The sequence below is a fragment of the Poecilia formosa genome, unplaced genomic scaffold, assembly GCF_000485575.1.
Source record: "Poecilia formosa unplaced genomic scaffold, Poecilia_formosa-5.1.2 Scaffold77, whole genome shotgun sequence".
In the NCBI taxonomy this organism is placed as follows: Eukaryota; Metazoa; Chordata; class Actinopteri; order Cyprinodontiformes; family Poeciliidae; genus Poecilia; species Poecilia formosa.
The window spans coordinates 1-120,214 of record NW_006800016.1 but is presented as its reverse complement, the minus strand read 5'-3'; the positions used below and the strand labels follow the sequence as shown (position 1 = coordinate 120,214).

At 40.1% G+C, this 120,214-nt stretch overlaps 3 protein-coding genes and 1 long non-coding RNA gene across 5 annotated transcripts; 3 read left to right on the top strand and 1 right to left on the bottom strand.

Annotated features, from left to right (window-relative positions):
• Window positions 1-19,769: 19,769 nt before the first annotated feature.
• adamtsl4 (ADAMTS-like 4) lies at window positions 19,770-65,136 on the top strand. Its single transcript, XM_007556041.2, has 17 exons — window positions 19,770-20,137; window positions 22,817-22,883; window positions 26,498-27,069; window positions 28,958-29,624; window positions 43,820-43,922; window positions 53,601-53,740; window positions 54,772-54,976; window positions 55,376-55,560; window positions 56,892-57,051; window positions 57,511-57,756; window positions 57,900-58,029; window positions 58,667-58,871; window positions 59,853-60,026; window positions 60,109-60,288; window positions 61,052-61,231; window positions 62,088-62,235; window positions 62,310-65,136. The coding sequence occupies exons 1-17, from the start codon at window positions 20,115-20,117 to the stop codon at window positions 62,438-62,440; spliced, it is 3,516 nt and encodes a 1,171-aa protein (XP_007556103.1). The 5' UTR covers window positions 19,770-20,114; the 3' UTR covers window positions 62,441-65,136.
• Window positions 65,137-68,884: 3,748 nt separating this feature from the next.
• Window positions 68,885-100,438, top strand: LOC103140763 (CUGBP Elav-like family member 3). The gene is made up of 15 exons (XM_007556040.2): window positions 68,885-69,476; window positions 69,701-69,731; window positions 70,143-70,398; window positions 73,296-73,378; window positions 90,637-90,685; window positions 91,087-91,215; window positions 91,323-91,402; window positions 92,011-92,166; window positions 92,546-92,690; window positions 93,765-93,911; window positions 94,000-94,065; window positions 95,116-95,220; window positions 95,375-95,518; window positions 95,715-95,878; window positions 99,369-100,438. Exons 3-14 carry the CDS (start codon window positions 70,254-70,256, stop codon window positions 95,840-95,842), a joined length of 1,377 nt encoding a protein of 458 aa, XP_007556102.1. The 5' UTR covers window positions 68,885-69,476; window positions 69,701-69,731; window positions 70,143-70,253; the 3' UTR covers window positions 95,843-95,878; window positions 99,369-100,438.
• A 1,830-nt stretch (window positions 100,439-102,268) lies between these two features.
• Window positions 102,269-103,732, bottom strand: LOC107836710 (uncharacterized). Its single transcript, XR_001662652.1, has 2 exons — window positions 102,750-103,732; window positions 102,269-102,657 (listed from the first exon to the last, which is right to left on the bottom strand). It is a non-coding gene; the product is annotated as an uncharacterized LOC107836710 (long non-coding RNA).
• On the top strand, window positions 102,657-118,910 carry LOC103140890 (ceramide synthase 2-like). Of its 2 annotated transcripts, XM_016673457.1 has the most exons (11): window positions 102,657-102,741; window positions 106,074-106,146; window positions 111,415-111,631; window positions 112,878-112,995; window positions 113,078-113,196; window positions 115,246-115,303; window positions 115,530-115,580; window positions 116,317-116,409; window positions 117,610-117,738; window positions 118,379-118,485; window positions 118,721-118,910. In XM_016673457.1, exons 3-11 carry the CDS (start codon window positions 111,459-111,461, stop codon window positions 118,893-118,895), a joined length of 1,023 nt encoding a protein of 340 aa, XP_016528943.1. In that variant the 5' UTR covers window positions 102,657-102,741; window positions 106,074-106,146; window positions 111,415-111,458; the 3' UTR covers window positions 118,896-118,910. The 2 variants fall into 2 exon arrangements, with proteins under 2 accessions (XP_016528943.1, XP_007556308.1); XM_007556246.2 differs by lacking the exon at window positions 106,074-106,146.
• The last annotated feature ends 1,304 nt before the right edge of the window (window positions 118,911-120,214 follow it).

Sequence of the window (120,214 nt, the reverse complement as noted above, 5' to 3'; positions counted from 1 at the left end):
TCTAGAGTTATTAATTTTACAGGGTTTGAGTCAAGAGTCGAGAAGAAACTTTTGACCAAATGATGGACATGAGCTAATCTTAAAGGTCATGTTTTCATTAGCAGTGAGCAGAAAATTATGATTGACATAAAGGCTTGAAAACATCAGTCTGTGGACATTTAATCTAGAGAAGGTTTCTCTTTAAAGCTATTCTAATTTACTGAATATGGCTGTAGTCAGAAGTGTCTTGTTTTCCATCTTTTTGCATAAAATATGTTGTCTATCAGGGCAACTCTTCTGTAGCAGAAGCTCAACGAGTTGCAAAAAGTGATGCAGTTTAACTAAAAGGGGAAAAACATTAAAGTACTTTTTTTTATTATTTATGTATGAAATACTTAAATAAGTATGGAGTACTTTTTACTCTAAAGCTTCTGTTTTTGTCAATCCTGCTGAATTATTTTTGATATCTTTACTTTTTTTTTTTTTTTTTTTTTTTTGTTTTTTTTTATGCAAGAAATTCACTTTTGTTGGACCCAGAGTTGCTCTTTGTCCCTGATTCTTTTCACTCATTTCATGTTTTAGCCAAGGTGTTGAGGGGATCCGTTTTGGTGGCCACAAGATCAGGTTTCTGCTCTTGATGATGTGGTTCTGTTGGCTTCATCAGATCATGATCTCCAGCTTTCACCAGAGAGGTTCACAGCCCAGCGTGAAACGACGAGAATCTCTGCAAAAGAGCCGTAAAAAGGGCAGAGCTCCTTCTCTGGGTCGGAGACGAGGTTCTACCCAAGGTTTTGGAGTTTTAGTGCCTCGGTTTTTTTTTTCTGGCCTGGTAAAAACCAACCCCTTGTTCTGTGCTTTGCTTCGATGGTCTGAACCCTCGACTTGAGAAACGATTGCTTCCTGGAGGTGTGGGCTGTGTTGAGGCCTCAAATTTTACCCGATTGCTCTGTGCCTGTGACGTATATTCAACGTTATGAAGCTTACTGGAAATCGCCTGCTCTGTGCCCAACCATCCTCCACTGTGAAGAGAGAAGAGCCAATCTGAATGAGGCTAATGTTAACGCTAATTCAATATTCGGAGTTGTGACCAACACATTGAACGGCTTCCTTCACTTCCTCCGCTGCCGTCGCTAAAACTACAGGAAGACTACAACTCTAAAACGGGATTGAAAATCGACATCATTCACAATTTCCCCTTCTGTTCGTTGATTGGACCGGTTGAAATTGTACCAGAGAAATTCAGGTCAATGGGAGAAAGCCCAGACTGACGGTGACACGAGAAGGCCCCAAAGTGACTGGGAAACTGGAAATCTGGGTTTCTCTGCTTCGCCTGCTTCTATCATGACCCAAACACGGTTTAAGTGGAAGATGACGGCTGGATGGATGAAGTCTCAAAGACGGTCCTAACAGTTACGTATGACGGAAAAATAGTTTCAGGCATTTCAAACCTAAAACAGTGATTTCTCTAGAAAAAATCAGCACATAGGGTAATAAAAGTTAGTTTTTTGCTCCAGTTCTCCGCAGTTTGTCATCATGTTTTACAGCTGCGAGTCTCTCGGTTTGCTGTGGTTTGTCCAAATCGTCGTGATAAAACACGGGCCAGTCAGTTCAGCCGCCAGCCAACATTGCACAGTAGTTGCGTAGTGATGACACGGACCATTTAACTCCAGTAAAAACTCCTCAAAGCTTTACTCGAGATAACAATTGCAGCCGGCCTTTTTTCTCCCCCCGCCTCTCCGCTGTGCCCGCCCTCCACCCATATAATCTGTCATGTGTATGTGAAGCATATACGCATACAAGGCAGTCTTTCATTCATTTAGAGGAGTCACTCAGAGTTCATAGAAAATTATTTTTAGCCGAAGGGGCTTACCATAAACTGCATGATGTCAGGCTGGAAATAAAAGGGGGAAAATTATGTTAGCTGCAGCTAAAGGTCAGAGTAGCAACTTTATTCACGATGAATTAAAGAAATGACTATTTTTTTATTTTTTCAAAAAGCAGCAGAAGATTTAAAACAGAACCTGTGAAAGCTTCAAATTGTCACATTTGATATTTATCTTTTTTTCATTAAGGAGAACCTGACTAAATGTTTAATATTCCATCCAAACCTGATGTTGATTTTTTTTTCCCCATCTCATTACCCAGATGAGGAAATTTGATTTATTTATTTTTGTTAAAGTCTGTGGTTTAAGCTGCAGGATCGCTACACTTTTTCATTTAGCTTCCAAACTGATTTCCAGATTTCTCTGTCAGTTCTTAGAACCCAAATCCAACAGGTTGACTCCAAGTATGGATATTTCTGCAGAACCTGCAAACACTAAAGACTAGAAGAAGGAAAGATTTAAGGAAGTATGGATGAACAGATTGACGGGATTAAAAGAACATGGCATGACTGGACAGATGGATGTGCTCCTTTAAAACCAACGTAAAAACTCGTCTTGGTGTGTTTTTTCTTGGGGTCCTCTTGCATTGATTTTGACAAAAACAATCATTTGAACATCAAGACTTGACTGATAGTTGAAGCTGTGGTTCAGGAGTGGATTTTTGTTTCAACTTTGAAATATTGCACATTTGCAGTTGAAAAAAGTAAGAGTTTTATGCTTTTTGAATCAAAACTGGCTGTTTATTGTAGCAATAAGTTCTTAATTCCTTTCTCTTTAGACACCAACACCTTGATGCTTAAGATCAGGTTATGTCCAAAGTGTGGCCTTTGGACTGATGTCAAGAATAATACAATTTATCCTCCCTACAGCAAATGTGATTTACACAAATTGAGACTTTTTTTGTTTTAATTGAAGCAAAATTATAACTGATCATTTGAAATCTTCATACAGTGAAACATGTTGCATACAATACCGAGCACTCTCCCATCACTAACGACACTTTTTGAGTTTCTGACCCAAAAAGCAGATTTTGGTTCACCCAAAACTGCTTTTAATGAATTTAATCAATTTATTAAGCTTGCATAAAAACAGCATAGAGAATGTTCTTATTTTTTTCTTTAAAAACAAAAATCAAACCCCAAATAATTTGCAAATTTGATGTTTTTAATTAAAGCAAATAAGCAAATTAAAGAGAATATTTTTAAGTTTTAGTATAATCTGCATAGTTTCAAACAAAAAAAGTTTGATGATTTTAGTAGATTAATTATAATATTGCCTGCTTAGTCTATTGTTGAGCAGGTAGAAATATTTTTTGCTCTAATTTTTTGTGACGTTTTTGCTTGACAATGCTTTTGACTTGAGGATTTTGCCCCCCAAAAAGTTAGAGCTCCACAGAGTTAAATTGTTCCTGAATTATATCAAAGTGGATTCAGTTTCATGTGAACAATGTGGCTGAAAGATTTTGGGTCTTTTTTTTTTTTTTTTTTTTTTTGCAAAGGTGACTGATCAAGGCTGCAAAAATGTGGCTGGAGGGAGAATTTAATCCTGTGAAATCTCTGGGGTTTCTTTGATATCGCTGCAGTCCTGGAAGTCCCTTCTTCCTGGTGGGAGGCAGGGTGACGGCGACCCAGGCGGGAGGCAGAGCACAGTGGGTCGGTCAGAGGAAGATAAACAGGCTGCTCTCTGTATTGTTCTCCCCGGTATCACAGAGAAGCTGTCAGCCTGAGTGATTGAAGGCTGGACTTCCCAAAATAGGAGCTCCAAGGCCGGGCTCCTCTCTCCCACCCACCCTGTTATAAATAACCTGGTTGTGTGTTTGTGTGCATTTTATAACTGCGTGCAAATCAAGGGACAAGGCAAAAGAGAGAGAGAGAAAAGGGAGAGTGTGTGAGCGGAGGCAGAGAGAGATTTGATCACTGTCCGGGTGGCCTTAGAGAGCAAAGCCACTGAAAACAATAACAGGAGGTTTTTAAAGCTGAGAGTCAAACAGGGGCAGAGAGGCAGAGCACACAACCCCCCACTGACCTCTTCACACACACACGCCTACACACACTCTGATCAGACTGTGTCGGGGTCTGCAATACACGCCATCTTGCTGAATTTCTAACCATCTTTGTGGTAATGGGCTCATGCACTGCAAAAAGTCAAAATCTAACCAAGTATTTTTCTTTTTGTCAAGTTTCTACTGTAAATGTCTTACACTTAGAAAACTTTAAATAAGGAAAAAATGACCTTAAAAGTAACTTTTCGGCAAGACATAGGAGCTTGTTTTAAGATAAGTCCTTAATTTTGATTTTTTTTTAAGTGCAGGTTTTTTCAGTTGTAACAAGTGAAATAATCTGCCAATTGAACTAGCACTTTTTCCATCAATATTAACAAATTATTGACATAAAACGAGCTCCTATATCTTGAAAAAATACTTTTAGTTGTCTTATTTCAAGGTTTCCAAGATATTAGCACTAGAAATTAGAATAAAAATACTTAGTAAGATTTGTACAGTTACTTTTTTCCAATGATAGTGTATCAGTCAAGACAGCAAAAAAAAAAAAAAAAAAAAAAAAAAACTCCATTAGGTTCATAAAAGCCTTCAAATGCAAGCCAGGTAAGTGAGAGTTGACCATATAACCTTCAGAAAAGTTATTTGTAACTTATTTTTGTCTTATTTTAAGTGTTCTAAGATATTTCCACTAGAAACTCGGTAAAACATACATGGTAAGAGTTTCCTTTTTTGCAGTGTATACGAGTGCTAATAAGGGATGTGATTTCACATCTGATAATCCGGTAGACTCGGTTTGATTGGGACCAAAGTTGCAGGATGTGTCCCATTTTCAGATGGTTTAGTTCGTTTTCACACCACACTGCATCAAACCCTCTGATAAACCTGTTCCACTCCTCGCCATTGGTGGCGCTGCACCAAGAACCACTGAAGGGAATTGCACCAAAACCTCAGAAGAAGACATGAGCGCAGCTTCCTTTTTCAGAAATGTGGAATAAAATGGAGTGGCTTAGCGGTTGTAGGATTTCCCTTTTGTCTTTGGCAAAAGATGAGTCAATTCTCCCAATAGTGGTAGACTTGCGTTTTTTTGTTTTTTGTTTTGTATTTACCCAGAATGCCCTCCGGTATAGTTTTGCTGTCCTCTTTTGGAGCGGTTCCGGTTCATTTTAGGCGGACTGGAGTTCAAGCAGAGCTGGTGTGAATGCAGCCGTTTGTTCCTGGGTTTGGATTTGTGCCTGCATGTTTGCTTGTTTTCCATGTTTCCTAACAAATGTCCTAGAGGTAAATGCTCTTCATTCATCATTGCTTCGATGCCACACACAGAAGTACTGGAAGAATTTGGACGGGGATTTTTTTTTTTTTTTTTTTGAGTGTTTTCAGAGTCGAGCAGCTATCAGTCAGAGATATTTAGCTGTAAATGTAAGTCAGACCCAGGAGAACTGTCGGATCGGCTTTCTTCTTTGACTGGATACACCAGAAACCTCAGGCCACCCACACGGCCCCTCTTTTCCAGGAACTTATCTGGGCCCAGCATCTCTGCCCAGCTCAGAACCGACTCCCATCTTTACACTGGGGGAACATTCTGGCTCTGCTACTCCTACAAACCGGTTCACCCACCGGATCCTTTGTCTCTGCGTGCTTTTCCCACTTAGATTTACATTAGCAATGGATGTGTCTGCAAACTCACGCTGAGCCGGGAAAGTCAGACTCGCAGAGACACTCGGATGGCTCCCGGCTCAGCACACTGGTGTACAGTCTCCTCCTGGCATCGGATTCCTCCGAGGTATGTCTGCTATGCTCAGCACCGCAGCTGACCCCGCTCCCCATCCCGCTCGCATCGGAGCGGGACGCCTGGAGGGAGCGGACTCCGACGAGCAGCCTCTGTGTGAAAGAGGCTTTTCGGTTTATTGTTTCTGCAAACCTGTCGAAACGCTCCTGGGAGGGAGGGGTCTATGGTTTCAGGAGGAGGTCAAGGGCCGTGTTGACTCTCGGGTCACTTTTGTAAGCGAGAAGAATAAAGTCGTGCTCACTCCAGATCTGCAAATATTTACTATTATCATCCCCCAATGCAGCTGCAACACAGCTTAAAAAAAAAATGCAAAGCTTAGCAAGTAGTTTTGCTTCTAATTTACAAGTAACTTTTCAGCAAGATGTAGGACCTTTTAAATCCTTATTTTTGACAATAAACTACTACCACCATTCTCAGATTATCTCCCGTGTTATAAGTGAAATAATCTCTTGTAGAACTTGAATTTTTTCATAAATATTACAGAGTTATTTACTTAAACTCGCCCTATATCTTTCTGAAAAGCTACTTGTAAGTTAGTTTTGTCTTACTTCAAGACATTTCCACTAGAAACTAGACCAAAAAATGGTTGCTAAGATTTGTGTTTTTCGCAGTGAAATCACTGCAAATCCTTATTTCAAAGAGGAGCGAGGACAAGAAATGTTTCTGCAGCAGGTTTTTTTTTTTGTTTAAGACTTTGTTCTAGCCCACGTGGAAGACATCTTAGCGTTGCTTGTTTTGGTCAGATCTTCAGAACTCTAGGAGCAGTCAGAGAAAAGCTGCCAGGAGACCTGTGGGTTGGACTGAAACACGTCCAGCATGTAAGGAAAGCCACCCGAGGAGAAATATTTTGGCTTTTCTAACTAAAATCAAACACAATCATCTTGTTTCCTCAATACAATACTGATTAAAGCTAATGCATCTAGTGTGTGAGCCTTCTTGCAAAGACGCAATGCATTTCATAGATTATAGTGCATGTTTGATTTCAGCTTGCCATGAAGAAACTGGATGAATTTTAGGAGTGAGAGGAGAAGATGACCTCTGACGCTGACCTTACTTTACCGTTGGGATTTGTTTTTCTGGCGTAACTTTAACTTGCAGAGGAAGGCAGTTTAAGTCATGAAAGATGATACTTCAGAGCATATTCAAAAAAAGATGTTCATCATTATTCCTGGTTGCTTTAGAGGTGTTTATCCGCCTGGATGCAAGTGTCTACCTGCTGGAAAATGTTTTAGTTTTGTGACAGGTTAGTAAAATATCTGTATTCTTTATGCATTCATATTCTGAAGAAAAGCTCCTGATAGTTGAGATCATATTGTGTAAAATTGACTTAAATGAGCAGTTTTTATAATGAAGACTCATCGATAAACTAGACTATAATCTGAAAAGTTGACGTGTATCTCTATTTCAAGTGGTTGTTTCAGTTTTTTAAAACTAATGATTCAAACAGTCTCTCAAAAAAAGAATTTTAGCACATAGTGCCTCCACAGTCACAAGCATATAAATGAAGAGTTGTGTGGAAGGAAAAACTGTGGTGGAAGGAGCAAAAGGAACAATGAAAAGGGAAGAGGATCTTGAAATAAAATCCATATGAGAGAGATTTGTGGAGCCATTTTGTCTGCTGGTGTTGGTCCACTGTGTTTTGTCAAGTCCAAAGTCGGCACAGCTTTTCTTCTTCCAGTTTCCACTGGCCTGTGTGTTTATGTGAGGATCCGCGAGTAAAAGTGAGTTTGCAGACTCAGTTTGATCTCCTCAAGGCCCCTTTACAATTTGCAAATTAACAATGAGCAAAAGACTGAGCCGTTAAACTGACAAGTTGGAAAACGAATGCATTCCTCAACAAAAATTGTTTCACTTGCATTTCATCTCCAATCTTCAGAGACGCCTGGCACAAAAGCGAGCTTCACATTGTGTCCAGAGTTCCTCTAAAAGACGGCTGTCAGCTGCTTCGGGCCCCGAATTCCAAACTTCACCTGGGATTGTTTGTTAATTCAATTAAATGCTAATTTGTGTGGGAATATGCATTATTCAGCACGTGGTGCGATGACGGGGGGCCTCTCTGTCAGTCCAGCGTTAACCTCTGTTGTGTGGTGATACGGGCCCCTTGACGCCACAGCAGGTTGGAGTTCTGCATATTTCTGTCCGGGCTCTTTCACAGCTTTCTTAAAGCTCTCAATTATTCCCTTTGACCGTTTTGGACGTTTTCCATCTAATACCGAGTGAACTTTCTTACCTCTCTGACCTGTCGCCTACAATCAAACCGTAAACCTTTCGGAAAGAGGTCAACTTGCTTCGTCCCCCTGAGCCTCGGCCACTCCTAAATAAATAACTTGTTTTTCTCTCCACTTGTCAGGAACAAGGAAATTATCCGTAGAGATTCAATCAGTTGTTTGAAGGTGGAAACTTTAACTCATGGTTTATTGTAGTCTGCCTGCAAAAATGTGCCGTTTCATGAGTCAAATTGTGATTACATATTAGATCCAATGCAAAGAAACAATGTCCTCCACACAGCTGTCGCATGAAAACAATGTTCTCACACAGGTAAGAAGGAGGTGTTGAAATCGGATCTCCTGAGGTTTCGTGTTCATGCTGGTGTATCCTCTTCCTTCAGTCAGGAAAAGGAAGATTTGCTTCCACTAAACCAACCACTCTTCTGATAACTGCTTAAGATTATTGCCAAAATGGGTGATTTTCTTTCCTTCAGCTTGCATGAGTGAGCATCTCCATCTGCCCTCCGCTAATAACTCAAATAAGCAAAGCTCAATCAGTATGCAACAGAGAGATGAAAAAGCTTTTTTTTCTCTCTCTCATGCTTGTGTTCCCTCCAAACGCCCCCTTTTAATGCCGTCCTGGGCGCCCGCCCATGCTGCCCACATCTAAACCCACCCCTGACTGCACACTGCTAGTTGATCGGGTGGACAGATAGATCCACATGTCGGCTCTCTTTAAGGAAAAACAGATGTCAGACCCAACGGGCCAAAGACAAGAACGAACATCCAAGTGATTATCAGTCGAAGTCGGAGCCTGATATCTCTGATTTCCATACCGTTTGCGTGAAAGTGCAATTCTGGAATTTTAATGAGATGTGGGCTACCACCAGAGGGACATATCTCTGGTTATCTCATGAGGTAAAATGCCAGACTTTATTCTGCTTCATAGATGAGAAGGAGACCTGGACCAGTCTGCCAGCAGCCCTGATCTGTCTCCAATTAGAAATGTAAGTGGAGAATCAGGCAACAATGACCCTGGACTGCAGAGCAGCTGAAGACTGGATTTATTTGTGCTTTCTAAAAAAACAAACCCGTTGGTCTGTGGAAACACTGAAAAGTCTATTTAAAAATGATTTTAAACAAATTACACATTTATGGCAGTAATATTGCCGTTTTCTGTGCATGTTTATAGCATTATTAATAAACTTTAAACTGTGCTAATGTAATCACTGCAAAAACACAAAATCTTACCAAGTATTTTTTTTTGTCTAGTTTATAGTGAAAATATCTTGGTACACTAGAAATAAGACACAGCTAACTCACACGTAACTTGACAGCAAGATATAGGAACTTGTTTTAAGTAAATAATTCCTTAATATTGATGAACAAACTCTAGTTCCACTGGCAGATAATTTCACTTGTTACATGGAGAAAATATATTGTCATAAGTGAAATAATCTGCCATTGGAGGTAGTAGTTTTTCCATCAATATTAGGAAATTAGTCACTTACAACAAGCCCTTATATGTTACTTGTAACCATTAAGTATTTCAAGTGTACTAAGATATTTTCACTGGAAACTAAACCAAAATATTTGGGAAGATTTTGTGTTTTTGCAGTGATGCATGTGTTGAAATAAGTCTGAAGTCTTTTATTTTTGCAAATTAAATTTGTCTGGAGTTGGAGTCTCAAACTTAAGTCCTCATCTCTCGCATATTACGGTTTGGATTACTGAAGGGTTTTGTGTCTGACGGGTCAGTCAGCAGTGCAGGAGCGCCTCGGTACCGTACTCTCACCAGTTATTTTCACTTTGAACCTCAAGTCTTCTAGCATAAACCACAGTGGTTCTCTAATTAAAAGGCTCCTATTTCTGCTCCAATTAGAATTAAAACATTTTATTCTGGAGTGGTGTTGGCTGGTTCACGGGGGTGGATGCTCAACACGCAGTGACAACTCACTGTGGACAAAAACAATAGAAAATTTGATCATATTACAATTTCTAGATTTTTTATTTGGTGCTTGTTTGTTCCTCTTTCTTAATGGGAAACTGTGTGTATATAAGGTCCATATTTAAAACCGTCACCAAGCCACAAATACACTGACGGTTCTGCAGTTGTCGTGTGTCAAAAATGGTCAAAAGACCACAAGACCCACTCATCTCATCCTGAATATGCATAAAAAATAAAGCGGATTATTGTAGATTTGGGGAGAGACAGGAATTTTCCAAACAATGTTTTTTCCACCATTGGGGGATGAATATTTACCTCAGTTTTCACCTGGATGAGAGATTGGAAACTTACACCAAATATGTTTTTTACCCTTTGGTGGCCTTCTTCATAAAGCAGTAATTCCGCCATATTTGACCACAGTCTGTCGTCAGTGTCCTCTCAAATTGGTGAATGAACAGGGCAAGGATTCAACGAGGTCACTTAGCCGAGATGCAGGCAGTGATGCAACACTCAGCGGTCTAAAACCAATCAGCCATAAACATGCCAAGCTCTCATCAGGCAGCGTCACTCTCACACATTCTCCTGTGCCAAGCATAACTGAGCCGTGCCAAGCCGTACCATATGGGTTCATTTCACGCAAACATGAGTCTAATTTGTTTGTTATTGTTTCGAGGATGTATGTGACCTCCTGGCGACGGAGAGCGGGCAACAATTGGTCTTTGTGCGAGTAATTGGAACAAGGTTCCACCAGCAGTTTGTGACAGCCAATTAAAAGCGAGCTGAACTTGTTCTCGTCGTCTTCGTTACGACTGCATCTCCTCATTAGGGGCGCTCCACCCGTTGCCTGTTGTTGTCCCGGTCCGGTTTCACTTCAGAAAAGTATCTCAGCTGCGGTTCTGTCGAGACCTTTTGACTCGAACACGACGCTGCACATGGAGGCCGTGAGAGGACGGTTTCATATTGTGGGGAATCAGCTGTGAAACAGCCTATTGTTTCCACATGTATGCATCTGCTGTTGTATACGACAGCGGGTCTAAACCACCAAAGAAGAAGAGTTTTTTTTTTGATATGACGGGAGTTTCATTTCACTGAATGCAGCGAAACAAATGTAAATGTTTTCCCACAAAGTTTTATGAAATATGATGGGCTTGATGCAACAAGATGAGACTAAATATAAATTCAGATTTATCTCTAATTTCAAGCACACGCAACCAGAACACTTCCAAATGCTCTGGCTCAGTCAGCTGATTATTAATCCATTAATTAATGAACACAGGGGGGAAAAAGTTGCTAATGAGGTGCTAATATTAGCTAAGGACATAATAGATAAAATTTGTATCTGCTAATGAGGTGCTAATATTAGCTAAGGACATAATAGATAAAATTTGTATCTGCTGATTTTATAAAAACTTAACATCTACACCAGCTCTGTAAAAAAAAGAGAGCTGTAATGTCTATGCTGTACCAGTAGGAGGCAATAATGCAGACATTACTTGTGTAAATCTTTAGAAAAAGAAGATGAGAGTGGCTCATCTTTTTGTGGCTTAGATATTGAAGGCTAACCTTGTTCCCTAGTATTTCTATACAGACAAAGTTCACAACAATCTCCATTTGGTAACCAAAATTTTCCAAAACATTGATGCTAATATGACGACGGCTTTATGCTGCACTTGATTTTTCTCAGAGGTCGGAGGTCAGAGCTTGGCACAGAACTGTGAGGTTCTGCTACAAGTTGAAAAAACTGGGATTAATCCATTCAAACACAAAAGCAGCAGTATGTCACTATGGCACTGGTCTAACAGTGTATAACTACAACGTTCACCACTTTCTACATGCTGGCAGCCATATTGGATCCTGGTTGGTGATCAGCCAGATCTTGTTGTTGTTTTTCCAACTGGGAACTGGGAAAATCCAATCTCTGAGTCCAAATAGAAGTCACCATCAAGGTTACCATAGTGGAATTGCGCTTTTTTCAGGATTCACCTGTTTGTGGATTTTTCTACAGAATATTACTCCAAGTTATTTGCAAAAACTCCACCAATTTGCAGATGTGTTCATATAGAGCTCATCTAAAAATATTAAAAGAAAATCCACCTAGAAGAGATTATATATCTTTGCCAGTTGACAATATTGGCTGGCATTTACAAAGCTGCCAATCCAGAAAACAATAAATCTGCCTTGCAGTCAAAGCCTCAAACTTTGTTGCACATTTTTCTACTTTAAAGTTTAGAGTTCTTCTCTCAAATGTCTGTAATTGATCTCAATTTACCTTACTTGATATGAAGTGAAAATGCTCCAATCCAGTTATTAGCAATAAATTTAAAGGGAATCCAAAAGAGATTGAGAATTTAAATCCAGTTTCTTGCCATTCAGTTCAGCACAGTCAGATTGGCAGAGTATGGTCTGTCTGAGGATTCATAAGAAATAAGATGCTGCTAAATGATATTATAGGATCCACTTTCAGTGGATTAACTCAACGTGTCTGACATAATGATCTCTTGGTCTAATAACAGGTTGCATATCATTTTCCTTTTGTGGTGACTTGAGATACATAGTTCCACCGTTTTTAGGTTCAAATCCCAGTAGAGGCCTTTCCACGTTCTCCCATGCATGTGAGAGTTTTCTCTGGGTGCTACGGCTTCCTCCCGCTGTCCACAAACAAACAAAAACAGGTTGATTGACCTCTCTGAATGGATGCTGTGATTGTGTGTGGTCTATAAGTGTCACCCATTTAGATACAAGCCAGTGGGGAAACCCTGCAAGGATTGAGAGTGCTTTAAAAAAGTTGAGTGTAAAAGGACAGCTGTGATGGCGACATACTGTCCCTGAGGTTTATTGAGTGTATGTTCATGTTCACACTGTTTCTCTATCTGGCCTCTCAGCCACGTCCTCAGCAGACGGTAAATATGTAGACTGATTTCTCCTCTGGCTCTCCGCAGTGCTTTTAGATCGCACATTTCGCTTTGATCCGTACCTTGGCACGGAACGATGGGAGGAATGGAGCAAATATTGACTCCATCTGAGCCAGACAAATCAGCTCCCTCTCACAGAGCGTTTTCTCTTTTAGCCTCCATTTACACATGCTCTGTTCCCCTCTAATCTGCCATTACCTCCTTCTTTCATGCTGCTCTGTGGCTGCCTTTCTTTGCGCCTCCTTTGTGTCGCCGTCTGTCATTCTCTCTCTTTCACTCTCCCCCGACCAGGACTTCTCAGGCTGCAAGTGCTTTTAGGTCAGACATCTTTTCTCCCCTCCTGGCTGCCTTCACCAGATATTTTTGCTGTAAATTAGGTGGAAAAACGTCGCCTAGATTCAGCTTGGAGCATGTTTGTTTTCACCAGCTTGCCCTGTTCGGCCTTTGGTTTGTGCCAACATACCTTCATGTAAAGTTCACATGTGCTGAAGTCGGCTCAGAGAGACGGAGGGAGCAGAATAAAGGAGAGCTTTAAAAATAACTTTGAGCTTTCTCAACGTTTGATCTGCTTTCAAGTCGTTGGTTTTGTTGGCACGTCATGTTAAGATGAGATTTTGCTGATGTGCACTCCCACTTCAGTTTGAGCTATGGTCGCAGATAAAAACAACAAAATCTTTACAGAAAAAGCCTAAGTCGCAATGAGCCCAACGAACACAAATTATGTTTCAGATTTTTAATAAAAGGTTCTAAAAAGGGTAAATAGCTTGCACTTTCATACACTTTATCAAGTCAGACACCGCCGAAGCACTTTATGTCAAAATTAGTCATTCACTAATTCTTGCATGTTCAGCTCTGGAAAAAATTAAGAGGCCATATAAAATTATTAGTTTCTCTGATTTTACTCTTTATAGGTTTATGTTTGAGTAAAGTGAACATTGTTCTTTTATTCCAAGAATTACTGACAACATGTCTCTGAAATACAATGTATCTAGAAGGGGGCCTAAAACTCAGCCTTGTGGTATCCCACAGTAGAAGGATACACAAGCCAAGAGTTTAACAGGGAAAATTCACTCAGCCAAGTTGGACCTGAACCATTCCAGGACTCTGTCACTTCAATCGGGCGTTTTGTGACCAGGAGCAGGACGGCCGTGTCCCTTGATCTTCATGTTTTTTTAACTTTTTCTTGAACTTCAAGGGGCACATCAGAGACTCCTCAGCTGGTGTGAGGAACCACGCATTAACTTCACCAGTGAAAGAGTTGTGGTTCTCTGTCATCTGGGCCTATAGGGATGTGTGGTGTGTGTTTTCTAAAAGCAGGGTGTGTGTATACATGCAAGAAGTTATTTTTTAAGTTGATTTATCACTCCCACTGGGAGCCGTGACTCTGATCTGCAGTGCTATTACTCAGATCAGCAGGCCGAGACAAACAACAAATCTGCTGCTACATATAGACCTCCCCTAGGACCCAAACTGGCTGTATTTGTGTTGTGCTGAGTGGTTGAGATGGACATGATGCTAATTAGGTTCTTGTGGGTGGCGGTGCGTGTCTGTCAGCAGGCCAGAACGTAAGTCATTGAGTCTCAGAGATGAAGGGAAAGAAGAAAGTGGAGAAGATGGAGATAGAGGAGGGAGGAAGGTTGCACTGGGTTAAAATGGTCATGGACCACTGGTGACCATGGCAATGACCTCTGGCTAATTGTAGCTACTGATAGACATGGCGCTCAGAAGTCCAAAACCCCCATTTCACTAATCTTGACACACCAGGAGCTGCAGAGGATGTGTCTGTGTGTTTTAGCCTGTTGACTCATCGTTCTCGATACGCCTTTAGCATTTTTTTTTTATTTTATTACAGATCAAATCTTAAAGCCTTCTGTGCATTATGGATTATTCTTCAGTTGTTGGCTTTGAAGTCACTAATCTCCATCACCGTCTCTGTTTTCATATTGTAGGAAGGGCGTCCAAAAAAAGCAGCTGGCCAGGCTCAGGGACATCTCATGCTTGGGGTTTGTTGATATATGCTCGACCATTCCTCCAAGCGTGCTCCACAGCAGCAGGGTGGGAACTCTTAATGGAAATAATTAACCAATGCTGAGAGTGACGTGATGCTGCCGAAGAGTCTGGACTGGAACCATACCGTGTTTTTTTTTTTTCATCTTAGTACTTTAGTCTGTTGCTTTCATGTAATGACTTTATTCAGTGTCTTGACAGTTATATCTGCTAAGCTCAGAATAGTTCATACCCCTGGCAGATTAAGATTTATGGAGATTTTTCAATTTACCCAGCATGTTTCCTTTGACTGGAAAGTGATATGAACATCTGCAGAAAGATGTCCATATCTTTCTGCTGAAGTCTGGAAGTAGCTAAAGATTAGAGTGAAGACAAGAAGGACTTCCGACCTAAAAGACTTGGAGTTCATCACCAAGCAAAGCCTGTCAAAATAATAAAATAATAAAATAAAATCTGGTTGGCAATTAAAATAATGTGTTAATTGCTGTAATGGCAATAAAAATTGTCCAGTGATTATGGAGAATTATATAAACTAGCTTCAACATATAATTTTTAAATAAAATGATAAATGTTTTTTGTGTAATCTCCTGTAACTTTTATTTAAAAAATGTTTTGTTTTACATATTTGTTAAAATTGTCATCCCGTTGTGACAGTATGATACGAGACAGATAAACTGTAAAATGATCGAGCTCCACTGCTTCCTCCTTGTGTTCTTATTGTAATCTGAAGAAATACACCACAGCCAATCAGAGCCAGGAAGCGCTGTCAATCAACCTCGTGTACACGCTCTTCAATGTGCTACTGGTGGAGAAACAGCTTACCATTACAAGAAAACTATTTATCAACCATCATCGGTGGCCATGCTAACTAGCCTTAACATTCACAACAGGTTCTGCTAGCTGCAGCGTAGCAGAGAGGAAGAGGAGGGACTAGCATGATTGACAGCAATAAGACCCTCCTCCTGTCTCTAGTTGGCACTAGGAGAGGGATTTCTGGGGTTCCCTCCTGGATATGTTGTCCCAAATCTCAAATAAGTGGACAGATGTTGACAGCGACAGCTATCTGTGTGTAAGAGATATTAAGGATCCTTTGAACTGATTTTAAAAAGTTATTATCCATGTTAGGATCTTTTCCACATGTTGCACATACTGATTAGAAATCAGCACTTTCCTCAGTGCTAAAGCATATCCTTTTACATTCATACCATAAATTGGAGCGTAATTTAGTAAAATGGTTGTGTTGTGCCCTGAAGAAGACCTCTAGCCTGTGATTATACGTGTACTTCCATACATATGCTCAGTAGGAACATGTTGTCCTCTGTGATCTGTCTTTTTTGTATACTCTGACTCTTCTCCCCCCTGGAGCAAACACAGACCAAAGGAAAACCACTTCACAAACATTTATGTTGCATTTTTAGTAAATATTTGTCGCTGGACTTCAGAATTAGCTCATAAATTAACCTGATTCTGTAGGTTTGAGTCTGAATCAATCTGTAATTTTGGGATTGCATTTGGGAATATGACACTTTTGAAATTGTGCTTCAGACGCCTGTTTATTTTTTGCCAAATCATGTCTAATTAGATGTAAGCTGTATCCTGACTTTCAAAGCTCCTTCCCTTCCTGGCGTTATTTGTTTCTCTTCTGTCTTCTCACGCGCTGCTTTGTGTCTGATTGACTGAAAGCCCCTCCTCTCACGACGTTAAATCATGCGAGCTCTCCAGCATTTTCTTTGCTTAAAGTGTCAATAGTGATGTTTGTTTTGCTTTTATTAATGTGCCATCCGGCTACGCTGAAGAACAAACGGACTTAAAAGATTAAAGACACAATAACGTAAACCAGATTTGGACAAATATGCGGCACATAAATTTTATAAAATACTTCAGATATTCCGTTTTCATGAGAGCAAGGAATATATTTTCTGGCTTGTTTGTGAAAAATCACCACATGAAAAATAAAGCAATTTTGTTATTCTACATCGTATAATATGCACCAGATTTTTCTTCAGTTAGAAAGTGTGCAAAGCCCCATTTATTTAAACTTCACTATTGTTTTATTCCATTTTTGTGGTGGACCAACACAAAGTCATAAATAAATGTACAGATCTTCCGGTTAAGTCACTTCCCTGCTCTTTCTGAGGAAAAGCATCGCCACAGATTCTCGGTGGGGATGATGTGTTTAAGGAGATGTGCTGTATTAGTTTTCAAACTCTTGACATTTCTCATGTGTATGTGAAAGCTTAACATTGGTCCCATCTAACCAGAGCACCTTTACGTGGCTTGTGACAAACTGCAAACATGACTTTATTTACCTTTCTTCCATGAAGGTCAGATTTTTGGGGTGCATGATTGTCACGTAGACAGAGCCTCCCACCTGAGCGGTGGATCTCTGCAGCTCCTCTAGAGTTAGCATGGCTTGCCTAATTATTTCCTTGCTCTATTTAAACTGAGATTATCTTACTCACAGCTGGTGATATTTTGGTAATTAGGTGATTTCCAATGGTGATTGGTTCTTATATTCAGCTCTGGAAAAAAAACGAAAACCCCACTGCACTGAACCCCATTAAAAACCTCCTGGTTATTCCACCGAATATTGATCTCTGAACTCTTCCTGAGTTAAAATATTTGTACTGTTGTTTCTAAATGAATATGAACATGTTTTCTTTGCATTATTTGAGGTCTAAAAGCACTGCATCTTTTCTGTTATTTTGACCATTTCTCATTTTCTGCTAATAAATACAAAACTTTTGCTTGGAATTTCTGAGACATGGTGTCAGTAGCTCATAGAATAAAATAACAAAGTTCATTTTACTCAAACATTTACCTTTAAGGAGTAAAATCAGAGAAACTTCAAGTGGTCTCTTAATTTTTTCCAGAGCTGTATTGAATTAGTTTTCATTGAAATAATAACAGCTAACAACATTTTGATGGAGTTCACCTACACAGAGGTAAATTAGCACATAGTCGTGCAAAATTAAATAAATAAAAATAACTTTGTAAGCACAAATATTGAAAATGAAATCAAATTCAATACAGGCTATGATGTTAAACAATCTGCCAATAACATAAACGTTGGAATATTTTTGTTTTTGAAAAGCCGAAAACACAATTTTTATCTTTTCAGGTTTAGATATTTTTAACTAGTTAAATCAGGGAGGGTTTTTTTTTCTTTTTCTTTTTTAACCAATAAAATGTTGTCTAATTAAATTATATTAGTTTGAGACATCAATAGTTTCTGAGACTTTAAGTAAAGCCCTTAAGGCTCTTAGATAAGCTGTCAATCTTCTCATCTCCACCCATTTTACTCTCCTCCCCTTCGCTGCCTGTTCTGCGTTTCAAAAAGCCAGTTACTGTAAATCTCCCCGCATCTCTATCTTCACACAGAGTAAACAAGTTGGCTCACATCTGGTTCAGACCAAAGCCGAGAGGAGTTCCCAGCCCGCAAACACGCACATCTACATGTACACACTCATAACGCCGTCTCAGAAGTGGCTTCTCTCCTGGGTGCACTTATCTGGGCTCCAAATTGCTGGAGCATGTCTGCTTTCTGGGCTTCAAACGGGATTAAAGAGCAAAGAAAGGGAAAAAAAAACAACAACACACAAGCTAATTTGTATCTTGTAAAAATTCTTTCTGCTGAGCCAACAGATATACAGTATTTCATTCATTTGCTGTAAAATAAAAATGACGAGGACTCGTGTATCTGATGATGTTCGGCTCGGTGAACTTGTCCCAAAGAGAGACTTGGCTGCAGCTGCTGCCAGAATATTGTTTGTTTCTGGCGGAAAGTGGATCGTTCCTCCTGATCGGCGTGACGACGATGACGGACTGTGTAACAAGAAAGCAGCTGTGAGAGTTAGAAAGCATAATTCAGAAACAACGTGGCATACATTTTTTCAAAACTTTACAGATTTATGTTTAACTGCAGTCAGTTTTGTCATGTTTATTTTTACTTTGTATTAATTAATCATCCCAATGTTCATTATTATTATTATTACAGAGCTTCTTGTTGGCTCCCTGATTCCAAAATGCTCTACTTTCTACCTAATCCTGATCCCAGTAATCATCTCCTCTGTCTCCTTTTTCAGTCACTCCTTAATCTTCCTTAATCCTTACAGAAGCAAAGCACCCCACACCATGCTGCCACCACCGCCGTGTCCCATCATGAGGATAGAATGAAATAAGTAGTTTTCCACTACACAAAGTCTTTTCTAGCTCATTTAACCTGAACTCCTTCTTTAACATGTCTGTTGTTTTTGTTTGTTTTTTTTACTTGTCTTGTGGCAAGCTGTCTGTTGTCATGGTGACAGATTCCCCTGTTACCTTGACAACAGGCCTGCCTGCTTCTCTGACTTATTCTCTCATTTCCCAACCTTGAAGTTTGGGTCCATGGCTGTATTTTGGTAGTTTTGCAGCTGCGACAAACTTTTCACATTTTTAGATGATGAATTGAACCGAGCCCCAATGTAACACTACTTTAAACTTTTCCACAAGTTTACCCTTCACCTTCATGATGATTTTTGTTCACTACTGTTTTCTAACAAAACTCTCAGGCTTTCACAATACTCCATTTACTAATTTTATTTAGACATATCATATTAAAGGGAGCTGAATGCCAATGCACTCTGCACTTTTCAGATTTCTATTTGTAAAAAAAAAATAGACGGGATTCCAATTAAACTGTCCTTGTTTGATAGTTTTACTATTTTCTCCAATGTTTATTCAATAAAAGCGTCAATAAATACCAATAAATTTGAAATTACAGTTACCATCTCTAGTTAAGAGATACAAATCACACTTCTTCACTTGACTGGTGTCCTAAAGAAACACATTACAAACGGAAAGGTATTTGTGTTTGTAGGACTATGATTGCTGCAACACACAGTCATACAGTTACTAAAAAAAAAAAAAGAAAAGAAAAAAGTTATCACGTGTATCCTTATAACAAATGATCGTGATAAAACTTTTAAAATCAATATCGCCCACCCGTAAGTCCAAGAGGTATGAATACTTTTGCAAGGCGTTGCGTGGTCACTCTGTCAAGACCCAGTTTGAGTGAGTGTGTGGAAGTGGGAGAGAGTGCAAGGAGAGTTGTGTAATCTGTCCAAGCGTCACTTTTAGATAGATAGATAGAAAAAAAGTTGTCGATTGAACTGGATCAGCAGAGAGAGAGAGAGAGAGAGAGAGAGAGAGAGAGAGAGAGAGAGAGAGAGCTCAACCCTTCCCACTCGGTAGAAATCACGGGGAGTGACTGTGACAGAGAGAAGGGGACAGAAAGTCTGAGAGCAGAAGAAACCCTGACTGGAACTTCATCACATGTCCTCCAGGACCGAACCGGACCTTTAATCTGGACACCCAGTCGATAACCTGTGGGTCAGAAGAGAGACCGCTGGAGTATGCAGTTCGGCTCCCTGTTCAGGTAAAACTTGGACTTCTCCAGCTGCTGCTGCTGCTGCTGCTCACTCCGACACATGTTTGCATCCTTTAAAGCTGATCGTGGTGAAGGTGTTTTCAAAACTTTTATATTCTGGCTTTTGGTTTTACGCACGACGCCTACGTGTTGCGCACAGGGCGCAGAGTCGCGTAGGTCTTTACCCACAGGCGCGTACTTTTTTAGGCAGGAGCTCCCTGTTTCTCCTCAGGGCGGATTTTTTTTTTGTCCTGAGGTTTCCCCCTGATGTAAATCTCTCTCTCTCTCTTTTTCTCTCTCTCTCTGCTCGGGGTTTATTCTACAATGTGCCACTGTAGCGGCCGTGCGGGGAAACGTGGAGCCCGGTAGGGGGTCGTTACTTCGGCCTGAGCGGCTCTGTTGTGTGGCTGCCGGGCTCAGTGCGGGACCTCAGTGTGAGTTTTTTTTTTTTTTTTTTCCGGGGGTAATTGTGTGGTGTGGGGAAGTTTCCAGAGACCGCGGCGGTGCACCACAGTGGGAAGAAAGGACCGATTACTTTGCCTACATGTGGCTTGCGGACTGCTGATTGCGGCCATGGTTCGGCTCTCCCTCGCTTGGTGAGCGCTGCAGCGTCTATCTAAACCCAGTTGTTTGGGGTTCATTCTCTGACTACCGTCCAGTTCCTCTGGCTGCACTGCACTTGTCTCGATGTTTTGGAGCTTGTTAAATCATTATAGGTTGCCTTCTAACTGAAACAAGTGCATGTATATGACATTATCCTACTTTTATAGCAAAATTAAAACCCCAAAAGCTGTTTTTGTCACTCATAATGCGACATTTGAGCCCATATGAAGTTGCAGTGCCTTGGAAAAGTATTCATAACTCCAGTAGAAATGTAGCAGCTCTGCAAAGGCATCGCTAGCAAAGTTATAGAGAAATCAGGGTTTGTTTATGAAACAATATCCCCGAGCTTTGAACAGCTGATGTAATCACCATTCCCATTGTGAGACAAGGTGGTGGCAGTATCATCCTGTGAGGATGTTTTTCTTCAGCAGGTCAGGGTGGCTGAGTTACAGATGGAGCTAAATACAGAAAAATCCTGGGAGGAATAAAACCTGTGAGAGGCTGAAAAAGACTTACAACATTATTCAAGTATCAGAGTGGCCCAGTCAAAGCCCAGACATAAATCTAATTGAGAATCTGTGGCAAGACTTGTTCAAATATGATGTCTGTGTCTAATGATACAAAAATTAGAAGCAGAACATTCAAGTGTAAACATACCCAGACATGGCCTTCCACCTAAACTGACAGGCTGGTAAGGAGAGAAGTAGAGAACCACAACTCCATCCTGGAGGAGCTGCAGAGATCCACAGCTCAGGTGGGAGAGTCTGTTAGTAAAGCAATGATCAGTCCCTCCAGAAAGTTATGTGATCACAACTATAAATGCAATTTTCCCCTCATCATTCACAAGTTTTGCACGGACTTCCAGTTTTCACCAGTCATCGCAGCTTTTCTGCAAATTTGACGAAACAACCTAACATTTTCTGTATTTCTTTCTTTTCTGACTAATCACTGCAGCCCAGTTAAATCTTGACCAGTTGCCTTAATTCAGCTTTCTGTTTCACATTTTTGTTGTTTTGCAAAAAACATTTTGAGATATGCTGCACGATTTGTGTGTTTTTCTTCTGCACTTTGACGTCTCCTCACAACATGAGTTTATTTGTGTTATGGCTGCTCTTTCAAGGAGGTATTTAAAAGGGTTATTTACACTTTAGATATTAACTGTTGAAATCCTCATTTTAGGACGGTTATGTGCAGCTATGTAAACTTTTTTGCAATACCATCTTATTGGAAAAATAAACCAGAAGCATTTATAAACCACAATCTTTTGAAAAAGATGCTGCAAAATCTGTAATTTTAGGCCGCAACAATCACAAGTCCAGTTTGCAATTTGCCATGAGCCTTTTGAACCTAAATGCAAACTCTTGTGTTTACATGGTGAAGCATGGTGATGGTGGCATCATGGTGCGGAGTGTGCTTTCCTTCGGCAGGAACAGGGAGGCTTGTTTGAGTTTCTTCCCCTTCACTAATACGATCTTCTTCATGTTGATCTGTCACAAGGGATGAGGATACTTTTGCAAGGCGCTGTAACCCTCCAGAAAGATTAAAAACCTTACTGCTCAAGATGAATTTTACAGACTGATTGCACCACTGAGCTATGAGTGTGGTTGCTGAGAGTGTGTGTGTGTGTGTGCGTGTGTGTGTGTTAAACCACATCCTCAGGGTGTGTGCAGTCCCTGGGAGAGGCATTCCAAAGAAAAACTTGCTTGCTGTTTAAACTCCGTTTGTTTGTTAACGCCTCCTTGGATTTCCCAGATTGATGTGGGGATGTCTGCCCGTGAACTTCCAGAGGGGAAAACAGAAACTCTTGTCCACTGCTCTCCCAGCCCGCTCGCCACCTGGAGAGGGAAACAAAGTGGCATAATTGGTTTCACACAGTAAACACAGGTCACTGGAACATGCGATAGGGCGTTCAATCTACACAAACGTGCTGAGGGGGGAATAAAGAAAGCTACTGTGGGCTTCACCGTGATTTCACGTTTATGTCATGGAACGACTCTGGGCCTCATGAAGGTCCTTATTCAGCCTGCTGTTGTTTTAAATCCTCTGCATGTCTGCCTCGTCTCTCACCCTCTCTTTCTCCCCCAGGCTCTGCGTGCTGTGGGGCTTTGTGGTGGTCACGACCTCACTGACCATCAGTTCTGCCAAGAGGAAGGTGAGTCATTAGATCATCCAGTCGGGTCAGCAAAAAGAAGAAAAAAAAAAAAGAAAAAAGAAAAAGCTTTGTCACAACAGTGGGGTGAAAAGGGGACAGGAGTCAAAGGACAGGTTCGGACTTTTCCAGTGGGTTTAAAGTATAATTCCAAAAACACTGAGAAAACAAGAGTATAATATTAAAAACTGTAACCAATAAGGCTTTATTTTCAGTAATCTAGCGCCTTTAAACGCACGTCTTTATAGGTTACGGTGACTTTAGGAGGATATTGTGACACACAGAGAGAGTTTCAAGGTAAAATGAACATTTAAAGTAATTTGAGCTGTTAGGGAAGCCATAGAAACTGTAAAATGTGAGTTGTAACTGGATTTGGGGAGCATGCAAACTCCAGCCCGCCTGGCTTTGAGTCAGAGTGACCATCCTGTTCATTCATAAGTTTTCTCTGCATAAATGACTTCCCTCTACACACCCAGCTTTATTCCTTCATAATAATAGTCGTTTGAATATCTAAGTAGCACTTTCAGTGCTTCGCAAACTTATTTTTACCCCTTCAATGTTTCTGTTACTTTAAATCCACAATCCAAAACATTTTTTTATTGGAATTTTTTTATGCGCAGAAAGCAGTGCATAATTGAGAGTGGATAGAAACGGGTACATTGTGTCTTTTTCTCTGCAATTAAAAGTGTTTTGTTGATTTGCAAATGAGGTCAGTATGCCTTCACCAGAGCACTGGAACCGTTGCTCTTTCTTCTTTGGAAAACATCTCAAACTGACTGGACAGTGAGCACCAGTGATTAGAGTTGGTTCTTTACTTTGACTGGGCCATAAATACGCTTTGGTCTAAACCGAAGCGTATCTCTGTATGCCTGTACGTCCAAGGGTGTTGTCCCGCTGGAAGGAGAAACAAAAGTTTCAGTTTTGGTTTTATTTGAACAGAGCGCCTTCTTCCATAAATTTACTGCAAACAAGACTGATCCATGTGGATTAGATGATTTGTTAATAGATTGAGCAATGCTCTAGACTCTTTAGTTGCTCCGACCATTAGTTGTGCTGCTTTTCATGTATGTGTATCAAAATAAAAGTCAATGTCACACTTTTTTAGATTTTTATTTGTAAAGAAAATGTAAAAACCAAATCTCATGTTTTCATTTTTTTGTCTACTTCATAATCATACAATGTTGTTTTGGTCTGTCACGATAAAGTTTGTGGTTGTAATATAACAGATATTGTGAAAGTCCAAAAGGTTTTAACAGTTTTGTAACGTATATATTTTAGTTGTTTTATTTATTTTTTCTTTGTGACAAGCTGAGTAAATGAAAATATTAATTTAAAGAGTTACCATTTGCTTCCCTGTAATCGATGGTGCATAAATCAACTGAACTGAAACAAATTAAACCTGAATTAAATTTCCACCTTTTAATAAAGCAGCATTTGTACACATTGGATAGACAGAAGAACTCTTTTTAAACTTATTATCCCATTTAAGGCCAATTTAAAGGTTTTTCACCAATATCTGCACAGATTTCCAGTTTCAACTTTGCTTAGTCTCCCTCCACCAGATCACTGCACACCTGCAGCCAGATCTGTAAAGTCAAAATTACATTTTCTCAACCGAAAAGAAGAAAGTCAGGAGGTTTTTAATGCACCAGACTCCATCAGGTCTGCCTGTACAGTGCGGCAGGAGTTCAGCCAGTAGCTCCAGGGGTCAGCGGTGGCTGCTGCAAGGGTCACTGCTCGCGGCTCATTAATACTTCCAGTTATGTGGCAGCTGTGTGTTTGATGGCACTCATTAACGACAGAGCAGCAACACAGCAAGCCCACCTCCGTCGCCCTTTCTCCTTGCTTTTCTCCCAGCCTCCCACCGTTTCCACCCCAGACGGGCGACAGAAACTCTTATTAATGTGGTGGGAAGGACATTTTTGGCGCTTACACCTGTCCCCCACTCAGCCGCCCGCAAACGTTTAAGCGCCGCATGTTTACCTGCATGTTTCCGCCCCGCGTACACGCGCACTTTTAAGCACTTGTAAATAAAAGGCGGAGGGAAGCGGGGCGCAGATTTACGTCTTGGTGCCTGCTGCTCAATGGCAACTTTTGTTCAGCTCGCGTGTTTACCTCGCTGCCAACCAGGCCAGCAGCTCAGTTATGAAATGAGAGGAGAAACATTTATCTACAGCCACAGAGGAGGACATCAAAACCGCCAGCTGGCTCGCACATACAGGCACTCATACTTACATGTACACAAACACAGCGCCGGGTCGGCCGTGGTCAGCCGTGGTCCTGCTGGTCCTGCTGTGGGTGACTTTAGTGAACACAAACTGCTGCGGATTTATCCGACGGCTCTTAAACTGCTGCTGGCAGGTGGCTGAGACGCTTTTAAGCCCAAGTGATGAAGAGTTCAGGATTTACAGTTTGGACTCAGAGGGAGGAAAATCTTGGGACTGTGGATCATCGGTAAACTTTGAAGAGGTTTTTTTTTGTTTTTTTTTTACCGCTTTTAAGGATTGGGGATTATTTCCTCTTAAATAGTGCCAAAGTTTTCTGTAAATGTAGTTAAATTAATGTATGAGGAACGGGTTTGGACTACAACAAATGTTTTATGTGTAATATTTGAATAATATTTGAATATAAATTCATACCACACTCTTCAGATTTTGATAAACAATAAAAAAAAGAATGCATTATTTTACCTTTCGCAGTGATTTGACATTTCATGTTGGCTTATTACTTAAAAAAAATCCTGGTAAAATATGTTTAACCTTCTTTTTAAGTTCCTTTTATGTTTAAGTTGCACCATAAGAAGACGTGAATAAGTACAAATTTGTATCTTGACGTCACACTTTTGTGAAATTTTGTAACTGACAGCCATCTTGGCAGGCAGTTGCTATGGAGTTGCTATGACAACAACAGAGTTACAGGCTTAGACCTAGATCTTGCCTCGTTGCTAAGTTATAAACAATTTACAGTACCACTATTACTTGATTACAAATTTTGAGTAGTTTACAAACTTCTGTGTAATTCTAAGATAAATATCAGTGAGATTTACTGAAGTACTTACTGCCGAACTCGCAAAATTGGCTTAACTAATGTAGCTTTTATCTGTAAGCTAAGATGAACGTTTAGCCTACGTTACTTACTCTGCCAGTTACCAGAACCTTGCTATTCACACAAAACGTTTGTACATCTTTTACAAAGCCATTTAAACACCGACTGCATGAGTCAAAAGATTTCACACAGTAAAGCTTGTCTGCTCACTAGTCACTTTAAGGTATGAGGCGGCTTGTTTGACATATTTTTCCGAGTCGATCCCGACAGCAGCGATTTTCTTCATGTATATTTCACATTGGTCAAGAGTGTCCACATATTTCCGTTTTGTTGGTCTGGAAGCCGCTATGCGATGCGCATCCACTTGCCTACTAAGATGGCGCGGATCACGTCTGGTTCAGACTTGTGGGAACTATTAAATATTCCTGCACAGCATTGCTTTCTGAATTCATCATAAAGTCACGAGATTCAGTGGATGTGCTACATGACTGAAAGGTCGAGCAGATTTAACCGTTTGTAAGCTGTAAGACATTCATCGAAATTTGATGTTTCGTTGTGTTTTCGTCTCTCAGGGGGCAGGTCGACGGTCCAGGCAGGTTTTTGAGGCGGAGCCAGTTGACGGCGTGTGGTCTGTGTGGGGGGAGTGGTCAGAATGCTCTCAAACCTGTGGAGTGGGTGTGTCTCACCGGACCAGGAAGTGCTTACCCCCTCCTCCACGTCCGCAGACCGCTCCTCTCTCCTTCGCTCCACCAAACTGGGCGGGTTATTATCCCGGGAGTGTCAGAGAACCTGCTATATCATCTGGAAACCCGTACTATCCCTCTCGTTACCCCGGGCAACACCCATCTTATCACTCCCCATCAGTCTCCAGGAGTCATAACCCTGGATTGCCGCTATATAGAAACACAGGAGGAGAAGGGCCTCCCGTTCAAAGCAATCAGTCGCCACCCCTTTATCATCCTGAAGTGTCCCCCTCTGGTCAAGAGTCTGCTTACCGACCCCCCTATCACATGAACTCACAGCGCTACAACCAGCAGCCAGCACGCGCATTCAGGAGGCCGACCAATCCGGGAGCAGCGAGGGCCGGCGGAGGCGGGAACAGGCGCTCCATCCCCACCAGTCGGGAAGGTTTGCCTTCGAGGAGGTGAGTGAGACCAGAGATTTGAAATAATCCAACATTCCTGAAAGCTGTGATTCTCTTTTGCTTTTCTTTTTTTTCTCCACTACTTGTGACCTAACTCACCATTACTGATTAGTGTGATGCCTGTAAGCAGAAATAAGGTCAAAGGGTGAAAAGAACGCCCTGGAGCCAATGAACTCTGGAACCTTTGACTGTTTTGCCGAATGAGATTTCAGCAGCTGAAAGACCTTTTATGCTTGTTTTCTGTGACAAACACAAGAAAAACGAGGCTTTGTTTCTCAAGTCTCATGTCAGGACTTTTTAAGATCAGGTGTTTAGTCACAAAATTAAAGTTGAGCTTAGAGCAATTTTGATTCAATATAGTTCAGCCTATTAGCCTGAGAGTCATGATTTTGGACTGTAGAAGCCAGAGAAAACCCAAACATGCAAACTCCATGAATCAAACCCACAACCTTCTTGCTGCAAGGCATCAGTACTAACCGCTGTTCCACCGTGCAGCCCTGTGTTTCAGTCATTCATTTAAAACTATGAAGCAGCTACAGCCTCATGAAAATCAGCAGTTCACTGTTGATGAGCAGGAAATCATTTTGAAAGACGGTTTGGGGTGTTACGTGGTAACTTGTTTTTTTATCTGGTAGCTTTAAGTTAAATCAATGCTGAATAAGTATTGAGGACTTGACTTTTTATTTTGTTTCCAATTAGACTTTTTTGTAGTCTTTGAAAGTGGCTTTGATCAAAATTACTTGAGGTTTTCTAAAGTTTTTTTTTTTTAATATTTGGGCTTTGGGCTACATTTTTAACTCTTTTCCAGTCCAGCAGCTGATGATTTTTTGTTTGTTTAACCTCTTAACTTTGACCTGTGAATATTTTAGGCATAAAAGATTTTTTTAAATCACTTTCTCTTCACTTTCCTAGTTTATTATTAACAAATACTGCTGCTTATGTTGTGATTAGTCAGTTATAGGAAAGGATAAAGAATACATGTTAATATAATTATAAGGTTTACTTAAGTTATCAGAATGAAACATATCCTTGCACAAAAAGATTATGCATTTCAAGTGTGTGTTTCTGTTCATTTTCACTTTTATGGTTAGAAGTTGTTAAGATTTCTGTATTCATAGATATTAATGGAAGAGTGGAAGGGAAAAGTGTGGTTGGAGAAGTTGAACAATTTTCATTCACTGTAAGCCACAATTATTAAAAGTATTTGAAAAATATGTTTGAAATACATTAGCATGTCCTTTTTTTTTTTAAATCAGTGGTGATTTAAAAAATCACCACAGATTGCTAATTTAGTCTGTAAATTAGCAATCTATATATGTATATTCATAAAATACTCTGAAATAGACGTTTTCTATGGTAACCCTGAAACTTGCAGCAATAATCGTTCCGCTGGTTTAGAGGAAATCTTCTGTTTTCTTCAGAGATTCATGGAAAAAGACACTTGCACAAAAAGGAAGTGAGTTTTGCGTAGCTGGCTGTAGCAACAGTGGTTTGTTTGGGACAAACAGTAGCCGCCGCATTGTTCCCAGACAAAGAGAAGATTTGTATCTCATCACAAAATACAAGATCGAAGCGATCTGTGGGATTAATTTCCCAGGGTGCAGCACGTTGTTGGGGATGCACTGAGGTTTCGATTGTTTTTGCAGTGGAGGTTTTTGTAATGCAGGCTGGAGTTGTGCCCATGTCTGCCTCTGGTATCTGCACCGTAATTACATCATTAAATCTGGTTTTTATCATTTACACAGGCGCTGCATCGCTCTGATTTCTCACTACATCCCATTTTTGGCATGTTGTTTATATTCAGCTCATCCCATCTGACTTTGACTTCACAATTTCTTCCTGAATAAGCCCCTGGTGTGTTTTTCCACTTTGTAAATTTGTTTTGCAGGGCTTCCAGCGTCCGTCCGGGTCAGTTTGGGTACGGAAAGGTTCCCTTCTCCCTGCCCCTGCATCGAACCAACCGCCAAGCTCGGCACACTGCTAACGGCACCGACGAAGCCGCCGGGCTGACCGTCACTAGCGACGACACCCAGACAGAGAAGCAGGCAGGGAGGGAGGCAGACAGAGAGGCAGAGGCAGCAGAGGAGGAGAATGGAGACCAGAAGATCAGCGAAGCTCCTGAGGAGGAACCCATTCCAACAGGAAGACTACGCCAACACGCGGGCCGGACGTCCCACTCTGAGCACAGGAGGAACAGAGTCCCACCCCAACACTCCTTCTCGCACTCCTCGTCCTCACCGGTCCTCATTAACCGCCAGCGTTTTGACTGGAACTCTGTCACCGCTCCTCCTCCTCCTCAGTCTCACCCTCGCTCTCCGGGCAGTTCTCCTCTTTTCACCTCTCCTCTCCACCGCCCCAACCTGGCTCACACGGAGAGGGGACCCCACCCGGGCTTCGGGCCCCAAGCCCCACCCGCCGGCAGCGTCTTTCCCTTACAGCATCCGCATACGTCTTCCCACCTGGTAGCGGAGGCCGGCAGGCACGGAGGAGGCGGCGCTCCTCGGCTGCTCAGGTGCTCGGGGCCGGAGAAGGAGTACCGCAGGTGCTTCTCACAGGTAGGACTGCCTGATTCCTTACAGCTTAAGAAAAGAAACGCTTCTGTGATTTCCAATTCACAGTATTTTTTTTCCTTTGTTGAATAAATGTTCTCAAGCTAAATTATGGGCTTTTTCAAACATTTTAATACCAATGTTGCAATAAAAAAAAGATCATTTTTAAAAATATTTTCTTTACTCAGTTGCAGTTTTTGATTTGAGCTCTGCAGGCGGTTGCCCATGGTGGCATGGGCATCAGAAAGGGGGTCCAAAGAGCCAGATAACAGAATATAACTTACCTGCAATTCAGTTTATTTATATAGCCACAATTCAAAAGAATTGCTACTGATTCTTCTTATCAAATTGTACAGTACCCTCAATTAATTGTTCAAAGTAAACTAAAACATTTCTACTTAAGGAAACAGCAAACTGCATCGAAACATGTAGCGACAATCGCTTGCGTTGTGTCGTTGACTTTACGGCAGTCCCTCATACTGAGCATGCATGCAGCGACAGTGGAGGGAAAAAAACTCCCCTTTAACAGGAAGAACCCTCCAGCAGAACCAGAGTCCGTACAAGCTGACGCGACAGAAGCCATCTCGTCCAGCTGGGAAAAGCGGGATTAAGTTATTTACTTCTTGTTGAACTGCACTGCATATCAGCCTAAATCTTAGATAATTTCTTGTATTTTAATTGGTTGGGGAGGCAGACAGAAGGAAATGTTAGCCCAGGTTGTCATTCATGTGAGAAACCCCACTGTGCCAAGAAATGTGAGGACACAAGATGGTAACCTCAGTCTGGATTATGAGTCCAAAACAGTGAGTCACTGATAAGGATCCAATTTCTCTGTTGTGCATGGGACTGAACTTCATTAACCTGGAGGATTTTCACAGATCTTCATACAGTTTGTTGTCTTTTTTACCATTTCTTAACCATATTTTATATGTAGTTTGTACAAAGGGCAGCGTTGTTCACAATGTAGGAAATAAATATGTATAATGTCTAGTTATCTTTGTGTCATTTCATATTTCTGTTTGTTTTTGGGCAGCTGCCTCGTGTTAGAAAAGACCACCAAGATGGAGTATAATATAGAATATGTTGAGACTTTTATTGTCCTAGAGAGTGGAAAAATGTGTGTTCGGTTCACACTAAGCAACCCATTTAGGACCTGAGCCAGGAAGAGAAGAAATATATCCTCTCTATTTGACATTTTTTGGGGCCCCCAAAAAGCTGTGGCACAGGTTCAGTACTGATTATTTACAGATGGAACAAGTGGGGTTTCAAAGGAAATCAACCCATAGAGAAAAAGGAAACAATAAGTTATGAGGAACAGTCATTTCTCAGACATCACAACTAGGACATTTTACATGTAAAACAAAATAACTGAGTGGATTTATTTTAGTACCGCGTGTTCTCCTAGCTGTATTTCAGAGGCACTTTCTTTGTTTACTGCACTGATTTGAAAGCTGGCTGCTGGTTTTCTGCTGATTACTCTGTATAACAGAGAGCAAATCAACTTTCCAACATTTCTCACTCCTTCTATTTCATAAAATGCAGTAAGTTGTTTATTCACGTTTTCTGAATCTCCATCCGACGGTGATTTTTGTTTTTCTTTTAACAATCTCTCACCTCGTCAAAATTGGAAGCAGATTTCTGTCTTTTGGTCTTTTAACTAATTTCTTTGTGTGTGAAATTGTCCAAATTGATGTTGGAACCAACTGTTTCCAGCTGATTAGACGGGAATATATGAGGTGTTATAATCTAATAATGCAGCCTTTAAAAACAGACCAAAGTCATTCTACAGCTCCTGTTTTGTGCTACATGTGTTACTGGAGTGGAAGTCCATCCATCGATCTATCCATCCGTACCAGATGAAGTTTGTGTTGAGTGGTATCAGTTCCTTTCATCAAAGCTGTTTAAGATAAACTGTTCCCTTTAAAGTTTCATGAGTTATAAATGCAGATAGTGAGACTAAAGACTTTCATTTTCAGCTAGTTCGCTTCCCAAAGTGGTTGAAAAAAACTGTTCACCTCCTTGCCTGTGGTGGCGCCGCACCAACAACCACTGAGGAAAACAACACATAAACCCCAGAAGAAAACACTGACTTCATTCTCAACAAAATGTAAACAAAAATGTAGTTGCCTCAGATTTTAGCGGTTCTAGGATTTCTTCTTTGGCCCTTGTAAAAGACCATGAGAAATTTCTCCCGTTAGCGCTAGACTCGCATGCTCGTTTTGGCTTTATTTATCCAGAATGCTTTGCGGTATAGTTCGCTTTCTGCTCTAAAACCAGAAAGCAAACTTGTATCCACATATGCATTCAAACCGCAGCAGGGTTCGCTTAAACCGAACCAAGACCGAGGTTTGTAGGTGGACACAGTTCACATTTCTGGTCCACATCAGACTTATTCACATCTCCACAATCGGACCGAATTGTCTGCGCGAACAAACGATTAAAGTAGGGCTGAAGTGATCAATCAGATTAATTGTGATGAATTGATTATTGAAATAATCATGAACTTATTTATTAATTGACTAGTTGTTGACTAGCATATACAGACTCAAAAATGAAAATGAAAATCTACAGAATGGGCCATTTTTTAAATGCAATTAATCAATTATTAAAATAATAATTAGTTACAGGCCCAGATTAAAGTGTACTTAATGGGGCTGGTTTTGGATTTTTGAAGGTTGCACTAAATTGCGACTCTGTCTAATAAAAACTAATCTTCTGCATGATGGATGAGCAGGTATCCTACCAGGAAGAGTCACAGGGTCCATATCAGAGGGACAAAAATACCCAGAGCGACATGTGAGTGGGTTATTTTTTCCACTGGCTGCAGATCTGCTTTAAGTGAGAGCGCAAGGAGAGGAGATAACATTGGTTTTTAAACACACCGACACACTTTCACAATTTCTCTCTCATGCACCATATCTGCAGCTTTCCCTCATCAAGTGGAAGTAGATACTTGAAGTGGGAGCCAGCTTGGCACTTCAGAGCTCTTCGCTTTTCCCTACGAAGATAATTTGGCATCCGCTCTTGTCGTCATTTAAACCTGCTCTTGTTCTTTTGGCCTTTCTCTCTGCGTCCTGTCCTGGTCGTCTTGCTTGCCCCCACTTTAAGGTAGATTTAGTGTCTTGGCAGAGTGCGTCCCCCTGTGTTTGCCAGCAGGGCTAATAGAGGTCCTGTGACTGCCGATCCTGACTCATTGGGTTACATATTTACCCTACATTAGCCTCTGCCTTAGCTCCATCTACCCCTGCAGCACAAACTCTTGAGTTTTTATCTCTGTCAAATAGGTTTTAAGTGCTGATTGCAGGACTTTGCCCGGGCTTGTACGTGTTCAATGTCTGTGTGTATGTGTGAGTAATTTAGGGGGTGAGCTAGACCGACAGTGACACATCCCTTTATCTGTTAGGTGTGTTTGTCATAACATGGCGTGCCTGAGGCCCATCACAAGTATGATTGTGTGTTGGTGTGTTTTTTGTGCTGTTGCGTTGGGGAACTAAGAGAGGGACAGAGGAAATGAGAAGGGCAAAAGGTGAACATGTGTGTGTTTGAATGAGTCCGAGCGCAGGGTGGTAGAGGAAGTGGCGCAGTTAGGCTGCAGTGAAAGGGAGCTCTGTTTTTAGAAAAGCTGCCCTGGATCCGTTGCAGAATGGATGAAGGGATGAAGAAATGGAGCTGGGGGCTGGTCGGTATGAGTCCTTGGGAGTGTGCGCCTGGGCGAAGAAAAAGTATTTGGTGGGGATTTCATAAGTTACATTACGGATGGTTGGCGGTGGAATCAGACAGAGTGGGACGACGAGTTTGTTTTGATGAAAAGACGTGTGTGAAGAGCGAAACTAGAGAAGAAGTTATCCTGTCGGAGGAAGAAAAAGGTGGAACTTGAGAAGATTCTGTCTGGCATATTTAAAAGTGGAGACAGCAGCTTGAAGCCTTTCCTTTCTGGAGCCTTTCACACTGTGTGTTGGTGACTATACGAGCTCCTCCTCCACCTCCCCAGAGTAAATATTTACTCAGAGTCAGTAACAGTAAATGCCTCTGCATGATCGAGCAAACGTTGCCTTCAGGATGACCTAATAAGACGGATACCATCAGGGGCAAACATGTAACTTTAACCTGCACAACAAAGACATCCTGAAGGTTTACTGGGCTCACTTCTTCATCTTCACCTTATTTTAAGAATGGCAAGAAATTGGAGTGTTTTAGCAGATTTCAAGCAGAAAAATAAATGATGCCTTATTAGGACGATTCACCTGGTTATCTCGTCTCAGTTTTGCCTTTTGAAAGGTTATTTTACATACCCAGCTTTAGGTCTTTATCCTCTTTGTTCTCACAGCTGGTTTACTTCAAATTTAATGATTTAAGGACTGTGGGATTCTTGCTATATTTTCTGACCTATTAGCTAGACCAGCACAAGATGGCTCTTGTCTTCACAGAGGACTGTGAGAAACTGCTTCAGAGAATGGCAGATTTATCCACTCAAAGTGGATGTCAAAGCAAATGGAAATGACACGACATTACCAGTGATTCACAGTAAGAGAACTGACAGCCAGCCAAGAAACAAAACTGAAGTTATTGTTTTTGGACCAAAAGAGTCAGCACACATCTTTGGCTTCTACGTCTAGAAACGAGCGACCTGGCTGGGTGCAGTGACGGACTCGGACTTGAACCTCCAGACACACATAAAGACGATTACAAAGTCAGCCTTCTATCAGCTGAAGAAGAGAAAATGAAGTAAATCTGTTCAGTAATTTTAAAAATCCTCTTTTGGCCCAGCTGACTACAAAATATTTTTTCCTGAGTCTTCAGATTTGGAGGTCTTAAGTCCAACACTGTAAAACTTTTGAGCCACATTTAGTTATGGCTCTTTAACTCAAATAAATTTAGCGAGTTTTAGATTTTGAACCTAAATGTGAGAGTTTGTGAAAAATAAACTTTCAAAGATGGAGGATAATGTCCTGTTCACACTAAATGTTTTGGAGCAGAGTTCATTATGATGTTTAATAATATTCATTATCAGATCAGAAATTTAGTTCATGCAATTTGAAACAATAATTTAAGTAATTCTAAAGTATACTTATAAAATTAGGTGGTTATTTTAACTTGATAATGTGAGTGAAAATGAGGTAGGAGTGCAGTTTTTTTCTTGCATATTATGAAATGATTATTAAATTACGTTAAAACTCACAGTACAAGATTAATGAGTAACATCTCGTCTCGTGTTGTTAAATCAACTTCGTGAACTTTAATTTTTGAGTTAAAACCAAAACTATTTTCTTGTTGACTCAAACTGCATTATCAAGGCAGCAGGTGGACTTTTGTTTTCAAGTTAAACCACCTTCAAATGATTAAAATGATTCTCTGTTATATGGCAAAATCACAAGATTTTTTTCTGCATCAAATTAGGAAATGTGCATCAACTTGCTAAGTTATACTGTAATTTTCCTCTACTCATGTATTTTGAGTAGAGGAGAAACAGCAGAGGTGCCGTGTGCATGAATGGGGGCAAAAAATACACAAGTAGTAACGGATTTGTGGGCCTTCGGAGACATGCACAGAAAGCGGTGGAGGCTGCAGGGGGTAAACCTCAGATCTCGTTAAGTGAATGTTCTCTCGCCGTCATCTTGGCTTGAGCTGAACTCGACATGACACCGCCTGGAGGAAAACGAGGTTTTAATAAGGGGAAGGTGAGCATGCTCAGCTGTCATTGTGCTCTGGAAAGCAGCAAAGCAACTGTTTTAACTAAATTGGATTATTAAAAAACAATCCTGATAAATGCGATTGAAATCAAATTGATTTTCAGTTTTAGAAGAAATGTTAATATTTTAAAACTAAGAGGAGCATAATGGCAGACATGATTGCATAATTTGCGCTGAAGTATTCACACGCCTTTAACTTTTTCACCTTGTCTTGCTACAACCACAAATATAATTGATTTTTGTGGATTTTCTTTGATAAACCAACAACAAATAGTGAAGAATTATGAAGTGAAAGGAAAATACTTTTTTTCTTGTGGTTTCACCAAATAAAAATCAGAAAAATGTGTCAAATTTAAACTTATTTTGCCTTATTTACACTTGTACTCCAAAATAAAATTCAGTGCATAGACTCCGCTGCGTTGTCTTCCTAACTTTTCCCCCCCAAACCTTCACATTCAGAAAACTGCAACCAAGGAGCGATTAGAAGCAGACTGAAAACATTAACCATTAAATAATGATTTCCTGTTTAACTCATCTACTAATCTACTAATCTACTTTTGCTTCATTTCAAATCCATCTCCTCCCCTTTGATTTGTGGAGGCTGTTTTGGCTCTAAACGTCGAAAAAGGAAAACTGTAGGCGCTGTTTAGGTCGGATCATAACACAGAAACCAATTTCATGCTGATCGGTTTCTGTGCCAAGGGCTGGGAGCCTCAGAGGAGGTACACTGTTCATATCTTCTGTCTGTCTTGGGGATAGGATTACACAAATGAGCTTAAATCAGGGAAAATTCTGTGTAATTTGGGTCTGGATCTGGATCCCTAATCTTAAAATTGCAAAATAAAGCTCCGGGTTTACGGGAAACACAGCTCTTGGACTGCACCTATGCTTGTTTCTCTTTTGTCTTTAAAGCAGACAGGATTTCTGATCTCACCGTCTCAGTCGAGACCTGCAGAGTTTGTGTTGTAACCAAGCCGGGAGAAACGCTTTGCGTGTCTTCAGGCCTCCTCAGTGAGAGTCAGGTGATCGCGCCTGATCGCAGTCTGTCATTAAACACAGGAAATGTGTGATTAGGACGACCAGGCACACTCCTCATAACCATCCATAATGTTGTTTTCTTCAGGTGACAAGCAGATGTGTTAGACTCAAACCGTACGCACTGATTTCAAAATTATTGCTGCTTTATTTGCTTTAGTGCTTTAACAAGCAGAGGTAGAGGCGCTTCTCTGAGGAAACCAGGTGCAGCTTGTTCGGTCCGTTTATAGGAGCCTCCTGTGCGCTTCAGTTTCCCACAAATATTTCTTTCACCTGTCTTGTCATCCGTTTGTGCCTGGTTTGTGTCGCCTCTCACCTGTTTTAAAGACCTTCCGCTTTATTTAGCTATTTAAGACCCAGTGCAACAAGAAAGTTAACCTAATTAGCTCCAAATTATATGTTTTTGTATTTATCACCTGAAATAAATTAAGCACAATTAAACAGATAAAACCTATTCAGTGACAGAGACTGGAGAGCCTATAAGATTAAAGAAATATTTATGGTTTTTGCTTCTTGTTCATTCAGAAAGATAAGATTGCTACAACTTTCACAGCTGTAAACATCAGCCTTATCTTTGAATGTCAACGAATGGAAACGAGTGCAAGGAGAGATTAATCTTGTTGATTTTCTCTTGACTGATGTAAAAATACTCCAGCGGGAGACAGTGTGAAATATATCTGCTTAATTTGTCAGCCGGGGTGGAGCTCCTGATCTGTCTCCCCATGTTGCTTCTCTGAGCTTCCCTGGGTTTAACATTTGGACCAGGAAGAAAGTTCTGGGATTAAAATCACTATTTTATCTCCCTGATGTATAATTTGTTGGGGTTTTGTTTTATAAATTATGCAGCTGATCGTATATCCTGGGAAGCTCTTTGGTCAGCTGCAAGCTCCTTGTGGTTTTTGCAGCGATAAACTAAATTAAGTAGAGATTGACTGATTTCAACATAGCACATATAATGCATATAAGTGAGCTTAACATTTATGCAAATAAGCTAAATTGATTAGGTGTTGAATATGCATCAACAGGCACAAGTGGTATTCACGCATCACCTTAGCTGCGTAAAGATAAATTTGTAACACTAGTCTTTCTTTTAGAAAGTCCCAACTTTCTTACAATATACCAGCTATACAAATTTGAAACAATGAGAAATGCTTTCAAGGTAAAGTCAAAATAAATATTTGAGGCGCCATTTTGACAGTTTTTCTTGTTGATACAAATAATTAAGACCAAAGTGTATCTGTTAGCAGAAACTAGGCAGAGCATGTTTTTACTAACTCTGTAATTATGAAGAGTTGCTAACCTGAAAGGTGTTTAAATCACATTGCGGTTTACTTAAATATTACGATAAAAATTTTTAGTTTTTCACTTTTCCTGCTTCCCGGTTATCACAATTTATTTAAGTAAGTAAGTAAGTAAGTAAGTAAACTTTATTTCTATAGCGCTTTTCACAGACCAGGGTCACAAAGTGCTGCACAAAGTGTAAAATAAATAAATAAATAAATTAATTAAAAGCAACATACAAAACAATAAAACACAGTATTACGCTAAAAAGCAAGCGTATTTCACCAATTTCTGATGTTTTTCTTTGGATTTTGTTATTCTCAGTATGGATTGGATCCCTCAGTTTGTTTGGATTTTAGGCACCAAGGAAAAAATAAGAAAACAAGTGAAACGAGAGAAAACTTCCACACATTTCACTGAAAATCAACATCTAACGCAGGAAAACTGGATTATTCCAAAGCTTTGGTTGGCCTTAGAGAAAAATGTAATCTAAGCAGCGACGGGACCAAATGTAGGACTTTTGTTGGTGATTAAAATCAGCATGCTTATCCAACATTTTTGTAATAAGCAGAAAAATATTTATACACATTTAATATGTGATTTTATTGCATTTTCACAGACTTCCTTCAGCATTTAATAAGTTCTAGTCTTTTTTCATCTCCTGTGAACAACAGTGACATTTCCTTCCACTTCCTTCCTCTTCTGATTGCTCACGTCGTTGATCGATGTGTCGTTTATCTTCTCAAGAAGTCCTGACATCCCGTTCGGGTCGAGGCTGAAGGCTGGGTGGTTCCTCTGCAGATTACAGACATGGGGCCGCCGGTTCAAGATTAGCCAGTCAGAATGTTAAAAACTGAATTTGTATTAAAATATCCTGGATTTTTATGCTTGCAGGCAGAGATTAGTGCTGTCGCCTGATGATTTATGACTCCAGGGACCTGCAGTCAGTTGTTTTGTCTGCAGAAATCCTTGAGGAATGATCAGCCAGCCTTAACCTGTATGTGGTGCCGAGGTGATGTAACCAGATGTGGACGGTTTCGGTTTGTGAAGAACCAAGCAGGGTAACAGCAGCGTGTCCCTGCTTTCCTTCAAAATATGTCACTCTGCTGTCTGTTTTTCTTTTTACTTGGTGTTTGCATTTCACGTCGGAGTGCTGTGTGTCGTCAGGAGCCTTTGTGTTTATATATGTGCTGCATGTGGGGATGTATTTGTGCACCCTAGGCCAGTTATCCCCACCCCCTCTGCTTCACAGGCTGGTGTACATTGCAGACTCCCCGCCAGTAAAATCCATCTTTAACGTTCACTCCATCACCAGCTGCTTTCACTTTCCTTTCACCTGCTCTCCGTTGCCCTACACATTCATTCATTCACCTTCGGTCGCCACAGAAACAGACAGTTTTACACTTTTTACCTCATCTCTTGTTACTTTTGATCTATTCTGCTCTGAGGCTATGAAATACGGCTCCTGTCTGCTTCTCCCTGCTTCCCAACTGAGCAGCTGATTTCTAGTGGTTTCTATTTGTCTAATTTTACCAGAAAACATTAATCAAACTGTCTTCTTGGCCCTTTATAGTATTTGTCTAACTTAAAATGGGAAACAGTCTTTGTCTGAGTAAGTTCAAACTTCCTGCTTCTCATAATTTTATTTGTTTGCGTTCTGCTAAGGCTTTTGTGATCTTTAAGTTTATTTGACAATAAACTCAGAGGGTTCTTATAAAGCTTTACCCCAATCAAACCCAATATTTCCAACTTAAGTCTGCTGGAGACTCACTACAGTTAAACGTTGTGTCTGAGATGTTATTATCAGAGATTTATCTTGACATAAACTCCAACTGGGACAGATGTGGAGGAGGTGCAGCCTCCCTCTTCTGCATGTTGTGGATAGTTGAGGGGAAAAATAAAAGTAGGTCTTCCAAATCATTTTTCTTGCCTCGGATATTGACGTAAAGCAAGATGCTCTGGTTGCACTTGCTGGTGCCATTAAAGGCAATTATATGTGCCTGATTCAAACTCAATCTCATGTTGTCCACTATCTTTTGCAAAAACACAAAATATTACCAAGTTTTTTTGTTTAGTTTCTACTGCAAATATCTTAGGTCTGCCTTATTTCAAATGCACTGACTTAAAAGTACCTTTTCAGCAAGATATAATAGCTTGTTTTAAGTCAATAATTCCTTAATATTGATGAAAAAATACTAGTTATAAGTCTAATAATTTGTCAGTGAGTAAAACTAATATCTGTTTAAGTTTTGTCTTATTTCAAAAATACTAAAATACAGCTCTGGGAAAAATGAAGAGCCCGCTGCACTGAAAACCTCCTGGTTATTCCACCAAATATTGATTTCTGAACTCTTCCTGAGTTAAAACATTAGCATTGTTGTTTCTATATTAATATAAACTTGTTTTGAGGTCTGGAAGCTCTGCATCATTTTCATTATTTTGGCCATTTCTTTTTTTTCTGCAAATAAATGCTAAATATTTCCTTGAATTTCAAAGACATGTTGTCAGTAACTTGTTAGAATAAAATAACGATGTTCATTTTACTCAAATAAATACATATAAACAGTAAAATCAGGGAAAATCGTAATTTTAAGTGGTCTTTAATTTTTTTTTTCCAGAGCTGTATTTGCACTGGAAAGTAGAAAAAAAAATTCTTAGTAAGACTTTATGTCTTTGCCATGTTGACTAGACTTACATTTTTGCTTGGGTCCCTTCCACAAAACCGCACCACAATGTAAAAATAAATATAGCCAGCTTGTGGTCTAAGTGGTGTCTTAGAGAGGCGCTCCTGGGTAAATTAAAAAGGTACTTTGCTCATCAGTATGCAGGGAGAATCACTGTTTTCTGAGCATGCCCAAAACGTTTGTGGTGCATTGTGATGGTTCAGAGTGCAGCCAGGACTAGCAGCAATAGTATCTCATTTATTATTGGATGTTTGTGTACACCTTCACACATTGGTCCTCAAACAGTTTGAAACAGAAAGAAGGTGCTCCAAAAAACTTCTTGCAACACCTGACGGTGATGTTGGTCGCCGAGCAACTAAAATTAGCAATCATTCGTGTAGGGCCATGTTCAAGCTGCTTGTGCACACAGATATGCGTTGAGCTCCCCAAGCTAGAGACAAATGCAAACACCTCCAAATTGCTCAGATAAAGGAGGATTATGAAGGAAAAGCACAGTCAGCAGATCACGTGGATTATTGTAAACCATAACAAAAGTGGTCACAGTCTTCGGAGCCTTGATGTGATCAACTCAGGTTACGAAAAAAGAAAGACTTTGAACTGGTTTTATTTTGGAAACAGTTTATGGATAATGGATGTGGGACCAAAACCTGAAGAAAGGTATTCAATACAAAATTCCTGCAGTGGAATATACTTTTTTTTTTCTTTTATGGATTTCTGTTCATAGGTTTGTGTCATACTCTCACTTTGACAAGCTTCAATAACTCTTTCTGAAGGGCTCAGAGGACCTTGTTCGGTGTGGCTATAAATCCAGGTCACTTTCTTTAACACTATGAACCGAAGCGTTTGCTTTGTGGAAGCGTTGCTCGCCTTGAGGGGCCCCGCTATCTGCCTCAGTAAGTACCTTTACCCTGCACCCCACTCCTCTCTGTCTGTTCATGCTCTCCTTAGCATAAATAAAGACCCCCCTCGCCCTTTACTCCCCTCATACATGTCTTTGCAATAACACAGATTCTCCTGCAGTACCATGACACTGAAGTGAGTCTGCTTTTACTCTCCCTTCACCGTCCCTCCTTCGTCCCTCCATACTCTCCATTAGCCTCCTGATGTTTTTGCACACCCTAAACTCTCTCTGGGTGGAGGGGGGGTGTCTATTCAAACTATTGCGCTTCTGTCATCATCTGCATGACTGCACACACTTGAGTCTTCTTGCATTCCTTCTTTTCTTTTACATTGATTCCATGCCTATTGTGGAGGCTGTTTTTGGGGTTTTCAACACGCCGCAGCATTGCACAGCTGCACGCCTGTTTAAGGTTTTTGTTTCTTTATTGTGTTTGCTGCTGCAAGCACTCAAACTTGCCATGAGACGCCATCCAGCATTGAATGTGTCTCTGCGTGTTTATGTCCTGCAGAAATATTTACGAGCATCGCAAACCACATTTACCGTCTGCACCATGGCAGATTTACACGATTCTTTGATTCATCAGGTCACATACGTGCGCTGACCCTGAAGGAGCCGGGTTCACTTGTGGCTTTAGCCAGACTCGCTGTGTTAACTGAGCTGTAACACATCTCCTGCACAGAAATCAGTTTATTTCTGCAGAATTAGGCTTTCGCAGACCTTTCTATGTAAAGTTTCAGGAGTTGACAGTATGAGACACATTAGCCACATATATTCCTCCAGACAAACACTCCTGTGGGAGGGATGAATCCAGCGCGCCGAGTGTTAGCGAGTACACATTCTAGTGTTTTACCCACGAGAGTTTTTTTTTTGGCTACACTTTGTAGCTGGTTCACATGGGAACTGTGGACCCGCTTCGTCTGTGAATGATCATGTATGTAGAGACTCGATAATTCTCTTTCTCTTGTCCCTGCACAACGGAGAGCTTAGAAATTTCCAGCTGTTTGCGACAGCTGTGTGAGTTAAGAGGTGGGGGGGCGAGAAAAAAAAGGGAACAAATCAAAGACGGAGAGGGGTTAAACACAAGAAGATTTCATAGTTGACAGAGATTAGAGGTGCAGAGAAATCTGAGATGTTTGTGTGCGGTATGGCAATGCATGTGTGTCTGTGTTGAAGCCAACGGTTTTGGCTTCCCACGGTATTACCTGAATGTGCCTTCAGTGGTGAAATATTCAAAACTTTCGCTTAATACCACATCAAAGTAAGAAAGTTTCCTTGTACGCCTGGGCGATATGGTTGGAATAACATATCACGATATAAGCATTTCATATGTCGATATTTATCAGTATTTATTGATTAGTTTTTTCTTTTAAATATCTGAAATACTACCAAACTGGTGACGTGACTTTCCTATTTTATTCGCAGTTTCCTCTTGAGTTGTTGTGCGAATCTTTTCCATTTGCTCTGCCCTGATTTTTTATTATTTTTAAGCAGTTATGAGGCCCAGTGGTGCAACAGTACTCAACAGGTCGTTGCTAGGTAACCACAAGTCACTCAGCAAGTCGTTGCTAGGTAACCAGTGAGCGAGAGAGATAGGTAATGCCACTAGCCTTTCTTTACTGACCGTGAGAGCTTGAAATTATTGAACTTTGTATCGGATGTACTTTCTATTTATATTGATTATGTGTCTATCAAATTATTGATTTATTACCCAGCCTTTTCTGCTTTGAAGAAAAATGTACGGCAGTTGTTCATGATAAATGTTCTAAGCTACCTTGTCTGGTTTGATGATTCGTTTTTTAAAGATCCAGTGTATTCAGCGTCTCACTGGGCAGAAGAGGTTAAACCCAAATTACCATCATGGCGTCATCTTGGTGACGCACCATGTCCTGTTCTTGTGGCAAACAGTGATGTTTTCCTATTCCCCAATCAACTGACTGGGTTGTGTTGCGCCAGTGGCGCCGCTGTAGCCGTACCTTACTGTCGTCGTGTGGACCTACAGGAACGGTGCGGTATGGGTCCCTTTTACAAAGCAAACCAGCAAAGTAGCGTATGGAACCGCACCAGCCTGTGCCGTACCGCTAAGTGGAAACGAGGAATTACAGTCTGGCAGGATTCATGTCAGCCTAATTTTTCAGCTGTTGTTTATGAGCAGGTATCCTGAAACTCCACGGCTCCACGAGGACTTCTTGAACGAGTGCCGGTTCCTCATGCGCACACGCGCACGCTTCTGCGCGCACGCTTCTGCGCGCACGCTTCTGCGCGCGCTCACACAGTCATTCGCTCGCAGCAGATTTATGGGAGCAGCCGTTCCAAGAAAATCTATCACTTCCATATGTTGCGAATGCGCTCGCTGCTGGCCAAAGCAGCATGCGGGCTGCATGTGTGTAAAATCATGGAGTGTTTGTGCCTAGCTCCAAGGCCTCCGGTTAATTCTCCAGTTTCATTATTAGATGTTTTTTCCTTTGCCACTCGATCCGCTCCACCACGACTTCTCTGGAGACCAGTAGAGAAACGGTCCTTTTCTTTGGTAGCAACGCATACTGGTTCAGTGTGTGGCTCTAAGTTATTTGACTTCCCCCTCTTCTCTGTCTTTGTGTCTTGACCCTCCAGGTGTGCGGAGGAGGTGCGTTGGACTCCAGAGCTGAGCAGTGCACGGCCTTTAACAACCAGGAGTTCATGGGTCGCCTCTACAGCTGGGAGCCTTTCACTGAAGGTGAGCGCCGAGTTAACACACTCGCACAGTTGTTAAAGCGTTTCCTTGCTTTAATTCGGTAAGAGGTTTATAGGGTGAATTAACTGGCACCGCAAGGGAGAGAGTAAAATGTAAGCCTGAGCGGGTTCAAATTTCTCTCTAATGAATGTGAGTTGGAAGGCGTCCTCTCATGCCCAGCCCCTCCGGCATCCCCCACTTCTCCGCGCAGCATCGGCGGCAAAGGGAGTAGACAAGGAAAGCAAATGACTGGAGCTCGATTTACTTCTGTGCTTTGCACAAAATACTTTGCTTCTTTTCTTTTTCCTTTTGTTTGTCCAACATCTCTCCCTCTCTGCCCGCGTCTCCTGCCAAACGTCTCCTCCCTGCTCTGACGGAGGACGCAGATTCCTGCAGCGTGAGATAAAGAGCACAAGAGCAGTGATGAGATGCGTGTGTCACACGACTAGTGGAAGCAGAATTGGGGCAACTTCAGAAGTTGCTCGGTTTTGGTTTTACAAGCAGCCCATTAAAAGAAGTACTGCCTGAACCTTTTGACGTTTGGTGACTTTGTAGCTGCAGACGGGGGTGATTTTAGGTGATAGACCAACACGCATTTTATTGTTTTTTTTCCATGAGAATAGTCTCTCTAAAGTGTGGCACACATTTCTCTGCAGCACACTTTATCCTTATAACCCTAAAAAAGGTCAAGCAACTGGTTTGTCTCAGATGTTAAGCAGTTATTAAGTAGAGTTTTTTGTGTTAAATATCCAATGTACTGCCAATCTAGTGACATGGCCATAAGAGGCACAGTGGCAAAACATGAAACTGCTCCCACATACTAAAGCCTACTGTGTGTATTCTGTGGACTGTGCAGTATCTGATCACTCTGTCCGACAACGGTTGATATTTTATAGTTAAGCCTACGTTTCTCATGTCAAATTCCCTTATTTCCCACATTCTGAATGGATACCAACAAGTTTGGTGAGCTGGTTGTCGCAGAGAGCAGCAGACACGCTACACGTCCTCAATGCGACTGGTTGAATCTCAGCATCATCATCTCGGTGTCTCATACAAAACACTGCCGAGCGGCTTCCTGTGCATCGCCAAATACGCCTTTCGTAAAAATTTTAATTTGTGTGGACGTGTCCGGGGAACCTCTGCGTTACTTCAAAAAGTGAATTATGCTCAAGTATGTTGGGTCAACCTGAAACTGCTGCTGCGTGCGTTACTCAACAGGTTGTTGCTAGGCAACCAAAGAGCGAGCGAGTGAGTTGATGCTCTGCCTACATCCCCCAGAACGCTGTGCGGATCCGAATCAGAGTTCAGTTATTATTAATTATTCTATCAGTCGTATTTTCTATTGATTCTGATCACATGTCTACCGCAACACACAGCTCTGGAAAACATTAAGAGACTCCACTGCATTGAACCCCATTGAAAACCTCCTGGCTATTCCACCAGATATTGATTTCTGAACTCTTCCTGAGTTAAAACATTAGCATTGTTGTAACTAAATGAATATGAACTTGTTTTCTTTGCATTATTTGAGCTCTGAAATAAATAAATACAACATTTTTTCCTGGAATTTCGGAGACATGTTGTCAGTAATTCTTAGAATAAAAGAACAAAATTCATTTTACTCAAACACATACCTATAAAAAGTACAATCAAGAGAAACTGATCGGTTTAAGGGATCTCTTAATTTTTTCCAGAGCTGTATATTTTTATCATTTTATCACAATCACTGGGCTGAGACACGGTGGTAGCAGAATCATGCTGTGAGATGCTTGGCTTCTGCGCAAACAGGGAAGAGAAAATAGCTGGAGCCTATCCGAGACTTCCAACCCTTAAAAATTGGCCTAATCAAATCCCAGACCTAAAGTCAATAACAAATCTATTTCAGAGCTTGAAAGTTGATGTCCACTGATTCTAATCAGTCTGAGTTAGAAGAATATGCAGCGTTGAAATATGCAGAGCTCCCGTATGAGGGTGTCTGTGTCATGGTGTGGGTTTAGTTCTTTTTTGGCAGCAAAGATGGTCAGAGGTGATAAAAAGACGGATTGAGTAAACACAACACAACTGTGTATAAAAAACTTTGCAAGACGCTGGATGGGCAAGAGTCCAGATTTCTATACATCTGTTTTTTTCTCAATGCTGGAGGAAAAGAAACAAGAGACAGAGAAAGCATTTTATAGATATTTCAGGAATTTTAGGGGGGAAAAAAAGAAGAGTGAATAGAAAGATTATAAGAAATGCGGGAGGGGAGGAGGGAGAGTAAAACGCAGCTGTGAGATGATCTCAGTTGTGTTTGTCATTAGGCTTATAAAGCATGTGCATGATCTCCTGTGTATTTACATCATGGGCGTACTGGTTGAGGGCGTTTTGCATGCGGATAGCTGTGTGAACCTGGGATGAAATGTGGGAAAATAATTTGCACGTGTGTGTTTGTGTGTCTGTCGTTTGGGATTTTACTGTATCGGTAAAGCCGGAGCTGTGAACACACAAACACCCTGAGAGCAGAGACTCAGAAGCCCGGCTATTACATACACAGCTTCGCTTTTGGTTCTGCTCTGTCATAACATAAAACACACTCACCAGTCTGCCCTCAAATAAACGCATTGCACGAAATTGAAACCAGATATCCAGTAGAGTGTATAACAAAAACACGATTTTCTGCTATAAAGTGGAACCCGATGCTGCTTAAATACTTACAGTTGAAGAGCTGCAGTCGATATTTTTTTGTAAGCAGTGGATCAGATAAAATGACCCAATTAAGTCCTCCCTCTCTGTGTTTTATTAAGTGTCAGCCACGTATCTTAGTTTTCCATCTTGCAGGACTGCTGCATATCAGGCTCATGGCTCCCCCCAGTCTCATTCCAGGCTGCACAACGAAACTGTTTTCGTGGAAAAAAAGCAGCAATAAACCCCTCTCTACGCTACCTGTTCCTCACACTAGCAAAGTTAGCATTTTACCAGATGTGTGGCTGTTTGTTTGTTCTTTTAGCATTAAAATAAGCCGAATGATTCACATATTCTACATTCCAGGTTTTGTATTGTCATCCTGGTGCCTATATGGTTTGCGAGCTGAACTCCAGCTGATGAATGCCCCCGGCTACTGCAGAGTCATTTGACGCAGGACTGAATGCAGATTGTACTATTTCCCATTTTAAACAAAGGCCAGATGTTACTTTAGGTTTTTGTCCAGGAAGAGTGGAAGATTTAGACTTTAAAGGCAGATATTTCCTCAGGCGAGCAGGAATGACAATGGAAAGCATCAACGCCCGGTAGCTTGGTGCCAGAAGTTTTTGGCACAGAGATCCGTGTCACTGGATGTCAGAGCCGTTTTGGCAGAACGAGTGTTTGATGCTCTGTGTAAAGCTGGTCATGGCAAATGCATGATTGTAATAAATAGCAAGTAATCTGGCAATGATCTGGTGGCGCAATGAGAATAAATAAATCTTTTTTATTCCCTGCACTATTTCAACAGTCTGACAATAAATGCTGTAAGAACATCACTCTGATCCAAAACCAACTTTTATTGTCAGTTTTGTTGAACAAATTACTTTTTTCCCTTATTAAATACTGAATGAAGGTGTAACGGTGCCCCTCATTTTTTAAGTTTTGTTTTGTCAGACCTTGAGCTCCCTTAAAATAGTCTTGATTCAGCACAAAAAAAAAAAAAAAAAAAAAACTTTGGCTCCTTTTTTTTTACTCATTTTCTGTCAATGACCAAATTTTGCTATAAAAATTGTTTTGCTTGTTAAACCAATTAACTTTGAGATATCAACTGTTTATCTGAGTGTAGAAAGGGAAACGAACGGTTAAAATTTAAATTAGATCTTAAATCAGTTCAATATGATTAACTGAGCACATTGAAAAGCAACGTCTGATAAAACAAAATGTAGCATAATTCTCTAAGTCCTCTTTAGATAATTATGCTACTAGGTTAACCATTTATTTCTTGAACCTGGGTACTGTGGATAGTCATGAGTTGTCAGTATCTTACTTTCCGCAGACAGACGTTTTCTTTAAGTGATAAAAACAATGTCTTACCAAAGGAAAGCTAACAGTTAGTCAGACTGATTAGCGCCTGTAAAACCACTTAATCTCAAACGTTTCATGTTGGTGTGAGCCATTTCAAACACAATATGCTAATCAATAATAACTGCAGATCATATGAGTTAGAGTTGCTTCATGTGGTTAAAATTATTCATCTTCTTGAGTGAAAATGTCTACCTGCTAAAGTCTTTGAGGAAAACATCTGTATATGGCAGATAAGGTACTAACTACTGGTAGCTACTCCACAGAACCCCCTTCAAAAACCTGCATTGTCCCTTTAAAGCCTGCTGGAACGAAAAGATGACTGAGCAGCAGTTGGGAAGATGGCAAGCTCTAATACTGAGGCGTTTTTTTGTACTGTATTACTATGAGAGTCTTTGAATAAAACAAGCCATCAAGTATGTTTACTGGATCTACTGGATAAAGAACTGGCAGCGTCACTGGATTTGAGCATGGAATGATTTTCTTACTGTCTCCAAGGTAAACCGTGTTGCACTGTTTAGCTTATGAAGGCTGGCCCGAGCCCAAACCTTTCACATCGAGCCTCCCGGCGTCAGTCTGTTTTATAGTTGGTGCTGGCTGGATCTTTGCATTAATGCACCAAATCTACTTAGAAATGATGTCCCTGATTGATACTCCCTCATCCTTTAGGCGTTTTGTCACCGCTGCTTGCCCAGGTGCTGTTTTACTTTGACATCACCTCTTTTTCCAGTCCCTGTCCCATCTCTGGACACTCATCCTTCTCTCTTCCTGTCCAGCTGCCTCACTCTTTCTCTTTTTCTGTTGGAGTTTGTTTAGATGGACTGATAGTGGGGAAGCATATTTAGACAACATATACTTCCCCTTCTGCACACTAAGCTGAGAGAGGGACAGAGGGATGGTGGAAAATCAGAGGAAGCGAGGGAAGACGAGGCAAGTTACAGATGAAGCTTGAGGGAAAAAAAAGTTAAGATGAGAACAGAAGTTGAGATTTGGTTAAGCATGATTTGAAGAGATGGAGATTGTGAGAGACAACCTACCTCATTTTGCAGCAGCTTCGGGTTTAAAGGTCTAAAACTATTACAGATGGATGGAGGAAACAAGCACCAACTATCCCTCTTTCCTGTGTCTTTTCAGTAGGTCAGAGGATACGAAGCCATTTGTATCTGTTTGCAAAGTCAAAATTTCATTCGGGTAATGATCAGAATAAAAACATCTCCTGTAAATGAACGAGAGCAGCGGCGGTGTCTCTAACGATATCCGTCATGACGTCAGCGTTTGATTTGTTTTAATCATGTCTCAAGGTGCGAGAGTCTAGGAGAGATGTGGTGTCAGAAAGACGAAACCATCCTTCACTTCGTCATGTCCAGTTCAGAATCTAAAACCTGAGCTGGATAATTAATTATTCAAAATTCTACTTGTGAAACCACAAAATGTGAGCTTTTTTATTTTCTGTTATTTGTCATGTACCAGACCACCTTAAAAGACTAGAATACGACAAGTGTCTAATTCTTAGGTCAGTAGTTGAGACATAATCTTTGGCTGAAGGTTAGATTCCAGCTTCTTCCTGCCGTGTGTTTATCAGCTCTCAACCCCTATTGCCTACTGATAAATGTGTGTGTTTGTGAGTGCAACTCGATTTCTGAATTTCATCTATTTACTGACACCGACTATACTTTGGACCTGGCATTGTTCTTGCTTCACAGACGACTCCAGGGGGTTTGAGATTTAATTTTTTGTTTATATTTCGGTATGAAATTGTTGTCATTCCGGCCCCGGTTGTACATTTGAATCGTTTCGCTCGTAATCCTGTCACTGCGCTGTTTAAACGTCTTAAGGGAAATGTTTACATGTGCTGAATCAACACTTCCTTCTCAGAGCGTGTTTACAAGCTATCTGATGGTCCTGCTACAGCCCGTGTTTTTTTTTACGAAGCTGTGTGATTATGAACATCCGATCCAGGTACATTGCCCTCTGTGCATGAACTCCTTCCCACTTCCACTCAGTCTAAACACACTTCTTAATGAAGTTGATAGGTCTGAGGCTGGAAAAACTGTTGATCCAGCTTCAAGTCAAGGTTTCATCTGAGCTGTGGGTCGTAACTTTTGTGTTTTCTGGTAATGACTCGCAGCAGGACTCGTCTTTATGCCAATAGATTTTTTTTCTGAAAAACCGTTCAGAGCTTGTTTAGTAATGCTTGGTGTGTTTTTTTTTTTTTGCAAAGAAATAAAACAATAAAATACTGAATACATTAGTGAAATCTTGTTTGACTTACCCCTGCTAGCTGTTTAAGCATTTCTATCCCTATTCATGGCTCTAGTTGTGCACAAACGTTTTCTCATTCCTGCTAAACTGGGTTGGTTTGTGAGGTAAAGCGATTGTTTTCCAACCCGGGTCCTTAAGGCACACTGCCCTGAATGCTTTAGATGTTTCCCTGCTTCAGCGCGCCTGATCTCAGTCGATAACTGATTAACAGGATTTTTGCAGAATTGCATTCTTCTGAATCAGGTGTGCTAACGCAGGAAAAACCTATAAAACAGGCAGGGCACTTTTAGGGCTGGGTTGAAAAACAGCCTGTGTCTTAAAATGTGTTTTATTCTTCTTAAGACATATTTAAACAATGTAAAATAATTTAAGGTTGTAACAGCTCGACTGGGCTCATTTTAAGCACATGTTGCTTCATCATTTAGTGTGTCCACTTTACCTCGCAGGAGCTCTCGTCAGATTGTAAGGACATCTCTTGAAGGATTTGTTCTGGATTCTGCTAAAGCTTTGCTTTTCCTTTCCCTAATGAATCATGTTGTTGTTTTGGATAAGTGACTGGACTCGTCGAAAGATAACATCACTCCATCTTTCATCTTCATGCTCAACCCTACATGCGAATTGCAACAGGATGCTTCACAGAGGCATTAATCTTTTCTTCACCGGAGGAATGTTTTTCCAGATGACTTAAGGGGGCATCTTCAGAGAAAACAACTTTACCATATTCTAGACTCTGCAGTCCAATCCTGGTATTTTGTGTAGCATTTCTGTCTCTCTTTTGTGTTTTATTTGGAAAAGAGTTTATTCTTTGCCACCCAACAGGTCTTGGCCTCACTGTCTGTGCGGAAACGGTCACAAATGCCCGCTGCCAGTTTTGGTCAAGCTCTGCACTGGTGGCAAACCAGTCCCTTAGCCGAATCTTTTTTGGGTGACATTCATGTCACTTCCTGGACTTTCTGTTGTGCCCGCTTCACAGCAGTTCAACCGCGTAAAGTTCATGACTGTACAAATAACTAATTTTAGGTGTAACCATCCTGCTCCTCTAACTCAACCAGAATGAGTGACATCAGCTCTGTCCTCATTAAAAGTTTCCCCTGAGCTCATCAAAATTATCTCAGCAATTCCTCCATTGCTTAACCTCGCTCCAAATTAGGTCTTAGATGTGCTATTACTAATACCCGATTTGATCGGTGTCCATGGCAACCTGTTCCCATAAAAACGAAAGCAGTAAAGTTTCCTTTAATTCTCAAAACACTTTGGTGCTGCTGTAGTACTACACTGGTATTACACCTTTGCAAAGTCTTCTGCTGATTTAAGAAATATCAAGAAGTTAGGAGATTGCGTGGAAGCACATGGAGATCCTTCAACCCAAAAGGTGAAAGCCGAGGTCAGGTATGCGCCCTTTACTCTTTGCTCCCAACTAACTCTTTTGAACTTCCGACTTTAAAGAAGATGGAAACTTTAACCTCCTTGTGGCTGATGACTATTCAAGATGGCAGACGTTCTGTTTTCACGGTGAATCTCTCTCAAATGTCAAAGACATTACAAACTTATTACAGAGGTGATTTTATGTGTCTGAGGTAAAAATCGTTTTCCAACAGGTGGTTTCCAGATCTGCTTTGAATGAGGCTCTTTGCGAACTTTGCAAACTCACGTCGGAGTAGCGTTTGCATTTGCGTCGTTGTTTGCAAGAAATATATCCCAAAAACAGTCAGAGGCCACGCTCAGAAGCAGAGACGCGCCTTCCTCCCACCGCTAGCTTAATCTATGACTCGTGACTCATGCAGTGAGTTTGTGTCTGGAGCAGTATTTCTTGCAACATAATCACAGCTCTGTCCACACGCACATCTGCTCTCCCTGCATGAGGACTTTAGCACCCGTTACACTCCCTGACATCTTTCCTCAAAGAAAACAGCCATGGCTTTAGCCACTCGCTGCCCTCTCCTGTCCGTTCTTTAATGTCCTTTTTTGAAGAAGTAGTTCCACATCTTCTGTGAAAACTGGGACGAGACGTGCGGCATTCATCACACGTGTTTGAGGCAAATGCTTTGGGGAACATAGAACCAGATCTGTCACAACGTAAAAAATATCTCCATATTATTTGCTTGCATTGCTTCTTTCCCTGTGGGGTCCTCCATACTCACGGTCAACCTTCTCTCTTGTCACTGAAGGGCTTTTATTTCCTCCCTAACCTTGAGCTGTGCTCTCGTTCTTTGATTCCTGCCTCCTCCTCTTTCTGCTTTCAGCTGAACTCATAAATCCACCCTTATGTTTACAACTCTCCTGTGAATATGTATGTGTCTTCTGGGGAGCTGCGCAGCGCGGGGAGTCAGTGATCAATATCTGGTTTTCTGAAGGTTACACGTTCAACTCTCACTTTCCTGGCTTGCAGTCGAAGGCATTTATGACTCTAATGGAGTTTTTCTACATTGTCTGTTATAAAAAGAAAAAGTAATAACACACTGTAAAAACACAAAGTCTTACCAAGTATTTTTATTCTTGTTTCTAGTTCGCATATCTTAGCGCACTCGAAATAAGACAAAACTAACTTACAAGTAACTTTTCAGTAAGAAATAGGAGCTTTTGAACATGGAAAATTCCTTAGTATTGCAGAACAAGTTCAAGTTCCACTAACAGATTATTTCACTTATAACAAGACATTTTTCCCATAAGTGAAAACAATTTGCCAGTGGAACTAATCCTTTTTATTACTAGTTTATATTATTAAGAATATGAAGAAATTATTATCCTAAAATAAGCTCCTGTATATTGCTGAAAAGTTTAGTTTTACTCCAAGAGTACTAAGATGCTAGAAACTAGAGCAAAAGTACTTGGTATCGTTCTGTGTTTTTGCAGCGATCTTCTTGAACTTCTCCACATGTTGTAACCTTGAATCCACAAATTTCAATTAGATTTATTCTGATTTATTTTTGATAAATCAGCACAAAGTAGTTGATAATTGCAAAATGAATGGAAAAGTTTTAAATTCCTCTTCAGTTTTTCAGAATAGTTAGTTCAGATTTTCTTTCAGGGTTGTCCTTTGCTCCCCAGAGGACGATGCTGCATGTTTTGCTGGGGGGATTTGTTAAGGTTGATGGACAGTGTTAGGTTTTTTGGTTTTTTTTTAAACTCACATAGCAGTTGACTGCACCCGATTTTATTCATGGGTATCAGGATAAAAGGGGTTCAAACGCACACCACATTTTCATATTTTTATTTTTAAAAATCTTTGAAAACCACTTATGTTTCCCTCCAACTTAACAATTTTGAACCCCTTTGTGTTGGTCGGTCCTAAAAATTCCCAATCAAATACAATCAAACTTATGACCATAACACTACAAAACATTACAAAGTTCCTGGAATGTAAAATGTGTTGATATCTCTGCTTGTGTGTTGCAGCTGGTTTGGAGAAGCAGTGCGAGCTGACCTGCAGACCTGTCGGTTACCGGTTTTACGTTCGCCTGGCGGAGCGCGTCAGAGACGGCACGCCCTGCTTCAACACTAGTGCCAACGATGTGTGTGTGGAGGGACAGTGTCTGGTGAGTTAATTCAGCTGTTTGTGCGTGGAAGATTGTTTTTCAGGTGTCGGAACGTGATGCCCAACTGTCTCGCCGTGGTTGCAGTAAAGCAGAACCTGGCTGTCCTAAAAATGTCCGTCTCACATCTGGATGGTGATTTAAGCCTGCCATGCAGATTCAGACAGCCCTGTTCAAGGGCCTCTTTTCTCTGTGTCTTCTCTCTCATTTACGCTCCCGCTCTCTGATTTCACCCTCAGTCCACTTCTCTGCATCTGGCAGGAATCTTGCAAGCGTCAATTACCAATTTACACAACTAACAGTGAAATAAACACTAAAATTGGATGTGATTTGTTAAAGGTTATCTATTATACTTGATTGAACTGGTTGACTAGGAATATGGGCTATAGAAAACATGTCCATTGCATTTTCTTTGCACGAAATCATTCAATTATTTTAGTCTGGTCCGTTCTGCCTATTTTGAGCTTCTTTCAGAATGAGATGTTTTAGTTCCTCAAGTCATTTTAAATCCAAACAAGTTGCTGCTGACCACCCAACTCGACATTTACACTCGCATGTGAAAATGGCTGCAGACAGATGCGTAATTATTCAACCGCACATCTTTGAAAAGCAGAAGTAGAGCTTCCTGCACAACCAACAAGAATACAGCATGTTGTTTCTGTATGGTAAGTTAACAACAAAACAGATTTTACCAGCCATTTTACAACTCATTCAGCGGTAAAACCAGCGACCAATCATGCTGGAGTTCCACTTAGGTTGCTAGGTAACAGGGCTGGGCTCGGCTGGGGTTGCTAGGCAACCGCACAGTGCCCAACAAATGTGATTTAACAGTTCTGAGGTTTTTGAAAAAGGGTAATTTTCTAGATACCAAAAACACTAAAATCAACTTGTGGTTCTTTTAAACAAGCAGCTGAGACCCACATGAGAGTTTGCAAAAGTGGAAAATTTTGCATATCAGGTCCCCCTTTCACAAGCATTTCCCTCAGTGTCACTTGTCTGAAACTTTTTTTTTTTCTCCCACTGTCTTCCACCAGACTGAAGGTTGCGACGGCATTCTGGGTTCCAGCGCTGTGATCGACAAGTGTGGCGTGTGCGGCGGGCGGGACCGCTCCTGTCGAAAGGTAACTGGAAGCCTACCAAATGGCACCGTTCCCCTCGGCTACCACAAGATCGTGGACATCCCGCCGGGAGCCACGTTCATTACCATCACGGAGAGACGAGCGAGCCCCAACTACCTGGGTGAGATCTAACAGACAAATAAATTTCTGCACACACACTCACACTCGTACGTCTCGAGATTTGATTCCCTCAGACTGGCTGCAGATCCAGTTATAAGTGAAGTGTTGGCGAGCAAAGTGCAGCTTTGGCCTGCGATCGTGTGTGTGCTGGCTTCGTTTAAGACCGTAGAGTTTGTGGTCTCGCAGATTTAGGCCAAGTACAGCTTGTATTGCTGGAGTTGTAAGGAATCAGTGAAGTGTGTGTATGTTTGTCTCTGCTGCCTCCTGTTTGCCTGTCTGGGAGTGTGTTTGAACACAGGAAGGGGCTTCTAGGACTTGGCCAGGCTTAACTGGGCTCTAAATGCGAAAAGTGAATTTTCTCCTGAACCTATCGCCCGTTTCCTGCTTCTTTTCCGCCCAGCAATAAGGAGCGGCACCGGGGCTTCCGTGGTGAACGGGGGCTGGGCTGTTGACGCTCCAGGAGATTACCAGGCAGGTGGGACTACTTTTACCTACACCCAACCCAGAGCGCAGGCGGAGGGGGAGGAAGAGAAAGGCGAGTCCCTGAGGGCGCGGGGACCCACCACAACACAGCTGCAGCTTTATGTAAGCACAGGAAGGCATTTATTTCAACCCTGCAAATAAACACGGAGCAGGCCACTGCCTTGACAGGAGCAGGCCACTGCCTTGACAGGAACTCAAGAAGACTGAAAGCTTTTGAAATCAAATTTTGCTGATATTTGTGCCCTGGACAAACAATTCTAGCAATCTCATCCAGAAGAGGAGGATTCAAAACCACAACGTTTTGATAAAACTAATTAATGACCCCAACGAGGAGTTTAATATCAAATACTCAAAACTTTTTTAAAATATATTTTACGAATGAAGTTTGTGGTTTTTTTGTGCAGTTTTCCTTCAAAATGTTTTTTTTTTTTTTTTTTTGAGGTGGGGTTCTTCAGAGGTATAAAAAGCCGTCAGTATTTTACCTTCATACGGCATTAATCAGCGTCATCCTAACAACAGAACAGAGTTCTTAACCTTAAATGTTTAATAGAGGAGCGCTGTTGAGATCATTTTATGGAGGCAGAGTTTCAGAAAGAGCAGGAGTTTTAAAAGAAACAGAGACCCAATTTCAAGGCGTTAAATCACAAAGCCAAATTTCTTTTAAGTCATATTTGTATATAACATTTTTGTAACAACTGAGGGTAACAGTTACTTGATTGTGCAATAAATGGCACTATTTTCCTAAAAAAATACATAATACTGTCCCTGTAAGTAAGGCAATAAGGTGAAAAGATGCAGATTACATACAGATGAAGGTTTGTGGATGCAGCAGGATGGAGTTGACTGTTGTGATCTGGGTTTTCTGTGTAGTAGTTTAGGGAACCTTTGATAAGCACACAGAACAGTAGTCATAGTATATTTGACCAGGCATGCAGAGTTTTGCTTCTTTTTTTTTTTTTTTTGCTCGGTAATAAATAATAGTAGAAGTAGATGAATGAAAATGGAGGAAGAGGGGTAATTAAAGTGATTTAGGGGCTACTGCTCCTGAGATGTAGCATTAAAAAGATTGTGTGATGCTCATCTGCTGAGGGTCCGGACAGCCAAGTTTTAGCATTACGACAGCCTACAGGCAGCTACATTAAGGCTTAGCCTAAAACCACATCACACTGCCCAGGGCTCGATATTAACAGCCTCACCCAGAGATTTCAATAAACTCCAGAGCTCGTTTCATTCCAATAGCTTTATTTATGCACATCAAAGTCAGCTGCCAAATGTGTCAGATGAAGTTGCTTTACAGTTTCTGCTGATTAAGTGTATAATTAAAGTAACTGTTGGAGTGGAGCTGCATGGTTCGTGGCATCACGGCGAAATCCTGGGCAGGGCGTCGCTGACACACGCGTTTCTGCGTTTGCCGTGTTTGCTCTTGTATCCAGATCATTTACCAGAAGGACAACCCTGGCGTCGACTACGAGTTTTACGTCCCAGTGGAGAACAAAGACGGAGACAAGGAGAGGCCGCCGGAGAACGAGGCGCCCAGAGAGCCACCCAGGGAGAGAGCGAGGGAGCGGGAGCCAGTGAGGGCCCCGCTTCGCGGTGAGACGAACTGCTTTTAACTCATATGCTCTTCTTTTCAGTGACTGAGACACAGTTTAAATCCAGCAGAGCATCACAGGGAGTCATTTTTTCCAAATTACTCAAGGCAGCGTCGCTGTGGGCTCTGATTGATGCCTCTTTGGATTAGGACGGGCGAGGCTGTGGGCCGTGTGGGTGGGATTCTTGTCCCGGCGTGTTTTCGTGTGTCTGTTTGCCCTTGACCCAGATGCGAGGCTATCAGCTCAACATGTTTGCCATCATGAGACCCTGACCTCACTGTGATTTCATTATCCTCTGACTCACGTCGCCTTCCTCTTATTCTACATATTTCAGCGTGTTTAGCTTTTTTCCTCACGCACTTTATCTCTCGCATTTCTTCCCCTCTGTGCATCTATTTTCTAACTTCTCCTCCGCCTTTCCTGCCATTCCTTGTTTATCTTTGCTTATCTTTTCTCCCAGGTTCCCTCACGGTGTCGTCAGAAAACCCTCCTCCTGTGTCAGATCCTTCTCTCCACTCCTTGTCGTCCTCCTCGGCCTCGTCGCCATCCTTTGACCGCTGGTCACCTGACAGGACGCGCCCTCGGGGATCCGCGCCCAATAGAAACGCTCGGATCCCCCCTCGGACTGACCTGCCGCCGGACACCCAGCTGCCATTTGTGTGGAGGAGAGGCAGCCTCACCGAGTGCTCTGCGACTTGTGGCAGAGGTAGATAGTCTCACTTACACACATCTGCCTGGTTATTCATAATCATTTGGATCATACAATGTCTCCCTCCTCAGTTTGTTGTATGCAAGTGCGAGAGCAATTAAAAGTAAATCCTGATTTATTCTTATTATCCCTCTGAGCAGGCTCTCAGCACAGAGTGGTGATATGTGTGAACCGACACACAGAGGAAGAAGTCACAGAGGGGAACTGTGACTCTGCAGCCAAACCTGCTGCTGAGGAGGAGTCCTGCAACACACAACCCTGCCCTCCTTTGTAAGCCGAATTAAGATTTTTAAGATGTTACTTAGAGTTAGATTGTTACTCCATGTCAGGTGTGTCAAACTCATGTTTGTTTTGGGACACAACAAGATTAAAAAGGGCTGGTTGTGAAACATTGTATTGATAGAACCCTTTAACAAACTGTTTAAAAATATTAATAAACAGCTGTCTCTGAATTTGACGAGTATTTCTTAAAATTAAATAATATTTAACATCTTTTCACATTAATGTAATTCGGCACTATACAGACAAAACTGTTTTGATTTGATTGCTAAAATAATATTTAAGCACACAACTGTTTGGTTCTGTTTATGCGACTGCAGTATTTAGAGGGGCACATAAATAGTTATGGTGGGCCAGATTTGGCCCCCCGAGTCTCAAGTTTGACACTTTTGCTCTATATAGTGCTTTGCAGAAATATTCACAATTTTATTTTACATTTTACCACAACCACAGACTTCAATGTATTTATTGTGATTTTATGTGATAAACGCTTTTGAAACAATCTTCTCACGAGTTATGCAGACTAAAAATATGTAAAAAATAATTGTTCTTCATACAAAAGTTGTAATTTCTCCAAGTTAAACGTACAATGTTCAGACACTTCCTGTGTGTGTTGTGTGTTTGTTAGCTGGGAGGCCAGCGCGTGGTCCGAGTGTAGCGTGTCCTGTGGACCTGGTGTGCAGCAGAGGCAGCTGCAGTGCAGGCAGAGCTTTGGGTCTCGCTCCACCATGGTGCACCCTCAGCGCTGCGCCCACCTCACCCAGCCTGACTCCACGCAGGTCTGCCAGCTCCGCCTCTGCTCCCACTGGGAGGTCAGCACCAACTGGAGCACGGTGGGTCAACAAAAACAAAGCCTTAATGTCATTTTAATGTCACCCGTTGGGCTGCACAGTAAATCAGTAACAACATATATCGTGATGGATACGTGATCAAAATCAACAGATAATGCGCTTGGTAGAATTTAAATAGTTTTACTGAACTCTGATCCAGAACCGCACAGCATTCTGGGGGATGTAGGCAGAGGAAAGACTTTAGCAGCTCAGCCTCTCACAGCCAACTAAACAAAATGAGTGGCATCAACTCTTTGGTTACCTAGCAATAACTTGTTGAGTAACTTGTGGTTACTTGGCAACAATTTGTTGAGTAACTTGTGGTTACTTAGCAACAACTTGTTGAGTAACTTGTGGTTACTTGGCAACAATTTGTTGAGTAACTTGTGGTTACTTAGCAACAACGTGTTGAGCAACTTCCGCACAGCATTAATTCAAGGTTTCACCAAAGAGCCCTGCTTAATTATTTGATTAAATAAAGCGTCATAATTCTGTTATGATTGTACTATTTAATTATATTATTACACAATGTGTTATAACTGTACATTTATAAATTAATATACCATGTCACTAATGTTATGTTTTGTGTGTGTAACTGCTTTTTTAATAAATGTTTTTTTTTTATGATGTGGACACCAGGAAGAGTAGCTATCGTCATGGCAATGGCTAATGGGGGTACAAATAAACGAACAAGCTAACTAACAACACCACCGTGCCTCATATCTGCTTAAAAATAAACAATGTGGAGTGAAGACTGGACAAATCAGGAGAGGTTGCAACAAAAAACAGATCAGTAGTTATTGATATTGACTGATATGAAAGGTTCATATCGTGACACATTTTTTAGCCGTATCGCCCAGCCGTAATGTCACGGTATCGCACCATATATCAAGGCAGGCTCTTATCATAGAACGGAGCTGAATGTGCACCATAATGACTCACTGGAACAGTCCAAGTAAACTCAAAGTGTAATTTCTTCACCAGTGCTCTGTGGACTGCGGCATGGGAAGGAGAACACGCAACGTGCGCTGCGTCAGCGACCAGGGCAGCATTGTGAACGATAACGAGTGCAACTCTCGACTCCGCCCAGATGGAAGCGAGGAGTGCAACATGGGGCCCTGCGTCACCAACTGGTACTTCACTGAATGGTCCAACACTGTGAGTAGCACACGGAGAAATGGAGGAACACGTACGCTCTCCGCTGCAACCTGCAACATTGTCTCCCACTCTGTGGCCTCAGTGTTCAGCGCAGTGCGGCCCCGGCGTGCAGAAGAGAGAAGTGGTGTGTCTCACCCGGGGAGGGGTGAGAGACGGAGGAGGAGGAGGCGACTGTGTTGCCGAAAAACCAGCGGAGCTGAAGGCCTGCAATAAGGGGCCTTGTGTGCCAGTGAAGATGTGGTACAGCAGCCCCTGGACAGAGGTACGACGGATGGACCGCTACATTTGTGTTTGAAATCTCAACATGTAATACTGAACACATTATTGCTTCATAGATATTTGGGAAACACATTGATATTTCACAATATTCATCCTCTGCAGTTTTTCTCACTTTAGACTTTGAAGAACGCTGATATATGTTATAAAGAACAAAAATCAATGTCAATATTTAAAAGAACCCCAACAAATCTGATAAAATGCATATTCAGCAACAAATAAGGATAAAAATAAAAATCCTGTCATGTTAGGAATAAAGCGAAATGATTAGTTTCCTTTGAAAAAATTCATAAACTTCACTTCCCCCTGCCAAAGCAGAGAGGAAACATCTGGTTTATTTTAGGTGTGTTTGTTATAAACAGTGGGATTATCCTGACGTATTTATCGTTTGTTTTGCAGCAAAATGTATCGTCACTTGGTCAGAGATGCTGAAAGTCTAGATTTTCTCGTCGCTTAAAACATTTTGTGCCTCATGTTGTGAAAAATGCAACTCAAAGGGATTCTGAACAAGCAAATAAAGAACTTGTAGAATTAGCCTCCTTCTGCTCTCAGAGTTGAAAACTAAACTCGTGACGCTAAGTTTCCATTTTATAAGAATGTAAGTTTTAAATTGAAACTGCTTGCATTCACCATTTTGTTAACTGGTGAAATAAAGATTAATAATTGTGATTTTGTTAACATTTCATGGAAAACAGAGTTGTACTCTATCATCTCTTTAATATTTGACTAACGTGAGGTATTTTTTTCAGTGCAATGTCCAATGTGGGGATGGAAGCCAGCGACGGGAAATCATTTGTGTTCAGAAGTTGGGCAGCGACTTTACTGTCGTGCCGCCTACTGAGTGCGCACATCTGGAGAAGCCTGCCGCTGTCCAGGAGTGCAGCATGGCGGAGTGTCGGCCTCAGTGGTTCACCACAGAATGGAGCGCGGTAAGACACACAAAACATGTTTTAGATTTATTTATAGATGCTTTTGTTTTGCTTTGCCAATGCAGACATCACTGGAGTGAAAGATGTAATGTGAACCTACAATGAGAAGATGTTAGTTGTTGACGGTTCTTGTAAAATGACTGAATGTAAATACTTCTTTACTGCGGCTTGGGAAAGGACTGGGACTAATTGTGTCCCTGTTTTTTTTTCTTCTTTATTTCATATTTTCACTGTGTTCATGTTGCTGCTGCTGCTGCTGCAAGACCAACACAAGTTAATCATAATTGTGAAGAGAAATGTGAATAATGCTGAAAACTTTTTGGGAGTTTGCACATCAAGAAACTAAAATTTAATTGTCTGCAAAATAGCTCCGTTTCAGTTGGATTGGATACAGAACGTTTTGAATATCACTTTTCAATCTAGCCTCAAATGTTCACCTGTTTTCAGGACTGCAGACTGAGTTTGACTAGGCCATTCTAACACTGTGACAGTGTTTGATCTCTACCTTTCTATTGTAGCTCCAACTGTATTTAGGTCAGCTTTTCTCTAGGATTGTCCTGTATTTAGCTCCATCCATTTTCCTGTTATTTTGATCAGCTCCCCTATTTCTGCTGAAGAAATGTGTCGCTGCAGCATGATGCTGCCACCACCATGTGTTACAGTAATAATGGGGTTGACAGGTTGATATGCAGTGTTAGTTTTCCTCCAACTTGATTGTTAAATGTTCTGCTTTGTGGGTTTGTAATAGAATGAGGAACCTCAATTTTCCTCATATTCTTCATATATTGATAATCTGATTTTTCACTCTGCATGTATGTGTGTTGTTTTTTTTTTTGTTGTTGTTGTTTGTTTTCAGTGTTCTCGTTCCTGTGGAAAAGGCTTACAGGTGAGAGAGGTTCGCTGTCTAACACCAGACAAAGAGCACAGCCTAGCATGCGATCCCAGCACCAAACCTGAGCAGGAACAGATTTGCAACACCATTCCCTGCGGCCCACAAGTTGCGGGTGAGTGACTCATGCAGTCATGTGTCTTCTGGTCTTTATCCGCTCTAGCCTGTCCTAATCCTCTCTGTTTGCAGATAAAAACTGTCGGGACAGGCGTGATAATTGCCTGATGGTGGTGCAAGCCAGAATGTGCGTCTACTCCTACTACAAGATGGCGTGCTGCGCCTCCTGCACACAGAGCGCCCTGCGTGCCAAGAGGCACTGAGCAGCCAGGTCACAGGAGGAGGGGGGTAAAGGTCAAGACGACCGATCACCCCTGAAGGATGAGTCTGCAGGAATGGACAGTCCAGAGTTGACGTGGCATTCACACAACAGTTAGCTATTTCCTCCTGACTTTTTCAGGTAAAACACTGTGAAAACAGATGATTCCTTCTGCTAGTACTCAGTCACATGTGACAAACTGTGACCTCCTTCCTCTGAGCTATCTTGACTCCTATCTGCAGTAAGTGATGCACCGTTGGTGCTTGCTGTAACTTACACTCATTTCTGTGACTGTCAGGTTGTAGTGGAACAGTCTCACTGAGGGCATAGACGCTTCAGCAGCTAACTCTGCCTTTTTTAACATCCTTCCCAATTCACGACATGGCAAATGTAAATAAAATATGATATTGTTATTGGATTCAGAATCTTGTGCTGCAGTATAAGTGCAGTAGATCTGTTAGAGTAGCAGCTATGAAACTGCTTCCCGCAAAGCTAGAAGGATTTTACTTTACGTGTTGAAGCTCTGTTATCCTGTTTGCCAAAAAATGCTTCTTAAAGTGTCCTTCTATTCAGTACTTGGACAGTTCGAACCAAAGGGGTGGGGTAACCATGACCGTAAGTGACCAAATACAAGGCAATGGAAAGAAGGATGGGAGTCTCCATATATATGTTGGATAATTCACACAGATGTCATAACAGAGCAGGTTCTTGTGTTTTTTTGTTCTTTACTCTGTGACATATCGTGTCGTTTTCCCTGATTAATAATTGAGTTGTCTTCTAGCAATGTCTAAAACGCTTGAAAAAAATCTGATCTAAATAATTCATATACTAATATCCAAAAAGAATGATTCCCCTCAACATGCTTTGCTTAAATTGTGAGTTTTCCTGCTTCCAAAAGGAACCCAATGACTTTCATAAGCAGGCACTGGCGCCACCTATATGTGAGGACTGATGATTGCAGTTCATTTATTTTCTTTTCTTTTTAACAAATCTAAAGATCTGTCAAAAACTTTAATTATTCATATCAAGTCTGATGGAAGGACTTATCTAACATTTGCTTATTCCACTTATTTGTATTTTATATTCCCAAACAATGACCTCGTCTGAGCTACATCAGCTACAAGAGAAGGAAAAAGAAGAAACTTCTTAAAACATCTGGGCAGAATGTGTTCTGCAACATAAATCACTCCACACAGATTAATTGAGTTACTTTATAAAGTAATGTTAGTTTTTGATAATGCAGAAGACTCTTTCTGACAGCATCAAATGCACTTTCTTTTTTTTCTTTCTTTCTTTTTTTTTGGGACTATGAGCTCTGGAGGGCCTTGTAACAACTTTGTACCTTCTGAACTTTTTTCGTTACATTACAACCAGAAATATCACAGCATTTTATCAGGATTTTATGTGCTAGACCAAGCAGGACATAATTGTGAAATAGTATCTCTGACCAGCTTCTACCTTTTTGTTAAAGGAATGCATGGCCACAGCATAATCCTTCCACCGCCGTGCTTCACAGTGAGGAAGGGATGTTCAAGGATGTACACTGTTAGTTTTTCTCCAATGCTTATACTTTTATGACCTCACCCTGCTTTAAAAATCTCCATATAGCTTTATCTTTGACCTGTCTCCATGACGCAGTTTATTCACTATTGTTCTCTAATGAACCTCTGATTACTTCACAGAACAGCTGGATTTAAATTAAATTACTTCTGAATTGTTTTCTAAAATGAGTTTTAGGGGAATCAAAGTAAAGAGGTTTTCAGATTTTTATTTCTAAAGGAAATGTATTCCCTCCATGTCACAATTATGTACCACTCTGTGTTGGTCTGTCACACAAAATTTTGGTTGTAATGTGACAAAACTCTGCAAGTTGCTGTATGATATGATATTCTACAACTCTGTTGCTGTAAACCTCTGCATCTCATCGCCTCCTTTGGAGAAGATGATGAAGTCAGAGTCTCGGTGAGGCTGAAAAAAGCTGCTTTCTTTCATGCAATAGTCTTTTAATTACTCTCACTATATGATATGGATCAAATGCTTTTTAAAAAAATGCTTTTCAATATTTTGCACATCAAAGATGCAAACTCTGTATATAAGTGTGAGTACTGTTTGACCTTCTTTCCCTTTCCTTTACCTCCCATGCCTCCCAACGTGACACAAACTCACGCCCCGTCATACAAGAGGAATCTGTATATTTGTCAGATATGTTTTAATGTCTGTAATTATTTTTAAACATTTACCCTTTAATGTTAGTTATCTGGTGTGCCGTTGCACTCCTCATATACCCATATCTAACTAATAAATAAGTGACATAATGGTGTGCCTCAATGATGACTGAGTTGGGTGTGTGTGTGTGTGNGTTGGGTGTGTGTGTGTGTGTGTGTGTGTGTGTGTGTGTGTGTGTGTACGGCTGTGGCTTTCAATGTGTTATTCTTGCCTTTAATCCCTTGTAGTATAAATTACATTTTATATATGTACAACCACAAAAAAATGATAGTTATTTATCTATGATCTGAAGAAAGTGTAATTTATTTTCTGTCCTAAGGAGCTGTAGGATTTTTTTTCTGCTTACATCAGAGTTTTTCAGGATGTTTTTATTGCTATACAGACATTTTTTATCATTCAAAATCATAAAACAGTGTGGGAAATGTATATGTCGAAGTTTCATTTTAAATAAAACTGATATAACAGAAAAATAAAGAGGTGTGTGTGACAATTATTTCTGTGCCGTGAAGGAGGAGTACCTCGTTTGTCCAAATGGTGGCACCATTGAGTCTGTAAATGACTCCTATTTCAAGACTGGTTGCTTATTTTCAATATTCTAATAAAATTGTTAAATGTACAAAAATATATTATCTATAAACTTTCAAACAACTTTCCTGTTTCTCTTTCCCTGCTCTCAGTTGACAAGAAAAACACATTTTGCTTTGATGAAAGTTATCTTGCAAATGTTTGTACCTCAAATTCCTTTATGTTACAAAAATCAAATGGCATATTAATTATGCAAAAGTTGTTCTATTTTTATTTGTTGAATAAAGCATTTAAAATAGATTCCTTAAGATATAAATTTTTGAACACTCCTGTAAAAAATATTCACCCCATTGCAAATTGTTCCTGTTTTTTACTTTTTTAATTATACTTAAATATTTCAGATAAATTAGACTAGTTTTAAAATCAAAAATAAATGTTGCCCCACTCTTCTTTGCAGAATTAATTTAATCCAGAAACTTTGGAGGGTTTTCAAGCATTAACAGCAAATTTGATTTCATATCACAGGATCTCAAATATAAAACCGGCCCCTCCAAACCCTTCTTTTTTTTTTTTTTGGATCGTTGTCCTGCTGCATAACCCAAGTGCAACTGAGCATAAGTTTGTCAATGCTCCTTCAGAGAGGGGCATCAATTCTTTCATTAATTGCTGAAAGCAGCAAAGTAGCTCCGTACCATCACACTGCCACCACCGTGTCTGGCAGCTTCACCGAATGCACACAGAGGTGCAAACACAATATTTTGCCAACATTGCTGGGGGTTGTCAAGTTGCTTTCTGGCAAATGTGAAGCAAACAAAGATCTCCTAAAAGTAGGAGATCTTTTAGCCTACTCTATGCGGTCATATGGGTTAATTTTAAGGGATTTTAAAAAACAATATTTCGTGTCTGTAATCAGTCCTAAGTTTATATTTTTCCTTACAAGGTAAGAATGCTTTGAATACTCTTTTTCCTCTTAATTATGTAAATAATTTTGTATCCTTGACTGATATTATAACTCATTTGATAATCGAGTCAAAATACAAATAAACTTTGTAAAGGAGCTTTTTATTATAATAAATTGTTTTCAACATGCCACAGATTTTACAATTCATTTAAGCATACAAATAATTTCTGCTTATAATTTTTCCCATAAATCTCCTGCGGGACTCTTGGTTAGTTTTAAATCCTGCAGTCTGAATGCTGGCAAAAGAAAAGAATAATAATAATAATAAGGAGAAGCTGTTTTTCATTTTCCTCCCCTGTCTTCGTGTCACAGACTTGCGTGAGTTGTCATTTCCTGTTTCTCATCATGCAGGGAGTCTTAACAGGTTTGGTTGCGTGCAGCCTGCTGCCGGTGTAAGCCGCCGCGGTTCTCTGCGCTCAGCGGGCGTACAGCACCCTGCCCTGCTGGGCGATGGGTTCATGGGAACCCCCTTGTGATGGGATTTATACATGAAAGGTTGCATGTGTAGAGTTAGGGCTGTATGTTGGACGACAGAGGCTCACAGAGGGAAGGAGGGGAGGCCAGCAGATGGTGACCTTTAGCAATACATTAACATGAACCTAGTGAACCCTTTGCAAGCTTCCCTCTCTCTCTCTTTCTCTCTCTCTCTCTCTCTCTCTCTCTGTCTCTCTCTCTCTCATTCTCTCTCTTTCTGTTTCCACTCTGGGTGCACACACACATCGAAGATAGGAAAGCTGGATGTGCTGTTGGTTGTTTTCTGAAAAAGCTGGGTTGTAACCTTCAAGAAACTGAAATAGGGAATGTTTCAAATTGCAGATTTTTTAGGTTATAGAGTAAAGGTTTTTAAAATGTGACTATTATACAAACCTTTGTATAAAAAATAAAAAAATAGAAAATGATGGGATCAAATTTGACTTTTTCAGTGAGTGAGTAATGCATATATTTGCTCTATTTAGACTTGTTTTATTAAGAAATATTTTATATGTTTATCATCATTACAAGTTGTACATACATTTTGTAAATATTTTGTAGATTTGAACTGTGACACTTGCTGGGATTTTGAGAATATGCAGGAACAGAGGTTGAATTATATGTATAATTCAGAGCATATTGCAATCCTCTTGCAATGTTATTCTGTTTTCAGTTTTCTTTGTATTTTATTGTGTATGATGCAGATGATTTCATTCACTCTTTCAGTGTTCACAACATCCATCTGCACCTTTGTCTGTTTATTGGTAAACAGATTTAATTGGAATCATCGCAAACGTGGAGCAGAGTTTTCATTATTAAGAAACAACATCATTGAAGTCTTAATTAGAATAATTCCTTATCTTGAAGGATGGCTGGCAGGCCTGCAGTACATAAAGCACTGCTATAGCTCAATGTCTGCTTTTTTTTTTTTTTTTTTTTCCAAAGTACAGCGCGTAAAGTAGGCCAACTCCGTCCCCGAGCTATCTCTCTACCCTCTGTCACACTCTTCTCTCAGTGAGGGTGTGAACGTGATTTCGGGGCTCGGGCGTGAACAGCTGTGGAGCAGTCGTGACTGCGTGATCGTTGTCGGCGGCGCGCCGAAGCGGCGTTTCAGCACCAAGGCCAGGGCTCGCGGCGAGAACAATAGGCGGCTCGCGCACCGTGTGCCCAGGGACCGTCCTCTAAGTTCATCCCAGAAAATAGCAGCTAAAATCTGAGCCAATGAAAAAAATCTTTCAAATGTTACAAATATAGAAAGTACATGCGGCATTACTACAGTAACTCAAATAAAAAAAATAAAAAAATCAAATTTGACATGGACTCACTATCTACAGTGTTATATTTCAAGTAAACATCTGTTGATGGTCTCAAAATAAGATGAATAAAGAAAATAAAGTTGGAGGAAAAAAATCATTGAGAGGACTGTAAAACAAAGGTAATTTAGAAGTACTTCATCTATCTTCAAGGCACTCTGCCTTGCATATTTTAGATCAGCTATCAACTACATTTTTTAAGGACCAGATTCCTTCAACTTTTAGATGTCTCCCTTGGCCTAAATACTTTAATTAAATGTTGAAACTGCCACAGGAGAATGCAGTGAAGTTCTGCTAATGAGCTAAGATGGAGCCAGGTGTGCCAAAGCATAGAAACATGTAAAAGTCACAAGATGCAATCCTTTCAGGGTTGGAGTTTGAGACCCCTGTTTTAGACGCTACACTGATTTACCACACCTGATGCAGATGATTGTAGTTCCGCAAAAAAACTCTGGTTAAGCACAACTGGAGATCCGCCCCTCTTGAATCAGATATGTTGGAAGTATCTTTCCTAGATTTAGGAGAAAGACTGGACTTTAGCTAATATTATGTTCAAATAATTGAACTAATATGGTACACTTAAATAGCACTCTGCATTTCAAAAATCCAAATAATTGCTTTTAGTTTATTGCTCCTGTATGGAGCAATAAACTAGTATGATGTAAGCTAATTACAAGTTAAGCTCATTGATAATAGGTATCTTTCACACATAGAGTAGCTTTTCTAATGATAAAGCATCTGGTGTTGATGTAATGGTGAAGGGGGTCCCCAAAATAAAAATCTGATGAGGCCCCGAAAAGGCTCGGACCAGCCCTGTGATTTATCAACAGGATATTCAACATCTCTAATTCCCGCGTGTTTTCGTGTTTTCAACGTGAACATGTTTGTTGACGGTCCCTTGATGTTACGTCACAGGCAAGCCATGAAGGGGGAGGGGCCTAGAGAGAGCGGAGGGACACCGGCATCAGTAGGACGTGAGAAGATACACAACCGTTGGACAGAAAATAAGCTCGAGGTAGCTGTCCGCTCATTACGGTGGGAACAATACCGTCACGGCGGAAAGAGGTCGTAACGCGAGGCCAGCCAAGTTCAAACAATCGTGAGTTAGTTTAAATTTAAAAAACAACCAAACAAAAAAAAAAACAGTTCGGTTTCAAAACAGGAATTAAAAGTGATAACCATAGCTGGCGACGTCCACTTTTTGGTGAGAAGCTGTCAGCTGCCAGGACTTTCCTCCTTCTCCTCCAGGAGCACATTTTGTATTGTTTTGTTTGTTTACTCATTTATTTATTTATTTTTAAAAATACACACACACGCACACACGCACACACGTAAACAGTCGAGCCAGTTGTAGTAGTATCCGTATACGCCGAGGAGGAGGAGGAGGAGGGAGATCGCGGCTGGGCACAAAGAGCGGTGAGCACCCAGAGAGAGGAGGCTGGCGGACGGGACGGAGCGGAGCGGAGCGGCGAGGACAACAACGGGGACCCGACCGAGAGCATCTTTCTGATCTACGCGGGCTCCATGAGTGATTTTAATTAGCGGTAAGCTCTTCCATGTGTGTAGTCCTTAGGTTTGCATGTGTTGTTTTGTTCTGGGGTCTGTATGTATATGCGTGTGTACATTGAGAGGGGATCGGACAAAGAGCCGCGGAGCCCCATGACATCCGTGTGTGTGCACTAACCTACAGCTGCCTAAACAAAGAAACTGCTCCAGTGCAATGATTTCCATCCATTCTCATTCTGTTTCTCTGTTTTTCCGTCAACAGGAATCCCCAACGCCGTTTATCGACCAAAAAGGTAATTTCCCCCCCCTCACAGATATTTTCTTTTATATATATTTAATTGGAGGGAAAGGTGCCATTATTGTTTTGTTGATTGGCTAATTAACATTTGCATAATTGTTTTCCCAGAAGGTACTGGAGCCCTTTGTCATCAAACAGGGCAATAAATACTCAAAATGACTGCTCAGATGCTTTTATTTGTTGGTAATTGGGGAGCAGATTTACATCTTTACTAAAATTATGCATTTTTACCAACAAATATGTTCACAGAAAACATGATGATGCTATTTTAAATACAATAAATGGCTTATTAAAAACATTGTAATAAATGTTACAGTTTTGCAGCTTTTTTTTGTTGCTTTTTTACTAAAAATCTAGATATCTAAATAAATGTTTTTTAAATGTTTTTCTCTTCCTTTTCAATCAGGACTTGTCCAGCAACAGCTGGTCCTCTCCAGAAATACCTGCTCCTGATCTGTTCATACCCCCCCACCCCACCACCCTCAGGTCCTGCAGCCATCACCTCCACTTTGTACCGATGAAGGAGGCCGACGCCATCAAGTTGTTTGTGGGGCAGATTCCTCGGAATCTGGAGGAGAAGGACCTCAAGCCCATTTTTGAGCAATTTGGCAAGATCTACGAACTGACCGTGATTAAGGATAAATACACCGGGATGCACAAAGGTAGGTCTCACCCACTTACTGTAAACAGTAAGCAGAGAGACAGACAAAATGACACGAGTAAGAAAGAAACAGGGGGGATGGATAGGCAGTGCTGAATAGATAGACAGTATGACAGTGAGGGAGTTAGATGGGTGGATTTTTCTGAGGCAGCTGTCAGATGTATCCATGGAAACTGTCACAGCACCTCGTGGATTCGTCTCCTGTTATCGCCGTGGTGTGAGAGCATGAAGACAGTCAGGAAACCTCACTTAGTGCACAAAGTTACGGTTGGACAGTTATCGTAAAATTTATCATTATCGTGGAGAAAACAGTTATGTTAGAAATTCATAGATATTGTGACATTGTTAAACTAATTGATGAAGTCTGCAAACCCTGAAAACTGGCAGGATGGTTGAGATTAATAGTTCTGCTGTTTTCCTGAATAGGAGGATAATTTAAAAGAATACATTTTTAAATATGATTTGAGGCAATTATCATGTTGTTTAGTTGTGGAATTGACAAATGAATTTTCAAAACCATTTTATCATCACTTTTATTGTAATCACAACAAATGCCTCAAATAATTGTGATAAAATCTGAAATTGATATCTCCCATCCGTACATGGAGCTATTCTGAATTAACTGGACATGGCTACTTGAGATGCACTGATCTGGCTTTTCTTAGCCAACACCAATTTAAAATTTTCTTTCAGGTTTGACGTTCAGATTTAAATCTTTGATAAATTTATGTTTGTTCTTTTATAAGAACTAGAACATCAAGAGAATACCAATTTCTCTTCAAGAAAATATTCTATATAGCCTGACTGCTTCTAGCGGTCATTAATTAATATAAAATATAGTTTAGCAGCAGAGGCAACTTTGTAAGGCCAGTCACTGCAAAACTGAATTATGCTGTTTTAAAACAGAGACATGAGTGTGAGTCGACTTTTTAACATGATTTAATATCCTACTAGTGATTAACGCAGTAACATTATTAACTGAAGACATCAGTCTCCCTTTGTATTCTCGAGAGATTTAGTGTAGAGTGCTGGCATTTCCAAATCCAGCACATTCATGACAGATAGAGGCTGGAATCTCAGAGCAACTTTCCTACAATTTGTGCAGCGTTCGTTTTATCTGCTGAAGTCGTCCTTTGAAAATCCAGCGAAACATAATAAAAGGTGGGTCAAAATTACAGTCCATTCTGGTCCTTTTTGTGCCCTCTAAAGTCAAGTATTAATCGACCTCAAACAATAATGGCAAAGGAGCGAAATAGCCTCCACCTGCCAAAATCTAGCTTGCTTCATAAATGACACAGTTTCCTTTGAAATGGCTTCTACGGGTTTTTTTTCTTGTTCTTACCTTATTTTTAAACACCTCTTTGATATTAAATATAGCTAACTTTGAGCCGCCTTCTCGCAGTAACAACTTCCACACTGAAGAGTGTTAGCGTAGATCTGGTACCACTTAAATTGAGCGCACGTACTGATCAAAAAAGATTTAAAGATTTAAAGTTGAAGGATTCTGGCCCTTATTTAGCGGTTTCCAGCCGGTCAGTCACTGGTTAAGCTAAAAAAAAAAAAAATCTGCCAATTCCGGCCATCAGCCAATTTCTCGTTGCGTCTCTATATATAATGCCATCTCTCTCACACACACAAACACACAGCCTTGCACAAACGGTGACCAGGGGTTCTTTTGGCTACATGAACCAGATTAGGCTGTGTGCTCCAATCAGTGTAATGGGACTGTAAGCCTGGGTGACACAAGGGAAAGAATTTGTTGTTTCGAGAATCCCCACAGCCACAGTAAGCCCCTCTTAAAAGCAATGAGATGGACGAGAAGATTCATGTGTGTCTTTGTGTGTGCGTGGCACGTGTGCCAGTCCATCTTAGTTATTCTGTTTTTCGTCCTCTCTTGTTTCGTTGAGTCACAATGAATTCATACAGATTCACACTCTGTGTGAATTAAACTCTTTAATCTGATTCTATGTAAGTCCGTGTGAGATGCCACAGCGGATGCTAACCTGCTGCTAATCTTGTTGTCTGATGTGCTGGTGACAAGTGTAGTAAACAGCTCTGCCCAGCCAGCTCTACTACTCACCCCCCCCCACACACACACTCAGACACAGGTACAGCATATAGGAGCACAGACGAGTGATGGCAAACTCTGCGTAGTGGTTGATTAAGGGCCGGACGCTGCCACAGCTACACAAACGTCTGTGCTGTCGTCATGTGCTCTGACTCGTGCCGTGGAGTCCTTACAAAAAATATCCTCACTATTAAGCTGTACGTTTACTTTTTTATTATCTTGCAAAAACATTGATGAGTCAGAAGATTCAACCAGTTAAGCCTGTCACAATAAGCAATAAACCAATTCGTCACATGATCAATTAAATCAAGCTCGATTATTTCCATTTGCACAATTGCTTGTTTTCCACGTCTCTTTTTTTTTTTTTTTTCTATCAAACACTGGATGACAGAAAGCTTCAGTCTATTGCAATGGTCTCGACTAGCCCGTTGTTTTGACTGGCAGTTTCATTTATTTATTTGTTGTTCCAGGTTTTTTGTTGACTTATTTTGGATATTTAAAATCTCTTCCAGTTCCAGTGTTAAACATTTGTTAGAAATTAAAGTTGTTTTTTTTTTATCTTTGAGAGGGCAAGCTTGGATTATTATGTCATTACCATTATATTACTGTAACATGGCCTCAAAACAACATTATTGTTTATCTTAATAACTCATGGTTCAATTTAACCCATAAAGTGATTTGGCTAGCAATAGTAAAAGAAAAATATAAATTGTTTGCTGGAGGATGATGCAGAAAAAGACCCATTTACTGACCTTTTGTACCAATACCCCTGCTCCCCCTCCCACCCCTCGCCCTCGTTTTCCCTCTGTTTGCCTCCTTCTTTCTGACAGGATGCGCGTTTCTGACGTACTGCGCACGAGAGTCGGCCCTGAAAGCCCAGAGCGCTCTCCACGAGCAGAAAACACTACCAGGGGTACGTGCTCAAAAACAAACAGCCATAAACACACACTTCCCATGGCACTAGGCAGCGCTTACTTATGCAACAATACACACAACCTTGCATATATGTATTAGAGATCCCACCCCCGCACCTAAATACATAGACATTTAGCGTGCAGGCAAATACACACTTCAGTGTGTGTGTGTGTGTGTGTTTGGAGGTTCTGCTCCCATTAGTAACACAGTGACATAACCCAGCAGCCGGCAGGCGTCTTGCTGCTAAGGACAAACACTCCCCCTCTCGCTGGAGACATATAGGGTGCTCCGTGAGCATTATCATCTCCATTTCTCCATCTTTCGCTGTCACTCCATCTCACCGTCGTTCCCTCCGTCAGCCTCCGGTGATAGCTGCCGTCTAGAGAGTGTGTGTAATTAATGTGACCATTCCCCTTTGTCTCATCCCAGGCTCCCTACAGTCTCTCTGCTGAGGGATTGTGAGCAATGACTGTGCAGGGGTAGGACACTGTTCATTATGGAGGGGGCACTGTGCAAGAAGAGCGTCTGTCTCATAGGCTGCAGCTCTCTATCTTTAGCATTTCCCTTCTTTTTTTTTTTTTTTTTTCCTCTGACCTGGTTTCCAGGTGTCTTGTTTGGGATATTTAGATCAGGCATTTTGTGGCTTTTATAATTACATGTGTCTTTGACGTGTGACTGATTCCAATATTTTATTATTTGAACTGCAAGACATAAGAGAACAAAAATGTTGAATACGTCAGAAAAAAATGAAATAAGTTTTCCGGGTTTGTAGACTCAAAATAGAGAAACTCTGAGTTTTGATGCATTTCATGAATTGGGAGTACAGTATATGATTTGTGCTATATATACACAACAATTTACTGGACAGATCAAAGGAACATTAACCTATGTCAACGTCTTGACAATTTATTGGTGCATGTTTATTGGAAATACTTCCTAACTCTACGTTTTTACACAAAGGATTATAAGCAAAATTGACTGCTGGAGGGCGAGATATAAAAATGCAAGTCACTTAGGAAAAAAATGCCACTTTCTGCCTTATCTTAGTTCGGATTCGCAGCAATTACAACAGAATAGTCAGTGTGCCTCAGCCGTTACTGCAAGTCTCTCCATCTCATTTTCTCTGTGTTGCCTTGCAGCCGATCACAGTTTCAGTTCCTGCACCTTTTCCGCAAGCTGGAGTGTTGATAAGATCTATGTAAGAAAATAGTTGACGGAGAGCCTGAAGAGAAAACGTGGGGGGGAAGGGAAATGTTCTCACACATATGAGCACAAATCCTTGCATACATACATACTTAGCACCATCATGCATGCTCTTTCATGTAGCTGGAGAACACGTACACACTCACCTGTACTAGCAGCGTGTTCATAATGACATTAATCCAATTAGAGGCTGCTAAGACGTTTGACCTCTCTGCATTTAGAACACCTCTCTGCAGTCTGTTGTTTGGTTCTTCTTTTCTCCTGTGCCACCCTTTGTTTTTTGGAGTTATTGTTTTGACTCTACTGTGTTTTATCTCATCCCTTTCTGCTTGTGACATCGGTGCTATGTTGTATGGTGGCAAATTTCACAGACTGAAAGTTGCAGCATATTTCCAGTCAAACTGAAGGAATTCTTCCGAACACAAAGATGAATGATTTGCAGGGTGGATACTTACTAAAGAGACTGAAGAGCCGGGATCAGACCCACTGCCTTTTGTGCTAAAAATGGGTGTGGCTATCATGTGTTGGATTTTTTTAGTAACCCTGAACTATTAATGAGAACCCTTCTTTTAAATGTCTTCAGTTTGTCCAACCTTTTGAGGTTTATATGAACATGAGAGCATTTTATATTCAAATCAGGTGCATATAACAATGTGAAACTACATTTGACTAAGATACTATTGTGGCGCTGACAGCTCATCAAATAAATCTTACACAGTTTGCTTACTCAAACTATTCATATGTCATAGTTATTCGGTTATTTACATTTTGTTTTTCCTGATTGTTTCGGCTCAGTCGCAGTGTGACATTTCTTTTAAAGCTAGATTTTTGTATAGACACACCTTTCAGAGATTTGCGACCTATTTGCGATTTCCATCTTTTATGCTTCCTCTACTTCCTTTCTGAAACATGAATAATACTAAATGATGACTCTAAAATGATACTGAAAATTATGAACTTCTTAGATTAGTAAAGGCATCTACACTGAAGAGTGGTATTAGCTCAACCTGGTTGCGCTTGAATATGATTACTCCTCTTAAGAAACTGATAATCACACCAGTCCAATCACTCGCTTTTTGTTTGTACATCCTTTCTTTGAAACATGGATTTTGAACTCTGTTTACCTTAACCTATTCTGAGGTTTTATTCTGCTTTAACTTTCCACCAAATGTGACGGGGTTTTTTTCCTCCTTCCTTGCTCTCCTTGGCTCCACCTGCCCGCCTCTGTTGCTTTCTCTGACAGGATTTGGAAATGGCTTTCACTTTCTTTCACACTTCTGTACATTGTCCTATCCTTTTCTTTTCCTGTGACATGCTTTTCCTTTACTGTTCCCAACCCTCAATATCCTTTGCCTCATTCCATTATATCTCCTTTTCCTTCTCTCAAATCCCCTCTGTCCCATGTTCAGCTCCTCCCCTCCTGTCTTCCAGTCTCCGCGCACCAGTAGGATATTACAGGATGTTCTCCCCACTTCCCCCAATCCATTCATTTCATGGTACTCCTTCTCACGTCCCTCCCCTCCCCACCTCTTTTCCCTTCCCCGCTGTCTTCTGCTCACATTTTTCCTCTCGCTGCACACTCGCAGTTTCTGCTCAGATTCTCATTTCACAGTCATTTATGGCAACCCTTCTTTAGTCGTCCGCTCTACACCAGTCTTGCTCAGTATTTCTCCTCTCCTCTCCCCCACAGTTCGTCTAGCCCTCATCTCATTTCCCTTCCTCTTGATTAGTTGACCCCTTTGACCGTTTCCATCTCCTCCCCCTTTCTGCTCGTCCTCCCCTGCTCTGTTTGTACGGCTCTTAGATGAGTTTACTGCAAACTTTTATCCATTCCCAGATTCAGCTTAAATCTGTGCAGCATCAGGCTCATCATGAATGTTTAATGGAAGAGAAGCATCCCTCCTGTATAGATGTGTTTTTGCCTTGTACAGTAATCACAAAGCAATTAAAAGGTGCTTGATACAATGTTTTCCAGTTTAGCTATATAGATTAATTCATGTACAACAGTTAAAGCGATGCATTAGAAAACAAAAGGGGAATGCTCTGTCTCAGATTTCCTCGCTAGCCTCTGCAGAGCAAGAGATTTTCCAATTGGAAACTGAGAAAAAATATAGAGGGATTGAGAGTGAGATGAACAGATGGCCTTATCAGGGAGTCCTGCGCCTTTTGTTTAGCTTGGACTCAGAAGGAGGAAAGAGGAAGCACATCATGGGAAGAGCAACAGTTACGCAGTATTTGTTAAAGTAGAATAAATTAATATAAGTTATTAAGTGAAGTTATATTGTAGCTTGTAGATGTTTGGTTAGAAGTGGTCCAGAGTTTTCCTCTGGGAGGTGTTTACATAAGCTCACGCCAAGCCATTGGCCTTAATACTGGAGGCATAAAAGTTACTCCCAGGAATGTATCTTTGGCTTAATATGTTGATGTTTAATTTAAAACCAATAGCACATTGCCAGCGGCTCATCAAACCTCCCTAAAAGGAATGAGACATTATTATTATTATTATTATTATTATTATTATTATTATATGTGGCAATTGGTTGTTCATAAAATGTACCAGCATTTTCTGTCTGACAATCACAAGTGTACACATGGGCAGTTGTCGAAGAGCTACTTGAACCGTGAACATTTGGAACTAACACTGTGTTTTTATGAAAATTGTCTCATATCCACTGTTGAGTATGGGAATGGATCTGTGATGCTGTGGGCTTGTTTCTTTCCAAAGGCCCTAGAAACCTTGAGTTGTCAATGGGCAAAAGCTACGTCTGGTTCAGGGCTTCAGCTTACGATTATTAAAGTCATAGATTATTCTATTGACTATTCTGACGATTAATCGATTAATTAGATTTTTTTTTAAATTGGCACATTCTGCAGAATTTTTCATTTATTTCTTCGTTATACAATATTAGAAATACATTAAAAGATGCAAATAAACAATTGTTTTGTAATATTATTGGCTAAAAGGCAATAACTCCAAATTTGTTTGGTGAATGCAGGATCATTTGTAACAAAAAAAATTCAAGTATAGAAAAAAAAAACTTTTAACATCAACATGCTCAACCCTTTCTGTTTTACTTAACATCTGTATACTGCAGGGTTGATGTATTGACTATTTTTTGGATTAACTCATTAATAATTGAATAGCAAAAGGAGCGTAATACATTTTTTGCTTTATAAGGAATTTGAACAGAGTGAAGTTCTGGGTTGAACACATTTACAGACAAAGGTGTTTTTCTTATCTTGCATACAAAACGCATATATTACACAGTTTTGGCTTCATTACTGCTCTAAATATATTCTTCTGCCCTAGTCCAATTTTTGTGCACTGTTAGTTTGAAGAGATGCTGGCAATATGCAAGGTCAGAGGTCAAGGTTTGGTGGAGGGGTGGGGGTCTGTTGCAGAGACTGCTGTCAGAGCAGTAAAGCATTCCTTCCAGGCGATCTTGACATCCGCCGTAAATATAAGGTCCTACATACTCTGCCGCAGTGCATTAGGCCACTGCTTTTCTGTTCTGTTTCACGTTTCTAAAGCAGAAAAATGTCTTAACTGGTCTTTGAAAGGATTTTATATATTTACTCGTGTCAAAGACGGTCCAGAGCGTTGAGGCGTGAGATCTGTATATATGCAAAGCTGGTAGAAACAGGCTCAGCAAAGCAATCGAGGCCAAATGTGCTGTGTTTACTCAGAGGCGCTGAACACAGTTTGAAACCATGTAGGAATCTCCTTCAGTTTCTCAGTTTTGCTCCATCTCGTGTTGGCCTGTCACTTAAGATCCAGATATAGCTGCACATCGAAGTTTGTGGTGGTAATTTTACAAAAAGTCAATATTCATAAAACCAATTTATGAATATGTTTTGCAAGGCCGTTTGCTCACTTTGTCAAAAATATATATTTAATCAAACTTGTCATCATTCAGATGGTTTTTTTAATACAGTATTGATTCATAAGAGACTCCTTATATCTCTGTCAATCCATCTATCCCTCTTTTTTTCCCTCCCCGTCCTGGTTAGGTTTTAACCTCATATCTCCCTGCACTCTTTATCCCTCCATCCCTCCACGGCTTACTGCTGCTGTATTTCCCCACATATCTTTCCTCTTATCTGTTCTTTTGTTCTCTGCTGTTGATATCTCTCTTTCCCCATTTAATCTGCAGCCTCTTTGTGTTTATCTCTGCCTTCATCTTCTGTGCTACTTCACATACGACTGTTTCTGCACACACACACACACACGCACGTGTATACACAGCGACACACGCACACATCTGTTTAATCACACTGGCATCCGCAGATCTGAGTGTAGGTGAAATTAAAGTGTGATAAGCAGCTTACCAGGTGTGTGTTGTCATGCTTTACTGCTCTCCAGGCAGCATTTTGCTCCCTGTTTTTTGATTAGAGCCAAAACGGTGCATGCACACACACCAAACACATGGAAATACACACCTTGTGTTTCCCATGACATTCTTGGTGCTTCTAAATGATTAAAAAGCCAGCAGTGCCAAAAGACAAGCAGTTAGCAATAAGTGATACAGCAGAGGATCAATACTCTTATTAAAAAATAATAACAGTTTGTAGTTTTTTCATATTGATTGAACACATACAGGCCCGATGGCACACTGGAGCCGATAAATTGAATTACCGTAGTCTCACGGTTACAGCTGTAAACATGATGGGAGCTGTTTTATTCTCCCTTTATTGAGCTCGTGTCCTCTCCGAAGGAGGACGCATGAATTTATGGATGTCCCTGGCCAAAAAGGCCAAAATTTTTATGCATGCAGCATGAACCGGGGGGCAGAATCGGCAGCTCAGAGTTACTGTTGCTCCTTCTTACACTTCTGTTACATCACTTTGAGAAAATGTAATTACTAGCTGTAGCACTTAGTATTGGTGTATTTTCTGTGCTCTAAGCCTGCGACAATAGGCAGCACGTTTGCATGTGTCCATCATCACGTATGTGTGATAAATGTTTATCAGATCCGCTTAGGGTTTGTTCGTGTGGTGTGTGATCAGTGTTTGAGTTTCTACGTGGAATCTGAGAAGCCTGCCAGACATCCTCCCTGTGGGGCAAAGCTATGATGAGCAATTATCCACTAGGGCGAGTTTGTAGGCTAATTTTGCATATTTATGTGGTCAGCAGCACTGTTTACTATTCCCCTTCGCTGCTTACTGCTGCATTTTCAATTTAGAGCAGACCCCAGTTTTCTTTCTCTCTTTTCCTCTCTCTGTCTTTATATCTCTCTATCTCTTCCTCCGCTGCCTCTATCTCTCTCCTCCTGATGGGGTTTGTGATGTGTATCGCTCCCCCCATCCCTCAGGCTGCTTCTCTATTTTTATCCTCACTGTGTGTGGGACGGGATGGCAGTAAAGGGACAGGTGTAGATTTGGCTTTGTGTGTGTGCGAGTGTGAGAGAGGTAGACAGGAGGAGGAGCCGAACCGAGGGGGGTTTGAAGTGCTGAGGGTATTTGTGTAGGGTTGTGTTCATCTAAGACCAAAGGAGATTTAGCTTGTTTATTTAAGGCAAATGTCTGTCTGCGATCGGGCTTAAATAGCAATGTGGACGTGCTTTCTATCAATCTTGTGTTTGAGGATATGCAGAACTCTATCACATTTTTTTTACAAATGCACACTTCAGTTTATCTTATTGGGATTTTAGGTGATTAACCAGTACAAAGTAGCACATAAATGTCAAATGGAATTAAAGGGAGACATGGTTTACAAATAAAATTCTTCACTGGAGTTGGGCATTTATCGTATCGGTTATTATTTATCGTAGTACATTTCTTATTGTAAGAATTTTGAATTATCAATACAATAAATTCCAAATTATGGTGTTTAAATAACAAAATACAAGATATAACTCAAAGTATTCGTCTTTTATTAACCTTTTCCATTTTACAGTAAAAAAGACCACTGACATGCATTGCCTTGTTAAAAAGCTGACTTAGGCTTTTTATCCATCCAATAAACCTGGCTAAATACAGGAAGCATTTTCAAAGAAAACATGAGGCATGTCCTGATTTTTTGCTATAAATACATTTAAAAAAATGTATACCAAGAAAATTAAAACCTACTAACCTCAGAATGTAGGACTTTTTATATCTTTTTTCAGTTAAGCAAATGTTAAAGGCACCTTTTTTATTTTTGCACTGACTTTGTTTGATCAATTAAAGTATTGTGAGATTAACTTATTGTTGAGCAGGAAAATAAAAATTCTCCATGGAAAAAAATGCACTTCTTAAAAAACACAAAAATTTTGGTCACTACTGAATACTTTCAACCTGACAATTTTAGATAAACCCAGCAGAGCTGCAGCTGTGGTTCTGCGTAGTAATTCCTTAAGGGGGCTGAATTTAATTGCATGCCACACTTTTCAGATTTTCAATTGTTTCAAACATTTGAAAACCTAATATTACTTTCCTTCCATTCTGAAATTAGGTGCCACTTTGAGTTCGACTAAAATACATTGAATGTTGGGGGTTCATTGTGACAAAATGTGACATGGATGGTTTAGCAGAACACTGTATGTGTGTGGGTCCATATGTGGGTACATTTATGCATGCAACATGCGGAGAGAAAGAGCGCCTGCCTCATATTTCACCACAAAATTGAGGCAGAATCTAATCATAGCCTCATAAAAGCCTGACCCTGGAGAGAGCCTGCCTCTTTAAGGCCTCCGACACACACGCACACACACGCTTGCAGATCAAGGTCAGTGATTATACCAGAAAATGGTCCAAATGAGCCAGCAAACAAGAAAACAGAAACACACACCAATAGGAAAATTTAAGCGATTAGCTACTTTGATAATTATGTTTGTTTGGACACATGAGTAGCAGGTTGCCCTGAATGTTCTCTGCCAAACCGTGTGTCTCATAAACCGAGCTCTAAAGTAGCCTTAAACTGAACTGTGTCCATTTCCAACACCATCTGTTTTACAAATGCAGCCAGCTTCTGCAGGCTCTGTTTTCCATGTACACACAGAGGGAAAAAAAATGCTGCTCAGTTGCAATTAACATTCATCATTTTGTCTTATTTTTGACACTTTGTGAAATAGCGAAAACACCGAGAGCGTAGTTTGTGTTTTTCAGATGTTGGATTTGCTTGTGCAAAATAACAAATATCTCACACAGACCAACTGCTGAAAGTAAAACGCAGCCTCCTTTATCTATGCATTTTTTCTATGTTTATGAGGAACTAAATTAACAGCAGTAAAAGCCGACCAGTACGCTCCCTTTGATATTTGCATAGAGATGAGGCTTTGATCACTAGGCTGGTATGAGGTTCTCAAAATAAAACAACCTTAAGGGGTAACGCCCTGGTTTCATATTATCACAAAACCATTCACACAGAAATTGAAACAGAAATTGGTGTAAATATTTTTGTTCAGAACAGAAAAGCGATAATCATTCCAACTAATGACGATGATAGATGTTAGCATTTGACTGAGATACATAGTCTTTAGATAAATTTAGCGCTCTGCTTTTTATAAAAAAAAAAAAAAAAAAAGTAAGCCAAGCTGATATAATGCTCAAGCAATCATCTGGATAAGAAAAAAATGCTGCATCCAGCTTGTCAACTGTAGTCCTAAAAAACATGACAATTAATTTGGAAATTTAATGAAAATTAAATTGAAAAATTTAAACTGAAAAATTTAATTTGGAAAAAATGATCTTTTCCAAATATATTTGTTTTTTTTTTTTTAATATATATTTTTTAAAGTTATTATTTTGTTTTTTTTAAATGCCACTCCTTCAGTTTTCAATCCATGACTTCCCATTTTTTCCAAACCAAAAATATTTCTGAACAACCACCACTCTCTTTCTTATACGGTGTGGTAGACTCTGTTTTTAACTAGCTGACCAGCAGGACACAGCAACATGTGGGGAGGGGCGGTTCTGTTTTACTCTAATTGCTGATTATGAGTATAAACTTTACCGCTTTTTCAGAAAAATCTCAAATGTCCGTGGCATAAACCGTCTTCAGGTTACATGGCCCATATTTCATGATGTGGACATATAGAACAGGTCCATACGAGGCGCCTGAATGAATGTGTGAATTTGCATGAATGAAATGGGGACTAGGAGACGTAGAGGAGGGCCCTGAAGAGGTTCTTTATGAATAGGGACGTACAGACAGGGAGGGGGCAGGGTGAGACAGGGGCGGAGTAGAGGAGGTCGGGGCAGAAAGAAGGAGGAAACAGGACAAAAGTTTTCTGTAATGAGTGTGGAGGAAGGGACAGGCGGGCGGTGCAATAGAAGAAAGGCTTTTCTCTGAATGCTAGAAGGGGTGGGAGGGAGTCAGGCGGACTTCTGTCAATTTAAAGAGAGACATCTGTCAAAGGGGAGTGTGTGTGCCTGCAAGTCTGAGTGTGTGTGTGATTAGGCAGAGAAATGGGATGCCAGGACTTTATCTGCACCCGGGATGTGACTCTTATCAAACCATAACTTTCCATCTAAACACTGAGTTCTTTCACCCTGACCAAGAGAAATGGAGCTTTTTACAAACTCATTAAACTTGTAAGGACTTCCCCTGCTTGGATGATTACTAACCATCTAGTTTTTCCTTGTAATATTTCTCATAGACTGTCTTATAATTATTTTAGATTGATTAAGAGCAGTAGTCAACTCTCATATATATTTCATGATGGGGTGAGGAAAAGTATTTGTTTTTCAGACTTTATTCTTTACCCCATATTATAAAAACTATATCCATATATCATCTTGCAAATATCACATCTGCCATTAAATTAGAAACTTTTATTCCTAAAAATTGACTTGATTTCTTTTACTTTTAATGCCTACTTAAAAAGTAGGCATTAAAAAAGAAGGCATTTATTTAAAAGGCATTTAAAAGAAGGCATTTAAATGCCTTCTTTTAGGCATTTAAAAGAAGGCATTTATCCTGTAATCTGCTATGATTAGTGGAAAAAAATGGCACAATGTAATATATCTCATTTTTTGTCCACTTGAGGTTGCACTGACCTCATTTTACGACACATACATATTTCTATGTACCCATTCATGAAATGTTAGTTAAAAACCAGTGTGTTTAAATGTGACCATGTAAGAGCATAAATCCATTTGGATATCAGTCTTTTATTTTCCGGATTCCCGCCCACACCATAACTATCCAAGCTTTCATAAATGTGTCAGGCTCCGGATTGGACGTAATCTCAGTGATTACGTCCAATCACATTCTCAGTGAATGTGAGATTTCTGCAGCCATGAATCTGTATGGCTTTGAACGGCCTTTTTAATTCACCAGCTCATTTCCCAAAGGACTTACACTCCCGAAAATAGAAAGAAGGTCCAAGTGCATAGGTCTAACAGTTATCCGCTATAGTGCTGTTGGATTATGTTGAACTAAATCCACAGGATCAAATTTCAGTGAGTGCTCCGCTGCTGCATGCTGAATGTTCTCGTTGGGCTTGACAAAAACAGCGTAATATTCTAGGGATCAACACGGTGGCTAGCGCTGCTTTATGCATGGTTTGATGTTGTTATTATTGTGCAGGCAAATGAGGAGAAAAACACAGTCAGAGGAAAGGGAATATGCTGCTGCTCCAGCAGAGAGGCTGGTGAAGGGTTTCTGCCAGATAACTTACTGAACAGAGGAGATGGAGGGCAGACCTCTCAGGTGTGAAGAAAGGAATCAGAGACAGTAGAAGGGGGAGGAGAGGAGAGGGGGACGGGGCACCAGGAGCCTGTATTATGGTTGCAGACCTGCGTCACTAGGCAACGGAGTCGAGCCAGATGCCAGGTTGCTAGGAGACCTGAGGGATGCAAAGCCTAACGTGGTTCTAAATAGAGATGATAGCATGGAGGGGTGGAGCTGTGCTTCTGTTCCCCCTTAACGCTCACTCCCTGTTCCTCACATTTTGATGTTTTCATGTCGCTCTAAATGAGAGGGACAAATTCAGTTTGATCGTCATAACAGGATGTTACATGAATGTTGTTTTCTTGCTGTAAAGACATGTTAACTTTTCATAGATTTTGATTCACGCAGTGCAAAATAAGACCCTGGTCTATATTTTATATAGAGTCCAGTTCTGGTAGTTTTATGTTGTATATTTGTTTTGTTGGATGAAGTAGAGATCTTCAAATTGAAATATGTGTGATTGGATCTAAAGGTCTTTTTAGCTAAATATGAATTGGACAAATTGTAGTGTGTGTTGAGATGACATTTATTTTTGTAATTTGGAGCTATATATCTTCAGGTCTGTGCTTAATGGTTCTTCTCTGATGAACACATTCATTACACAGCGATTACTGTGAAACAAAAGTAACATATTTGCAGTGTCACAACAGTCCTTTTTTTCTTTCTACAAATATAGAAAAATGGCTGCAAATACATGCACACACAGTTTCTTTATCCTTATGTTATTTCCTCTAAAGTTTATGTATTTATACTTTATGTTTGTACCCTTTGAGCGTCTGAAAACCAAAGGCAAATTCTTTCTTTGTGCACAAAATGTCGCCCAATAAAGCTGATCCTGATTCTATAGAAATAAACTGGGTTGAAATCAGTTTCATGAAAGGTGTACTTTTAGCTAAAATCAATATACTTGTATATTATTCAATAATTCTGCAGTTATTCAATAATTCTGATTAAAATGCTGATTGGCTGATTGTGTGCATGAGCTGCTAATTATTTTTGTTCAGCTACAGATGTAAGTGTGCAGACGCAGCCTCAATAAAAGCTGCATCTATGTTTCAAGATATGCTGGATTAAAACTGCTGTGGGTGGGTTTTCAGCATAGTTGGGTACTAAATGTAACCAATGTAGGGAAGAAGTCTTTTTGATGAAGGGAATATTTTATGAACTCTCTCTCTCTCTCTTTCTCTCTCTCTCTATAATTTTTTTTTTTGTGGGCCTCTGTTTGTACGTAAGGATAAACTTAAAAAATGGTCAATTTTTTTTGTTTATGCTCTCAGTTTTATCATCATTGCAACACGCTGTTGGTGAGTTTCTCAGAATAATTAGACAAACACTGAAGATTAAAAAAGAGATGTTCCAGGAAAAGAAAGCTGCGATACCGCCGTCAAAAGCAGAATATGGAGGATTATAAATCTGGATGTGGAGAGCAAGGAACCAAGGAGTCAAGGAGAGGCAGAAATAATGCGAGATTGTGGAGTGGGGATAAAAATAGTTTTCATTCCTTGGGCATTTTGGAAAATGGACTTCTGAAATTGTTAGGTTGAAGCGTCCCGAGGGAGAGTAAAAGGGGAATGAGGAGGTGTGAACATAAGCGTTTACAGAGGATTCAAGAGGGCATCTCACATGAATGTATGTGGCCTTGTTGTTTTTTAAGTGTTAAAGTGAATATTTCCTTCCTGTTGTACAGAAATACTTTTCATGGGAAAAGAGAAGCAAATACAAAATAAAGCAGCAGCTTTGATTTGTGTCTGTACAGTTTCTTTTTCCTACCACTTCCCCCCCTTCATCACGTTGGATGGTTTGTTCCACTGATTTTGCGTGGGTGGGGGAGGGGGCAAAATACGATTTGATTGGATAATCCAAGGATTTAATATCCTCTAATCCTGGTACAATCCTCTCCGCATTACTGCAGGGAGTAAGATTAACTGTAAGTGTGTAGTATGTGTTTGTTTCTGTGTGAGCAAAAGGTCGGGTGCTGTGAGACACTGGAAAGGTGTACCGTAAAACTGTTTCAGTGTGTGTGTGTGCGTGTGTGTGTGTGTGTGCGTGCGTGCGTGCGTGTGTGTGTTTGCATAGATAAGTGACATGCACTGTGTGTCTATAGTATTTCTGTTGACACCACAGCGTGTAAATGGGCTTGTGTTTGCATGCAGGTTTTGGTCAGGAGTGCATGAGTGGAAACCGGGCTTTCACTCAGTGTGTGTGGGCGTGTGTGTGTGCACATATATGCCCTCATGTATCGCCTCACATGCAAGTTCACTTTCCTCAGAGACACAGCAACTTGGAAATCTTCTTAGTATGCAGCAGGATAGATCAAACCGCACTCCGGCGCGAGTCCTGGCTCCTCTTTACATCTACACGTTTGCAGATGGTTGCTGTTAATTAAGTCTTATTTGGAACGTGAGTAATTAGAGGATAATTTGACATGAAAGGAGTGTGCGGCTGTTCTTGTGTAAAGGAGAGAGACAAAGACAAACTGGAGTACAGTTTGACTGCCTAACCAGGCTCAAGGGAATTTTAATCAGCACAGTATAGATTTGCCACATACTTATTTCCATATCTGGCCCCTGCCACCTTCTTCATTACTCTCTTCAATGTACATTTCTTTCTTCTCTAACGTTTTTACTCATACTTGGTGCTCATATTCCTGGTTTTCATGCCAGTATCCAGAGAGTAAATTCATTGTAGAGACAATTTAGAGGGCAGTACAAAGCCACTAAAGCATCCTCCGGCACTAATTCTTTGTTTACCCAAAGAGCACAGCAGTCGCCCTTGGCAACCAGCATCCTTGTTTACCTACTCAGTGTGCCGTCATATGATTGCCATGACAACAAGCTGGTTGCCATGCGAATTTTCCGATCCCATTGTGATGTCTCTGAAGAGGCAGTCTGCACATCTCACCTCCTGCTTCTCTTCATGTCATTAGTTTCTCCTGCTCATTTTTTTTCAAGCAAGTTAATCACAGAAACGCACATTATTTGCTTAAGATTGTAATGTCACAACGCTCATATACAGAGCCTTGCAAAAGTATTAATTCCCCCCACTGAACCCTTCAGCAATTTGCCATGTTACAATCACACACTTCAGTGTATTTTGTTGGGATTTTCTGTGACAAACCTGCACAACGTTGCATATAATAGTGAAGTGGGTGGGGGGGGGATGAATCATGGCTTTCAGAATGTTTTGCAAGTAAAAATTTGAAAAATGTGGCTTGCATTAAAATTCAGCTTTCTCCAATACCGTCAGTAAAATCCAGTACAATCAATTGCCTTCAAATATTGCCAACTTAGTAAATAGAGCCCATTTGTGTGTAATTTAATCTTAGTTCTAATCTAATTTTTCTGTGAATTCCTCTGAGGTTTGTTAGGGAACACTCAGAAAGAAACACCGGCAGGGATGGCAGGGAGGGAGTTGTGGAGAAGGTTGAAGCAGAGTTGATTAGAAAGTCGTATACCAATGTTTGACGGTGGCAGAATCATGCTGTGGGGATGCTTTTTAGGAAAGGTGATCTGCATATCTGTGTATATACACTAATCACTAAGCTGTGATTCCACTGGAAGTGCCGGGGGTTTTCTGTTTAGCCCGTTTTACGTGCACAAAGACGAGGCTTAATGGAGGAAGAAATTGAAGAGGTGATGGATTGATCCAAGGTTAGAGAGAAGGTTGGTGGACACAAATCTTGCAACTATCAGACCTCTCTACAAAGGAAGACCAAATCAATGTACAAGACGGGACTGATCAATGAGCTGATGGATGGCAACTTGGATGGACAGCAATAACATTAGGACCAGAATAGGATGGATGGATGGATGGATGGATGGATGAATTTCTCCAGTACAGGTGCTCTTTGATTCGCTCCTAATTTGTGAGTGTTTCTTAGGAAGAGATGTGAGGAGGTGTGTTTTCATCTGCGTGCGATGATGTCTTAGCATGTGTGTGCGCGTGTGTGTGTGGGATGGCCTTGCCCTAGATCGATAGTTTTGTGGTGACAGCTAAGAGCTGATTAATCAAATGCATGGATCTGTCTTTCTCTGCTCTGCCCTCTCCTCAATTACCAGCATCATTACATTGCCTTAACACCCCACTGGGACGCCGAGCCATTCTTCCTCCTTCTCATCCCTTCCCTCTACATCTTCCGTCCTTTTCTTCCAGTCCACACATTCGCTCAAACTCCAGCAAGATTTATAACAATTCAAATAAAAAGAAGTTATGTCATCCCTCCTGGAGAGTCGACTCCACAGTTCTTTGTTGAGTTGAGTCCCGTCTCTCCTCCGCTCCTCCTCTGGGTCTACCTTGCTTCCTCTTCCTCGTTCCACGTCTCTCCTCTTTTTGCCACCATCATTCTGCAGCTCTGCTCCTCCAGCCCATCCCTCTTTCTCCTACCTATGACTAAGCACTGTGTGTGTGGATTGTTATTTTTTTTGTAGTTTTTTTTCTGTCTTAGTTTGTGTGAGCCAAAGGTACAGAAGATATGAATGGGAGGGATGTTTGCAACGTGCGTTTGGGATAATGCATCAGCACTCTTGGCAGAGGATCTTGGTAGTCGTGAGATTTTTTTAGACGGAGTGAGTCACGACTGAATCACGCCCCGTCCGCCTGCCTGCTCCTCTTTCTCTTTCTATTCTTTTTGAATCCTCTCTCAGGGGCAGGCTCTGCTTTCATCCCTCCACTCTCAGCCTTTCGCTTTCGCACTTTCCATGTAATACTTCTTTTTCCATTTGCTCCCCGGGGTTCCTTTTAGCCTTCCACCTGCCCTTTCTAGCGGTCGATGTGAGTCGGGGTCCCCCAGGCTTCTCCCTCTGAGTTGTTTTTTTTTCCTATCCTTTTATTTTCAGTTGACTGTGCCCGTTCCCTTTACACACTTGTCATTTCACTGAACAACATTATCTCCCCCTCTCTCCCACGCCTGCCCTGTCTCATTTCTCCTCTTCTCTGTGTCTCTGCCTTCTCTTGTCCCTCATCTAATCCCTACTTTTTAGGTAATCCAGATCAGCTTGCCTGCATTCTTAATCTCGCCACTTCTCAATCCCCCGGTCTGTGAGTGTGTGTATGTGGGACGAATCAAAGACTGTTTATGTTTGAGTCTTGAAGCAAATGTCACCTGCTAACTAGAGAAGCACCAGTCCAGTCGGCCAATTGACCTATTTGCCCTCAATCCGGAGATCAAATACTGGAAAATACTTTTTTTAAAGTAAATTTATTAAACATATCAAAACTAATAAATCCCACCATTTTCAAACCAGATAAGCATCACCTAACAGCATCGACTTCAAAGCACCCTTTTGACTTGAATAAAAGCCACATAAAGGTCAGGAACATATTTTTGATGCATAAATGAGGATAATCTTGTTACAGTTTTTAAAATGAAAAAATGCTTTCTTTCTAAATTGGAGTTGTCAGGTCAGTCCACAAAGAAAACTGGGAATCCATGTCGGTCATGAAAAGGTTGATTGCTGCTTATCTAACCATAACCTTAATACTTGAGTAACAAAAATACATGAGTAGACCCTGACTGTTGTCATTACCTTAATTTGATTTTTTCTTTTTTAGAAATGAAAGAATTATTTTAAAATCAAACTACAAATTTCTTAAAGAATGTATTTCGTTAGACTGCATTTTTACTGAGGTTGAAATTATGGATTTGGCTGTTTTTTTTCTTTCTTTGATAAGGTCTGACTAGTAATTGGCAGATCAAATAGTAAAAACATATTTCTCCTAGTAATTAAATGCATCAAAAAGAAGAACCCTCTCTGTTTAAAACGCATCAACTAATAGCATGTCTTCTGAAGGAGCTTAATAAATAAACAGATGAAAGTTAGTGACATAAGTGGAAATAGTGTTCCTACTTCCCTGTTAGTTTTAAAATGACTTTATTCAAGAACATGTAGCAGAGTTTTTTTTTCTGATTGATGTGTTTTTATAAAAGTCTTTTTATAAAAGTTTAAATCACAGCTATGCAGGTCAGACCTCAAAATAGACTGGAAATCAGTTTTGGAGAAGAAAAGCTTTTAGAGTGCATCTCTACTCCTAACACAACCACGGTATACAAATAACTAAAAAATGGCTCTGCCCTATCTTTTGTAATATTAAGGCACCTCATTTCATTTTTGTTTAAATAAAATAATTTAAAATTTAAGTCTGATACTTAATGTCTCAGGTTTTGCCTCTGTTGATAGTTTTCAAGATGTTCTTAATTTAGAGGCAATTTTTTTTTAATACTGAACTTCTCACCAAAAACCTACCATCATAAATCGATCATTAGAGTAAATCTAGTATTTAAAGGACAACATACATCTCACCAGACAGTTGAATATCTTTCGTGGAGTTGAATTGAGTGTGACTGAAAGACATTTAATGTTGACCTGCTTTGCTGATGTTTTCTTTTGTTTGTCCCTCAGATGAATCGGCCGATCCAGGTCAAACCAGCTGACAGTGAAGGCCGAGGAGGTGAGTCGTCTTTCTCCTTTTGTGAGGACACATTTTCAAAATGTCTTCCCTAACTATAAACTCAACCATCTCAATGAGTCCGTTTTATATTTTATTTTTTGTCAATTTTGAGGTGTGTTTAAATTGTCAACCTCAGATAATCTTTAATAGATGTTAGTAGAAGGTTTCATGCTGGACATGGTTTTACTAAGTACTCTTACACAGACGTTCACACTGGCACCTCACTATTCTAATTACCAGTCTCGGTAGTCAACACTGCTCCCTGGTGGACGGAAACAGTATATTTCCCTCTATAGCTTCAACCTTTATGTGTTAAGAAGATATGTTACTAGTTTGGGGGCAAATAAATTGATTTTATGTCTTTTTGTTTTCCTTTCTCCTGCACATCCCTGGTGTCTCAGAGGACAGGAAGTTGTTTGTGGGCATGCTGGGAAAGCAGCAGAGTGATGAGGATGTCAGAAGGCTGTTTGAGCCCTTTGGCAGCATAGAGGAGTGCACTGTTTTGAGAGGACCAGATGGCACAAGCAAAGGTAAATTGCATAAGGTTGAACTGCTCAAGGAAGATATAGTACAAGCAACTTTATTTGCTGTAGCATTGATTACTAATTTGATAAGTGTGTTTGTTTTTGTTGTGCAGGGTGCGCCTTTGTGAAATACCAGGGTCATGCCGAAGCCCAAGCTGCAATCAACAGCCTGCACGGGAGCCGCACAATGCCTGTAAGCTCCATGCATACGATTACTAATGATTTAAAAACATAAATGTGATTAATTTGAGTAAAATGTTTGGATTCTGTCCTGAAAAAGTTTTAATACCCTTTTAAAATGTTGATACATTAAACTTGGTTGTATTTAATGTATTTTTAAGTGACAAACTTATTGAAAACAGCACATAATTGTGATTTGGATGGATTTCCACAGATTGGATTGATTTTACAGAAAATGCATTGGCAATTGGTTCTGCGATTACAGCTGCAACTCTTTGTGAGGAATGTCTCAGTTAGCTTTGCACAGCTGGAAGCGAAATGTTTTTCTTTACAAAGTAGCTCCAACTCAGTCAGGTTGGATGGAAACAATCTGTAAATCATGCCACAAATACCCATAACAAGTTTTTACCTTCAGTTTCCCTGCACTTGCTGAGAAAATATCACAACAGCATGATGTTGCCACCACCATGTTTCACAGTGGTGAACTTTATCCCTGACCTTTCTGGTCAGAGGCGTTCATAGAACGGCTGCGTTTAAACTGAGATAAAATTACACACATAGAGACTGTTTTCTTCTATTTACCTTTAGAGAGCACTGTAAACTTTATCTCTCCGTCCACAGGGAGCGTCGTCCAGTCTGGTGGTGAAGTTTGCTGACACGGAGAAGGAGCGGGGGCTGAGGAGGATGCAGCAGGTGGCCTCCCAACTCGGCATCTTCAGCCCCATGACCCTCAACTTTCCTGCCTACAATGCCTACACGCAGGCGGTCAACGCACAGGCAAGCACAAGCACACAAAAGCCAACTGTACGGCTCTCACATTTGCTGCACACAAAGTTTGCAAGGGCAGTGCTGTGCTTATGAAAGGATGTAATAAGTTTGAAGAGGCTATCAGTGGTCTAATTGGAGCTAATGTTATTACACAGACAACAGAACATACGTCATCTGGCATTAGCCTTCCCGCAACACACAACCATTAACCCACTGACTTGGGACATAATGGCCTTGTAATTAGATCTCTATTCATCTGTTCCTCCATCACTCCCTCTCCTTGGCCCTTCCTCCCATTTTTCATCTTCTTTTTTCTCTCTTTCTCTTTTTCCCATATCAATTTAACCCCCTTGCTCTCTCCTCCATTCTCGTTCTCCCTCGTCTACAGCTTGTCCAACAGCAGGCCCTGGTTGCCCAGTCAGCGTACTTGTCTCCTGTCGCAACAGTTGCTGCCGTGCAGATGCAGCAGATGGCGGCACTCAATGCCAACGGAATCATCGCAACACCCATCACACCCATCACACCATCCTCGGGTAATTCCCCTCATGCACACTCTTCATACTCCTTAAATACCTGGAATTAAGGTAGAGAGGCTGCAGTTTGTTTTTATTCAACCAAACTATAAAGAAACGTTTAGATTATGGATTGGAGGGTTTGAACTCTTCACCCTTTTACAAGGAAAGTCAGTGTTGCTGTGTGTAAAGATTTAAAGTCTCCAATCTTCTCATCCTGCTGAGGTTCAGCAGAGTAGATATCCTTGAAATCCTTGAAAATTCTTGAACTTCAATTAGGTGTTTTGAAGGTTTGGAAAGTGCTTGATTTTAAATTCCTTGAACGTGCTTTATACTTAAACTGCGCAGTTTTGTAGTAAAGTTGCTTGATTCAAAGCTTAAATTTGTGAAATTATATTTACAGCTGAAATCAGATATTTGCATACACCTAATAAGATAAAAAATGTTCTCACTGTCTGAAGATAAATCAGATTAAGCTTCTCTTGTCTAGACATTTTCCTAAATTATTTCTATTTGCTAAAAGCCAGAAAACTTAGTGAAAACATTTTTTAGAGATTTTTTTTTTTTTACTTTGTATATTGTGTTTAAGCATTTAATTTGAGCAGGAAGGTAATTTACCTTGACACAATTCGTTTGGATTGTTTTAATGAAACAAATATTTATTATTCCTTATATCTCAGTGATTTATTTATCATCTTTTATCTTATACACTGAACAAAGTTAGTGAAATTGGGAGATTTTTTTGTTAAATTAGTGTTTTGGGCTCAGATGAGTCAGGTGTAAAAATGTGTGAGAGACATTTTAAAACATAAAATTTTGCTATATTTTAGTTTATCTTGTTCCTGCTGAAGAACATTTAATATCATCACATTATTACTAACAGCGATAAATGATAGATAATAGTGAATTAAAACAGCATTTCTTTGTTCAGTTGTATTGTTTTTATCTCCAAAGTGTGGTGTTGGAGAGTTTGGAAACTTGAAAATGCTTGAAATGACCTGGATTTTGCTATGGGAAAACCTTGTAAATACCAAAACATTTTATATGTTGTTCTTTATTAGGAAGTAATTGTTTTGGCGTAATCTTTGTCTGCAGGTACAAACACTCCACCAACTATCGCAGCAACACCTGTGCCAGCTATCCCTCCAGCATTAGGAGTGAATGGTTACAGCAGCGTGCCAGCTCCCACCAATGGACAGCAAACAGAAACGCTGTACACCAATGGAGTTCACACATACCAAGGTAGCTTGATAAAGGAAGAGCATTCGACTGTAGATTATCATGTTGGTTGGATTCTTAATCTCTGCTGCTCTTCTTGTTTTTATTCCAGCCCAGAGTCCAGCTGCAGCTTTGGACCCTCTTCAGCAAGCCTATGCAGGCATGCAGCACTACACAGGTTTGCATTAGATTAGATTTGTAAAGCACTTTATAAAGGGCTCGTCCAATTACACACGATCCAATTAATTAATTCAACTCAATTGATCCCAAATTCATTATTTCAGGTCAGTTTACCTCAAAGCCTTTGCATTCAAACTGAACTGAACTGAACTAAGTCCATTCTTTTTACACCAGCTCTTTTCATTCAGTTTAGTTAATTCCTTATTTATTTCATTCAATCAGATTGAGTCCAAATTCATCTCATTCAATACAGTTTAGGGCTGAGTGATAAATCGATTTGATAATTGATTTTGCCGACAGGACAAACCACCATGCATGCTCACACTCATACCTAAGGTTCAAGTTTAGAAACACCAATTAACTAATTACAAATGCATATTTTTGGACTGTGGGAAGAAACCAATAACCTGGAGAGATGCATGAATGTGTTGTTTCCAGGTTCTCCCAAAATGGGTTTACTGGTTATCCTAAATTGCCTTTTTGTATGACTGTGTACATGTATGAGTGCTTCTCCTGTCCTGCCTGTATTGGCCTGTGATGAACATCCTATTGCCCAGTAACCACTGGAGATAGGCACCAACTCCTGTGACCTACAAGGATAAGCATGTGAAGACAATGGATGGATGGATATTACACATACATTTGGGAATCTAGTCATGCACATGTAGTAATGCACCCATCTGCTCAAAGCGATGGTTCATACAGGAGATTAAATGAAGAACATTCAAGCAATGTCTCCTTAGTCTGGCTGTCAAGGGTGAAACATCTTCAAGGGTAATTGATTTTATGATTTATCTGAGTTCAGAAAGACTCAATTTATAGATGATGTTTATAACCAGGGATTACAGCGATGATGCAATGTGTGCAAACCAGACTGGGATCAACAGTGTCTTTGTTCTGTAGACTTGCTCCGCTCTGTAGTTAATAGATTTCACCTTCAACAGGGAACCTCTCATTTCAAAGGAAATGTCTCTATTGGGCACGCTCATGTTGCCACCTGTTGTTATTACCCAATAAGACATTAATGCCCCTGTCTCTCTTCCAATAGCGGCGTACCCCGCTGCCTACGGATTGGTTGGGCAGCCGTTTCCCCAGCAGCCGACACTGGTTGCTCAGCAACACCAGCAGCCCCAGCAACAGCAGCAAAGAGAAGGTGATGTGACTTCCTGTCTTGCTGGGGCCACACCCTTTTGATAGTGAGCGTGTTTAGGGTTGTTTTCTAAAAGCGAGAGGTAATTTATGAGTCTTCGTCCTACGTGTGTGTGTGTGTGTGTGTGTGTGTGTGTGTATGTGTGTGTGTGTGTCAGGTCCAGAGGGGTGTAACATCTTCATCTACCACCTGCCACAGGAGTTCAGTGACTCTGAGATGCTGCAGATGTTCCTGCCCTTTGGCAATGTCATATCGGCTAAAGTGTTCGTGGACCGAGCTACTAACCAGAGCAAATGTTTTGGTGAGACACACACAGGGTGGGGGAGCAGGGAGGGAAGGGGGAGAGCATGTTTACTAGAGCGAGGGAAGGACAAGTGAAAAAAACACAAAGGCTGGCCTTCTGTAGGATAAGATACTGTCTATGTCTGCATCTAAACTAAGGTGAGAGAAAAATAGCTCTATCATGAATGTTATTTATCTCTTTTTTTTTTTTTTAGGATTTGTGAGTTTTGACAACCCTGCCAGCGCTCAGGCTGCTATCCAGGCAATGAATGGCTTTCAGATTGGCATGAAAAGACTCAAAGTGCAGCTCAAAAGGCCCAAAGATGCCAACCGCCCGTACTGAGTGATGACGGAGAGAAGAACAAACAAATACGGAGAGGTGAGGTGGTGGCGAGGAGACAAAAGGTGAAATAAGAAGACCTGCAGTATACTTCAGGAACAACAGCAATGATAGTAAAAAGCTAACTGTTGGTAAATTTTTAACAGGAAAAAAAGCTTGACATTGCAGTAAATTTGCATTGGGTTACTCCTGAAAGCACCCTGTGTCAAGAAACGTAAAAATAATGAGATATTGTTTTCCTTTTTTTATTTTCTTTCACAATCTTATTTCTTCCCTGCTGTTTTGATCTTTTCCCGAAACGGCAACTTACCTCACCCAAGATCCTCCCGTCCAATCATATTTCACGAGGACCCCATCGCTATGGCAATGGTTGCCTAGTGACCGATAAAGCCCTGATCCCCCCTTCCTCTCGCATTGTTGTAAGTTGATTGGTTGGCCTGTGTTTGGGTTGCTGTGGCGATTTTATTGCCTGTGTTGGTTCTGTCACCTCGAGCAACCAGCCATGCGTTGACCTGCATGTCCTGTTGCTGTAGTGATCACAGACTGTGTTTGGTGCATTGTGACTTTATTTTGTATTGACCTGTGCACATACTGATCAATAACTATCTATAGCCAGGACTGCACTCAACTGATTCAACTGATCTGATTGGATATTTGATACACTTAATCACTTTATAGTAATCTATCTGATAAATTCTGTAGTAAAGCTTGTTATTTTTTTGCAGCTTTGTTTTTGATCAGTTTCTGTAGTGTTCTGTTTGGTGTCATTATTATTATTATTATTATTATTATTATTATTATTTGAACAAATGGTTTGGGTAAAATAGCGAGCGTGGACATCTATGTGTGCATATGTTTCTGTGTTACACTGTTAGCGTGTAATGCAGGACTGAATAATCTTCGTTGCATTGCCTTCTGCATTGAGGTGTCCATAGTTTTCCATAACAAACTGGTGGAGAAAAAGCACAGCAACAACACAGGGAACAAGAATGATGCTTTGATGGGGGGAAAAATACATGTTTTAGGATGTTGCTGCATAAAATGGCAGGCCGTGATGGACAAGAGGACATGACATGTTTATGGTATGCATAACTCCAGAATGTGGCTGCAAACTGATCCAACGCATGGGATATATATACATAAACAAGAAGAATTAGATCAAGTTACCTTTTTGATGGCTGCAGCGCTCTGTATTCATGGGCGAGCATGCATTTTGTTGAGCTGTACTCTGATAGGCTGAGTTCATAATCTTGGATTGTGACTTTTTTACACTGTGATGCTGCACTTTAGTTTTCCTGCTCCTCCATTTTTCTCTGAGACTTCTTTACATCTTTTATCACTGCTCCTGCTCTTTTTCTGTCTCTCTTATCTTCTCCTTCTCCACATTTTTCTCTCCTTCAAGTGTTGATCTGCTTCTTTCATCTCAACCTCATTATACTATTCCTTCTGACTTGTGTTTTGGGGTGAAGGGTATGATGTTGTCATGGTGGAAGAACAAGTGCCTCTTGCTCATTGGAGAACAGCCTTCAAATATAGGAATTCTGGGAGAGTTTTTTTTTATTTATTTAAGAGAGTTAAAAACTTCAACATGGCTGCTGTCAGATCAGAGTGTGGAGGCATCAAAAGGATTTTCACTTTTACTTTTTTTAAAACTTTGTGTAACATGCAGTGCCTTGCAAAAGTAACCACACACTCAGAAGTCTTGCACAATTTACCACATTGCAGCCCAAAACACAATGTAGTGCTTAATTATGAAGAGGAAGGGCAACAATACATAGTTTCTAACAAAAATCTTTACAAATAAAAATGTGAAAAGTGGGACTTTTATATCGAACTGCTTTTAACTCTCATACCCCTAGAGTGCAACCTGATGCTTTTGCTCCAATTAGTTATTTGAGTCCACCTGTTTGTAATTTAATTTTCCTGTAAATCCAGATGTTCTGTGGAGGCCTCAGAGTTTTCTTAGAAAAGATTAGTGAACAAAAGGCATCATGAAGTCTGAGAAACACAACAGAGAAGTTAGGGGTAAAGTTGTGGGTTGTTTTAAAACCGCTTTGAACAACTTGGAGAGAATTTTTTAATCCATGATCTAAAAATTGCACAGCTGCCATGGTTAAAACTAACACTGGTATGGTTGGTAAAAAGAAACTATCACTGTACTTCATCCCTTCACTAGGACAGCGTCATGTCTCAGCAGGGGCAGGGAAGCTGGTCAGTGTTCATTGGAAGATGAATGAAGCTAATTAAAGGTCAATCCTGGGGGGGGGGAAACAGATAAAGGCACCAAAAGATTTGAGGCCGGGGCAAATGCAGTCCAAGTTATGGTGGTTTAAATCAGTGCATATTCATGTGTTTGGATGACCGAACAAAGTCCAGATCTAGTGCAAATCTGGTGGAGACATACTTCTAAATTAATGCAGAGTATAGTATATGTCTAATGTATATAAGTATAAATATAGCGATGCTCACCACACTTGTTCAGATGTTTTTTGTTTTTTTTTTTTATGAAAAATAACACAAATGTTCACTATTTGGTGCTGATCTGCCACTTGACATCCCAGTAAAAAAATAAGGTTTGTGGTTGTAACATCAGAAAATGTGACAATCAAATTAATCAAACCAAATTTTCTTTTTGAAGCACAATTAAATAAGGTAGTTCAAAGTGTTTTACATCATGAAAACTCAAAAATCAACAATTGAAACATTACATTTTACCAAGTGCCGTCATCAAAACATCGGTTAGTATTTCACTTATGAAGGAACTCAGTGTCTCGACTGTTTTACAGTGTTCCACGGGTGTGAGTATTTTTGCAAGGCATTGCATATTTAATGATTCAAAGGCTTCTATAAATGAAAATGAAAATATGAAAATGAAAATAATAATGAAAATGAAATAGACAATGAAAATAATTAAGGCAATGAAACCTGCAGTTAGAGCATTTTTTTTTCTACTTAAATTGTCACCCAGAATTTCTATACTGCTAATGCCAGAGAGTGATGCATGTTGTTGGTAGTGTTTGCTTGCCATGATCCGGGGCACCTAAGTGCAGCACATGCTGAAAACACATAAATGCGAGTTCCCAGAGTTTCATGAGCGCACACAGAGACACACAGACACACACATGCTTTCCTTTGAGACACACAGTTGCAGTCAAACTAGGATGCATACCAGTGACTTACTGTAATTAACTGCATGATCTGACCAGACACTGTATGTATATATGTAAAAGCACCGTGATTTAATTCTGTTGACATCTGCCAATGATGCTCTGAGACTGAAATTTAAAAAAAAGCTAGGAGCGTCCAAAGGTACAAAGGGGAGCAGCAAGTTTGTCAGTAGCTCCAGTGAGTCCCAGACAGGAGTCTTTGTTGGATGGATGGGGCATGTTTGACAAAAATGTGAAGCTCAGAAACCCACGCAGAGCTCCAGTTTCCCTACAAATTTTAACAAAATCTTTTATTTTTTTTCTCTCTTTTCCTCTCCTCTCGTTCGTTTGCCACTCCCTCTACCCTCCAACTCCTCTCGCAGGCGACCTCTCAGAGTCCAACTGAAGGTGAAGTCCCAGGGTTCATTGTGCTTTCAGACTGTCTTCTACCTGTGAGCGTCTGCGGAGAGCTGCCACACAAACACACACTGACATACGCAGAGATACCCTTAATTGTGAACCTCAAAGCTGAAATGTATATAAAATGCACAAAAAACAAACAAACACATGCCTGCTAACACTCACTCAAAACACACACACACACACAGTTAACACAAATTACGTATCCGTACAGCCAAATGCTTGGTTTGACCACAGTCTGTATGGAAAAGGGTATTTAGTACAACTAAGAGAACTCAGACCACATGTGTAGGAAAGGCACTGATAAAAAAAAAAACAATGATGTATCACTTCAATAGACTTTAACATGTCTATTCCATGTCTATTACGTGACAAATATAGAGGGATCGTTGTTTCATAATAAAAAAGAAAGAAAATACAAAAAAAAAAGATGGCTAAATGAGTAGGCTAGCAAGACTTTGGAAAGGATCCTAATGAGCTGTATATAGTTTAGTTTACAAAGAGCAGCATTTAAAAAAAACAAGAAAACATGCAAAAAAGAATACTACTTTAGATAAAACACTGAACAGAACACTGCAACATAACTATTATTATCATTATTATTCTTATTATTAATACAACTAGTGACATCATCATTCTTCATGAGAAAGCTATTACATTCCAAATTGTAAAATGGGGAAATCACAAACCTATTTTAAATTTCTACTTAGATTTTAGGTGAAACACAGGGGAGGGGGCGGGGTTGCACTTTTATTCGGGAGGTTTTAATAATTGAGCTATTTTTTATTTATTTATTTACTAATTTAACAATTATTTTGTTTATCGGGAGAAAATGTTTGAGTGGCAATGCAATATTTTGGTTTTAGGATTTTCTAGAGAAAAACTTTTGAGAGCCTGTTTCTGTCAGACTCTTACAATCGAGTAATTATAATGTATCTATTAACTATTACAGCAATTATATTTATTTCTTATTTATTGAATCCTGTTTTTTGATCCACTCTTTTTAAGTTTAAATAAAAGGTATCATACTAAATGGCCTGCTGTCGTTCGTGTCTGTTTGTGTTTTTGGCAAAAATCATGGAGGGGGGATTTATTTTTTTTTTCAACTGTATGTGACGTTTGTGACCAGAAGGGGGCGTACCTGGAGTGCACTAATTAAGAGGTTTGCATCTAATCTTCTGAACTAATTTATAACAAACTGTTTATCAGCAAAATTACACACTGCACTTGCTTTATCTCCGAGAACACTATTGGAGTTAATTACCTTCTTACCAAGATAGAAACTACTGTTTATTTCCCTGGATAAGCTTATCTCAGTTTGCCTCAGTTTAAAAAACAAAGACCTGAATAACTGGGTGCAAGCCAAATTATGTTGTTGTAACTGAGAGCTGCAGATGAATTAAGTTGCATCATCCCAGTGCACACACTTTTTTATCTATTTGTGATGCATGTGTTTAGCAATAAATATAAACTCTGCTGTGCAGCTGCTTTTTAAGTATAAAATATCAATGGGACACTGGAATAAGTTGTTGTCCGCAAGGAAAGCATTTTCTGAATTCATACTTTCACTGACCAGTTCATATTTACAGCTCTGTGCCAAGTCCAAAGTAGAAATCAAACAATGACTGTTTTATCTGTTTACTTGGAGGAAAAGGAAATAAATAACAGCATAATAAAACAGTCTAAGGAACATCGAGTCTCTGCTCAGATATGATGCAACAGCAGCTTAACGTAGCTTGTCCTACTGAACCGAATGTGTATCTGGGAAAGCTATTTTACAAGCTGCACGGTATGTAGACCTTATGTCACTGTGCACTTTGAACAACCCTTCATGTGCTTCAATTTTAGGTCACAGGGAAAAGAGCTTTAGTTGGTAAAAGGAGCAGCTAAAGCTGAAACGTTCTTGATCTGTAATGGCAAACATTTAAATGGGTGTCACAGCATAATTATGTACCATCACTGAAATAAAAGTGGACTTGAATGAAATGGAGAATTAGAAAAGGTTATTGAAAATTAATTTTATTTATGACACAATCAGATCAATTTCTAACATATTTCACCCACTGTTGGTCATGAAACATGTTTCAAGTAGTTTGGAAAACAAAACCCCCAAAACAGGAAACTGTTTCCTATATGCAGATGGGTGCGGCATAAACAAAACCAAAGGTCCTACGGAATTATTAAAGGAAACTATAATGAATTAATACAAATTCATTGACCTTTAATATATAATAATTTAGGTTTTTAACTACGTCTGCTTATTTAACTGTAAATGTTCATTCTTTGAGCAATTTTCCTCAAGGAAGAGTGTTGTCTGACACACTTCTGCCAACAAATTTCACTATTGATTTGTTCAAACCATGGCAATAAGTAAAGTTCTTCACCTAGAAATTGCAAAAACATTTCACGTTATGCTACTTATGAAAAGCAAAAAAGAATGGCATGTTTTTAATTATTTTATAATCAAATAAGCTAATTTAGGATCTATATTTAACTCCTAATGAAAGCTAATTTAAAAGTCGACTCAAGAATGAATCTTATTTAAAAATCTCTGGAAACAAGCTATTAAAGTAAAAAGACATCTCTTCAGTTCATTTATAAAAGTTATACGGTTTAATAGTACATTGTTTTGTTAGGAAATAATTTATAAAGTAGTGACAAAAACCCCGAAATACAGTAAAATGACCATGGCTTGGAACCAGTGAGTAACTGGTGCAGAGAAGTGAGGTAAAACTTTCCTCGGTGTGGAAACAAAACGCGAACATGTCAGCCAAGTGTTCCCTCGTGCTCGGACGTCATTTGCGTCCCTCCCTCCCCGTTATCCCCTTCTCACTCCTCCTTCTGTTTGCCCGGATCCCAGCCACTTCTCTCTCCAGCAGGCCCGACCCGCACATCTGTCCGGATAATACGCCCACGCAGACACCGCACACGAGAGGGGGGGGGATGAAATTAGCAGGGACACGACGAGAGACAGAACAGCCTGGACGTTTGCTGGAAGAAAATCCGACCACTCTCATCGGAGCTCCTCGCGTATCTCCCACTATGAAAGCAGGTTTCTAGTTTTTCCCCAGTCCGCAGAGAGAGAGAGAGAAAGAGAGAAGAAAAAAAAACAACCCTGACTTTTATACTCCATGAAAACATGAAAAGACCTGCCCGGATCTTGAGCGGTTGCACCTTTCTGAGCTCAACCAGCCGGCTGGACACACACCGTTAAGAACCGTTAGGTTTACAGCCGGATCACCAGAACCCGGACTACGGTGGAGGAGAGGAAAGAAACTACATTTATTTCCCCGAAAATACCGAATTTCTCTGTTCTCAAATAAACAAAACGCCAAAGTAAGTACTGTTTCATTTTCACGTCGGCAAAGCGGTTAGCTGTTCGTTAATGTGTGCGCTGCGGCAGACTACGTTCTGCATCCTGTTTCTGCTTAGACGTCATTACGCATTCATGAAGGAATCCGTTAATGCGACATAGCAAAGCAGTTTTGTTTCACTTACTATAATGAGAAAAGACATGGGAATTAATGTGTGAATGTGTTTGGAAAGGAGCCGTAAAGTTTCTAAGCGTTGCCGTTTAATGTAAGGAAATGATGGCGCGTGGCTCAGTGTTTGATCTATGCTAACAAAGTTTGCCAACCAGACGAGATTATCTCAGCTAACACACACATAGGTGGAATTTAGTAAAAGAGCTTATACTGTTGTTGACTTTTACATGTATTAGTTTTTATATCACATATAATGGTTAAATGGACTTTGACTGGGACATGTTCTCCAGTGCCACAATTGTGAACTCCCCCCCCCAACAAAGTAGCCACCGTAAAGCTGCTGCCCACACTTTTCTGAAAAAGCAACAAAGTCCACTGTTGATATAAAGTTTGTCACATGTAACAAAATGTTTCGTTCCAGCTGTTTTTTGTTTTTGTTTTTTTCTTTCAGTGCTTTGCATTGAAATAAAATAAGATCTTGATTCCCTTTGGAAAAAACAAGCTTGCATGGCTTTGATGACATCACATAAGGCGGCTAATCACTAATCAGATCTTTTTTGTACTTGCATTGTTTTTTAAACCATTTCCATCCTTCAGTAGGGTTGGCCTGATGTGAGATTATCACTGTATGGCCTTAACTAATGCTAATTAGTTGGTGTCTTAAGTCAGAGCTCTAATGTGAGAATGACATCACATGAGAGTAAACCACCTCTAGCCGAATAGCTTGTAGTTTTGCTAACTACTGTTTGCAATATAAGCAGATTATGTATTTGACTTCATTTTATGCATATAAACACAAAATAAACATATTAATAAATAGATAATTTACAGCATTGTGTGCCACTGGTTTAATTAGTAGTTTGTACTTGCAATTCTTAGTATAGATTATTCTGCTGTAAAAGTAAAACTTTCCCCATTAACATATAGTCAATACACCAATTATTGCAGTGTAATTGTAGTGCTAAGTGGCAAATATTAATATAACCTAAGCATATTTTCACAGTGATTATAAGTACATTTGAAGAGTAGAAATAATATTTAAATTAAATAATCAAAAACAACAATTTCAACTAATATTGTCAGTTTGGGGTGTTTGCAGGCATCAAAGTTTATTGTTATTGTAAAATATGAACATTTTTCCACAGTTATAAACAACATAGATGTACGCAGGATACAGCATTTTTACAATATGCATGTCATCCAACGAGATGGAAAAATTCAAGTTGGAATATAAGTAGATATGCGTCAGTTAAAGTTCCTAAAGCGATCGTTCTCTTTATCTGGGTTAGCTTCTCCATCCACAGCAGCATCAGTCAAGACTTTGGAGCCTAAAGGGCTTAATAATAAAATGTTCGTCCAGCGCTTCATAATCAGTGGAAATCTGTAAATGTAGCTTGCCGGCTATGTTGTCCAACAATGCTGGCTGACCTGCTCAATTCTTGTGCCTCCTGTGATGTAACTGACCCAAATACACATTAGCAGGAGGTGGTTTTTGGTCTGCTAGGAAACATTCCATTTTGTTAAATCCTGCTGTGAACATTCTTGCTTTATTACCCACCTGTGTTTTATTTTCTGGAGGTGACGGTCAGTTCTCCCATTTGCCCTTTCATATAGCAACGCTATCTCAGTTCTTATCTCGCAGTGGAAGCAGGAAGTAGCCCAACCCTTACTTGTTTGATTAGGACTACTAATCCATCGCTTTTCAATAGAGCCAAGAAGCCCAAATGGGAATCAAAGCCAAAGCAAAAGTTGCTGGAGCATTGCAATGAGAAAGTTAAGGTATGACTGAAGAAAATGTGGGTTGAAAGCAACCCAACACTCAACAATAATTTTTCAATCGGACATTTTTCAACACTAATAAAATAGATTCATAAATACTTTCTTAATCCCTACAAGAGAAACTTGTGTGTGCAGGTAGCACCTAAAATCACAACAGCACACCAAGACTATAGTACCATAAAACACAATGGTAGTTGTGGTATGTATAAATGCACATGGTCAGCAGGAGGTGTTGTGCTGCTGCCTTGTTGCAGCAGGAATGAAGGCTCACCTGCATTTCTGTTCTACAACGCAGACAAAGGCATTATTATTATTGTGAATGATTCTCTGAGAATACCTTTAAGCAGCTTCTTCAAATCTTATAATAGAAACTTGTGTTGCATTTTACCACTCCTAAAACGCCTGTTTATGTTTTACATAAATAGGTGATGGACCAACATATTACCTTTTTGGTTTGAAAAGGCATTTTTCTCCGACCCACTTTGTTTTGTTTGTTTCATATAAAGGTGAGGGACAAGTGCTTTGATACATGAATAAGAATAATTGTATAACTCGTTCATTTGTTATACCAGAATGGGAATGGCATACATGGAAAACAGCAGTAGTCTAAAAAAAAGTCTAAGTTTCCTTAAATGAGCCTCAGCAGTTGGTGATTCATCCATGGAACCTAATTTGCTTAGTCCTAATATGTGACAGTGTGTTTGTAAATCATTCATTCTGACTGAAATTCTGCATTGAAGTCAAGAGCAGTCAGTCGAGTTAAATCACGTGTGTCAAACTCAAGGCCCGGGAGCCACATCTGGCCCGCCTTAGCTTTTTAGGTGGCCTTTTAGACTCCAATTTACATCAGTTAGTTTGCAAAATTCACACAAAATCAACAGATATCCACATTTTTTTCAGACTTTTACTGCAATTCTTTTCTTAAAATTGGTCAAATTGGCCTCAGCCTTACCTGAAGTACAGTTATAGTCCGTGATTGATGCGGCGATTGATAAAAAGTGACTTTTAACACCATACATTAGCGCAAATATCATAAAAATTCCTTACAAATATTTCTAAATTAGCGCCAGAAAATCTGTGATTTTGATCGCAAAAAGAAAAAAAACACACAAAAACTTAACGAAATCCTGGATGTGCTGATCAGTGTAAAAACACGTTCAATACGATGTAATTTTAAGAAACGCTTATTGAATACTGAAACAAACAGCCATTTCTTGATATTTTAACAGTTTAATGGGTTTTATCAATACATTCTGGTCCTTTAAGAAAATTCAGATCTTTGATATGGCCCAAAATGAAAATGAGTTTGCCACACCTCAGTTAACTACTTTAACCTGAGATCGAAAAAAGCAACTTGAACGTTGATCTGTCTGTGATTACGTCTTCCTTTTTGACTGTTTTCAGTGAGTAATCGGAGCTTCAGTAGAACATAGTGGAATTCGGTCTCCGCTGAATGAGTAAAACTGGTCACCAAAAGGTAAATGTAACCATGGCCTTGCATCCACTGAGGTAAATCATTTCAGCATGACAGTGCCTCCTAAACAGACCCACTCACAGCCGCATGCTGACTGATTGACCTGCAGCATCAATAATTCATGAGAGCCACAGATCAGTGTCACTAAAACCTGACTTTTTTTGTGATGTTTTCCCACAGCACAGCAGAGAGGATAACGGTCATGAAACAATTCAATAAACCGACTGCTTTGGGATGCTGAAACACAGACTGCCACTTACACACTGAGATTATCTGTTGAATGTATTTTTTATTTTTTTGTAAGAGAAATAATCTCCATGTCTTTTGAGTTACTTTCCCAAAGAATTCCTAAAATGTGGGAGGGATGCGTGTTGATCGTTTATCCTTGCTGGAAAATGCTGAAAGCATGACCTGAGTTAGGGCTGACGGACCATGTGCAGCAGAGAGCATGGCCGGCTGCCCTCTCCTCTTCTCCCTCCCCCTGTTACACAAATGCATTTTGCTGCACAGAAATACTAAATATTCGCATTTTAAAAGCTTTGAAACGACAGTTTGTACCTTGATACTGCAATCATTAAGCTAAAATCTCAATTTCAGACTGCACCGACACTAATTACTGTATCACTACATGCTTTAGAAACAAACCAATCACAATCTCATGGGCTATAAAAAATGATCCTAATACTTATAGTCATTGCAAGTTAACGACCTGTGCTGTTATTTATGGTTCCCATTTATGAAGCAACTGATAATTTTCTATGCAGCTTTTATTTATTTGTTTTTTGTTTTTTTTTTACATCTCATTTCATTAAGTTCAGTTTATTGCAGTAGCAACTGTTTGCACCTGAACAGTTCAAACTGTATTCCTCCTGTTCAATCTAATTTATTTAAAAGACATTGTATTTTTCATTAACCACTCTCATTATGTACACTGTGTATATGTAGTGGCGTTTTAAATCAGCTTTAAACACAGGAGAGCAGCAGGAGTTCAGTACAATGCCAGGGAAAATATAACAGGAAATGAAACCGGATTTATGTCGACCTGCGTGTGAGCAACATGGTGATAGTAGATCATTAAGGATTTAATATCGCCTATATAGCAGAGAAGCTGTTCTCTCCGTTGCTGTTTGATGTTTTTGTACAAGTGCATCAGTTTGCAAAATAGCTTTTGTGTTACAGACTTATCTGAGTGGTTCTGGCTGGTCAGGCTGAGCGGTCTGAGACTGAGCGGACTTTGAGTCTTTAATATTTCAACACCTTTATTAAACATCGGTTAGCTCTCGCTGGCAACTTCTTAACGTCTGATTAGAAACGTAGACTGTAATGGTCTATCATACAGCATATTGTTACCAGTACAGCTGTAAATTTACTTAATTGATTTGAGACATAAAGCTCTGGGTTGGTTTTACTTAGAAAGTATTAGAATGCTTAGTTTAATGTATGCCAATGTTTTTTTGTTTGTCTTTACAAGCAAAAGACGTAGTATTCATCTTTTTAAAATATATTATTTCAAGAACAAAAACGGGACATGCATTGTAATTTATAGATGTATTCTGACATGTTATCTCAGTGAAACGTCAGTGCGCTAAATATTTAAAGTTTTGACATACCTATGACCCAATAAAGATCCTTGATGTGAAGGATCAAACCAGCACAAAAAGAGTCAAAATAAAAATCAATCACATTTATTGAATACAAACACATATCTTTGGGATATTTTCTGACAGCAAAAAGCCCGAAGTGATCAGAGGTGTTGCCTCAACAACAGCTTTTATAAAGCGACTACCCCCACCAAATCACACAATAGCCCTTCCTCTCGAATTTGCCCAGCTCTTCTCTCTTCAGCTGCAGGTGTAAGGTCTGCAACCCTCTACCCGGATTCACAAACGTCCCCGTCCTCACACTGTTCTTTAACAAATAGTTATTTATCATGAAACACTGGAATAACATAATATTGGCTTAAAATGTCAAAATTAAAGACTGAACCTGTCTACAAAGTATAATTTCATTCACATTTATAACAACTCTTATTCAGACTGATTATACTTATGTATGTATATTTGGAGATTATTAAAAGTCTGCTATTTTAGAACATCTTCGAAACACATAGTATTTTTTTTTTTTTTTGTCAGCATATTGTCAATACATTACTGGAAACGGAAATACAGTAAGCCTTACATCTGGCTGTAAATTTTTGTTCTTCCATTACAGGCGTAACAATAGCGTGTTGTGCCTGCTTGGTAAGTGCCTGCTTGGCAAGTGATTTCACAACACATATTGGTATATTAAGTCACATGTGGTTATGTAATAGTGAGAACTGATCGTGCTTCTTGAAGGAGTGTCCCGTTTCTCTGTAGAGTATTTGAACCACTTCCTGAATCCAGTACCAGGGATGGGAGGGGAAGGAAGAGGGCTAATGCTGGGCATAAACCCAGGACATGGCATTCATCTGAATGACACTGGACATCTCTGCTGTAATCTGTTTAGTTATTGGCAATTTGTAGGTTTATGTTTTTGTTGTGCTCTCTTGAAGCTTTTCTTGCATCAGTCTCCTAGTTCCTGTGTTGTTCTGTTCTTGGACTCGTAACCCAGATGGTGTTGGTCTCTCTCATGAATCTGTATTCCTCTGATGGTTGCTAAATGCTGTGGTTTGAATGATTCAGCCTCCAAAGTGAGCATCCTAAATGTGGTTGTACAACACAGATGGTCTGGTAGTAGTGAGTCACAGTCGGAGCACATTGTTAGTCTTATGACTTATGGTTCCCCTGACTTGCTCAGCTTCCTGCCTTCCAATACTCATTGGACTGTAAAGCACCGGATGATTTTATGAACCAGGGGAGCAAATGGGGACGGAGTGGAGTGATTCCTCTGTTTGGTGCCAGCGTGTTTACATTCTCTAAATATTCCTGGACTTTGAGCCACGTTCTTCTTGGATTTGTTTAGGTTCTCCTAACTTCTGTTTGATGCTTTTTATCAGAGTAAGCATTATAGGCGTATAAACCCCAGGATTCAGGAATATCTGGAATGACATTCAGCCAGCTTGATGCGAAATCACTGTTTCCAGTCATCGGACGCTTGCAGTGTATAGTGTGGAAGAGAAAGTCTGTCTGACAGAGAGAGAGAGAGAGGGAGAACCGCCTTGCTCCCTCCCACCCGCTGGAGGCATTCTTTACTTTTATTGGACCTTTGAAATGGTCAGAGTCTGGTCATGTGATCTGTTAGACCAATGGCAGGAGGATTTTGGGAAGCTGTGGGGGAAGAACTGCTTAAACATGCTGAATTCACTGGATGACCTAAACAAGCGACCCTAAAAATATTCTCCTGGAGTTTGCAAAATGCTAAAATGTTGCAATGCTTCCGGACAGTGTGACTTTTTAAACATTTTTCTTGGCTTCATTGTGTATTTGTCAATTTTTCATGCTCACTTTGTGGCGTGTTTGTCCAGCTTGTTACATTTAATTGTATCCAACACACTTTGCAGGAGTTTGGAGTATTTTGTCGCAATCATTTCCGCACATCAAACACCCTTCGGACAGCTGATTTTTACTTGTCTCATTGAGGTTTGACTGCGGGGAACCTTTTTCTGCGGCTATCTTTGCACTCAAATGCATTATGCATGACCACCAAAAGTCAGATGTTGAATCTCTGAAGTGGAAGAACTGGAAAAATTATAGGGAAAAAATATGTCATCCTCCCCTTTCTCCAAAAGGAAAAATAGGGCAGCCCAAGGTTTTTGCAACAGGATAGAGGGATTGTGACGACTGACATGACTGTATGTGGAAAATAACACACTCACTCATCCATAGCACCTTTTACAGCAGAAGCCAGATCAGAAGAATCAGCTTTATTATTATCATTACATATATATTGAGAAACGATTTAATTTAGCTAAAATGCAAAAACATTCATATATGTTGATATTGCATTCCTGTGTTTTGTGTCTTTTGTGTCTTTACATAGTCAAAGTTTCTTTCCTGCTATCCATTAATGCATTTTTATTCCCTATTTTAAATGCTTCAAACTGAAGGCCCGGGGGCCATATCTGGCCCACTATAGTTTTTATATGGCCCTCCGGACTCCAAGCTGACGCATAAATAGAACCATGCAGATAACAGTTGTGTGCTTAAATATTATTTTATCAATTACATCAAAGCGGTTTATATATTTTGCATAATTGTGAGTTTATTGCAAATTTTCCTTCAAAAAGGGTTGGAAATATTGGAGTTATGCGGCTGCTAACTTTCTTACTTCAGCTACTCTGCTGCCTCAGCCTTACTTGATATCAACTTATAGTCTGTGTTTAAAGTGGAGAGCAACAAAAAGCCACATTTACCAACTTCCAAAAAAAGACGGTAAATGCGCAAAATTTCTTTTTAAATTACTAAATTAGATCCACAAAATCAGCTATTTCCACTGCAAAAAATAAAAACAATATTGAAATCCTGGAGGGACCGATGATTGTGAAAACATTACTTCATTTTAATAGGTACTTATCGACGGCAGAGACAGCTCTTTATTAATATTTTAACAGTTTGTTGATGGGTTTTATCAACACGTCCTGGCACAAGCGGCCCTTTGAGAACATTCATGATCTTGACATGGCGCCTAAAAGAAAACTAGTTTGACGCTCCTGCCCTATCAATAACATTATGTGTGTTATTGGGCGTGTTATGAAAATAAGAGCAGTAGAAATGTTTCTGCCTTTCTCTGAGCCAAAGGGGGAATCCTCCTCAGTTACTGGCAGCAGCGGCGGCAGCAGCAGCAGGGTGGGAATGGGAGTGGAAGCCAGGCGGTTACACGGCTTTGGCATTTGCAGCTGCAGGAGTGGGAGTTGCTGTAGCTCTGTAAGGGGACTCCGCTGATAGCGTGCGTAACGGTGGCCCCACTCGCTCTGCTCTTATAGATGAGTTATGACTCACATCCCACAAATGTACCGTCTCACTTTGCAGCCAGCCCTTTACTCTCTTGCCACTCCCTGAACATAGCAGCCGAAATATTCATCATTACGTCAGAGAAAGAAGCAGCGATCGCAGATGACTCTATTCACGAGTTCATCGTGGAGGTGTGAAGGAAAAGCATTCGCTCATCCCTGAGGTGGATCTTCATATGTCTCTGTGCTCCGTTATATGCATTAGGAAATATGTACATGCTCCCAGTGAGCATCAAATAAAACCAAAGTTAAACCACTGTATTTTCACCATTTGTCTCAGAATGAAGATTTCACTTGTCCTTTACCGCATGTCTCTAAGCTTAATTGACTTATATTTGCAGGCTGATAAAGCCATAAGGGTGGTGCAGAGTCCTGGTGCTTCAGGATGCTGGTGGAGCTGAGCGAGTGGTTCTGGCAGGAGCGGCTGTGGTTTCCGGAAGGTCTGGGCTGGGCTGACCTGGAGGATCGGGATGGACGAGTTTACGCGAAGGGCCGTGATTTATGGGTGGCGCTTCCCATTGCGCTGGTATTCCTCATTATCCGGCAAATCTTTGAAAGGTCGGTCCATCTTTCACTCTGTCCTCTGGCCTACCTGTGACCCTCAGCTGTGTTTAATTTAAACATTTACTTTCTCCGTGTTCACACATTTATCCCTGTCTTCCTCTTTTGTTGTTCTTTTACCTTTTCTACCTTCTCCTTGCTTTGTCTGTGACTTTCTTGGTTGGCTATCTCCAACTTAAAACAGTATTTATATCCCTTTGCAGTCATATATTTCACTTGCTTATGTTTGTCAAGTCACTATTAATTATTATTTTCATTATATTTATCTTTTGTTACCTTCCCTCTCACCTTCTCTAACGTTGGGAAACGTGATAAGAGAAACAGCAAAGGAGACAGTTGTAACATTTGCATGAACCTATAAAGCTGCTGCTCACAGTTGCTCATAAATTTGCAATGTTTTTAATTTAATTATAAAACATACTTTTTTGTCAGACATCCCCTAGTTCCCAACTACTAGATTGTTTTCTCCAGATGCCTCTACGTGGATCCCAATGTTTCAGAAATAACATGAATTAAAACCTATTTAGAATAAAATGCAGACAATCAAAAACAACATTTACTTTCATTAGCTAGTTATTCTTTTTATGCCGTTCTAGATTCCTGCATAGTCTGAAAAATAGGATTTTATTGTTTAAAAGTTGGATCCAGTCAGACTTTTCTTAGTCCTTTCTTAGACCTCCTTTTTCATGTGGTTTCAGGTTCTATTTATAACTTTTCTATTTACATATTCAAAATTATCTGTTTTGAGAAGTATGTACATATTTGAGGGAAAACACATCGTCATTGACCTCTGAGGACATTTAACATTAAAATAAAAACATGCATTTCAAAGGAAACAGTTTTCTTTTATAATTCTTCTTTGGAAATGCCATTCTGAATATTTTTGATTTTTGATTTTTAGGCTCCTAGCTTGAGCATTTTATTGCTGAAATGTTCATCCGGTTACTTAGAAAAGGGTAAAAATCCTCATTGTCTGTTATATAAAGCATTAACTTTTGTTGGTGAGGTGTGGAAAATAATCTTTTCTGCTTCCGTCTTTTGTTATGTTGCCAGATATTTATTGAATGTAATTAATTAGCTTCCAGAAATATTGTGTAAACATCCTGTACCATCAGTACACATCCTGTATAATACTTTCATTTATCATCTGTGGGTTAGGGTTAGATTTTACATTGATTTCCATTCATTTCACCTATTTCTTCTAAAAAATGTCCTTCCTTTTTAATCCCTTGTTTAATCCCAGGACAGTGGCGACACCTCTGGCCTCTCTACTCGGCGTGAAAGAGACGGTTCGGCTCAAAGCGCCTCACATCCCCTCCCTCGAGTCCTATTACTGTAGAGTGACCAAAAACCCAACACAGGTAACTCTCGTGACACTGAGCGCGCTGTAGGATGTGAAGTACCGGAAAATACCAAAAATCAAACCTCCTTTTGTTGGTTCAGTCTTCAGTAGCAAGCCTTTGCAAACAGACGGGTTATTCAGAAAGACAAGTGCAGCGGTGGTTCAGACGGAGGAGGAACCAGGACCGACCGAGTTTGCTCAAGAAGTTCCGAGAAGCCAGGTAAAAACACGAGCGTGCTCTTTTCTAGATACATCGTTGTTCTTAAGAGTCTGTTCGCATGTAGGGCTGATAAAAAGTAAGCATTTGATAAAAACTTCCAAAACCTTTTTTCACATCTAATGTGACATATCTCCTATGCGATTCAGGTGCGTAACCTGGCTGCGGAGGTGTGTTCAACCTCAAACTAACACTTTATTGAAGCAACTTTTGATTCATATCCAGCATTCAGCGTATTAAATTCACTAGTGCGGTCAATTGTTGAGGGAATAAAGTCCTTATTTTTATTCTCTAGCTAAGCTGTAGTTAGCAGGAGCAGGAGCAAAAATCTGTCAAAATAAGAGTTGTAAGAATTCACTTTTTTTTAATTTAATGATGCCACTTTTTTATGTGGCACAAAAACAAATAACAGAACTAAATATAAATGTCCTTTTATAAGCCAGAGTTGTCAAATATAACTAAATCATGACGTAATTGGCTGATAATCTCCTGGCAGAGAAAACTGAATCCTGTTTTTAAATCACAAAGTGCTAGAACAAAGTATTTGCCAGGTTATTGAGCTTTTTATCTGTTCCATATTCTAATTGCTCTTACTATATGTACTCTTAAAGGTGGAGGAAACTCAGAGGTGATTGATCAGAGTTGCTGTGACCTGACATTTTAATAACAGTGGGTAAAGTTTGGAGCCCAGCTGTGTGACACGAAGCAGGTTAAAACAACCGTTGACCTTAACCTGACCCGCTGCATGTACAAACAAATTTCTGGGTTTCGAAGTGAATCCTCTATTTTTAACTTACACTCAGAACCGTGCCAGTCTGCCCTTCTGGCCCGGTTCCCCACAAGCATTTCCAGCTATAAACATATTTACTACACGGCCTCAGCTGTGTCAGGGACTCTGTCATCGCTTTAGCTGTATTTGTGTTTGCATGTGAGTTATATCCGAGCTGCGGACGATTCGTCTGGTTTTGTGCAGGCGGGTGCACGTGACTGGATGTTTGTCCCTGCCTGGTTATGGTGAGTCTTTCACTGTGTTGGTTGCAACATAAGGACATTATTTCTTTTCAATCAACCCATTGTGTGCGTGCGGACAACAGGGTTTCTGTCTTTCCTGCTTCCCCTTGGCTGATGTGTCCCCTCGCTCTCACTGTCCTTTTCTCACTGAGCTTCTGCTGCTCTCTCGCTGCTCCAGCTTTCTGTCTGAAGCCTTCTCGCCACACCTGTGTGATTGAGCAAAGGGAGCTGTGACCTCGCTCCATCTCTGAAGCAGGATATTAACAGCTCCCTCTTTTGTCTGGTATTTCTGCCGTTTGATCAACATTTGTCCAGCTTTGTTTGTTTGCGTGTCGTTGTTGAACATTAATGATGTATTTCATCAGATTTTTCCCATGTGCGGAATCTAAGGATGAATTCACACAGCCCTGTTTAGTCTGTTTTAATCAAACCCCAGTTCGTTTGTCTACTTAGTCTGATTTGTTTGGGAAGGGGTGAGTGCGCAATCAAACTCTGATGCAAACAGGTTTTGGCTCGGAGAAAGTGAACTCTGTCGAGGTTTTGAAAGCATATGTGGATGCAACCAGACTGGAGGCCGCTTCAAAAGCAGGACTCAAACTACAGCGCAGGGCATTCTGGGTAAATACAGTCAAAACAAACGCTAGCTTGCTCCAGCAGGAGAAATGACTCGTGTTTTTGTTTTTGTTTTTTTTTACTAAACAAAAGTTAAATCCTACAATGACTAAAATCTGATGCCAATTTATTTTTGTTTTACATTTTTGCAAAGAAGGATGTTGCCCTCATGTCTTGGTTTGAGGTTTTTGTGTTGTCTTCTTCAGTGGTTCTTTGTGCAGCGCCCCCCACAGGCGTGTGGGTGAACAGGTTTTTCAAACGGTTTGGTTTGGGAAAAAAACCAACCGCACCAGCTGAGAATGTGACAAAAGTTGCAGTTTTGGTGTGAAAACACCTTAATTATGCGTTTCCTGGTAGATGAGTTATTAAACATCTTTTCCCCGACTGACTGAAGAGAAAGTGTGTGTGTGTGTGTTTGTTCTCTTGCAGTTGGAGATTTACCTTTTACCTTCTTGCTTTCATTGCTGGCCTGGCCGCCCTCATCGATGTGAGTACTGCCTCTTCTCTTCATGTAAACCCACACAAAGTCTCATCCATCATGTGCTTCCGTTGCTGTAACTTGTATATTTCTGCAGCTGCCTGCTCTTTTTGCTTTGATAACTTTGCCTCTTTGCAGAGATGAAGCCCTGACTCATCCCGGTGCTGAGTCAGTGGATATAAATACACCTGCTGATTCCTGCTGTCTCATTATCCCGTCCTGTTTCTCCTTCCAGAAACCTTGGCTGTATGACACGAAGGAGATGTGGCAAGGCTTTCCTGTGCTGGTACGTCTCTGGGAGGGATGAGATGCATCAGATTACTGACTCAAATTATCCAGCATAAATACAAAATAGGCATTAAATGGTTGTGTAGCGATGGATTATAGTCAGAAATTGGGAATAAAGATAAATATTGAGATTATGTTGGAAATAATTTGCTCCTTACAGATTTCTTCTACAGTTTTTTGCTGTTGTTTTTTTTTGTGACACTTATATGTTTTGGATCATTAAACAAATGTCAATGTCACACCAAAATAACCTGAAAAAATACAGAAACTCTTTTCAGTTGATGATTTGATTTATTAAGGGAATAAAACAATCCAAACCATCCTGTTACCATGTTAAACAGTAAATGCGTCTTTAATCTAATAACTTTCCAGGAGCTGCTTGCAATAATGAGGAAACGTTTGTTAGATCGTCCTGAAGATATTTTGTCCTACTTTCATGTACTTTCATTCACTATTAATGCATTTAAAAATACACATAACTGTAGAGCACATTTTTTGATTCATCATTGGGATAATTTTCTATTATTACATTTAATTTCAGATGAAATTTCTGCCTCTGTTAAGGGACCTGAAAGCACACTTCTTCCCTTACGTCTTTTAAAATCTGTTAAAGTATTTATCAGTCAGGGGAAAAAATGGCTAATGCATTTCTTATCTATAATCTAATTCTTACAGTCTGAATTTATGACATTAGCCCATGGATTTTGTGTATTAAAGACATCTCTCTTGTTCAGACTCTGCTGCCATCTCAGTATTGGTACTACATGATCGAGCTGGGGTTCTACGGCTCTCTGCTCTTCAGCGTGGCTTCTGACGTCAAACGTAAAGTAAGTGAATATATTTCAGCAGCAGTTTTCTCTTCTGAGAACAAATGAAATACATTGCAAGAAACCGTCTACTTGCACAGGGTTTCCCAAACATTTCAACACCGGATCCACAAAGTAAGAGTGGCACAAACATGTGACCCAAACTATTTGTCAATTTGAAATCTGGAGATGATCTCAAGATCCTGCTTCTGTGGCGTCCAGACACCAACAAATACTTAAAGTTAGAATTAATGTCGTAGGTTCTTGAAGCATAACTTGTAATATTTGCTTTCTTTTTGTGTGCTGCTATTACATTATGTTCAGAGAAAACCTCTACAACCTTTGAATGATCTGAGCTGTGACACATCTGCGGACTGTGGGTGGACATTAGACTGTTGTTACACGTGTGTTTTTCTGTGTTTTTGCTGGACTATGCTCTGCCTGCTCAGCTGTGCAGAGCAGAGGGAAAAAAAAGTCTTGCAAAAGAGGCACAGATTGTTCCTCTAACACCACACGTCTAACCGGGGCTCTGAAACCTGCGGCTCCGACGTTACAGTGGCCATTTAAACCCTCCATGTTGACTCTTAATAAGTCTGGCTAAAAACGTCAAAGAACCAACTCATGTTGTTAAATGTGGATATAACACAAATTCAGGTTTTAGCAGTTTATGTTTTTGTTTTTTTCATTGGATATCCACAACAGTCTGACAGCAATAGCACCACCAATATATGTTTAGATCTATTATTATTGACTTTAGGTCAGAAACTATGTGCTTTTTTGTTTACACAATTAATTTTAACATAATTAATTTTAACATAATTTTGTTTACATAATTTGTTTCACAACTACTAATATCCCATAGCATTAAGGCTTTTGCTAAACTTTAATACTTTTATGTATTTTAGATTAAAAAAATAGATATAAAATGGTGGATTAAAAATGGCAGCAAATTGAATCAATTAGATTTATAACGTTTTCAAACGCCATTATTATTATTATAGTAATTTGTCCTATTTTATAAGGTCATGTAACATTTGCGACTCTGACCGAGTTTTATTCAATAGCGCTTTGTATTGTAAAGGCTGCAGATCCCTGGTCTAATCTGAAATAATCTTAAACAGGATTTAGCTCTAAACCCAACAACTTTTTAACATGCAACACACATTTAAACGTTTCCTCCTCTCTTGACCCGAGCGAATCATTTCCCTGCTTTCCCTTTAGGACTTTAAAGAGCAGATAGTTCATCACGTAGCGACCATCCTCCTCATCAGCTTCTCCTGGTGTGTGAACTACATCCGTGCTGGAACTCTAATCATGCTGGTGCACGACTCCTCCGATTACTTCCTCGAGGTAAATGTCCCTCACTGGATTATTTTTGAATGTCAGACAACATTTTACCTCCAGTGTTTCATCGCTACTCAATACATGATAAAAGGTTTGCGCTGACTGGAAACACATTGATTTATTTGATCATTTTCCAGGTTAAACAAAGTCTTGAATTTTAACAATAAAAATAAAAAATTACCTGTCTGCTTTAAAGCATCATTTCATAGTGATGGATACTACAATCTAGAAGTTTGAGATTTTCTTTTTAAAGATTGAGGATAGCCCATAATATCAGATTAGAAGTGAATCACAGCATTGTGTTGTTGCTTTGTGAGCAAAGAAGTGGTAAAACCTGACTTTAGTAAATGTTTTCTACTTAACTGCCCATAATGTTGTACAAACACACAGAAAAATGTAGAAATGTTAATGTGAAAATTTGTAGGAACCCTGATAATAGACAGGAACCACATCTCATATGTGCTAATTTTATTTATGAGCCACTTCCATCCAGAGGATTATTTGACGCAAAGAAGCTGACACTGCCACCTGGTGTTTGAAAACATGCATTTAAGTTTTATTTGCTTTTAAAGAGATTAGCAATAATCATTCGGCTCATGTGTTTACATTTGTTTGTGAATCATTCTCTTTCTTTTTCCTTTGACAGTCTGCTAAGATGTTCAACTATGCTGGGTGGAGAAACGCCTGTAACTACATCTTCATCATTTTTGCTGCAGTCTTTATCGTCACACGCCTCATTTTTTTCCCCTTCTGGTACAAACACACACACGCTTACACACATTTTTGATCTTCAGTATAAGTACAGAGCACGTCTCTAAGATTAATGTAGACTTTAGCTATATTCAAAAACAGTATTTGATAGATAAAAACGAGACAACAGTAGCACTAAAACTGAAAAGTAAAAGACTATAAGATTAAAACTGTTCTCACACATTTTAACCAGCTGAATGTTGTTTTCCTCCTCCCTGATCCTCTCTGTGTGTTTCAGGATCATTTACTGGACCTGGGTTTACCCAGTGACCATCTACCCGCCTTTCTTCGGCTACTACTTTTTCAATGGCCTGCTTATGGTTCTGCAGTGTCTCCATATCTTCTGGGCCGTTCTCATCATCCGTATAGCAATCCGCTTCCTCACCAACAACGTAAGCAAAACATATGTGTAGATACGCAGCTTTTATTTTGGAAAAATGTTCAGATTTATTGTACTTCCTGTTTATGGAAATGGAAGAAACGGTAAATGCAGGGAGAAAAAGAAAGATGTCAATTCATTACTGTGAAATAATTTCTGAAATTTGGAGTGCACACTATCAGTGTAAGAAAAGTTTTCATTAAACCGCTGCTTGCTTTACTGCGCACTATGTGAAACTGCTGTATAATTGGAATATGCAGAGCTCACTTAGTCAGGTTAGGAGAGGAGCTTCTCTGTTTTGCCTTGCAGTTCTGTTCAAATGCTGTTTTCAAGACTGATGCACTTCTAAGATGGAGGTGGTCAGATTAGGATCACAAGATAGAGCCACCATAGAGGAAGAGGCTGAACACAGAGTGCTGCTGTCACTTCTCTTATTGCAGCGGGGCTTGACTGAGTAAAAGTGCACAGTGACATAGCAGTAGGCCTGTCACTGTTAGAGGAGCAGCCGTTTGTACTTGGATACAGCAGACAAGTCCAGATGGATCACCAGTTCTGGTTCACTGCAAAGCTGGGTTTCTTATTAACTTCTGTTGTTCCATATTTATACATCTCTCTGCAAAAGTCTTAATCCACCACAATTTCTTTATACTTTGCTTTTAAGGAGCTATTTTTTGTATTTTTTTGTAAGTTGTCTTGATCAGTTGTTCTTCAAGCTTTCTGATGGTCTTTAAAAGTTTATTTTGGACAAATTTGTCTCGTCCTTTTGAATTTATTATGGAGTTTGTTTCTAATATAAAAAAGGAATGTGGACAAGTAAATGAAAATAGAAGAAATGTAAAACTAAAGAAACATCTAGAGCTGACAAATAGTATCTGAAAGTCATATTTAATATCTTTGCAGGATAGAAAAGAAGGCTGAGATATGTGTCATGCACCAGCTGTCCATTTACTGCATGACAAGAATCAGTTTTACTATAAATGCCATCTCAATGCACTTTACAATGCAAACAAATCCAGTTTATATCCAAGTATGTAGAGAGAAATAATGAAATCAGATCCTGTGACATATTTAGTATTGTTAAAGTCTAAAGATGTTTTCCTAAATACTACTAAATGTTTACTCTAGTTGCTGTTTGAAACTGACTAGGAAGTCTGCAAAAACTGCCAGCAAAACTGTGAAATCCAGATAAAACATCCTAACTGACTGGGTTTTTAATGTCAAGATTTGGACTGATGTAATTAGCAAATATATTCTTTAAATACAGACTCACGTTGAAGCGACTGAACTGTTTTGTTTTTTCAGACTAAGTTCAGCATCTTCTCAACTTATAACTGTCCTAAACAGTCTCTAATG

Bases quoted from the DNA above. Each gene is read 5' to 3' on its own strand.
- adamtsl4 (XM_007556041.2), top strand. From the start codon at position 20,115: ATGCAGTTCGGCTCCCTGTTCAG. The intron at 55,561-56,891 runs GTAAGCACAGGA...TCTTGTATCCAG, and splicing joins CAACACAGCTGCAGCTTTAT to ATCATTTACCAGAAGGACAA. The intron at 62,236-62,309 runs GTGAGTGACTCA...CTCTGTTTGCAG, and splicing joins CTGCGGCCCACAAGTTGCGG to ATAAAAACTGTCGGGACAGG.
- LOC103140763 (XM_007556040.2), top strand. From the start codon at position 70,254: ATGAAGGAGGCCGACGCCATCAAGTTGTTTGTGGGGCAGATTCCTCGG. The intron at 91,216-91,322 runs GTAAATTGCATA...TTTGTTGTGCAG, and splicing joins ACCAGATGGCACAAGCAAAG to GGTGCGCCTTTGTGAAATAC. The intron at 95,519-95,714 runs GTGAGACACACA...TTTTTTTTTTAG, and splicing joins TAACCAGAGCAAATGTTTTG to GATTTGTGAGTTTTGACAAC.
- LOC103140890 (XM_007556246.2), top strand. From the start codon at position 111,459: ATGCTGGTGGAGCTGAGCGAGTGGTTCTGGCAGGAGCGGCTGTGGTTT. The intron at 113,197-115,245 runs GTAAAAACACGA...GTTCTCTTGCAG, and splicing joins AAGAAGTTCCGAGAAGCCAG to TTGGAGATTTACCTTTTACC. The intron at 118,486-118,720 runs GTACAAACACAC...TGTGTGTTTCAG, and splicing joins CTCATTTTTTTCCCCTTCTG to GATCATTTACTGGACCTGGG.